This window comes from Ranitomeya imitator, chromosome 2 (genome assembly GCF_032444005.1).
Source record: "Ranitomeya imitator isolate aRanImi1 chromosome 2, aRanImi1.pri, whole genome shotgun sequence".
In the NCBI taxonomy this organism is placed as follows: Eukaryota; Metazoa; Chordata; class Amphibia; order Anura; family Dendrobatidae; genus Ranitomeya; species Ranitomeya imitator.
The window spans coordinates 158,215,973-158,360,151 of record NC_091283.1 but is presented as its reverse complement, the minus strand read 5'-3'; the positions used below and the strand labels follow the sequence as shown (position 1 = coordinate 158,360,151).

Here is a 144,179-nt window from a genome sequence, read left to right as displayed (position 1 = left end):
TGGGATAAGGGTTATGGGTGTGTTGGAGTTAGAATTGAGGGGTTTCTACTGTTTAGGCACATCAGGGGGGTCTCCAAACGCAACATGGCGCCACCATTGATTCCAGCCAATCTTGTATTCAAAAAGTCAAATGGTGCTCCCTCACTTCCAAGCCCCGACGTGTGCCCAAACAGTGGTTTACCCCCACACATGGGGTACCAGCATACTCAGGACAAACTGCGCAACAATTACTGGGGTCCAATTTCTCCTGTTACCCTTGAGAAAATAAAAAAATTGCTTGCTAAAACATCATTTTTGAGGAAAGAAAAATGATTTTTTATTTTCACGGCTCTGCGCTGTAAACGTCTGAGAAGCACTTGGGGGTTCAAAGTGCTCACCACATATCTAGATAAGTTCCTTGGGGGGTCTAGTTTACAAAATGGGGTCACTTGTGGGGGGTTTCTATTGTTTAGGCACACCAGGGGCTCTGCAAACGCAATGTGACGTCCGCAGACCATTCCATCAAAGTCTTCATTTCAAAAGTCACTACTTCCCTTCTGAGCCCCGACGTGTTTCCAAACAGTGGTTTACCCCCACACATGGGGTATCATCGTACTCAGGAGAAACTGGACAACAACTTTTGGGTTTAATTTTCTCCTGTTACCCTTGGGAAAATAAAAAATTGCGGGCTAAAAAATCATTTTTGAGAAAATATTTTTTTTTTTTATTTTCATGGCTCTGCGTTATAAACTTCTGTGAAGCACTTGAGGGTTCAAAGTGCTCACCACACATCTAGATTAGTTCCTTTGGGGCTCTAGTTTCCAAAATGGGGTCATTTGTGGGGGATCTCCAATGTTTAGGCACACAGGGGCTCTCCAAATGCAACATGGTGTCCGCTAATGATTGGAGCTAATTTTCCATTTAAAAAGCCAAATGGCGTGGCTTCCCTTACGAGCCCTGCCGTGCACCCAAACAGTGGTTTACCCCCACATATGGGGTATCTGCGTACTCAGGACAAACTGGACAACAACATTTGTGGTCCAATTTCTCCTATTACCCTTGGCAAAATTGGAAATTCCAGGCTAATAAATCATTTTTGAGGAAAGAAAAATTATTTTTTATTTTCATGGCTCTGCGTTATAAACTTCTGTGAAGCACCTGGGGGTTTAAAGTGCTCAGTATGCATCTAGATAAGTTCCTTGGGGGGTCCAGTTTCCAAAATGGGGTCACTTGTGGGGGAGCTCCAATGTTTAGGCACACAGAGTCTCTCCAAACGCGACATGGTGTCCGCTAACGATGGAGATAATTTTTCATTCAAAAAGTCAAATGGCGCTCCTTCCCTTCCGAGCCTTACCATGTGCCCAAACAGTGGTTTACCCCCACATGTGAGGTATCGGTGTACTCAGGAGAAATTGCCCAACAAATTTTAGGATCCATTTTATCCTGTTGCCCATGTGAAAATGAAAAAATTGAGGCTAAAAGAATTTTTGGGTGAAAAAAAGTATTTTGGATCAATTTGTGAAGCACCTGGGGGTTTAAAGTGCTCACTATGCATCTAGATAAGTTCCTTGGTGCGTCTACTTTCCAAAATGGGGTCACTTTTGGGGGAGCTCTAATTTTTAGGCACACGGGGGCTCTCCAAACGTGACATGGTGTCCGCTAAAGAATGCAGCCAATTTTTCATTTAAAAAGTCAAATGGCACTCCTTCCCTTCCAAGCCCTGCCGTGCGCCCAAACAGTGGTTTACTCTCACATATGAGGTATCAGCATACTCAGGACAAATTGGACAACAACTTTCGTGGTTCAATTTCTCCTTTTACCATTGGGAAAATAAAAAAAATTGTTGCTAAAAGATCATTTTTGTGACTAAAAAGTTAAATGTTCATTTTTTCCTTCCATGTTGCTTCTGCTGCTGTGAAGCACCTGAAGGGTTAATAAACTTCTTGAATGTGGTTTTGTGCACCTTGAGGGGTGCAGTTTTTAGAATGGTGTCACTTTTGGGTATTTTCAGCCATATAGACCCCTCAAACTGACTTCAAATGTGAGGTGGTCCCTAAAATAAATGGTTTTGTAAATTTCGTTGTAAAAATGAGAAATCGCTGGTCAACTTTTAACCCTTATAACTTCCTAGCAAAAAAAAATTTTGTTTCCAAAATTGTGCTGATGTAAAGTAGACGTGTGGGAAATGTTATTTATTAGCTATTTTGTGTCACATAACTCTCTGGTTTAACAGAATAAAAATTCAAAATGTGAAAATTGCGAAATTTTCAAAATTTTTGCCAAATTTCCATTTTTATCACAAATAAACACAGAATTTATTGACCTAAATTTACCACTAACATAAAGCCCAATATGTCACGAAAAAACAAACTCAGAACCGCTAGGATCCATTGAAGCGTTCCTGAGTTATTACCTCATAAAGGGACACTGGTCAGAATTGCCAAAAACGGCCAGGTCATTAAAGGGAACCTGTCACCCCGAAAATCGCGGGTGAGGTAATCCCACCGGCATCAGGGGCTTATCTGCAGCATTGTGTAATGCTGTAGATAAGCCCCCGATGTTACCTGAAAAAGGAGAAAAAGACGTTAGATTATACTCACCCAGGGGCGGTCCCGCTGCTGGTCAGGTCGGATGGGCGTCTCTGGTCCGCTGCGGCACCTCCTATCTTCTTTCCATGACGTCCTCTTCTGATCTTCAGCCACGGCTCCGGCGCAGGCGTACTTTGCTCTGCCCTGTTGAGGGCAGACAAAGTACTGCAGTGCGCAGGCGCCGGGCCTCTGACCTTTCCGGCGCCTGCGCACTGCAGTACTATCCTCTGCCCTCAAGAGGGCAGAGCAAAGTACGCCTGCGCCGGAGCCGTGGCTGAAGATCAGAAGAGGATGTCTTGGAATGAAGATGGGAGGCGCCGGAGCGGACCGGAGATGCCCATCCGACCTGACCAGCAGCGGGACCGCCCCTGGGTGAGTATAATCTAACGTCTTTCTCTCCTTTTTCAGGTAACATCGGGGGCTTATCTACAGCATTACAGAATGCTGCAGATAAGCCCCTGATGCCGGTGGGATTACCTCACCCGCGATTTTCGGGGTGACAGATTCCCTTTAAGGTCAAAATAGGCTGGGTCATGAAGGGGTTAATAGTGCAACCTTTATCGTTTTTATATTATATGCTTTTTTTTGGTTGGCGCCTGTTCACACTAGCTTGGATGTGCTGGTCTTGTTGTCTATTTGTATTAAGCCTTTTTGGACATGTGCACTCTCACTCCCAATGGCCACAGGTGATTTTAAGTAGTTAGCTGGTCCACTCCTGACCCATACATTGTAGGCTTTTTTGCCAAGGAGAGGTGACAAAACAGGACAGGGACCCAATTACGAAGGACGCCTTGACATGGTAATTGGGCTCACATACATTGGCCAATTTATGCGCGAAGTATCTTCCTTTTTTCATAGCAAGTTTTGCAGATAAATATTTAATGTGTACATTATATAGCGTTTTTTCACTATTTTCTATGGCAGTAATGCATTTTCAATGTTCTAGACTAGAGTAATCATTCTTGTTAAATAATGGTGCAACCTTTATAGTTTTTTAACCCCTTCCCGACCTGTGACGCCATGTAGGCGTCATGAAAGTCGGTGCCAATCCAACCTGTGACGCCTATGTGGCGTTATGGTAGGATTGTGTTCCTACAGATCGGGTGAAAAGGTTAACTAAAATTTCACCCGACCTGCAGAGACCGGGGGAGTGGTACTTCAGCCCAGGGGAGGTGGCATTGCCCCCACGTGGCTACTGGCCAATGAGAGCAATTTTTAATATTTCACCTATGAAACTTTGCGAAATGTTACAATCCAGCCATGGCCGATGCTGCAATATCATCGGCCATGGCTGGAGACCGCGATCTGCCCTGCCACCGACTGACAGCGGCAATCTGCCACCGATGTCAGTCTTTCCTCCCCTCCATGCTGTCCTCCGCTGCCCTCCTCTCCCCTACGCCTGCAACTGGCCTCCCATCCGCACCCCCTTATCAACCTTATAGGTAGGGAAAATAATGAAATAAAGAAAATACAGTCATGGCCAAAATTATTGACACCCCTGCAATTCTGTTAGATAATACTAATTTTCTTCTTCATTTTTATTATTATTATTTATTATTATAGCGCCATTTATTCCATGGTGCTTTACATGTGAGGAGGGGTATACATAATAAAACAAGTACAATAATCTTGAACAATACAAGTCACAACTGGCACAGGAGGAGAGAGGACCCTGCCCACGAGGGCTCACAATCTACAAGGGATGGGTGAGGATACAGTAGGTGAGGGTAGAGCTGGCCGTGCAGCGGTTTGGTCAATCGGTGGTTACTGCAGGTTGTAGGCTTGTCGGAAGAGGTGGATCTTCAGGTTTTTTTTCGAAGGTTTCGATGGTAGTACTATTATCTTCATTTAATTTGTCTTAAATGAAAAAAACACAAAAAGAATTGTCCTAAAGCCAAATTGGATATAATTCCACACCAAACATAAAAAAGGGGGTGGACAAAAGTATTGGCACTGTTCGAAAAATCAGGTGATGCTTCTCTAATTTGTGTAATTAAAAGGACCTGTAACTTACCTGTGGCACCTAACAGGTGTTGGCAATAACTAAATCACACTTGCAGCCAGTTGACATGGATTAAAGTTTACTCAACCTCTGTCCTGTGTCCTTGTGTGTACCACATTGAGCATGGAGAAAAGAAAGAAGACCAAAGAACTGTCTGAGGACTTGAGAAACCAAATTGTGAGGAAGCATGAGCAATCTCAAGGCTACAAGTCCATCTCCAAAGACCTGAATGTTCCTGTGTCTACCGTGCACAGTGTCATCAAGAAGTTTAAAGCCCATGGCACTGTGGCTAACCTCCCTAGATGTGGACGGAAAAAAAAAATTGACAAGAGATTTCAACGCAAGATTGTGTGGATGTTTGATAAAGAACCTCGACTAACATCCAAACAAGTTCAAGCTGCCCTCCAGTCTGAGGGTACAACAGTGTCAACCCGTGCTATCCGTCGGCGTCTGAATGAAAAGGGACTGTATGGTAGGAGACCCAGGAAGACCCCACTTCTTACCCCGAGACATAAAAAAGCCAGGCTGGAGTTTGCCAAAACTTACCTGAAAAAGCCTAAAACGTTTTGGAAGAATGTTCTCTGGTCAGATGAGACAAAAGTAGAGCTTTTTTGGCAAAGGCATCAACATAGAGTTTACAGGAGAAAAAAAGAGGCATTCAAAGAAAAGAACACGGTCCCTACAGTCAAACATGGCGGAAGTTCCCTGATGTTTTGGGGTTCCTTTGCTGCCTCTGGCACTGGACTGCTTGACGTGTGCATGGCATTATGAAGTCTGAAGACTACCATCAAATTTTGCAGCATAATGTAGGGCCCAGTGTGAGAAAGCTGGGTCTCCCTCAGAGGTCATGGGTCTTCCAGCAGGACAATGACCCAAAACACACTTCAAAAAGCACTAGAAAATGGTTTGACAGAAAGCACTGGAGACTTCAAAGGTGGCCAGCAATGAGTCCAGACCTGAATCCCATAGAACACCTGTGGAAAGATCTAAAAATGGCAGTTTGGAGAAGGCACCCTTCAAATATCAGGGACCTGGAGCAGTTTACCAAAGAAGAATGGTCTAAAATTCCAGCAGAGCATTGTAAGAAACTCATTGATGGTTGCCGGAAGCGGTTGGTCGCAGTTATTTTGGCTAAAGGTTGTGCAACCAAGTATTAGGCTGAGGGTGCCAATACTTTTGTCTGGCCCATTTTTGGAGTTTTGTGTGAAATGATCAATGTTTTGCTTTTTACTTCACCCTAACCCCAACACTCCCCCAACCCTAATCCCAATCCTAACCATAACCCTAACCACAAGCCTAACCCTAACCCCAACACACCCCTAACCCTAATCTTAACCCTAATTCCAACCCTAACCCTAATTCCTCCAACCCTAACTCTAGTTCCAACCCTAACCCTAAGGCTATGTGCCCATGTTGCGGATTCGTGTGCAGATTTTTCTGCACCGTTTTTGAAAAATCCGCAGGTAAAATGCACAGCGTTTTACTTGCGGATTTACTGTGGATTTCCAGTGGGGGTTTTTTGTGCGGATTTCATCTGCGGATTCCTATTGAGGAACAGGTGTAAAACGCTGCGGAATCTGCACAAAGAATTGACATGCTGCGGAAAATACAATGCAGCGTTTCTGCACAGTATTTTCCGCACCATGGGCACAGCGGATTTGGTTTTCCATAGGTTTACATGTTACTGTAAACGTGATGGAAAACTGTCATGAATCCGCAGCGGCCAATCCGCACCGTGTGCACATAGCCTAATTCTAACCCTAATTCTAACCCTAACCCTAATTCTAACCCTAACCCTAATTGCAACTTTAACCCTAACCCTAATTCTAACCCTAACCCTAATTGCAACCCTAACCCTAACCCTGGTGGAAAAAAAAAATATACAGTATACTCACTTTTTATTCCGCATTGCAATCACAGCTACACATGTGACTGCAAGGCCCTCTCATGCCACAATACGACTCCGTGCACATCCTGGGGGGAACATACAGTGACCCTCACATGTAATACCAGTCACTGCCTCACACAAGTCATAGCTTGGTGATCCTTGCTTCAAGTGACGTGTCTGGCTTGATTTGTTCCAAAACTGATTTGGTCATCCTTCTTGCCATGATCCATGGTATTGATAACATCCTTCTCCATCACCACATTTCAAAGGCATTAATTCTTCTTCTGTCTTGTTTCTTTATCATCCAGGTTTTGCATCCATATGTTACAACAGAAAAGACCAGAATATGTATGTCTTCGTTGCCAGTAAAATGTTCCTTGATTTGAACATCTTGTCCAGTGACATTATTGTTGATTTGCCCATAGCTATTCTCCTATTGACTTCCGATGTTGTGACTGCATCTTGAGTGATCATTGATCCGAGTAGGTTGAAGATCTCTACAACTTCCAGCTCGTCGCCGTGCATCTCAAAGGTGTCCCAGTCGTACCTGGCAGTAGTCAATATCTTTACCTTTTTTTGTGTTGGGTAGCAGTCCCATGTTCGAGCTTTCCATGTTGATACTCCATAATAAGTCCTTTATTCCATATATGCTTCTTGCTATCAATATTGTATTGTCTGCTTATTTAAGATTGTTGATGATTCATCCAGCAATTTTGAGTCCTTCTTTTTCGACAAGTCCAGCCTTCCTGAAAATAGCTTCTGCATATAAACTGAAGAGAAATGGTGACAGGATGCAGCCTTGTCTGATGCCTCTCTCTGAACCATGCCGTGTCACCATGTTCCGTTCTGACTGTCGCTTCTTGGTCGATGTAACAGTTCCTAATGAGACTGATCAGATGGATTGGTACAACCATATCCTTCATGGTATTCCAATGTTTCTCACGACCAGCACAGTCGAAGGCAATGCTGTAGTCAATGAAGAAAAAAATAAATCTCCTTGTTGTATTCTTTGGCCTTTGCCATTATCCACATAATGTTGGCAATCACATGTCTTGTTCCTCTGCCTTTTCTGAATCCTGCTTGTTCCACTGGCAGCTCTCTGACAAAATAAGGCTGTAGCCATCTTTGTAGGATCGTCAGTAGTATTTTGCTTACATGAAGTATGAGCGCAATAGTCCGATAGTTTCCACAGTTGGTAACATCTCCCTTGTTTGGAATAGCAATAAACACGGATTTTGTCCAGTCCTTGGGACATCTATCAGTTGTCCATATCTGATGACACAGATGTTTAATGATCAACTGCTGCTTCAGAATACTTTATTAGCTCCATTGGAATATTGTCACATCCAGGTGCTTTGTTGTTTGACAGAAGATTTATCGCTGCAACGATGTTTGGCTCTCTATCATTTCCAGTCTCAGTTGCTTCCCTTATTACGAGTCGTTCTTGGCTATGTATAGACTTTCCATCTTTCCTTGATCTGAGTTAGTTTGTTCGAGTTGGCATCTTTCAACATTCTTCCCACTCTTCATTGAAACTTTTGTCTTATCTCTTTGATCTTTTGGTATGAGTTCCTGGTCTTGCCCTTCAGGTGTTCGCTATCACTTTGCATATATTTTGGTAATAAAGTTCATTGGAATGGCTGCCTTTAGTCTATTTCTCATGTTGTATGCGTCCTGCCTGTTACCGTTTGCCATTCGTCTTTCTTCGCTGATCTTCAGGGTCTCTTCTGCCTCTTGTTTATTGTCTTACTGGCTTCTTCAGTAATAATAATCTTTATATGTATCCATAATTCCTCAGGCTTGCTGTCATCCGTGTCCAGTGATATCAATTGGTAGTGCACACTGTTCCAAAACACTTCAGGTATGTTGGTCAAATCAAAGTTGTAATAGGCCTGTTGTCCAGTCCGTTTTTGCAGCTTGACTATAATCTTTAATGTGAAAAGTTCATGATCAGTTCCTCAGTCAGCTCCTGGCCTTGTTTTCGCAGTAATGATTGACAACCTCAATCATTGGAGAACACATATGTAGTCAATCTGATTATTATAGGCCCCTATTAGGTGATGTCCAAGGGTACAAGTCTTTGTTTGTGATTTCTGAAGAATTCATGATGAACAGTTGATTTGTCATGCAAAAGTCAATGTATTGTCCTCCAGTCTCATTGTCATTAAGAGGCTGAAAATCCGAATTAACATTTTAATCCTACACAGGTTTACATCTACTTGCACTTGGGCTAACGTCATCTGATGTCGCCCCCATACAGAGATTGCTATATGTGGAGAGATCTTTCCACATACTAACAAAATAGAGGAGTGCTGCAAGGAATTCCTAGACCAGCAGTCAGAAACAGCTGATAACAGAGAGCAACAGATTGTATTAACCAAAGGGCGCACAACATTTTTTTATCAGATTGCCAGATTGCCTTGTGCAGGCATGTACTACGGAGGACAGAGAATGAACTTCAATCCAATATTGCAGCCAGCATGCAGCCAGCGGGTAAGGAAAGGTGTGAATCAAACACCCGAAAACCCCGCCTCTATGGCTGAAAATTGTTCCCTCCAAATTCAGGTGACAGAGTCTCTTTAAGCCCTTAACACTCAATGATGTGCAGTGTTCGTCATTGGGAGCCTCCCCCTGTTTGGTGCGGGTTCCAGGGATGAGCCCGCACCTTTTCCAGCCATGACAGCTGATCTGATCAGGTGACATGTGCCTCTAACTGCCATGGGTGGAATCACAATCCACCCGGGAATGTTAACATGTTAAATGTGCAGCGCCCCAGAGTCTTGGTCGTTGTAGTAATGTCGCTCTGCCACTAAGGGGAGTGATATTATGTCTGATTGCACCAAAGGAGTTCACCTGACCAGGTATCACAAACACACATTACACTTCACACTCCGGCCACCAGGGGGAGCAAAAGGCACTATGTATTAGGCCACTCCTCACGCTGGTCAAACTGGGGGTTGGATAGGAAGTTAGAACAGAACGCAGCCTGGGAGAGCTCCAGGGAGGACCTGTCAGGGGTGGGTTCCTGGCAGGTACCTAGCAGAAAGGATAGAAAGTGACGAAGCCGCGCCTGCACTACCTTGCAGCGGCATACTAAGAAAGGACACGAAGAGAAGGATATTGTGGAGAAGTGAGAAACGAGATCAAAGCACAAAGGAGAGCCAGTAGGAGTCGTGCCCCGAGAACGGCAACATCCTACTGAAGCGCGTAGCCGGTTGCCGGAACACCGAGGATGTAACTGACTCCAAGCATTACTTCAAATAACGGCAGGACAGTTGATTATAGGTTGGCTGTCTACCATATATCACCTAAGAAGATATAGGGGGCAAGCGTGGAGAGGGGCATCTCTAGGGTCCCAGAATAGCTCCGAGCCTTCCCATCAAACGGGTGCTTCCTATCCAGATAAACTTGGGGGACGGAGAGAGAGAGAGAAAGAACGAACACGAAAGTTGTGAGAACTATCCCGAATGCTCAGCAGGGAAGAACTACAACACACAGGCGCTAGTGGTAGGCACTGATTTCCACCTGCAAAGGGAACTCTGGATGTGCCTTCGGACCGGCCGGTCTCAGACAGCCCAGGTAGCAGTGCTCTGGATTGAGGATCCCGAAGTCTTCAGTAAAAGGTAAAGAGACTGCAACCCCGTGTCTTCGTTATTAACTACGCCTCACATCATCACCACCTACACTACTGGGAAGCCCTGGGGATATACTTCACCTACATAGTAACATAGTAACATAGTTAGTAAGGCCGAAAAAAGACATTTGTCCATCCAGTTCAGCCTATATTCCATCATAATAAATCCCCAGATCTACGTCCTTCTACAGAACCTAATAATTGTATGACCTGTGGGAAGGTATACCATCTAGCTGCCATCACATCACCCCAGTGGACCCTAAGCAGCGTCGGTCACCCTGACCGAATACCACAGGTGGCGTCATGAAACCTTAGCCGACTTTCATCACCGCTTTCATTGGACGCCCCTTAGCAGGGTCACGGACCGGGTCCAGCCACCGTGACAGCCCTAGAACCGAGATAGAGAGGACCAGTACTGAGTAACCCGCGGCCCTGTGTCTGGGGGCGCTTCAAATGCACTTCGTTCCAAATTTGAAGACATCAATAAAAAATGGTGGCAGAATATATATATAACCACAGGAATAAATGCAATGTAGGCTATCTGACCCTGTGTTTTGCTTTGCTGTGGTTTTTTTTCTATTTTTTGCCATTTTTTTGATTTTGGTTATATTGCTTTCCTTTTTTGGATAATTAACCCTTTGGGATATTGCTTGTCAGAGACCACGATGAACATGTGTTTTTATATCCATAGGGCTGATCTCCCCAGTAGGTGTGTACTATAAGTCAGTTTGAGTGGTCCTCTAATATTGAGCATTTTTGGACAATTAAGATAATAATCTTTTTTCCTTAAAAATGGCTGGGTTTATATGATCACCCGATTCAGGGTTTTTGGCTTAAAAAAATCATTTTGATTTTTTTTGCTGAGTTTTTTACTATTTTTTTTTTTCATAAATTTTGCTAATTTATTATATTGCTTTCATTTTTTGGGTAATCAAGTTATTGGGATACGATTTGTTAGGGATCACAGGGAATATATAGGGCTATCAGGGCCAGTCGTCATGGAGCGGGGGCGCCAACCGCAGAAACTTAGGGTGCCAACCTCCGCAGACAGGTAGTGGACAGTATTAGGGCACCTGACAGGGTCAGATAGCCTACATTGCATTTATTCCTGTGGTTATATATATATTCTGCTACCATTTTTTATTGATGTCTTCAAATTTGGAACAAAGTGTTTTTAGCTTTTTCTATTAAAAGTTATATTTTAGGACATACATTCCAAAATCTCCAAATTTATTTGGCAAGGGAAAAAACCAAGGATCAAACAACAAATAATGTTTGTGCACAGGAAGAGGGGAGGGCTCTCTCTACCTAACTTTGTTAACTATTTTAAATCTGCCCAGATTGCCCAGCTGACCAGAATTTGTTCGTCAACAGACAGGCCTAGATGGGTCCACCTGGAGTCATTTTTAATAAAACCATATTCTCTATTGGGTCTACTGTGGACCGAAGCGAAATTTCCAAAACAAATCTCTACCATTGCACCCTTTGCAGCACAGTCTTTACTCCTTTGGAGGAAAGAGAGATTCAAGAATAGTTTGCAATCCAGGGATTCGCCGTTAAATTCGCTATTTAATAACCCAGCGTTTCCACCGGGGCTTGACCCTGAGCCCTTCTCCTGGTGGATCCTGAAAGGCCTAACCACAATCAAACACCTTTGCTCCCCGTTTAATATTGCCCTGACCAGGCAAGAATTTATTCAAAAATATGAGCCCCCAATTAGAGAAATGTTCCGCATGAACCAAATCCTTGACTTCGTGAAGAGGAGTGTCCCGGGCAGAAACCCCTTTAGATTAACAGGATTTGAACAAAAATGCTCGAGTGACCCCTTGGGAAGGGGGGTGATATCCTTATTGTACTCATCCTTTGCTACAACACAGGGGGAGGGAAAACTAAGATTCATGGGTCAGTGGGAGGAGGATCTAGAGTTTGAGATGTCGTTGGAGGAATGGTGGTGCTCCTGTGACAATTTATCTAGGGGCTCTTACCAGGTATCTATGGTTGAATCTTCTCTCAGGGTTCTTCACAGGACCTACCAGGTGCCCACGAGACTTCATGCCATCTATCCTCAGATCTCTGATAGGTGTTTTAGGGGTTGTGATGCACCTGGAGATATGAGACACATTTGGTGGACATGCCCGGTGGTGGTGGATCTCTGGGAGGGGGTGAAGCTTATGATTGATAGGATGGCTGGAAGAGAGATACCATTGGACCCACGGACATTTTTACTCGGATTAAAGCCACAAGGAATGTCCAAAACACTCTTTAGACTGGTGATCTTGTTGGGCATGGCGGCCAAAATACACATAGCATCAAAATGGAGGACGCCGTCAGTTTCAATGCCCCAAGTCAAGACTAGAATGAGTACAATTATGTTGTATGAGTGCATCCAAGCAACGAGAACTGATGATTGGAGCCACTTTCTCCGGGTGTGGACGCCGTGGCTGGATTTGAATTCAGGAGATCAACTGACGCATGCCCTTGCACTCTCTTCATGAGGAGAGACCTGGAGACCGCAAATCACTATTTAGAGATAAATATAGGTGTGTGGGTTTTTTTTTTTTTTTCCTGCTTAAAATTTTTTTTTTTATTATGAGTAGTAACCTAAAATCTGAACTCTGTTGGTGTTAACCTAAAGTATACTGTAGTGTGGTAAAGAATACCGTAATACGGATTTCTTATGATTCATACCCTATCCCACTTACCCTTCTGTTTCTGTCTTGTCTTTGTCTTGTCCTGTCTTATAGGTAGGTACACATAGGTCCATTATAATAGATATTTCATGACACTAATGATGTAAGAGCGACTTCTTGTTGTACTATCAAAACTTCCATGTTGGGAGATTTATGTATTAATCTTTAAATTTAAATAAAAATTATTGAAACAAAAAAAAAAGTTATATTTTAGGGATCCTTGTGTTTTTGTTTTTTTTCTTGGTCTAGGATTCAGTTTTGTACTTGCTTTAATGGTTTGTTGTTAACATGTTAAATGCCACTATCAATCTCTGACAGCTGTATCTGACACATGCAGATAGTGCGTCGCGAGTCACATGACAGAGGGTTGCCGATGGATTGGCAGACCTATATGGTTTTCATAGCCATATTGCTATGAATGCTGCCCAGCAGTCGGCGCTCATAGCAAGTGAGCATTTCTGCTACACATAGCAGGGCTGAAGCTCTGCTATGTGTAGCACAAGAATATTTTTCCCAGAACCGCCAGAATCAGGGCAATCGGAGGAAAAGCATAGGCTAGATGGTGATCCCATGGAATCATGAAGGCATCTAACGCAATGGGGTTCCCTTTGGGATCTATTGAGCAGAAAGAGTCTACCTTCCTGTTCTGACTGTTGGCGAATAAATCTATGGAAGGACAACTCCACCTTTCTGCAATCTGATCGAGCACCGCCTGATTCAGTTCCCTCTCGCTCTGTCTCAGCTGAGTCCGACTCAGGAAATGCGCCCTGCGATTCTATGTCCCCCTTATGTGGAGTGCAGACAGAGATTCCAAGTTGTCCTCGGCTAACTGAAAAATGGCCTTTGTTACTTCCATAAGCAGGTGGGACCAGGTTCCTCCCTGGTGATTTAAGTAAGCTACTACAACCCAGTTGTCTGAGAAAAACTCTTACGTGATGTCCCTAAAGAGTGTTCAAGAATTATAGGAGAGTGATCTTCATTGCCAATAGTTCCTTCTTGTTTGAGGATACTGATCTTAAGTCCTCTGTCCAGACCCCTTGAGCTATCTGGTTGTTCAGGTGAGCCCCCAAACTAGGGTTGAGCGAAACAGATCGGACAAATTCAAAAATCGCCGACTTTCGGCAAAGTCAGGTTTCATGAAACCCGACCCGATCCTAGTGTGGGATCGGCCATGAGGTCGCCGATCTGCGCACAAAAGTCGCGTTTCATATGACGCTTTCAGCGCCATTTTTCAGCCAATGAAGGAGGACGCAGAGTGTGGGCAGCGTGATGACATAGGTCTCAGTCCCCACCATCTTAGGGAAGGGCATGACAGTGATTGGCTTGCTTTCTGCGGCGTCACAGGGGCTATAAAGAGACTTGCATGCCGACCGCCATCTTACTTCTGCCGATCGTAGCATAGGGAGAGGTTGCTGCAGCCTCATCAGAAGGGATATAGTTAGGGAGGGAAGATTAACCCCCAAACCGCTCGTGCTGTAGCAATTTCCACTGTCCAACACCACCATTTGTTTGCAGGGACAGTGGAGGCTATATTTTTGTGCATCAGCTCTGTAGCATATTAGGCTGCCTTATAAGGCTCTCTGATAGCTGCATTGCTGTTTGCACGTTACTGTGCAAACCAACTGCTTTTTTAAAAGCAAAAATCCTGTTGCTCCTTTCTGCACAGTTCTCTTGTTTATTTGTCCACACTTTTGTGTGCAGCAGTCCTTTTTATTGCTGCCATACTTTTCCTGAGATCATTGTAGGGAGATTGAAATTGTACTACAGTCCTTGTATTTTTTCATATATCTGCCTGCCACTTTCTGCCACTTACATTGTTTTGTTTTTGTTTTATACACTGGGCCTGAGTTTTGGTTCAGTCTCCCCCCAAAAAAGTGAGATTCAAATTCTCACAAAGTGGATATACTGCAGTCCTGTTAGTTTGTCGTATGTCAGCCAGCCACTTTCTGCCACTTAGATTGCGTTGTTATATACACTGGGCCTGAGTTTTGGTTCAGTCTCCCCCCAAAAAAAGGGAGATTCAAATTCTCACAAAGTGGATATACTGCAGTCCTGTTAGTTTGTCGTATATCAGCCAGCCACTTTCTGCCACTTACATTGTGTTGTTATATACACAGGGCCTAAGTTGTGGTTCAGTCTCCCAAAAAAAAGGGAGATTTAAATTCTCAACAAGTTTATATACACCTTCTACCTTGTTTTACAGTACCATATAATGGTTGTTATTTTGGTTAGATTTTCCAAAAAATTAGGAAGTCTGGTGGGAGAGCCCGTGGGCGGTGGTTGCAAGCTAGTACTGATGGTGGTGGTGGTAGTGCATCTGGTGGTAGTGGCAAAAGCACAATAGCACCTAAGGGTGCGAACTCTTCATTAAACCTTCATTAAAGGGAACCTGTCACCTCGAAATTCACGGGTGAGGTAAGCCCACCGGCATCAGGGGCTTATCTACAGCATTCTGTAATGCTGTAGATAAGTGTTATGACCTGGTGGTTAGGAGCACCCGGCACAACCTGATAGTTAAACTCACACAGGACAAGCTCTGGGATGTGGGAGCTCTGCTGACCGCAGGCCCTAATCCTATCACAACAACTTGAAATAGCCGTGGAGCGTTCCTGACTCTCCCTAGACGCCTCTTCACAGCCTAAGAGCTAGCTAGCCCTAGAGATAGAAAATAAAGCCTACCTTGCCTCAGAGAAATTTCCCAAAGGAAAAGGCAGCCCCCCACATACTGTATATTGACTGTGAGTAAAGATGAAAGTCACACACGCAGAAATGAAACAGGTTTCAGCAAAGGGAGGCCAGACTTACTAAACAGACAGAGGATAGGAAAGGTATCTTTGCGGTCAGCACAAAAAACTACAAAAGACCACACAGAGTGTGCAAAAAGACCTCCGCACCGACTAACGGTGCGGAGATGCCACTCTGCATCCCAGAGCTTCCAGCTAGCAAGACAAAATCATGATAACCAGCTGGACAAGGAAACAATGAACAAATAATAACTATCAGGAACTTAGCTTCTGCTGGAGAAGACAGGTCACCAGAAAGATCCAAGAGCGAACTGAACCAATGCAGGAACATTGACAGCTGGCATGGAGTAACGATCTGAGTGGAGTTAAATAGAGCAGTCAACCAAAGGATAAACCACGTCACCTGTGTAAGGAACCTCAGAAGCAGCAGCTTCACTCACAGCCACCAGAGGGAGTCCATGGACAGAACTCGCCGACGTACCATTCACGACCACAGGAGGGAGTTCGACAACAGAATTCACAACAGTACCCCCCTTGAGGAGGGGTCACTGAACCCTCACCAGAGCCCCCAGGCCGATCAGGATGAACCAAATGAAAGGCACGAACTAGATCGGCAGCATGAACATCAGAGGCAAAAACCCAGGAATTATCTTCCTGACCATAACCCTTCCACTTGACCAGGTACTGGAGTTTCCGTCTCAAAACACGAGAATCCAAAATCTTCTCCACCACATACTCCAACTCCCCCTCAACCAACACCGGGGCAGGAGGATCAACGGAGGGAACCATAGGCGCCACGTATCTCCGCAACAACGACCTATAGAACACATTATGGATGGCAAAAGAAGCTGGAAGGTCCAAACGAAATGACACAGGATTAAGAACTTCAGAAATCTTATATGGCCCAATGAAACGAGGCTTAAACTTAGGAGAGGAAACCTTCATAGGAACATGACGAGATGACAACCAAACCAAATCCCCAACACGAAGTCGGGGACCAACACAGCGCCGGCGGTTAGCGAAACGTTGAGCCTTCTCCTGGGACAATGTCAAATTGTCCACCACATGAGTCCAAATCTGCTGCAACCTGTCCACCACCGTATCCACACCAGGACAGTCCGAAGGCTCAACCTGCCCTGAAGAGAAACAAGGATGGAAACCAGAATTACAGAAAAAAGGAGAAACTAAAGTAGCCGAGCTGGCCCGATTATTAAGGGCGAACTCAGCGAAAGGCAAGAAGGACACCCAATCATCCTGATCAGCAGAAACAAAGCATTTCAGATATGTTTCCAAAGTTTGATTAGTTCGTTCGGTTTGGCCATTAGTCTAAGGATGGAAAGCCGAAGAAAAAGACAAATCAATGCCCATCTTAGCACAAAAGGACCGCCAAAACCTCGAAACAAACTGTCCGAGACGATGTTCTCTGGAATGCCATGCAAACGAACCACATGCTGGAAAAACAATGGCACCAAATCAGAGGAGGAAGGCAATTTAGACAAGGGTACCAAATGGACCATCTTAGAGAAGCGATCACAAACCACCCAAATGACCGACATCCTTTGAGAAATAGGGAGATCAGAAATAAAATCCATGGAAATATGAGTCCAGGGCCTCTTCGGGACCGGCAAGGGCAAAAGCAACCCACTGACACGAGAACAGCAGGGCTTAGCCCGAGCACAAGTTCCACAGGACTGCACAAAAGAACGCACATCCCGTGACAAAGAAGGCCACCAAAAGGATCTAGCCACCAAATCTCTGGTACCAAAGATTCCAGGATGACCAGCCAACACCGAACAATGAACCTCAGAGATAACTCTACTAGTCCATCTATCAGGGACAAACAGTCTCTCCGCTGGACAACGGTCAGGTCTATCAGCCTGAAACTTCTGCAGCACGCGCCGCAAATCAGGGGAGATGGCAGACAAAATTACCCCCTCTTTAAGAATACCCGCCGGCTCCGGAACACCCGGAGAGTCAGGCACAAAACTCCTTTACAGGGCTTCAGCCTTCACATTCTTAGATCCCGGAAGGTATGAAACCACAAAATCAAAACGGGAGAAAAAGAGCGACCATCGAGCCTGTCTAGGATTCAACCGTTTGGCAGACTCGAGATAAGTCAAATTCTTGTGATTCGTCAAGACCACCACGCGATGTTTAGCTCCTTCAAGCCAATGTCGCCACTCCTCGAATGCCCACTTCATGGCCAACAACTCTCGATTACCAACATCATAATTGCGCTCAGCAGGCGAGAATTTTCTAGAAAAGAAGGCACATGGTTTCATCACCGAGCCATCAGAACTTCTTTGCGACAAAACAGCCCCTGCTCCAATCTCAGAAGCATCAACCTCGACCTGAAATGGGAGCGAAACATCTGGCTGGGACAACACAGGGGCAGAAGAAAAACGACGCTTCAACTCCTGAAAAGCCTCTACAGCCGCAGAGGACCAATTGACCACATCAGCACCTTTCTTGGTCAAATCAGTCAACGGTTTAGCAATACTAGAAAAATTAGCGATGAAGCGACGGTAAAAATTAGCAAAGCCCAGGAACTTCTGCAGGCTCTTCACAGATGTCGGCTGAGTCCAATCATAAATGGCCTGAACTTTAACAGGGTCCATCTCGATAGTAGAAGGGGAAAAAATGAAACCCAAAAATGAAACCTTCTGAACTCCAAAGAGACACTTTGACCCCTTCACAAACAAGGAATTCGCACGAAGGACCTGGAACACCATTCTGACCTGCTTCACATGAGACTCCCAATCATCCGAAAAGACCAAAATGTCATCCAAATATACAATCATGAATCTATCCAGGTACTCTCGAAAGATGTCATGCATAAAGGACTGAAACACAGATGGAGCATTAGAAAGCCCGAATGGCATAACCAGGTACTCAAAATGGCCCTCGGGCGTATTAAATGCTGTTTTCCATTCATCGCCCTGTTTAATTCGCACAAGATTATACGCCCCTCGAAGATCTATCTTGGTGAACCAACTAGCCCCCTTAATCCGAGCAAACAAATCAGACAGCAGCGGCAAAGGATACTGAAATTTGACTGTGATCTTATTAAGAAGGCGGTAATCAATACACGGTCTCAAAGAGCCATCCTTCTTGGCCACAAAAAAGAACCCTGCTCCCAATGGTGACGACGACGGGCGAATATGACCCTTCTCCAAGGATTCCTTTATATAACTCCGCATAGCGGCGTGCTCTGGCACAGATAAATTAAACAGACGGCCCTTAGGAAACTTACTACCAGGAATCAAATTAATAGCACAATCGCAATCCCTATGAGGAGGTAGGGCACCGGATTTGGGCTCTTCAAATACATCCCGGTAATCTGATAAAAACTCAGGGACTTCAGAAGGAGTGGAAGGCGAAATTGACAACAATGGAACATCACCATGTACCCCCTGACAACCCCAGCCGGACACAGACATAGATTTCCAATCTAACACTGGATTATGGACCTGTAGCAATGACAACCCCAAAACGACCACATCATGCAGATTATGCAACACCAAAAAGCGAATATCCTCCTGATGTGCAGGAGCCATGCACATGGTGAATTGAGTCCAGTACTGAGGCTTATTCTTGGCCAAAGGCGTAGCATCAATTCCTCTCAATGGAATAGGATACTGCAAGGGCTCCAAGAAAAAACCACAGCGCCTGGCAAACTCCAACTCCATCAAATTCAGGGCAGCGCCTGAATCCACAAATGCCATAACAGAATAGGACGACAGAGAGCAAATCAGAGTAACAGACAAAAGAAATTTAGACTGTACCGTACCAATGGTGGCAGACCTAGCGAACCGCTTAGTGCGCTTAGGACAATTGGAGATAGCATGAGTGGATTCACCACAGTAAAAACACAGCCCATTCTGACGTCTGTGTTCTTGCCGTTCAGCTCTGGTCAAAGTCCTATCACACTGCATAGGCTCAGGCCTATGCTCAGAGAATACCGCCAGATGGTGCACAGCTTTGCGCTCACGCAAGCGCCGATCGATCTGAATGGCCAAGGACATAGACTCACTCAGACCAGCAAGCATGGGAAATCCCACCATGACATCCTTAAGGGCTTCAGAAAGACCCTTTCTGAAAATTGCCGCCAGGGCACACTCATTCCACTGAGTAAGCACAGACCACTTTCTAAACTTCTAACAGTACACCTCCGCTTCATCCTGACCCTGACACAAAGCCAGCAAGATTTTCTCTGCCTGATCCACTGAATTTGGTTCATCATAAAGCAATCCAAGCGCCAGAAAAAACGCATCAACATCACGCAATGCATGATCTCCTGGCGCAAGGGAAAATGCCCAGTCTTGAGGGTCACCACGCAACAAAGAAATAATGATTTTTACTTGTTGAACGGGGTCACCAGAGGAGCGGGGTTTCAAAGCTAGAAACAGTTTACAATTATTTTTGAAATTCAGAAACTTAGATCTATCCCCAGAAAACAAATCAGGAATAGGAATTCTAGGCTCTAACATCGGATTCTGAACCACAAAATCTTGAATGTTTTGTACCCTTGCAGTGAGATGATCCACACAAGAGGACAGACCTTGAATGTCCATATCTACACCTGTGTCCTGAACCACCCAAAGGTTTAGGGGAAAAGAAAGACAAAACACAGTGCAAAGAAAAAAAAATGGTCTCAGAACTTCTCTTATCCCTCTATTGAGATGCATTAATACTTTGGGCCAGCTGTACTGTTATGACCTGGTGGTTAGGAGCACCCGGCACGACCTGATAGTTAAACTCACACAGGACAAGCTCTGGGATGTGGGAGCTCTGCTGACCGTAGGCCCTAATCCTATCACAACAACTTGAAATAGCCGTGGAGCGTTCCTGACTCTCCCTAGACGCCTCTTCACAGCCTAAGAGCTAGCTAGCCCTAGAGATAGAAAATAAAGCCTACCTTGCCTCAGAGAAATTTCCCAAAGGAAAAGGCAGCCCCTCACATATATTGACTGTGAGTAAAGATGAAAGTCACAAATGCAGAAATGAAACGGGTTTCAGCAAAGGGAGGCCAGACTTACTAAACAGACAGAGGATAGGAAAGGTATCTTTGCGGTCAGCACAAAAAACTACAAAAGACCACGCAGAGTGTGCAAAAAGACCTCCGCACTGACTAACGGTGCGGAGATGCCACTCTGCATCCCAGAGCTTCCAGCTAGCAAGACAAAATCATGATAACCAGCTGGATAAGGAAACAATGAACAAATAATAACTATCAGGAACTTAGCTTCTGCTGGAGAAGACAGGTCACCAGAAAGATCCAAGAGCGAACTGAACCAATGCAGGAACATTGACAGCTGGCATGGAGTAACGATCTGAGTGGAGTTAAATAGAGCAGCCAACCAAAGGATAAACCACGTCACCTGTGTAAGGAACCTCAGAAGCAGCAGCTTCACTCACAGCCACCAGAGGGAGTCCATGGACAGAACTCGCCGAAGTACCATTCACGACCACAGGAGGGAGTTCGACAACAGAATTCACAACAGATAAGCCCCCGATGTTACCTGAAAGAGGAGAAAAAGACGTTATATTATACTCACCCAGGGGCGGTCCCGCTGCTGATCAGGTCAAATGGGCGTCACCGGTCCGCTGCGGCGCCTCCCATCTTCATTACAAGACGTCCTCTTCTGATCTTCAGCCACGGCTCCAGCGCAGGCGTAATTTGCTCTGCCCTGTTGAGGACAGACAAAGTACTGCAGTGCGCAGGCGCCGGGCCTCTGAACTTTCCGGCGCCTGCGCACTGCAGTACTATCCTCTGCCCTCAACAGGGCAGAGCAAAGTACGCCTGCGCCGGAGCCGTGGCTGAAGATCAGAAGAGGACGTCTAGTAATGAAGATGGGAGGCGCCGCAGCGGACCGGAGACGCCCGTTTGACCTGACCAGCAGCGGGACCGCCCCTGGGTGAGTATAATATAACGTCTTTTTCTCCTCTTTCAGGTAACATCGGGGGCTTATCTAGAGCATTACAGAATGCTGTAGATAAGCCCCTGATGCCGGTGGGCTTACCTCACCCGTGATTTTCGGGGTGACAGGTTCCCTTTAAAATGAACGAATCATGGATTTCAAATTATTTTGCCCCACCTTCCCCTGCTGACACGTAGCTTGCCTGAAAAATGTCTTGCTTTTGGCCTCCTCTTACTGACTTCTCCAATTCCTCCATTTGCAGCTGCTGAATGTCCACCGTAGGCCATTTTTATACCTCCCTAAATGGGCTGACTCCACTTACAGGGCTGTGGTCACCACCTGGCGCAAGCACCCGTGCGAGTGCCGTTTGCCTGGACAGGTGGGTGGGTCCGCTCTTGGGCGACGGCACTGGCACAGGGTCCCTCATAGTACAATGAAGTGTCTCTGACGGTGGTGGTGCACAACCAACGTCAGACACACCGTCGTAATATGAGGGGCCCTGTGCCAGGACAGCCGCCCACAAGAGTGTTCTCCCCCAGCTCGAGCAGTGCTCTACCACTTGCAATACTTACCTCTCCCTGCTCCACCACTGTGTAGTCTGTGCTGTTAAATCCTTCAATGGCACTGCCAATTCAAATTTGTTGAAAAGATAGATGATAGTTAAAATATACAGGGGCCCTGTCCTCCATTTAGACCAGTTAATACTTTGCGCCTACTACCACTGTCTGCTACTCAGCAGAGGAGCCCACCCCAGTACCTAGCTATTGTGACGCTGTAAGAATCTGGCTGCACTCGGATGTCACCCGAGTGCAGTCCTATTAGAGCATGTAGATTCAAACAGTGAAAAACGGAGAGTGGACCCACTGGACCGTGATGACGAACTCCTCTCGGACGAGCTGACCAGGTGGACCGCCCCTATACAGGGAGAGTTAGGGGCAGACCCGTGAGGGACTATCGCCACGGAAGCTGGAGGGTCGACGGAGATCAGATGGGTACACAGCAGGCACAAAGGGAAAGAGGGAACAGAAAGGAACTACTGAGACAAGGGAGAAGATGGGAACGCTACGGAGGCACGGAGGCTGGCAGGACAATATGGAGACACTGAGGCTGACGGGAGCAAGGAAAAGATATAGGAGCCGGGCAGGTACCGCAGAGGAAAAGGAACTGAAGGAACAAGGCAGGAACACAGGAAACAGGCAGGCACTGCAGAGGGCGGAGGAGACCCAAAGTCAGAGAGCTAGGAACGCACAGAGACCACAGGTGACCAGAAGCACTTGTAAACACAAATGAACATCAGGCACAGAGAAGCAGCAGGAAGCAGATTACATGGCAGCATGGGAGCTACTTCCGGGTTACAGTCCTCCAGGATGACGGAGAGGACAGGAAAGAGCGCCAACAGAGGAATCAGATGTGCGCACGCGCAGAGCTGAATGCGACGCGCGCGCGCATCCGGCGAGCTGCAGTGGGGAGAGGCGGCGGCAGCAACGGCATGACAGTACCCCCATCTTTACGCCCCTCCTTTTTAAGACTAGAAAGAAACCGGGACAAAATACGAGGAGCCCGAATGTTCTCTCGAGGCTCCCAGGACCTCTCCTCAGGACCAAAACCCTTCCAGTCAACCAAAAACAAAGTTCTCCCTCTAAGTTTTTTCATGGCTAAAATGTCCCTAACTTCAAAGACATCATCCTCGGAAACAGGCGAAGGAGAACAAAGGTTAGAAGAATGAAACTGATTAAAAACTACAGGTTTAAGGAGAGACACATGAAAAGAATTAGAAATATGCAGAGAGGCAGGCAACTTAAGTTTGTAAGAAACGTCATTAATACGAGACAAAATTTCGAATGGACCGATATAGCGAGGACCCAGCTTATGTGAAGGGATTTTGAGATGGATAAATTTAGAAGAAACCCAAACCTTGTCCCCAGGATGGAATATAGGAGAATCAAGACGTCTTTTGTCCGCATGTCTCTTCATCCTAACTTGAGCCAACTCAAGGGCGGACTTGGTCTCCTGCCAGACCCTGGAGAACTCTCTAGACAGAAGATCAGCCGCTGGTACAGTAGAGACAGGAGGAACCGGAAGAGGAAGACCAGGATGTTGACCGTAGATGATAAAAAAATGGAGATTTGTTAGTGGCTTCGCTGGGATGGTTATTGTAAGAAAACTCAGCCCATGGCAGTAAGTCAGACCAATCATTCTGATGAGAATTGGAAAAATGACGGAGATAAGTTACCAAGGTCTGATTAGTACGTTCCACCTGGCCATTGGACTGTGGATGGTAGGCCGAAGAAAAATCAAGCGAAATGTTCATAGATTTGCAGAGGGATCTCCAGAAGCGCGCGGTGAATTGAACACCTCGGTCAGAAACAATATGTAAAGGAAGACCATGAAGACGAAAAATATGGTGAACAAAAATCTTTGCCAATTCTGGAGCAGAAGGTAAACCTGGGAGAGCGATGAAATGAGCCATCTTGGAGAAACAGTCCATGACCACGAAGATGACGGTGGAACCAGAAGAATGAGGCAGATCAGTGATGAAATCCATAGATAAATGTTGCCACGGAGTGGAAGGTACTGGCAAAGGATGTAAAAGCCCAGAAGGTAGTTGCCTGGGAATCTTATTCTTGGCACAGGAAGGACAAGAGGCGACAAAACTTTGGACATCCTTAGACAACGTTGGCCACCAGTAAAAACGAGAGATCAAACGAAAGGTTTTTTTGAAACCAACATGTCCAGCCAGTTTGGAGGCGTGACCCCAAAGTAAGACACATCTCCTGTTCCCTTCAGCGACAAAGGTCTTACCCGAAGGCAACGAAGTGAGAGAGACTGGAGCAACTGTGATGACTCTGGCAGGTTCAATGATGTGTGCAGGCTCGTCCTCCAAATCCACCACCTGGAATGACCTAGACAGAGCGTCGGCTTTGGAGTTTTTATTTCCTGGCAAGAAACGAAGTTCGAAGTCAAACCTGGCGAAAAACAAGGCCCACCTGGCCTGCCGAGGATTAAGTCTTTGCGCAGAACGAATATACGCCAGATTCTTGTGATCGCTGTAGATTATAAAACGATGTAAAGCCCCTTCTAAGAGGTACCGCCACTCCCCTAATGCCAACCTGATTGCCAAAAGTTCTTTATCACCGATGGAATAATTTTTTTCTGAGGAGGAGAAGATCTTTGAGAAAAAACCACAGGGCACAAGACGACCAGAAGAGGATTTCTGCGAGAGCACAGCTCCAGCTCCAATTGCAGAAGCATCTACTTCAAGGATGAAGGGTTTATTGGCCACTGGACGATGAAGAATAGGAGCTGAGGCAAAGGCTTGCTTGATGGACCGGAAAGCCTCTTCGGCCTCAGACGACCACAGATGAGGATTGGCACCCTTCCAAATCATGGAGGAGATTGGAGCTGAAAGAGAGGAAAAGTGAGGTATAAACTGCCGATAGTAGTTAGCAAATCCAAGAAATCGCTGAATTGCTTTCACTCCAAGAGGACGCGGCCAGTTGAGCACGGCAGAAACTTTTCCCGGATCCATACACAAACCAGCGTCGGAAATGATGAAACCCAAGAAGGGTAGAGATGACTGTTCGAAGACACATTTTTCCAGTTTTGCGTACAGCCGATTCTCTCTCAAACGCTGAAGTATTTGCCGTACATCTCTTCTGTGAGTAGACAGATCTGGAGAGAACACAAGGATATCGTCCAAGTACACTACAACACAGGTGTAAAGTAGATCCTGAAAAACATCATTTACGAACTCCTGGAAGACTGCGGGTGCATTGCATAAACCAAATGGCATAACCAAATATTCATAATAACCATCTCTGGTATTAAACGCAGTCTTCCACTCGTCACCAGAACGGATACGGATCAAATTATAAGCTCCTCTGAGATCCAATTTGGTAAAGATTCGTGCTCCACGTAGCCGATCAAAGAGTTCTGGTATGAGAGGAAGTGGGTACTTGTTTTTGATCGTGATGGTGTTGAGACCCCGGTAGTCTATACATGGGCGAAGAGAACCGTCCTTCTTTTTAACGAAGAAGAATCCAGCTCCTGCAGGTGAGGAAGACTTTCGAATGAAGCCTCTGGCCAGATTCTCTTGAATATATTCGGACATGGCTTGAGTCTCGGTAGGAGACAATGGGTAAATACGACCCCTAGGTGGAGTAGAACCAGGAACAAGGTCTATCGGGCAGTCATAAGAGCGGTGCGGCGGCAAAATCTCCGCTTCCTTCTTGTTAAAGATGTCCGAGAAAGCGCAATAGGCTGGAGGAATTCCCACAGATTCTGAAGCAGACCGAGAGGAGGACGCAAACTTGACGGGAAGCAGGCACCTGTTCAGACAAGACTGTCCCCACCGTAGAACATCTCCAGTACGCCAGTCCAGCGTGGGTTCGTGATCTCAACCAAGGAAGACCCAAAAGGAAAGAATGAGACAAAGAAGGTAAAACATAAAAGGCCAGTTTCTCACGATGAAGAGCTCCAATCTGAAGTTCGACTTCCTCCGTAACCAAGTTGACGGTCTCCCGCAAAGGCTGACCATCGACGGAAGCTATTTGTCTAGGAGTCTCCAAGGGTCTAACAGGTATCCCAAGCCTGTTAACAACCTCGAACTGAACAAAGTTCCCAGCCGCTCCTGAATCAACATAAGCCTCCAGAGAAAAGTGACGGGAACCTAAATGTAGAATAACAGACAAAACCAGAGGCGGAGAGGAATCATAACCACCTAGGAAGTCCTCTCTTACCTGTCCTAGGCGGATGCGTTTCCCGGCTTCTGAGGACAAGCGCGTAAGAGATGAGAGGCACTGCCGCAGTAAAAACAAAGACCTTGTGCGAGTCTCTCCTTGCGGCGTTGCTCAGAAGACTTAAGGCGATCGGCCTGCATGGGTTCAGGAGAAGATGAAGAAGCCACCGGGGCTGCTTGAGAAAAAGAAGTCCCTCGAGCAACAGTGGTCTGGCGAAGAGGTCTCCTCTCTCTGGCAAGCTCACGAGTGCGCTCCTGAAAGCGCAGATCAATGCGTATGGCCAAGGAGATAAGATCATCCAAAGAGATGGGAGTGTCCTGTCCCGCCAACTCATCCTTAATCCGTGAAGACAAACCACGCCAAAACGCTCCAACCAAAGCCTCATTATTCCACCCAAGGTCTGAGGACAGAGTCCGGAAACGGATGGCGTACTGGGCTACTGAGAGTACCCTGGTAAAGGTTAAAGAGGGACTCAGTGGTAGAGACCAGACGACCAGGTTCATCAAAAACCTTACGGAAGGTATCCAGGAACGGATTGAGTTGGGAGACCAAAGGATCATCACGCTCCCAGAGGGGATTAACCCACGCCAAAGCCTCACCCTCCAAATGGGATACTATAAAAGCAACCTTAGCTCGGTCGGTAGGACAAAGTAGCGGAGACAATTCAAAATGCAACTGGCATTGATTAAGAAAGCCGCGGCACGCTTTAGGATCCCCACCATACCGAGGAGGTCTAGCAAGTCGGGGCGAGGGTTGTGGCGCAGAGACAGGAGTGGAAACAGAGGCCACATTCTGGAGGGAGAGAAGCCGATCATTAATGGAGGCCATAAAATTCAAAATATGGGACTGAGTGTCCCGTTGTAGACCTAGCTCCTGCTGAAGGGCAACCAACTGCGGAGCAATACCAGGATCAGAAGGCTGTAAAGCCGCTAGGCGAGACTCCATATTCTTTAAAAATGACATGATCCTAGTCTGATTTTCACGCAAAAAGAGTAACTCCTTTTGAGTGGCGGAGACTCCAGCGGGGTCCATGGCCTGATGTTACTGTGACGCTGTAAGAATCTGGCTGCACTCGGATGTCACCCGAGTGCAGTCCTATTAGAGCATGTAGATTCAAACAGTGAAAAACGGAGAGTGGACCCACTGGACCGTGATGACGAACCCCTCTCGGACGAGCTGACCAGGTGGACCGCCCCCTATACAGGGAGAGTTAGGGGCAGGCCCGTGAGGGACTATCGCCACGGAAGCTGGAGGGTCGACTGAGATCAGATGGGTACACAGCAGGCAAAAAGGGAAAGAAGGAACAGAAAGGAACTACTGAGACAAGGGAGAAGATGGGAACGCTACGGAGGCACGGAGGCTGGCAGGACAATATGGAGACACTGAGGCTGACGGGAGCAAGGAAAAGATATAGGAGCCGGGCAGGTACCGCAGAGGAAAAGGAACTGAAGGAACAAGGCAGGAACACAGGAAACAGGCAGGCACTGCAGAGGGTGGAGGAGACCCAAAGTCAGAAAGCTAGGAACGCACAGAGACCACAGGTGACCAGAAGCACTTGTAAACACAAATGAACATCAGGCACAGAGAAGCAGCAGGAAGCAGTTTACATAGCAGCATGGGAGCTACTTCCGGGTTACAGTCCTCCAGGATGACGGAGAGGACAGGAAAGAGCGCCAACAGAGGAATCAGATGTGCGCACGCGCAGAGCTGAATGCGACGCGCGCGCGCACCCGGCGAGCTGCAGTGGGGAGAGGCGGCGGCAGCAACGACATGACAGCTATGCCACCTGTTTATTTATGAACAATTTTTTGGCAGACTTTATTATTTGGGCCTACTAACTGTGTCAGCCACTCATTACAGTTTTCCTCCACTGAACAAAGCAATGCCGCCTGTTTAGTCCTGTTACCAATTTTGAACTGCATTTAGCCTACTTTATTATTTGGGCCTACTAACTGTGTTTCCTCCTCATCCTGCCCATTGCCCAGCCACTGCTAGATGAGTCTGCTGGTACATTGACCCAGACCGCTACATTCCGCTTGCACTCTACACTGCCAGAATCTGACCCTGCTGAAAGTCAGGTTCCCCTTCCCGCATACTATACCACCTTACACGGGGACAAAGAGGAAGGTGCAGATGAAAGTGCAGGTTCCTTCATCAGGTGGGGGGGAGCATACTCATTGGCGACGTCACTGGCACAGGGCCCCTCATAGTACGCAAAAGTGTCTCTGCCAGTGGGAGGCGCCACCAGCCGTCAAACACACCGCCGTACTATGAGGTGCCCTGTGCTAGTGCCAACGAGTGGGTCCCCCCTACTTGCTCAGAATCACAGCACTTGCAAAGTTGAAATACTTACCTCTCCCTGCTCCACTGTTGTGACGTATTCCGCGTTTCCTGGGCCCACGAAAATCTTGAGCCAGCCCTACCCCCCACAACTTTAGCCAAATGACCCCCAGTTTTCAATGCCTAACTATTATTATAAAGTAATTTAAGATTGACAAGCGTAAGTATTAAGAATTTATGTTTTTGGCATTAAAATGGGCACTGTAGGTGTTTTCCTGTCCTCCACTCACTGACGACTTTGATTCCCCATTGACGTGCATTGGGTTTCGTGTTTCAGTCGGCCCCCGACTTTTCGCAATAATCGGCCGATTTCACCCGACCCGACTTTTGACAAAGTCAGGTTTCGCGAAAGCTGACTCGTTCCAAAAAAAGTAAAAGTCGCTCAACTCTACCCCCAACCCCTGGGGCTTGCGTCTGTGGTCAGGACCTGAGAAAATGGAATCGCCCACGGAATGCCCCAGGTTAAATTATTTATCCTCATCTACCATTCTAGCAAAAGTATCATTTTTGATGACACTGTTAACTGCCCTTCCAAATTCCCTTTTGGAGAGTTTTTAGTTACAAAATTTCCCATTGCAACTCTCTGGTGTGTACCTGAGCCCTTTGAACGGCCAGAATACAGGATGTCATGGAACCTAGGAGGAACATCACTTTGCGCAAAGTCGTAGAGGGGAGGTCCGTTGTTTGAGATACCAGGCCTACGATTTTCTGAACGTTGTCCGTCAGGAGGTGACACTCTTGTTTCTTTGAATCTAGTATGATACCAAGGTATTCCTGTACTTGGTTCGGCACAATTATGGATTTCCCTAGATTCAAAAGTCAGCCTAAGTTGGTCAAGGAACCCATGATCTTTTCTAATTTGTTCTTGTAATGCCGGGGAAAGTTGCCTATTATCAGAAAATCATCTAGGTACGGGACAATAAAGGTATCTGGTTTCCTCAAATGTGCCATCACCTCTGCCACTTTCTTGCTGAACACCCTTGGAGCTATGGCTAGACCTAATGGGATAGCCGTGAACTGATAGTGTTTTATCATTCCATTTCTTGGGACTGCAACCTTGAGGAATTTCAAAATGTCGGCCTCAATTTGGCCGAGAAAATGAAAAGCCGTATACCTTGCAGCTTCTGACTTTATGCTGGAAACATTAATGGTTGCCAGCATCAACGGGTGGGTGCCGCCATCATGATTGATTGAAATAGATAGCGTTTTTCTTCCCACTCCCAACAGTTTCACCCTCTTTCTCTGACAATAATGAGCTGTTAGTGCGGTTAAGACAAACAGACTCATCCATTCTCTCCTTACATACACTCTGGCCCTTGTCTGATGGTCCTGAGTTAGTCCCCCCTCATAGGGCCTTTTATTTGGCCCCCCAAGAAGACTCAGCGACCTCCTGAGCCCCAACAACCTTGTACGCAACCCCTGGCCCCCGTCCTCCCCCTCTGGACGGGAGTCCTGGAGGGCCCAGAACCGGTTGAAGAGATCCACCAGTGGGGGGGCAGTTGGAACTTCCAGTGGCACCTGGATCAGGGCCAGACAGTCAAAGGGATCGCACTCCAAGGAGGATGCTTGAGACCTAGACCTCCTTTGGTTGTTTTCTTGTTACCCTTTTTCTTTTTCTGTGACCACTCCTCCTCCTCCTCATCTCGACTAGATGAAGGTTCCTGGGGAGACATAGCATCCTCTTGCTCCTCCTTTTCACGTCTCTTGACTTCCTCGCTCAATTCGCAGCACCACACACGCTCTCTTTAGTTCAGTGCCGACTTTCTGCTGTGCCCTTGGAGTGCCCTGCCCCCTATTGTCCTGGGCAGACTGTTTTTCAGCCACCTGCCCTGTAGCCACAGACTTCGGAGGTTTAATGTCCTGTTTGGGCACCGGGGCACACTGCCCCCTGTCGCATCAGTGCACCCAGCGTTCTTGGCAGTTTTAGTTTTCCCTTGCTGCTTTTCTACAGGAACATTCCTGACACGCAGCTCCCCTGTCCCAACCATGTGCGCCTCTTCTCCTCTGTTGAGGCGCACTGCGCCCCTGTCACAATAGTGCGCCTCCCTTTTGCTGTGACACGCTTCTTGGTTCTGCCCCCTGCAGCCCTGGCTGGGTCAGCTGCAGTGAGCAGGGATGGAGTCTGCCCACACAGTACGTCTCTCGCAACGGCGTGTTCATCCCTCTTGCCTTCCTTGGCCCCGGTGATAGCCGGCATAGCTGCAGAGGGCAGGGAGGGAAGCTCCACGGTATTGCCTATGTCTGGCACTGCGAGTACCTCGACAGCCTTGCCCCCTGCACAGATGGCAACATCGCTGGACGTACGCCTTCTCTCCCCACCTTGTCTATGCCCCAAACCCACTGCAGAGTCCGTGCCTTTAGGTTTGGTGGGGTTTACAAAGGAGGTGGTAGGTGTAACATCAGACATTGGTATATATTTGTAACTCACCACCTCCCGTGCAGTTTCCTTGGTCTTCTCTTTTTCTTGGTCTCTTCCACTGGTTCATTATCCCCTATGGAAGACCAATTTAGATCCACAGGGGACTCCAGCTGTCGGATCTAATTCAGTAATCCACATTTCTCTTGTTCCTCCCGACACTCCAGTCTCTACTGTCGGAGTACTCTGCCCTGCAGAGAGGCTGCTTCACTCTTGGCGGATCTGCCCCTCACTCCCCCAGCTTGTTTCAGCAGCTAGGATCCCATTCTGATCTTCATACTCCTCCTCTTCGCTTAGGACACCGGCTGGCGGCTCCCCTGAAGTATTTAACCTCTTTATTTCTGAAAAAAAGTGCCGCTGGTTCATAAACCTGTCCAGGAAGGGACCTGCATTTTTTTCAATCTCCTCCTGGAGGAACACTAACCGGACCACCTCATTTCTGAGGGCTTTAAAACTCTGTGAGGTCACGGGTCCTTCTGTAGCGCCCCCAAGGGCTAGGGGAACTCGGTACCGGGCCCTTCGGTTCTCAAAGGGGATGTCCGTTATTAAATGGGGGAAAGGTCTTTAAAGGGACAATGTTCGTGACGCCACTTGTGGTATTTGGTCAGGCTTAGCGACGCTGCTTAGGGGTCCGCTGGGGTGATGTTATGGCAGCTAGATGGTATACCTTCCCACAGGTGAAGTATGTCCCCAGGGCTTCCCAACGTGTAGAGAGTGGATGGTGTGAGGCGCAGTGAAGAACGAGGACACAAGGGTGCAGTCTCTTTACCTTGTTACTGAAGGTTCAGCATCCACAGTCCAGAGCACCAGATCACAGGGCAGGCAAATCCAGAGTCCCCTTATCCAGGTGGAAATCAGTAGCCTTCCTCTAGCGCCTGAGTGTTGTAGTACCTCCCTGCTGAGCTTCTCAGTAAGGTCCTCACAACTGTTGTAGATGTTCCAGATGTTATGTCTCTTTCTCTCTCTGTCCCCCAGATGGCAAGGATAGGACAAACCCGTATGCCTGATGGTCTGAGGCTTTTTACAGGGACACTATCATGCCCCGACCCTCACAGTTGCCACCGTGCCTCCTGGGTATAAGGTCGGGCAACTAATATGGAACTAGCTGTTCTGCTGGTCTCTGGAGCCAGGCTTGGAGACGATGACTCCTTTGGTATTCCGGCTACCGGCTTCTGCGCCTCAGAAAGGAGGCAGCCTTTTACAGGGCAGAACTCCTTCTGGTTTCCTCTCCTTTTGCTATGACATCGTTTCTCACTCTCAGCAACGCAATTCCTTTCAATGTCTCTTTCTTAGGATGCTGCCACATTGGTAAGCAGGCGCAGCTCTGTGGCCTTCTGTCTAAGCCTCTGACAGGATCCCACCCCTGTCAGGGACCCTCCTGTCTGCAGCTGCTAGATGTTCCTCCTTTCTCTGTCTGCCTGACAGGTGCTGCCTGGGTGAAGCCCAGTCAGCTTCTGCCTCACTTCCTATCCAGACCACCAGTTTTACCTAATTGTGAGGAGTGCCCTAATAGATGGCTCCCCCTGGCGGACTGGAGTGTGAAGTGTGTTGTGTGGTTTGTGATACCTGGTAAAGTGATCTCCTTAATTAACTTCAGACGTAACATCACTCCCTCTCGTGGAATAATGACATTACTGCAACGACCAGGACCCTGGGGCGCTGCCCTTTCCCCCCCCCTTCCCCCCGTTAAATCCAGTACTCCTGGACTGGGAATGAAAACAACAATACATTAGCAAAAGACATGCAATTTTTGAAATGCTATAAAACAAGTTAATTTAACTGTGCTTCCTTTTATGGAAGGTGAGAACACTTGAACGTTACAAACAATAACATATTTACATGACTGCTTGGCTCATCTTGTATTAACTATAAAATACTATAACCAGTACAGGTATACTATCTATGAAGTGCAAAAGCAAATGGTTTATCTTTATTTAAGTGCAAAACAGTTATTCTTCTCTAAGTGCAAAGTCTTTTAACTAATTAACTAAGTACTCACTAAATGACTCACTGACCCCCACGGGTTCACTTTATTGAAACGCAGAACAGATATCACCCCCCTTATGGGCTTACTGTATCATTCTTCCAATTTTATTCTCAGTACATCATTTTAACTATCTAACCTTAATTCTACCATATTAGCTACATACTACCAGCTATGTAAACTGTTGTGAATTCTGCTTTTGGGCTCCCTCCGGTGGTTGTAGGTGGTAATGCAGTTGTCTCTGGGCTTCAGTCCTGGACAGGTGTTTCTGCTGATTGCAATTCTGACTGGGGTATTTAGGTTTGCAGGACTCATTAGTCCTTGCCAGTTGTCAATGTTTCTTGGGAAGTGTTGGATCCCTGTCTGGCTTCTCCTGCTTAGCTGCCAATTCAGCAAAGATAAGTGTCTGTTTCTTTTTCTATGGCACACAAGCTGTGTGCTTGTTTTTTGATTGTATTCCTGCTCTGAGTTTAGTAGTCTCTGGAGTTGCAGATATACGTTCCACGTCTTTAGTTAGATGGAGGAATTTTTTGTATAATCTGCTGTGGATATTTTTGGTAGGGTTTTAATACTGACCGCACAGAACTCTGTCCTATCCTTTCCTATTTTCGCTAGAGTGGCCTCTTGTGCTAAATCCTGTTTTCTGACTTTGTGTGTCTTTCTTCTCCTACTCACAGCCAATATTTATGGGGGGCTGCCAATCCTTTGGGGTTCTGCTCTGAGGCAAGGTAGTATTCCTATTTCCATCTTTAGGGGTATTTAGTCCTCCGGCTGTGACGAGGTGTCTAGGGCTTGTTAGGTACACCCCACGGCTACTTCTAGTTGCGGTGTTAAGATCAGGATTTGCGGTCAGTATAGTTACCACCTACTCCAGTGTAAGTTTTCATGCTGCTCCAAGGTCACCGGATCATAACAGTACAACTGGCCAATAATGAGTTAAATGCATCTCAGAAGAAGGGAAGAAAGGTGTTGAGACATTTTTTTTTTCTTCAGTCTGCTTTGTCTTCTCTTCCCTCTTTATCTCTGGGTGGCTGAGGAGCCTTGTGCAAGCATGGATGTTCAGGAATTAGTTTCTCGTATAGACCAGATTGCTGCTAGGGTACAGGGTATTTCTGATTATATTGTTCAAACTCCTGTTTTAGAGCCGAAGATTCCTACTCATTATTTGTTTTTTGGAGACAGGTCCAAATTTTTGAGTTTTAAAAACAACTGTAAACTATTTTTTGCTCTGAGACCTCGATCCTCTGGTGATTCCATTCAGCAGGTTAAAATCGTCATCTCTCTGCTGCGTGGCGACCCGCAGGATTGGGCGTTTTACCTGGAATCTGGGAATCCGGCTTTGCTTAATGTAGACTCCTTTTTTCAGGCTTTAGGATTATTATATGATGAACCTAATTCTGTGGATCAAGCTGAGAAGACCTTGTTGGCCCTGTCTCAGGGTCAAGAGGCGGCAGAATTGTATTGTCAGAAATTCAGAAAATGGTCTGTGTTGACTAAATGGAATAATGATGCTTTGGCGGCAATTTTCAGAAAGGGTCTTTCTGAATCCGTTAAAGATGTTATGGTGGGGTTTCCCACGCCTTCCGGTCGGAGAGATTCTATGTCTCTGGCCATTCAGATTGACCGGCGCTTACGGGAGCGCAGAACTGTGTGTGCTGCGGCGTTGTTCTCAGAGCAGACTCCTGAGCCAATGCAGTGTGATAAGATTCTGTGTAAAACGGAACGACAAGGATTCGGACGTCAGAATAGGTTGTGTTATAATTGTGGCGACGCTTCTCATGTCATTTCAGTCTGCCCTAAGCGGACAAAGAGGATCGCTAGTTCATTTACCATCAGTACTGTATAACCTAAATTTCTGTTATCTGTGTCCTTGATCTGCTCATTGTCATCATTTTCTGTCATGGCGTTTGTGGATTCAGGCGCCGCCTTGAACTTAATGGACTTTGAGTTTGCCAGGCGTTGTGGTTTTCCCTTGCAGCCTTTGCAGAACCTTATTCCTTTAAGGGGCATTGATGCTACACCCTTGGCTAAAAATAAGCCCCAGTCTTGGACACAGGTGACCATGCGCATGGCGCCAGCCAATCAGGAAGATTGTCGATTTCTGGTGTTGCATAATCTGCATGATGCTATCGTGCTGGGTTTTCCGTGGTTGCAGGTACATAATCCTGTGATGGACTGGAACTCCATGTCTGTGACTAGTTGGGGTTGTCAGGGGGTTCATAATGATGTTCCTTTGATGTCAATCTCCTCTTCTTCCTCTTCTGAAATTCCAGAGGTTTTGTTTGATTTTCAGGATGTATTCGATGAGCCCAAGTCCAGTTTCCTTCCACCGTGTTCTGTCCCCACATGAGGCGAATGGAGGTGTGGTTGATTAATAAGTGTTGTGAGAGAGAAACGTACCTCCGTATTTCTTCGATGTGAGGCAGACAAGACCAATACTGCTCAGCATCTGAAGAGATGATGCACTCCAGGGATTGTGTAATCCAGACTTGTTTATTTTGTAGATCTGGACATACAGCGTATAACTGGTAATACAGAACTTCTCCAGAAATGCAGGGTAGACAGGGTACAGTAAGATGTAGCACCAAGTGTGTCTGCAAGTGTGAGCAGCATGAGAGAGTGATCGAAAGACTGATGCCTTCCTAAGCCCAGTTCAAAAGCACGTCCTCTCACAACAGAAAGTAAACTGGAAATGGCTGCCAGAGGAAGAGAAGATTTGACCCCTGAACCGGATGTAAGACATGCCCACAAGAAATACATGAAAAACAAGCTGCCATACAGAAAAAGGCCATTGGGTGGCAGCAGAGTAAAATATAACAACATACATGGAAACTGAGGAATATACATGGAACAGCACACTCCCCGTCTGAAATTCCGAAAGGGATTTCACTATATTAATGTCCGTGAAATAAAGTCCAACAACCTAGAAAATGAAACCAAACATGCATGCAATGCAACAACAACTTTAAACAAGATAAACATTAAGCCAGTTTCTGAGATAATCCAAAGGAAAACCCATCTTCGGATCAGAGAAGCCGCACTAGGCCAAACTATCTCTGACCCACTGTAATCCAATGGACAAATAGTAGTGCAGTGTTCTGTTCATAGTTTATCCTACCAGAATGTCCTCGATAGTGAGTATTTTTTGGCAGACGTGCCAACCATGACAGTCTTTGTCTCCATGTGGCTTGTGATAAGATCTCGCAATGTGGACTAACCTTGCAATAGTCTTAATGAGTTTCATCCAATTGGAGAAGCGTTTGAAGCACTGGCAACCGAGGGAGGAGGTTGGTTTAGCGTTCGTGGCCAGAGCACTGACCTCGGAGCGGACTTCTGGATCATCGTCCGGATCCTGGATGCTGAAGACTTCCTGAACACATTCACTTCCCTTCTGTTCCAGCAGAAACTTTGGACCTGAAAGCCAAGAAGAGTTAGCAAAGGAATTTATAGACATAGGTCTAGTGGCATGGTCGGCTGGATTAAGTTCAGATGGGATATAGTGCCACTGTTCAGGTTTGGAAGACCTTCTTATTCTCTCAATGCGGTTACTGACGTACACGTAGAAGCGCCTTGTTTGGTTGTAGATGTAACCTAAGACAACTTTACTGTCACTGTAGTATTGTACGTCATCTATGTGAGTGTCCAGCTCATGCTGAATAAAGTCTGCGAGTTCTACTGCAAGCACAGTCCCACAGAGTTCCAGCCTGGGAATAGTGTGGTCAGGCTTGGGAGCCAACTTAGCTTTGCCGAAAACGAACCCAACATGATCTTGATTGTCAGATCCCGTTACCTTCAGGTAGACAACAGCTGCAATGGCCTCCGTGGATGCATCCGAGAACACATGGAGTTCCGTCCTGGTGCTAGCAGCAAGTGAGATTCCAGCGTAGCATCTCGGTATATGGATTTTATCCAAGGCACACAAATACTGCTTCCAGGTTTCCCATTTTGGTTCCTTATCAGGAGGTAGAGGGGTATCCCAGTCCTTGACAGTTTCGGACAACTGTCTCAGAAGGGATTTACCTTGTATGGTAATTGGTGCTACGAATCCCAGTGGGTCATACAGGCTATTTACCACTGACAGGACACCACGTTTAGTGAATGGTTTGTCTGCACAGTTGATTTGGAATCCGAAGGTGTCGGCTGACAGGTTCCACCTCAGGCCTAAGCTTCTCTGCACAGGCAGACGGTCTGGTCCCAGGTCTATGTCCTTGAATCCAGGTGCGTGGTCGCTTGACTCAAAGGCCCTCATGACAGCTGGGCTGTTTGAGGCAATTTTGTGCAGTCTAAGCTTAGCTCGGTACAGCATATGTTGGGTCCTTTTAAGTAGGTCGATTGCCGCTTCTTCTGTGGGTAGAGATTTTAGTCCATCATCTACGTAGAAGTCTTTCTCTACAAAGTCTCTGGCGTCTGTTCCATACTCGGACTCTCCTTCTTGTGCGGTTCTCCGCAGGCCATATGTTGCCACAGCGGGTGAAGGGCTGTTCCCGAATACGTGCACCCGCATGCGATACTCCACCATCTCTTTGCTGGGGTCATTGTCCTTGTACCACAGGAACCTGAGGAAATTCCTGTGGTCCTCTCGGACTATGAAACAGTGGAACATCTGTTCAATGTCGGCGGTGATGGCAATGGGCTCTTTCCTGAACCTCATCAACACTCCTACTAGGTTGTTTGTCAGATTAGGACCTGTGAGGAGGACATCATTGAGAGATACGCCTTGATGTTTGGCGCTTGAATCAAAGACAACTCTAATTTTTTTAGGTTTCTTCGGGTGATATACTTCAAATGAGGGTAGGTACCAGCACTCCTCGTTTTCCTTTAAGGGAGACGCTGGCTCCGCATGGTTGTTATGGAATATTTTGCCCATAAAGGTGACAATGTGTTCTTTCATCTCCGGTTTATTGCTTAGCGTGCGCTGGAGAGAGTTAAATCTGGACAAGGCTTGTTCACGATTGTTCGGGAGCCTTACCCTGGTAGCTCGGAAGGGTAAGGGGAAAACCCAGTGATTGGTTTCGTCCTTAAGGAACTCATTGTCCATTATCCTGACAAATTCCTTGTCTTCCATAGATGGGGCTACTTTGTTGTCATCCTTAGTGGTATGAAACACCAATTTTCCCAAGTCGTCTGCATAGGGAGAAGGGATAACATCAGGCAGCTGTACAGAATCTGGAAGCTTTTCCTTCACCTCATAGTGATGAGGAAATGGTTTGCAGAAGGTAGTGCGCCCGTCTCGGCGTACGTACGTCTTAAAGGAATGGACTCCTGTTTGGTCCAAGCATACATTTCCTATGACTACCCACCCCAAGTCAAGTCTCTGGGCGTAGGGGGCGTAGTCAGGACCATTACACTGTTGGCGGACCTTATGTATCCTCAAATTGTCTCTGCCGAGCAGAAGTAGGATTTCAGCATCTGTGTCCAAAGGTGGGATAACGCTGGCTAGGTGCCTTAAGTGTGGTTGGTGGAAAGCAGCTTCCGGGGTAGGGATCTCATCCCTTTGGTCTGGTATTTGATCGCATTCAATTAGCGTAGGTAGGGGTATTTCTACGTCTTCATTGACAGGAGAAGCGATGAAACCTTGTGCTCTTCTGCCGCTAGTCTCTATGCGCCCCGAGCAAGTATTCAGAGTGTAGGGCGTTGCTGGTCCCTTGATTCTAAAGGCTTCAAAGAACTTAGGTCCAGCTAGGGATCGATTGCTCTGATCGTCAATGATGGCATACATTTTTACAGCCTTCTCTGGTTGCCCTTCTGGATAGACTCTGATTAGGCATATCCTGGCACAGCATTTAGCACTTTGATTCTCCCCACATACCTCTGAGCATGAGCAGGACACAGCTGTGGTGGACTTGGCGTGATTCTGTGGCTCCCCGCCATGGTTTGTAGCGGGACCAGAGGTAACTGCGACTGCTGGATCGCTGGTGGCTGAGCCTGGGTGCAAGGCTGATGGGTGTCTGTCGCTATGACACTCTTCACACTTAATGGCAGATTTACAGTCCTTGGCCATGTGTTCTGATGAAGCGCAGCACTTGAAACATACCCCAAGTTCGCTGAGGATTTTCTTGCGCTCCTGCATGGTTTTGGACCTGAAGCCTCTACATTTGTTCAGTGAGTGTGGTTTTTTGTGAATGGGACACTCACGATTGAAAGACTTATCCCTCGACGGAATAGTGTACTGCTTGTCGGCAGGTACTGCAGGTGATGGCAGGTTAGTCTTTCTGACGCTTACACTGTTCCTTGAGTCCTTGCGTCTATGTGCGACGCTTTCATACCTTGATGAAGGTGTTGCTGGAGCTGCAGTGTTAGACTCCAGGAAGTCGAGGCTAGGGTCGTTCCTCATTTGGGCTTGTTCGTCAATGAACTTGCAGAACTGAATGAACGGAGGAAAGGTGACGTCATGTGACCTTTTATACCTGGAGACGCACACTGCCCACTTCTCTTGCAGACTGTGTGGCAGCTTTGAGATGATCGGGTTCACCCCGTGGGCAGTGTCCAGGTAGCACAGTCCAGACAGATGAGGGTCTCTTTTAGCAAGTTCCAGCTCCATAAGCAGGTCACTTAAATCCAGAAGCTTGTGGGCTTCCTTAAGGTTGATCCTTGGAACGTTCTGCAGTTTCTTGAATAGGGACTTTTCTATGGCTTCAGCGCTGCCGTAGGTTCTTTCAAGTCTCTGCCAGGCCGCAGCGAGACCTGCTTCAGCTTGCCCCACATAGACGGTCCTAAGACTCTTGATACGGTTTGTGGATTCAGGACCCAACCATTTTACCATGAGGTCGAGCTCCTGCTCCGCGGATAGGTTGAGATCAGCAATGGCGGCCTTGAAGGTTGCTTTCCAGGCTCTGTAGTTCTCTGCACGGTCGTCGAATTTTGAGAGGCTAGTGCTGATTAGCTCCCTGCTCACCATGAACCTGGCGAACTCGGACATGTCTGATCCTTCACTCCTTGTTACCATATTAGCTTGTGGTGCCCCTCGGGCGTATAAGCTGTGTGGCGTGGAAGGGTGAATTGTTCCCGGGTAGAATGATGTCGCTGCAGGGTTGAGCTGTGGTTTAACCTCTAGAGATTCCGATGACTGCTGCTTGAACTGTGGAGGCGGGCTGGAGTGTGCCTTGTGGTCGTCTTGCGATGATGATTGCTCCTGAGGGGGTACATCACGGCGTTGGTCTTGGGTCTCTGTAGGGGCTGTGGGCGATACTGGCACCATAGGTTGGGCTGACTTGGACGTTTCCGCAATGTTGGGTTGAACGTCACTGGAGAAGGTGTGCGCTGCAGGTATCTGTTTCTGCACGTAGTCTCTGGTACGAACAGCTGGGTCGTCTTCTTCCTGTGGTGGCAGGCAAATTGGGTCGAGGTTTTGCTTCAATGCTTGCTCGAGTATTTTTACTTCGGCTAATGCAATTTCTTCCTCCATTTCTGTTTGAAGAATCTTTGCTCTAGCCTCTGCTTCTGTTTGAAGAATCCTTGCTTGAGCCTCTGCTTCTGTTTGAAGAATCTTTGCTCGAGCCTCTGCTTCTGCTCTCTTCGCTTCTGCTTCTGTTTGAAGAATCTTTGCTCGAGCCTCTGCTTCTGCTCTCTTCGCTTCTGCTTGAAGAATCTTTGCTCGAGCCTCTGCTTCTGCTTTCTTTGCTTCTGCTTTAGCCTCTGCTTCTGCTTTCTTTTCGGTGTATGAACGTCTTAGTTTGGACCGCTCTGCATTTAAACGGGCCTCTAGGATTCTGTCGCTGAGGGCTGAAGTTCTTGAGCAGGATGATTTGTATGACCGAGCAGAGTGTTTAGACGAGGCTGACCTGTGCGATCTAGTTTCTTGCAGATGGGTGATACGAAGCTCCGCTTTATCTTTGGCGTCTTGCACGGCGGCGTCCCTTTCTCTGTCTGTGGAATCTGCCTTGCTTAACTCTGATAGGGCTTCGTCGATTTTAGATTCTTTTAGGAAGGCAGCATACTTTGTGGACAGTCTCTTGTATCTGCCGTGGGCCACGTCTAGCTGTCTTATAGTGTCCTGTAAACCCGCTGCATCATTTTTATGGCGTTGGACGCTTGACATAAGGGAGGCGACTCGTTCCCATAGGTCGTCCAAGTTGTCATTGAACTCATCCCTTGTGGAACAGTAATTCTCGAGGACCTTTAATGTTGGCTTGATGGAACGTACTGGTCGTGCATCTGGGTCTGCTGTGGAAGCGGGCTCTGCTTCCTGGTCTTCATAATGGACAGTATCAGGTTGTATTTGCTCTGTTTCAGCATTGGGGAACTGTGGAAGGTCCTTTTCGGCCATTTTGATTTAAGGTGCGCTGTCCCTTTAAGAAACTGAACCTTTGAATTGGGGGCTGGAAATTGCGGTGCAGCTTAGTTGCGACCCCCTGATAAGATTCCCAAGGTGTTGTTGGAGAATTGTGGGGTTCTGCGGTCCGACGATCTGCAGCAGTGTGGTATAATACACAGAGAGTCTTTATGTACAATGCAGTCTGAGGTGATGCTGCAGGAGATTTCTTAGCAGAGCAGGGCTGCAGTATGTGAGCGGGCAGAGAGCGGGCACGTGAATAGTGATATAAGGGTGATTCTGGCCGGGCTTCAAGGCAGTCTTTCGACTGTTCTGTCCCCACATGAGGCGAATGGAGGTGTGGTTGATTAATAAGTGTTGTGAGAGAGAAACGTACCTCCGTATTTCTTCGATGTGAGGCAGACAGGACCAATGCTGCTCAGCATCTGAAGAGATGATGCACTCCAGGGATTGTGTAATCCAGACTTGTTTATTTTGTAGATCTGGACATACAGCGTATAACTGGTAATACAGAACTTCTCCAGAAATGCAGGGTAGACAGGGTACAGTAAGATGTAGCACCAAGTGTGTCTGCAAGTGTGAGCAGCATGAGAGAGTGATCGAAAGACTGATGCCTTCTTAAGCCCAGTTCAAAAGCACGTCCTCTCACAACAGAAAGTAAACTGGAAATGGCTGCCAGAGGAAGAGAAGATTTGACCTCTGAACCGGATCTAAGACATGCCCACAAGAAATACATGAAAAACAAGCTGCCATACAGAAAAAGGCCATTGGGTGGCAGCAGAGTAAAATATAACAACATACATGGAAACTGAGGAATATACATGGAACAGCACACACCGCACAGGGACTGCGATTGTGCTATTGACTTGATTCCAGGCTGTAAGTTTCCTAAGGGTCGACTTTTCAACCTGTCTGTGCCTCAACATACCGCCATGCGGAGCTATATTAAGGAGTCTTTGGAGAAAGGGCATTTTCGGCCATCTTCTTCACCGTTGGGAGCGGGGTTCTTTTTGCTGCTAAAAAAGATGGTTCCTTGAGACCCTGTATTGATTATCGCCTCTTGAATAAAATTACGGTCAAGTTTCAATACCCTTTACCTTTGCTTACCGATTTGTTTGCTAGGATTAAGGGAGCTAGTTGGTTTACTAAGAATGACCTTCGGGGGGCATATAATCTTGTTCGTATTAAGCAGGGTGATGAATGGAAAACTGCGTTTAATACGCCCGAAGTCCATTTTGAATACCTTGTGATGCCATTCGGGCTCACTAATGCTCCATCTGTTTTTCAGTCATTCATGCATGATATTTTCCGGACTTATATTGATAAGTTCTTGATTGTATATTTGGACAATATTTTGATTTTTTCCGATGATTGGGAGTCTCATGTGGAACAGGTCAGGATGGTATTTCAGATCCTTCGTGACAATGCCCTGTTTGTGAAAGGGTCTAAGTGTGTCTTTGGGGTGCAGAAGGTTTCTTTTTTGGGCTTTATTTTATCTCCCTCGTCTATAGAGATGGATCCGGTTAAGGTTCAGGTCATTCATGATTGGATTCAGCCCACATCCGTGAAGAGCCTTCAGAAATTTTGGGGTTTTGCAAATCTTTATCGCCGTTTCATTGCTAATTTTTCCAGCGTGGTTAAACCCTTGACCGATTTGACGATGAAAGGCGCTGATGTGGCGAATTGGTCCTCTGCGGCTGTCTCTGCCTTTCAGGAGCTTAAACGTCGATTTACTTCTGCTCCGGTGTTGCGCCAACCGGATGTTTCTCTTCCGTTTTAGGTTGAGGTTGACGCTTCTGAGATTGGGGCAGGGGCCGTTTTGTCTCAGAGGGATCCTGTTGGTTCCTTAATGAAACCGTGTTCCTTCTTTTCCCGTAAGTTTTCGCCTGCTGAACGCAATTATGATGTCGGCAATCGGGAGTTGTTGGCTATGAAGTGGGCGTTTGAGGAGTGGTGACATTGGCTTGAGGGAGCTAAGCACCGTATTGTGGTCTTGACCGACCATAAGAATTTGATTTACCTCGAGTCTGCCAAACGGCTGAATCCTAGACAGGATCGATGGTCCCTGTTTTTTTCCCGTTTTGATTTCGTGGTCTCGTACCTTCCGGGTTCTAAAAACATTAAGGCTGATGCCCTCTCTAGGAGTTTTTCGCCTGATTCTCCTGAGGTCTTAGAACCGGTCGGTATTCTGAAAGAAGGGGTGGTCCTTTCTGCCATTTCCCCTGATTTATGACGGGTTCTTCAGGAATTTCAGGCTGACAAACCTGACCGCTGTCCTGTGGGGAAACTGTTTGTTCCTGACAGATGGACTAGTAGAGTGATTTCTGAGGTTCACTGTTCCGTGTTGGCTGGTCATCCTGGCATTTTTGGTACCAAGACTTGGTTGGTAGGTCCTTTTGGTGGCCTTCTTTGTCACGTGATGTGCGTTCTTTTGTGCAGTCCTGTGGGACTTGTGCGCAAGCCAAGCCTTGTTGTTCCCGTGCTAGTGGGTTGCTTTTGCCATTGCCGGTCCCTGAGAGGCCCTGGACGCATATTTCTATGGATTTTATTTCCGATCTTCCGGTTTCCCAGAGGATGTTGGTTATCTGGGTTGTTTGTGACCGGTTCTCTAAGATGGTTCATTTGGTGCCTTTGCCTAAATTGCCTTCCTCTTCGGATTTGGTTCCGTTGTTTTTTCAGCATGTGGTCCGTTTGCATGGTATTCCAGAGAATATTGTGTCCGACAGAGGTTCCCAGTTTGTTTCTAGATTTTGGCGGGCCTTTTGTGCTAGGCTGGGCATTGATTTGTCTTTTTCTTCTGCGTTTCATTCTCAGACAAATGGTCAGACCGAGCGAACTAATCAGACTTTGGAGACTTATTTGAGATGCTTTGTGTCTGCTGATCAGAATGATTAGGTGGCTTTCTTGCCATTGGCCGAGTTTGCCCTTAATAATCGGGCTAGTTCGGCTACTTTGGTTTCGCCTTTCTTTTGTAATTTTGGTTTTCATCCTCGTTTTTCTTCTGGGCAGGTTGAGCCTTCTGACTGTCCTGGTGTGGATTCTGTGGTTGACAGGTTGCAGCAGATTTGGGCTCATGTGGTGGACAATTTGGTGTTGTCTCAGGAGGAGGCTCAACGTTTTGCTAACCGTCGTCGGTGTGTTGGTTCCCGGCTTCGGGTTGGGGATCTGGTCTGGTTGTCTTCCCGTCATGTTCCTATGAAGGTTTCTTCTCCTAAGTTTAAGCCTCGGTTTATTGGTCCTTATAGGATTTCTGAGATTATTAATCCGGTGTCTTTTAGACTGGCGCTTCCGGCCTCTTTTGCTGTCCATAATGTCTTCCATAGATCTTTATTGCGGAAATATGTGGAGCCCGTTGTTCCCTCTGTTGATCATCCGGCCCCTGTGTTGGTTGATGGGGAGTTGGAATATGTTGTTGAGAAGATTTTGGATTCCCGTTTTTCGAGACGGAAGCTTCAGTACCTTGTCAAATGGAAGGGTTATGGCCAGGAGGATAATTCTTGGGTTTTTGCCTCTGATGTCCACGCCGCTGATTTGGTGCGTGCCTTTCATCTGGCTCATCCTGATCGGCCTGGGGGCTCTGGTGAGGGTTCGGTGACCCCTCCTCAAGGGGGGTACTGTTGTGAATTCTGCTTTTGGGCTCCCTCCGGTGGTTGTAGGTGGTAATGCAGTTTTATCTGGGCTGCAGTCCTGGACAGATGTTTCTGCTGATTGCAATTCTGACTGGGGTATTTAGCTTTGCAGGACTCATTAGTCCTTGCCAGTTGTCAATGTTTCTTGGGAAGTGTTGGATCCCTGTCTGGCTTCTCCTACTTAGCTGCCAATTCAGCAAAGATAAGTGTCTGTTTCTTTTTCTATGGCACACAAGCTGTGTGCTTGTTCTTTGATTGTATTCCTGCTCTGAGTTTAGTAGTCTCTGGAGTTGCAGATATACGTTCCACGTCTTTAGTTAGATGGAGGAATTTTTTGTATAATCTGCTGTGGATATTTTTGGTAGGGTTTTAATACTGACCGCACAGAACTCTGTCCTATCCTTTCCTATTTTAGCTAGAGTGGCCTCTTGTGCTAAATCCTGTTTTCTGACTGTGTGTGTCTTCCCTCTCCTACTCACAGCCAATATTTGTGGGGGGCTGCCAATCCTTTGGGGTTCTGCTCTGAGGCAAGGTAGTATTCCTATTTCCATCTTTAGGGGTATTTAGTCCTCCGGCTGTGACGAGGTGTCTAAGGCTTGTTAGGTACACCCCACGGCTACTTCTAGTTGCGGTGTTAAGATCAGGATTTGCGGTCAGTATAGTTACCACCTACTCCAGTGAAAGTTTTCATGCTGCTCCAAGGTCACCGGATAATAACAGTAAACATTATTACTATCTACTTTGTCTTGATTACATTAACTCACTATCTATTATATTACTTCTATAATATATTAACTTTTCAACACAGTGCAACAAGTAACCAATCCCTTTAAAGGCAAAGTCAAGTCTTTTTCTGAGGTAGTGCAAAGCATTAATCACATCATCAATGTTCAAGTCTATTTAAAGGCGACGTGAAGCGAGGGACCCGTGACGAACCCCCAACGTTGGTCTTGGGTGGGCTACAAGACGTGTAATCCTGACCTGGAATTCTGCCACACCAACGGGTTTTTCTTCAGGTCTGTAAAGCAAAGCAATTATTACAGCAAGATTTTAACAGCAGTTTCTGTTAAGAGGCAGTCTCTGTAAAAGCCCTGTTGTGAATTCTGCTTTTGGGCTCCCTCTGGTGGCTGTAGGTGGTAATGCAGTTGTCCCTGGCCTGCAGTTCTGGACAGGTGTATCTGCTGATTGCAAATCTGACTGGGGTATTTAGGTTTGCAGGACTCATTAGTCCTTGCCAGTTGTCAATGTTTCTTGTGAAGTGTTGGATCACTTTCTGTCTCTCCCGCTTAGCTGCCAATTCAGCAAAAGATAAGTGTCTGTTTCTTTTCCTGTGGCACACATGCGGTGTGCTAGTATTCTGTGCTATTCATTTGTTTTTCTCTTGTCCAGCTTGGACTGTGTCAGTGTTTTCTCAGTCTTGTTGGATTCTCTGGAGTTGCAGATATACGCTCCACATCTTTAGTTAGATGGTGGAGTTTTTGTATTTTCTGCTGTGGATTTTTTTGGAAGGATTTTTAATACTGACCGCTTAGTATCCTGTCCTATTCTTTCCTATTTAGCTAGTGTGGCCTCATTTGCTAAATCCTGTTTCCTGCCTGCGTGTGTCTTTTCCTCTACTACTCACAGTCATTATTTGTGGGGGGCTGCCTATTCTTTGGGGTTCTGCTCTGAGGCAAGATAGTATTCCTATTTCCATCTATAGGGGTATTTAGTCCTCCGGCTGTGTCGAGGTGTCTAGGTTTTGTTAGGCACACCCCAACGGCTACTTCTAGTTGCGGTGTTAAGATCAGGGTTTGCGGTCTGTATAGTTATCACCTACTCCAGGGAAAGTTTTCATGCTGCTCCAAGGTCACCTGATCATAACAAAGCCCCTTTTGTAAAACCAGTAGAAAGCATCTTTAAGAAGGTGCAAACTATGTACAGTGGACAGTTTGTGATCATGCAACGGTCCATGATTCTGCAGTTTTTAAGGCAAAAGGAAAAGGCAACTTTGTAAACAAAGGATCCCTTTAAACAGGGGACCCCTTTAAGAGTTAACCCTAGATGGGTTCAAAGTGTAAAAAGGAAATGTTTTTAAGAACTATATACAATCTTTTCAGTGCTTCGAGGCTTCATTGCAGTTCTGGAGGTAGCACTGGTGGAGGTAGCCCTGCTGGATACTGGCGCTACCAGGTGCTACATAGGGAGCTCCCTCACTCCAGATGGGGGTCTGAGTGCCCACAGTGTTCCGTTCAGGGGTAGCCAAAGCACAGGCTACCATTGTAGTTGGCTCAGTAGCCACGACAGTCTCGGTATTTGTAACGATACATACCGTGGTCCTAGTAAAGGTACAAGTGGGCGTGACAGTTGTAGTGGTAGTAGTAGTGGTGGTTGTTACAGGAGGCGACATAGCTAGAGCTCTGGTGTGGTGTGTCACAGTGTCTCTTTTCTTGTACACATCTAGGGCAAACCAGCCTTTTTCACCTAAATGTCTGGTGTAGGTGACTGTGTCTCCCGGGTATAAGTCTCTGTCTGGGTGGCCTTCCCAGAGGTGTGATTCTACGTCCCTCCTATTCACAAAGATTTCGGCATACAGTCCTTTTTCTTTGATAAAACCCCATCCTCCTTGGAGTTTAAAGGGACACTGTCACCTGGATTTGGAGGGAACAATCTTCAGCCATGGAGGCAGGGTTTTTGATTCACCCTTTCCTTACCCGCTGGCTGCATGCTGGCTGCAATATTGGATTGAAGTTCATTCTCTGTCCTCCGTAGTACATGCCTGCACAAGGTGCAATCTTGCCTTGCGCAGGCGTGTACTATGGAGGACAGAGAATGAACTTCAATCCAATATTGCAGCCAGCATGCAGCCAGCGGGTAAGGAAAGGGTGAATCAAAAACCCCAAAACCCCGCCTCCATGGCTGAAGATTGTTCCCTCCAAATCCAGGTGACAGTGTCCCTTTAAAGGCTACGACTGTGCCCTGCCTACGCGGGGCCTGGTTGATGGTACGGTCCTTGCTGGCCTGGGCTTTGACTTGCAGGTCGCGTTTATCAAAGGCTTTACGTTGGGCCTGGTGTCTCTCTTTCTCTTCCTCCCACTTGTGGGCAAGCTGGGCCTGGTAGTCCTCCCAACTCAAAACCTCCACAGTCTCTCCTTTCTGTTTTGCTCCCCCGGGGAACCCCATAAAATCTGGTCAGGATTCACCCAGCGGTATACAGTCCGCTCTGCATATACTTCACCCGTCTGGGTGGTAGGCGCAATTGGGGCCTGCATGAACTGCTCCATCCCGTGGCCTGGTCCCAAGGTTTGAGACGCTGCAGGCGGTGGGTAAAGCGAGGAGGTGGCGCTGCTACGGGACCTACCAGCAGGTCTTCGGTCACCGGGCAGGGTCAGCGTTCTTACCTGCCGCAGCGGTGTCTTCGACGTCGGCTGGCTCTGCTGGCGGCGGCGTCTGCAGCGGTGTTGGCAGCGGCTCCTGGAGCAGTGTCGGTGCTGGTGGGTCCTCCGCAGATGGTGTCCGGGGCCTTGGTCTTCACACGCAGCTGCAGAAGCTGTTCAATCAGCTCGTCCACTCCAGCCTGAAGGGAATCGGCATCAGCGGTGGGGGCCTGGTTGCGATGCCTCTCCGGGTAGCTGGGGGAGTCTTCTACTCCGACCCCATGCTCTGGCTCCGGGCAGCTGGCCATGGCGTCCTCCACGTGGCCGGTTCCTTCCTCGTCCTTTTCCCGCTCTCTCCTCCGTGGGCGGTTTCTGTTTCTTTGTCTCCGCCCTGTTGTGAATTCTATTGTCAAGCTCCCTCCTGTGGTCATGAATGGTACTTCGGCTGGTTCTGTCCATGGGCTTCCTCTGGTGGTTGTGAGTGGAGCTGCGGCTTCTGAGTTTCCTTCTACAGGTGACGAGGTTAATTCGTTAGCTGGCTGCTCTATTTAACTCCACTTAGATCATTGCTCCATGCCACCTGTCAATGTTCCAGTATTTGTCTAGCTCTCTCCTGGATTGTTCTTGTGACCTGTCTTCCCAGCTGAAGCTAAGTTACTGCTTGTTTTTCTCTGGTTTGCTATTTTTCTGTCCAGCTTGCTATTTTGATTTTTGTCTTGCTTGCTGGAAGCTCTGGGACGCAGAGGGAGCGCCTCCGCACCGTGAGTCGGTGCGGAGGGTCTTTTTGCGCCCTCTGCGTGGTCTTTTTGTAGGTTTTTGTACTGACCGCAAAGTTACCTTTCCTATCCTCTGTCTGTTCAGTAAGTCAGGCCTCACTGTGCTAAATCTGTTTCATCTCTGTGTTTGTAATTTTCATCTTTACTCACAGTCATTATATGTGGGGGGCTGCCTTTTTCTTTGGGGAATTTCTCTGAGGCAAGGTAGGCTTTATTTTTCTATCTCTAGGGCTAGCTAGTTTCTTAGGCTGTGTCGAGTTGCATAGGGAGCGTTAGGAGCAATCCACGGCTATTTCTAGTGTGTGTGATAGGATTAGGGATTGCGGTCAGCAGAGTTCCCACGTCTCAGAGCTCGTCCTATATTATTAGTAACTATCAGGTCATTCCGTGTGCTCTTACCCACTAGGTCCATTATTGTCCTTACCACCAGGTCATAACACCGCCCGCCATTGAGGATCAGGAGGTGAATCTCAGCTGCTGCCGGACACGTCCTCAAGGTACAGAGATATTTAGACTGGGCGGCCATTATTTTTCGCGCTTCTCAGTTCGTTCACGCCCACAACGCCACGCCCTTCTTCTTCCCTTGCACTCCTCGTGGTGCTGTAATGGCGGCGGTTTTGGCAGGAATTTTGGCGGTAAATGGCAATACACAGTCTTTCAGCACAACACAGTTCAAATACAATTCTGGCACAATTCTTAGGCGCACATGACCCTATTTTCAGGCTTAAGTAGATCCTGTTCGTGACGCCTAAAGATTGTAGCGCCCCCAAGGGCTAGGGGAACTCGGTACCGTGCCCTTCGGTTGTTAAAGGGGATGTCCGTTATTAAATGGGGAAAGGTCTTTAAAGGGATAATGTTCGTGACGCCACCTGTGGTATTCGGTCAGTGTGACCGACGCTGCTTAGGGGTCCGTGATGTTATGGCAGGTAGATGGTATACCTTCCCACAGGTGAAGTATGTCCCCAGGGCTTCCCGACTTGTAGAGGGTGGATTGTGTGAGGCGCAGTGAAGAACAAGGACACAAGGGTGCAGTCTCTTTACCTTTTTACTGAAGGTTCAGCATCCACAGTCCAGAGCACCAGATCACAGGGCAGGCAGAGTCCGGCCGGTCCGAAGGCAAATCCAGAGTCCCCTTATCTAGGTGGAAATCAGTAGCCTTCCTCTAGCGCCTGAGTGTTGTAGTACCTCCCTGCTGAGCTTCTCGGTAAGGTCCTCACAACTGTTGTAGATGTTCTAGATGTTATGTCTCTTTCTCTCTCTGTCCCCCAGATGGTAAGGATAGGACAAACCCGTATGACTGATGGCCTGAGGCTTTTTACAGGAACACTATCACGCCCCAGCCCCCACAGTTGCCACTGTGCCTCCTGGGTATAAGGTCGGGCAACTAATATGGAACTAGCTGTCCTGCCGGTCTCTGGAGCCAGGCTTGGAGACGATGACTCTCTCGGTGTTCCGGCTACCGGCTTCTGCGCCTCAGAAAGGAGGCAGCCTTTTTACAGGGCAGAACTCCTTCCGGTTTCCTCTCCTTTTGCTATGACTTCGTTTCTCACTCTCAGCAACGCAGTTCCTTTCAATGTCTCTTTCTTAGGATGCTGCCGAATTGGTAAGCAGGCGCAGCTCTGTGGCCTTCTGTCTAGGCCTCTGACAAGATCCCACTCCTGTCAGGGACCCTCCTGTCTGCAGCTGCTAGATGTTCCTCCTTTCTCTGTCTGCCTGACAGGTGCTGCCTGGGTGAAGCCCAGTCAGCTTCTGCCTCACTTCCTATCCAGACCACCTGTTTTACCTAATTGTGAGGAGTGCCCTAATAGATAGGAGCATGGTTCCCCCGGCGGACTGGAGTGTGAAGTGTGTTGTGTGGTTTGTGATACCTGGTAAGGTGATCTCCTTTATTGCCTTCAGACGTAACATCACTCCCCCTGGTGGAAGAATGACATTACTGCAACGACCAGGACCCTGGGGTGCTGCACTTCCTTGTTGGAGGCACGGGTGTTCAGGACCCAAGCCTCCCGTAGCTCCTCTTTCGGCTGGGTTATTGCTTTGCTGGCGGCCTCGTACTCCCGCAATATGGCGACCACTCAGGAGGAGAAGGAAGTCGTACACTCACTGGAACGCATCCCCCCCCCAGGATGTTCCTGGGATTTTCTTCCTGGGGGTGCCCGTCTCCCTCTCTGGGCGGACGATGAGTTGTCTCGGGGTTGGAGTAGGTGGGTACGTTCCTTCTCTCCCGTCCTGGTCTTCTCACTCCCTCCTGGGCTGGTTGCTGTTTCTCCCTGTCCCCCGCTGGCACAGACCGGGGAACAGAAGCCTGGGAAGCCATGCCGGCCTCTCAGGAAGCCTGCCTCTCCCAGGGGAGAAGAGAGGCAGACTCTGGTCCTCCTCCTAGAAGTCCTGGAGCTACTGAGGCAGATGCTGCTCCTAGCAGGGAGTAATAGATTGTAGTCACTTGTCCTGCAGTTGCCTCTCCCTGGTAATGACTGATAACAGGGAGTAATAGCTAGTAGTCACCGGTCACCACAGAGCTGGAAGAATGTACCTACTTTACAAAGGGAAATTCCAATGATCAGTTTGTATACAGCCATGGTAACCTTTGCATACAGTTTGCATGCAAGTCCTGCAAATCCTGTCTATACAAGCAGAACTGCAGTATAAAGCATGGAGGAGCAAAGAATGAAGCAACCTGTGATTAGACATGAGGTGGAGTTCAGACAGTATCACACGTTATAGGATTAGATACACGGCTCAGCAGACAGTATCACACATGATAGGATTAGATACACAGCTCAGCAGACAGTATCACACATGATAGGATTAGATACACAGCTCAGCAGACAGTATCACACATGATAGGATTAGATACACGGCTCAGCAGACAGTATCACAGGATAGGATTAGATACACGGCTCAGCAGACAGTATCACACATGATAGGATTAGATACACCGCTCAGCAGACAGTATCACAGGATAGATACACGGCTCAGCAGACAGTATCACACATGATAGGATTAGATACACAGCTCAGCAGACAGTATCACACGTTATAGGATTAGATACACGGCTCAGCAGACAGTATCACACAGGATGGGATTAGATACACAGCCCAGCAGACAGTATCACACCGGATAGGATTAGATACACAGCTCAGCAGACAGTATCACACAGGATAGGATTAGATACACAGCCCAGCAGACAGTATCACACCGGATAGGATTAGATACACAGCTCAGCAGACAGTATCACACCGGATAGGATTAGATACACAGCTCAGCAGACAGTATCACACATGATAGGATTAGATACACAGCTCAGCAGACAGTATCACACAGGATAGGATTAGATGCACGGCTCAGCAGACAGTATCACACAGGATAAGACTAGATTCACCAAATGAACAGCACACGGAAGTTCAGTGACATTACATATGATTGGAGTTGTAGTGCTGTGTGGTTGTAGTGCTGTGTGATATGATGGGGGCATAGCTAGGGGAAGTGAGGCTGTCCCTTTAAGAGTGGGGGGAGCCAGGGCAGAGGATGTAACTGAATGCAGTAAGAGGAGGAGGGCGGCAGAGATGGTCACACAGCTGAGTGCTGGGCAGAGTGCAGACCCTGCGCCAATCCATGTGCCACCTCCGGGCAGCATCGCGTAGTGTGTCCGGGGGTCTCCGGCGTACAGTAGGTTCCACACAGAGCCCCCTCCTCCTACAATCTGTCGTCGCTCTCTGATCCTCTGCTTATCTTTCTATCTGATGTCAGTGTCATGGACGCGGCTTCTGCACGTCACCTGCCGCTAGATAACCCAGTGGAGTAAGGCTGACCGAGGCAGCGGTGCAGGTCCGGCGCCCACCATGGGGTTCCTGCACCAGCTGCACCTACTGCTCTGGAAGAACGTCTCCCTGAAGCGGAGAAGCCCGGTATGTAACGACATCCTGGATTTATAGAGCACAAACATACTCTGCAGCCTTGGCAAGGGTTAACTCTGGAGGGCACACAATGGGTTAATGGCAGTGGACAGCTGGCAGGGCCTAGTGGGCTTCATGAGTATGGAGGGCACATTCCTGATCTGTGCAGGGTGTCACACAGGGAATGGTGACTTCACCTACATGTGACTCTAGGCGACAAATGTCACAAGCATCTAATGTACCTGCCATCTTGTCTGCCACCTGCCAGGAGGGGGCTGTCATTAATGTCTTCCCTACCCCTCTGCTCCCTCTTCTCCCTACCCCTCTGCTCCCTCTTCGCCCTACCCCTCTGCTCTCTCTTCGCCCTACCCCTCTGCTCTCTCTTCGCCCTACCCCTCTGCTCTCTCTTCGCCCTACCCCTCTGCTCTCTCTTCGCCCTACCCCTCTGCTCTCTCTTCGCCCTACCCCTCTGCTCTCTCTTCGCCCTACCCCTCTGCTCTCTCTTCGCCCTACCCCTCTGCTCTCTCTTCGCCCTACCCCTCTGCTCTCTCTTCGCCCTACCCCTCTGCTCTCTCTTCGCCCTACCCCTCTGCTCTCTCTTCGCCCTACCCCTCTGCTCTCTCTTCGCCCTACCCCTCTGCTCTCTCTTCGTCCTACCCCTCTGCTCTCTCTTCGTCCTACCCCGCTGCTCTCTCTTCTCCCTACCCCGCTGCTCTCTTCTCCCTACCCCGCTGCTCTCTCTTCTCCCTACCCCTCTGCTTTCTCTTCTCTCTACCCCTCTGCCCTCTCTTTCCTTCCACTCTGCCTTCTCTTCTCTTTCCTTCCACTCTGCCCTCTTTCCTTCCACTCTGCCCTCTTTCCTTCCACTCTGCCTTCTCTTCCCTTCCACTCTGCCCTCTCTTCTCTTCTGCTCTGCCCTCTCTTCCGCTCTGCCCTCTCTTCTCTTTCCTTCCGCTCTGCCCTCTCTTCTCTTCCCTTCCGCTCTGCCCTCTCTTCTCTTCCCTTCCGCTCTGCCCTCTCTTCTCTTCCGCTCTGCCCTCTCTTGTCTTCCCTTCCGCTCTGCCCTCTCTTGTCTTCCCTTCCGCTCTGCCCTCTCTTGTCTTCCCTTCCGCTCTGCCTTCTCTTGTCTTCCCTTCCGCTCTGCCCTCTCTTGTCTTCCCTTCCGCTCTGCCCTCTCTTGTCTTCCCTTCCGCTCTGCCCTCTCTTGTCTTCCCTTCCGCTCTGCCCTCTCTTGTCTTCCCTTCCGCTCTGCCCTCTCTTGTCTTCCCTTCCGCTCTGCCCTCTCTTGTCTTCCCTTCCGCTCTGCCCTCTCTTGTCTTGTCTTCCCTTCCGCTCTGCCCTCTCTTGTCTTGTCTTCCCTTCCGCTCTGCCCTCTCTTGTCTTGTCTTCCCTTCCGCTCTGCCCTCTCTTGTCTTGTCTTCCCTTCCGCTCTGCCCTCTCTTGTCTTGTCTTCCCTTCCGCTCTGCCCTCTCTTGTCTTGTCTTCCCTTCCGCTCTGCCCTCTCTTGTCTTGTCTTCCCTTCCGCTCTGCCCTCTCTTGTCTTGTCTTCCCTTCCGCTCTGCCCTCTCTTGTCTTGTCTTCCCTTCCGCTCTGCCCTCTCTTGTCTTGTCTTCCCTTCCGCTCTGCCCTCTCTTGTCTTCTCTTCCCTTCCGCTCTGCCCTCTCTTGTCTTGTCTTCCCTTCCGCTCTGCCCTCTCTTGTCTTGTCTTCCCTTCCGCTCTGCCCTCTCTTGTCTTGTCTTCCCTTCCGCTCTGCCCTCTCTTGTCTTCTCTTCCCTTCCGCTCTGCCCTCTCTTGTCTTCTCTTCCCTTCCGCTCTGCCCTCTCTTGTCTTCTCTTCCCTTCCGCTCTGCCCTCTCTTGTCTTCTCTTCCCTTCCGCTCTGCCCTCTCTTGTCTTCTCTTCCCTTCCGCTCTGCCCTCTCTTGTCTTCTCTTCCCTTCCGCTCTGCCCTCTCTTGTCTTCTCTTCCCTTCCGCTCTGCCCTCTCTTGTCTTCTCTTCCCTTCCGCTCTGCCCTCTCTTGTCTTCTCTTCCCTTCCGCTCTGCCCTCTCTTGTCTTCTCTTCCCTTCCGCTCTGCCCTCTCTTGTCTTCTCTTCCCTTCCGCTCTGCCCTCTCTTGTCTTCTCTTCCCTTCCGCTCTGCCCTCTCTTGTCTTCTCTTCCCTTCCGCTCTGCCCTCTCTTGTCTTCTCTTCCCTTCCGCTCTGCCCTCTCTTGTCTTCTCTTCCCTTCCGCTCTGCCCTCTCTTGTCTTCTCTTCCCTTCCGCTCTGCCCTCTCTTGTCTTCTCTTCCCTTCCGCTCTGCCCTCTCTTGTCTTCTCTTCCCTTCCGCTCTGCCCTCTCTTGTCTTCTCTTCCCTTCCGCTCTGCCCTCTCTTGTCTTCTCTTCCCTTCCGCTCTGCCCTCTCTTGTCTTCTCTTCCCTTCCGCTCTGCCCTCTCTTGTCTTCTCTTCCCTTCCGCTCTGCCCTCTCTTGTCTTCTCTTCCCTTCCGCTCTGCCCTCTCTTGTCTTCTCTTCCCTTCCGCTCTGCCCTCTCTTGTCTTCTCTTCCCTTCCGCTCTGCCCTCTCTTGTCTTCTCTTCCCTTCCGCTCTGCCCTCTCTTGTCTTCTCTTCCCTTCCGCTTTGTCTTCTCTTCCCTTCCGCTCTGCCCTCTCTTCTCTTCTCTTCTCTTTGCTTCCACTCGGCCTGTGCTCTTCGCCCTCTCTTCTCTTCCCCTCTGCCCCTTCTTTTCTTTGCTTCCACTCGGCCTGTGCGCTCTGCCCTCTCTACCCTACCGCTCCATCTCTGTTGTCCACCTTTATATTCAGTCTGTGCTCTGCTTGCATCTAATCCTTCTCTATTCTCACTCTCGTGTATAGAGTTGATTTGTCTATTGCCTCAGCGACCTCTCTGTCTCTTACTAATGTACTCTCTCTTACCCTGTAGTCTCTTGCTGTTTCTTGCATACATAGTTTTCCACCATCTCCTACCTGTATATTTTCTAGCTGTCTCTTCCTCCTGGGCTATGTTCAGCTGTTTCTTTCCTTTCTATTCTGTTCTCTTGCATGTATATTGTTCAGCGGTCTCTTTTCTCGCTCATCACCTGCTGTCTGCCCATTCCCCCCCCCCTTCCCCGGGTGGGTGAAATAAATAATCCCCATTGATTTAGATCTAGGGTGCAGCAGATATATGAATGGAGGTCAATGCAGCGGTATAGTGTAGGCAGTTGTGCGGCCACTCTCCAGACGTAGGACTCGATCATTCATCTCTGTTACTGTGCGCAATCTGTTCATTGACCCACATAGGATCACATATTTAGAGTCCAAGCTCCTCGGGCAAGTATGCCATCATGAAAAGCAATACAATATTTGCGACTATATTGCCCTGATGGTCGTTTGCTTTGTTTGCCTTGCTTGTCCATTTGGACGTGTATGTGTGTGGGTCGCCCATCACATCGCCGGTAATAAAGGGGGAAACTCCCTTTTTCAACTAATGGGTTGCTGGAATAAAAAAAAATGTTATTATTCGGTGTGCTTATTTTTGCAATCATCTGAAATATAAGAATATGTAAATTTACGCACTTGGCTGAAAATCGTTTTAAAGGGAACCTGTCGCAATTTTTTTTTTCATGTCTAAACTATCACCTTAATCAGCGCCTGTGATGCATTCTATAAAGAGCTATATAACCCCCTGAATCCCTCTGTATACCCTCCAAAAACCTTTTGAAATTCTCCTAAGCTCTATGTAAATCCTGACGGTCCGATCCTATAGGCGCCATTGCTGCGGTGTCTATCCCTCCTCCTCGCTGCCGTTCTCTGTCCTCCTGTTTTGATTGACGCGGATGACTCGCATGCCCATCATGTTTTAGGGTCTGCCCCCAATCGGGCAGAGCAAAGTGCGCAGGCATGAGATTTCGCCCGGCTGTATGGATAATGCTGGAGGTATCATCCATGTCAATAAGAGCAAGAGGACGGGGAACAGCAGCCAAGAGGAGGGATGAACGCCTATCGGACCGGACCGTCAGGATTTACATAAATCATGGACTCATTTCAAAGGGTTTTTGGGGGGTATACAAGGGGAGTTGGGGTTGTATACCCCTTTATGGAATGCAGCACAGTTGCTGATTAATGTGATCGTCTTAATTCAGACATGAAAAAACTGGTGACAGGTTCCTTTTAAATCCTGATGTTCCTCAGGGAGGGCGATTTCGGTATGAAAGTCTGCTTCAGTTGGCTGCCGCCTGTTTATTTCTCTGTAATATGGCCACCTGGTGCTGTCTACACGGCCGAGGGCACGGCTTGCCGCTGTGTCACTGCATGGAGAGACCCCACCAGGCCTTGATCGAAGGCTGTCTCTAGCAGTAGATGACACTAGCGCCTCTTCACCCACTTCTGCTGCGGGGAGCAAAGTGAATGATCCGCCAATTCCGACTCCATAATTCACAATCCGCCTCCTGCGAGAAAGAATATATCCACAAACCCAATAACACTGTGACTCACGTCATGTTATGTACACATATAAAGCTTCCAGGCTCTAACTGGGTCAATGCAGGAAGCCGGCGGAAGCTATATGTACATGCAAATCCCTATAGTGGAGACCTGTTAGTCCCCCAAATGTAAAATGTAACCCCATCTACTATAACCATCAGCAATCATCGCTCAGTCACAGGGAAAGGAGGTGTCATGAACACTGGTTAATGGCATCATTTTTATTCTGAATGTGTATTCTCCCATCATGCATCAAAACGAAGCCCAGATTTCATCTTCTCTTCATGCTGGGGGAAGAAATCTTCACTGTCACCCCCTGCTGAGTCGTGTTTTGGTTCCCAGAGAAGTGTAGTGAAAAAGAAAATTATTATGGCCCCCATGTGCAAGAATATCTACTATAAAATTGTCTAAGGGTCACTTCCGTCTTTCTGTCTGTCACGGATATTCATTGGTCGCGGCCTCTGTCTGTCATGGAATCCAAGTCGCTGATTGGTCTCGCCAGCTGCCTGTCATGGCTGCCGCGACCAATCAGCGAAGGCCACAGTCCGATTAGTCCCTCCCTACTCCCCTGCAGTCAGCGCCCGCTCCATACTCCCCGCAGTCACCGCTCACACAGGGTTAATGCCAGCGGTAACGGACCGCGTTATGCCGCGGGTAACTCACTCCATTACCCCCGCTATTAACCCTTTGTGTCCTCAACTTTTTAATATTGATGCTGCCTATGCAGCGTCAATAGTAAAAGGATCTAATGTTAAAAAAAAAAAAAATCATTATATACTCACCTTCCGCCGCCTTTCCCGCTCCTCGTGACGCTCCGGTAACCGCTCCATGCAAGCGGCAGGTTCCGGTGGCAAGGATGGTATGCGACAAGGACCTGCCATGACGTCACGGTCATGTGACCGCGACGTCATCACGGGTCCTGCGCTACCAACTCTGGGACCTGAAGCTGCTGAGTGCACCGCACACAGGCGACATGACTACAAGGGCTCCCTCGGAAGGTGAGTATATGTTTATTTTTTAACCTGTGACATACGTGGCTGGGCAATATACTACGTGGCTGGGCAATATACTACATGGCTGGGCAATATACTACGTCACTGTGTAATATACTACGTGGCTCTGTGCTGTATACTACATCACTGGGCAATATACTACGTAACTGGGCAATATACTACGTGGCTCTGTGCTGTGTACTACTATACTACGCGGCTGGGCAATATACTACGTAGACATGCATATTCTAGAATACCCGATGCGTTAGAATCAGGCCACCATCTAGTATCTAATATAATATTACCCCTATGTACAAGAATATAACTACTATATTACTGCCCCCTATGTACAAGAATATAACTACTATATTACTGCCCCCTATGTACAAGAATATAACTACTATAATACTGCTCCTATGTACAAGAATATAACTACTATGATACTGCTGCTATGTACAAGAATATAACTGCTATAATACTGCTCCTATGTACAAGGGTATAACTATTACTAGATGGTGGCCCGATTCTAACACATCGGGTATTCTAGAATATGTATGTATGTATATAGCAGAGGCCACGTAGTATATAGCAAATACTACGTGGCCTGTGCTAAAAACTATGTGGCTGCTATATACATACATACATACATACATACATACATATTGTAGAATACCCGATGCGTTAATACAGGCCACGCAGTATATAACAGTGGCCACGCAGTATATAACACAGAACAAACAGTATATAACGCAACCCACGCAGTATATAGCAGCCACGCAGTATATAACACAGGCGACGTAGTATATAACATGGGCACATAGTATATAGCACAGCCCACGGAGTATATAACACAGCCCACGTACTATATAACACAGCCCACGCAGTATATAGCAGCCACGCAGTATATAACACAGGCGATGCAGTATATAACACAGCGCACGTAACATATAACACAGGGCACGTAGTATATAGCACAGCCCACGGAGTATATCACACAACCCACGGAGTATATAACACTGCACATGTAGTATATAGCAGCCACGCGGTATATAACACTGCCCACGCAGTATTTAGCAATGTGGGCACCATATCCCTGTTAAAAAAAATAATTAAAATAAAAAATAGTTATATACTCACCCCCTGGGATCCAGTGAAACTCTGGCGATGCGCTCGCGTCGGCCGCCATCTTCCATTCCCAGGATGCATTGCGAAATTACCCAGATTACTTAGCGGTCTCACCAATACTAATACTAATAGTATTACTATAATAATAACTATTTACTAATAATACTGCCCCCTATGTACAAGAACATAACTACTATAATACTGCCCCTATGTACAAGAATATAACTACTATAATACTGCTCATATGTAAAAGTCACTCTCCTCTGTATACTCTATGCATTTGTTTTTTCTCTGATCGCCCATGACGGCACCACGGAGAGAGGGGATCCGCCCACCAAGGACAGGAAACCTACGGATAAAAAGGCGGTACCACTCTCCTGCATCAGTTGGTTTCCTGTCCTTGATGGGAGACCTACGGACTTACCGGTTCAACGTTGGAATTCCGGGGCCAACCAGTCCGACTCAGACAGCTGGGGTCCCTCTGCCTCGGCTGGGGTGGTGACCCGAAGCACCACCGCTGGGGGCTAGTGGGCCTCTAGGGTGAGTGGGGGAGGTGACAAGGAGTTCGCGGTCACCTCCCCAGGTAAGATGCAGCAGCGGCAACATCCAGGGGGGTCCATCTGTGGTTGCTGGAGGTGCGGCGCGGCCCTCCCCTAGCACGCGTCAGCCTGCACACTGCACTGCCATCGGGCATGCAGAGCCGCGCGGTAGGGTCTGCATAGGACCGGGGGTGCCGGTCAGCAGCGCCATATCTGCACTCCGGGCGGCCATCTTGAGAGTCCGGCGCATGCCCGGAGTTGCGCTGGTCTCGCGAGACGCTGGGGCTTGGATCTGCGCAGGCGCCGCTGGAACCCGACTGCGCAGGCGCCGGCGTTCAACGCTCCTCGCCGTCGGCTGAGCGCTACTGCGCAGGCGCCGAAGGAAAAAAAAAAAAAAGCGGCGGGAGCTTTAAAAGGGAGAATTTACTTCCTCCCAGTGGCTCTGCAGTATATCGGCAAGAGCCTTAGGAGCTACTAGTTGTCGCAGCATCAGCGCAGCACGCGTTATTGGCAGTGACAGCAGACCAGCAGCAGTATGAGCGACCCGGCATCTCCCTTGCCTGAATCACCTCCACCTATAGCATCGCCGCAGCAGCAGCAAAAGAGGCGACAGCAGAAAGGTCACCAGGACACCAGCAAAGAACGCCAAAGGTCTCAACACAGCAAGAAGTCCAGCACGGCGTCGGGGAAAAAGCCAGAGGCAGAGAATCCCCAACCGGTATTTATGGGTCCTGGAGGTGGTAAGTTGATCTTCGTGAAAGTTAGAGACAGTAAGATTATTATTTGTCTCTTTTAGGGGAGGAAAAGCGTAGGTAAAACAAAGCACAAAATCTGTGCCATCTGTAAAGAGGATCTTCCACCCGCATGGGAGAAGCAGCTATGTAATTCCTGCATACAGCAGACTGTATCCGAAAGCCTGCCCGGGTTTGCAACAGATCTTAAAAAGCTGATTAAAGAACAGGTGGAAGACCCCTTTAGATCCCTTAAAAGGGGAAAAAAACGGAGAAGGACCAGACACAGGTCCCCGTCCCCAGTCTCTAAATCTGACAACGATAGTGCGAGTTCAGTATCCTCCGACTCCTCCTCCTCATCTTCATCATCCACTTCTTCCTCAGGAGGTCACAATTGTTTCCTGCTAGAGGACACCGATGGCCTCATAAAGGCAGTGAGGAGTACTATGGGATTAGTAGACTCCCACCCTAAAAAGTCAGCACAAGACATCATGTTTGGGGGCTTAGAACAAAAAAAGAGAAGAGCTTTCCCGCTTAATGAAGCAATTGCAGCGTTCATTAAGAAGGAATGGAAAAAACGCATGAAAAAGACTCTCCTAACTCCAAAAAGGAAATACCCCTTTGAGGATGAATCCTGCTCCTTTTGGGAAAAAGCCCCCAAATTAGATGTAGCAATAGCTAAAGCATCAAAGAAATTCGCTCTCCCGTTTGAGGACATGGAGGTCCTAAAAGACCCTATGGACATGAAGGCGGACGCCTTCCTCAAGGGCTCTTGGGAGTCAGCGGGAGGAGGCCTAAAACCGGCAGTGGCAGCAGCTTGCACATCCCGCTCCCTAATGATCTGGTTAAATCAACTAGAGGGTCAATTAAAGGGGAAAACTTCCCGAGACTCGATGCTGAAGACATTACCTGTAATAAGGGGAGCTGCGGCTTTTCTGGCTGACGCCTCGGCAGACTCTATCAGATTAGCTGCCAGGTCAGCAGTGTTTGCTAATGCGGCCAGGCGTGCCCTCTGGCTTAAGAATTGGCCTGGCGATCTGCAAACAAAAACAAAACTGTGTACTATCCCCTGCGAAGGAGAGTTTTTGTTCGGTTCCACATTAGACGACATCTTGGAAAAAGCAGGGGACAAGAAAAAGTCCTTTCCCTCTCTAGGTCTCCCCTCTTACCGGAAGCCCTTTCGGAACAAGAGGTTTTTCCGCAAGAACCCTGGGAGAGGCCAGGGAAAGTGGGAGGATAAGAGGAACAAAAACAAGGGGTTCATCTTTAACAAAAACCCCAGCAATAACAAGAAACCTTCTCAATGAAGGTTCGCCCCAGGTGGGAGGGAGATAATCTCTCTTTCTCCCAGCCTGGAAAAAGATTACCTCCAGTCAATGGATTCTGAACATTATAGAATCAGGTCTGAGGCTGACATTCAAAAGATGCCCCCGTCCCTCTTTTACGATGACATCTATAAGATCTTCGGCAGAAGAACAGCTGGCACTGGAAAACGAGGTCATCGGGTTAGTAAAAAAGGGAGTACTCCTGGAGGTTCCCCCACAAGAAAGAGGGCAAGGGTACTATTCCCCTCTATTCCTGAGGAAGAAACCAGACGGTTCCTTCAGGACCATTATAAATCTAAAAAAACTAAACGATTACCTGGAGGTTCAAGCATTCAAGATGGAAACGATAAAATCATCTATCAAGATGTTGTTTCCCCAATGCTTCATGGTGGTCCTGGACCTAAAGGACGCATATTATCACGTCCCAATACACAAGGATCACCAGAGATTCCTCAGAATGGCAGTTCACATCAGGGGAGTCCTAAATCACTTCCAATTTTCAGCTCTACCATTTGGTCTTGCCATAGCCCCGAGGGTTTTCACAAAGCTGATAGCAGAGGTAATGGCTCACCTCAGGGAAGAAAATACCCTAATCGTTCCATATCTGGACGATTTCTTGGTGATAGGCTCCTCCCCGCAACATTGCGAGGATCAACTGGCAATAGTGATGCATTCTTTGAAGGAATTGGGTTGGCTAATAAACATAGGAAAATCCAGACTAATGCCTTCTCAGGTCCAGGAGTACCTGGGTCTCACTTTAGACTCCAAAAAGATGGAATGTCGGCTCCCGGAGAACAAGATACAAAAACTAAAAAGTTTAGTATCGAGAACCTAATCTCTCCCCTCCATAACACTCCGTCAGGCCATGTCCCTCTTAGGCTCCATGACCTCTTGCATCCCAGCAGTCCAGTGGGCCCAAATACATTCAAGAGATCTTCAATGGCAGATATTGTCGGAGCAAATCCATCTAGGAGGGCATTTAGATGGGCAGTTAACTCTATCTCCTCGCACCAATCACTCTCTGACATGGTGGAAATCGCAGGAAAATCTTTCCCGGGGAGTCCCGTGGGTAATTCAGATCTCGAAAGTCCTGACTACGGATGCAAGCCCTTCAGGGTGGGGGGCTCATTTGGGCGACCTAGTAACCCAGGGCATTTGGTCTCCATCTACAGTAAACAAATCCTCCAACATGAAGGAGCTCCTTGCAGTAAAATATGCCCTTCAGGAATTCTTGGGGGTCCTTCACTCTCACCATGTAAGAGTAATGTCGGACAATCGGGTGGTAGTATCTTACCTAAATCACCAGGGGGGTACCCGTTCCAAAAATCTAATGGAAGTGACCAAATCAATCCTGCAAATAGCCGAGAGCAACCTCTTATCCCTAACAAGCCTACACATAAGGGGAGTAGACAACTACAAAGCAGACTTCCTCAGCCGGTCCAGTCTAAAACAGGGGGAATGGGAACTAAATCAGGTGATATTCACCCAGATCACAGAAAGATGGGGTGTTCCCAAAATAGATCTCTTTTCGAGTCATCTAAACAAAAAAGTAACCTCCTTCTGCTCCCTATCTCCCCTGGGGAACCCAGTAGCTGTGGACGCTTTCCTGATATCTTGGGGTCTATGCCTTCCCTCCTCTTATTCTGATTCCAGCAATGCTGAGGAAGATTCGGGAGGACGGGGCGCTGGTCATCTTAATTGCCCTGTTCTGGCCGAAGAGACCTTGGTTCTCATGGATGAGGAAGATGTCAATATCCGACCCTTGGGTATTGCCAGACCGCCAGGATCTATTGTCGCAGGGCCCAGTCTGTCATCCTCGAGTCAAGAACTTGCACTTGACAGCTTGGCTTTTGAAAGGAAATTATTAGAAAGCAGGGGGTTCTCTCCAGGATTAATCTCAACTCTGTTACAAAGTAGGAAGCCGGTTACAGCAAAACAATACGGCAAAGTATGGAAAAAATTTCTCTCTTCTTCAGGTGAAAAAAGAGAGAAAGAAATTCCCCTTGCTTCCATACTAGAATTCCTACAAAATGGGTTGGAGATGGGTTTAGCCACTAGCACCCTAAAAGTTCATGTGGCGGCATTAGGATCCCTATTTAACTTTGACTTGGCTTCAAATAGGTGGGTCTCTAGATTCATCAGGGCGGCAGGAAGATCAAGGCCTCTTCCAGTAAAAGTTGTTCCTCAATGGGGCTTAAACTTGGTCCTTAAAGCCCTGACTAGTCCGCCATTCGAACCATTACACGAATCTACAATAAAAAACCTATCTCTCAAAACAGCTTTATTAGTCGCCCTTACTTCTGCCCGTAGGGTTAGCGATTTACAGGCTCTCTCAGTTAACCCTCCTTACACACAATTTCTAGAGGATAGGGTCATTTTAAAAACAGACCCAGCATATCTCCCGAAAGTGGCTTCAAAATTTCACAGGTCTCAAGAGATATCTCTCCCCTCCTTCTGTCCCAATCCTAAAAATAAGGAGGAACAAACACTACATACACTAGATGTAAGAAGATGTCTCTTACATTACCTAGAAGTCACTAGAGAGAGTAGGGAGGATTCCTCTCTGTTTGTGTGTTTCCAGGGTCCCCGGAAGGGGAAAAAAGCATCTAAAGCCACCATAGCAAGATGGATCACGGACGCCATCAGTCTCTCATACTCGGCAAGTGGGATGTCCGTTCCCGGGGAGGTTAAGGCTCACTCAACAAGGGCAGTAGCGACTTCCTGGGCGGAGAAGGCCGGAGCTTCCATTGACCAGATATGTAGAGCTGCTACCTGGTCCTCACCATCCACATTCTATAGGCACTATAGATTGGACCTAATCTCCTCTTCAGACCTTACTTTTGGTAAAAGGGTTCTGGAGGCGGTGGTCCCTCCCTGAATGTACTATCTATGCAATTCTCTCCGTGGTGCCGTCATGGGTGATCAGAGAAAAATATAGTTCTTACCGATAACGGTATTTCTCTGAGCCCATGACGGCACCCGTACATTCCCTCCCTTCACTTGTGGGTGCTCACATCAAAATAGTGCCATAGTCTACTCATAGTTTTAAAGTCACGCGGTATCTAGTTATGATAAACAGTTAAAATTAACAAATGTTTAGTAGTCTCCCATCGTTCTCTATGTAAAACAACTGATGCAGGAGAGTGGTACCGCCTTTTTATCCGTAGGTTTCCTGTCCTTGGTGGGCGGATCCCCTCTCTCCGTGGTGCCGTCATGGGCTCAGAGAAATACCTTTATCGGTAAGAACTATATTTTTTTTAAAACATTTTAAATATGTATTTATGATGTATTAATGACATTTGGCGTACTATGAATCTATCTTTTTGTGAATAGGTCTTTTTATGCATGTGATGTATTGTTTAGATATTAATATCCTACTTCCTAATTATAGTGCCTAGAGATATTATTGACTAAATACCGTATATGATATTCAGGCACTTTGTATGCATGGCTGTTTTTTGTTTCTCTTCATGGTAGACGTAGAAATAGAAAAATATCCAGCGTGTTGAATAAAATTCAGAAGTCTTTATTGAACAATTAAAAAGTCGCACCAGTGTACATGGGCAGAAAAAAATGTGCAAATCTAGCATACGCATTGCAGAATTTAATCCTTATTCATTGCATACTATTTTAACAGCTTTTTATGTCATATGCTGTGCAGACATGTGGTATAGAACCACCAATCACATGTCATCAAGTTCTTACTTATACAAGTGAAACTTTGAAGATACATATAATACATGGTACAAATTCATTATAACCAAATTAATCCATTGAAAATTATAATAACATTTAGATGATCCATACAGTTAGGTCCATATATATTTGGACAGAGACAACATTTTTCTAATTTTGGTTATAGACATTACCACAATGAATTTTAAACAAAACAATTCCAATTCAGTTGAAGTTCAGACTTTCAGCTTTCATTTGAGGGTATCCACATTAAAATTGGATGACGGGTTTAGGAGTTTCAGCTCCTTAACATGTGTCACCCTGTTTTTAAAAGCACCAAAAGTAATTGGACAGATTCAATAATTTTTAAATAAAATGTTCATTTTTAGTACTTGGTTGAAAACCCTTTGTTGGCAATGACTGCCTGAAGTCTTGAACTCATGGACATCACCAGACGCTGTGTTTCCTCCTTTTTGATGCTCTGTCAGGCCTTCACTGCGGTGGTTTTCAGTTGCTGGTTGTTTGTGGGCCTTTATGTCTGAAGTTTAGTCTTTAACAAGTGAAATGCATGCTCAATTGGGTTGAGATCAGGTGACTGACTTGGCCATTCAAGAATATTCCACTTCTTTACTTTAATAAACTACTGGGTTGCTTTGGCTTTATGTTTTGGGTCATTGTCCATCTGTAGTATGAAACGACGACCAATCAGTTTGGCTGCATTTGGCTGGATCTGAGCACACAGTATGGCTCTGAATACCTCAGAATTCATTTGGCTGCTTCTGTCCTGTGTCACATCATCAAAAAACACTAGTGACCCAGTGCCACTGGCAGCCATGCATGCCCAAGCCATCACACTGCCTCCGCCGTGTTTTAGAGATGATGTGGTATGCTTTGAATCATGAGCTGTACCACGCCTTCGCCATACTGTTCTCTTTCCATCATTCTGGTAGAGGTTGATCTTGGCTTCATCTGTCCAAAGAATGTTCTTCCAGAACTGTGCTGGCTTTTTTAGATGCTTTTTAGCAAAGTCCAGTCTAGCGTTTTTATTCTTGATGCTTATGAGTGGCTTGCACCGTGCAGTGAACCCTCTGTATTTACTTTCATACAGTCTTCTCTTTATGGTAGATTTGGATATTGATTCGCCGACCTCCTGGAGAGTGTTGTTCACTTGGTTGGCTGTTGTGAAGGGGTTTCTCTTCACCATGGAGATTATTCTGCGATCATCCACCCCTGTTGTCTTCCGTGGGCACCCAGGTCCTTTTGCATTGATGAGCTCACCAGTGCTTTCTTTCTTTCTCAGGATGTACCAAACTGTTGATTTTGCCACTCCTAATATTGTAGCAATTTCTCGGAAGGGTTTTTTCTGTTTTCGCAGCTTAAGGATGGCTTGTTTCACCTGCATGGAGAGCTTCTTTGACCGCATGTTTACTTCACAGCAAAACCTTCCAAATGCAAGCACCACACCTCAAATCAACTCCAGGCCTTTTATCTGCTTAATTGAGAATGACATAGCAAAGGGATTGCCCACACATGTCCATTAAATAGCCTTGGAGTCAATTGTCCAATTACTTTTGGTCCCTTTAAAAACAGGGTGGCACATGTTAAGGAGCTGAAATTCCTAAACCCTTCATTCAATTTTAATGTGGATACCCTCAAATGAAAGCTGAAAGTCTGAACTTCAACTGCATCTGAATTGCTTTGTTTAAAATTCATTGTGGTAATGTCTATAACCAAAATTAGAAAAATGTTCTCTCTGTCCAAATATATATGGACCTAACTGTATATTTTCCCACTTATCGCATAATAGTTCATTCTTTTCCCCATTCTCAGTTCAATATGTTGGAGTTTAATTCATGCTGTAGGGCTCAGTGGAAATTTGATAACTAAACACCATATCGGGTTGTTAACCAAACACCACCCCTGGACGAAGCATTTCATTGCGAAACGCGCGTCGGGTGTGATGGGTCACCAGCTGTCATCTCCTAAGGCAGTGTTCCCCAAGTCCGGTCCTCAAGAGCCACCAGCAGGTCATGTTTTCAGGATTTCCTGAGTATTGCACAGGCAATAATTCCATCACCTGTGCAATACTCAGGAAATCCTGAAAACATGACCTGTTGGTGGCTCTTGAGGACCGGACTTGGGTAACACTGTCCTAAGGTATAGTACCTTTTACCATGTACTCCTTTACCATTTAAACCTGTTTGTACTCCTCTGTATATCATTTTTCTTTATACACAATTGGCAACTTTGCACTTTTTTCATAGCAACCTGTCTAATGGCAACCCTGCCCTCTATTACTGTAATCCAGCACTGATATGCAGCTGCCAGTCTGGCATAAATATACTATTACATTGTTGGTTTATTGATAGCATTGTATATAGGGCAACTTTGCCCTATATTACTGCACTTTAACAAGGATGTGCAGCTGCTAGTCTTCTATAAACATACTATCAAGTGGTTGCTATAAATTGTTCACATTGTGTATTTTTTATGTTATAGTAGCAATTATATGTATATATGCATTGGGGTCCTACATTAATATGATGTAAATAATTGATTGGGTACTTTCTTATATACTATCTGGGTGTTCCCACCTTTTTCCTGTTTACCTGCGGAGCTTTCTCTCAACTGTTTTACCTACTGCTTTTATGTGTGACTTTAATGTATTGAACAAAATTTATATTTTTTTAACCATTTACACCTTGGCCTTCATTGTAAAGTTCTTGTTGGTGTTTTATATGTCTTTTCCTTTTACGGCCACAGCATAGGATGATTAATTGGTGTACTTCTTTTTGCAAGATAACCTTCCCAGATCCTTTATCCGTTCCTCGTAGGACATACTTTTCAGTCTGCTCATCATCCTGGTAGCTCTTCTCTGAATTTGCACCAGTTTTTAAAGGTCTTTTTTAACATGTGGTTCCCAACTGTAGACCGTATTCCAGATGAGGCCTGACCAAGGAGGAGTAGAGGGGGATAATTACTTCTCGTGATCTAGTCTCTATGCTTCCCGATGTTTACCCTGGTTACCAGCGAAGACATCGCTGAATCGATGTCACACACGCCGATTCAGCGATGTCAGCGGGAGAGCCAGCGACCAAATAAAGTTCTGGCCTTCTAGCCCCGACCAACGAGATCACAGCAGGATTCTGATCGCTGCTGCGTGTCAAACTGAACGATATCGCTAGCCAGGACGCTGCAACGTCACAGATCGCTAGCGATATCGTTTAGTGTGAAGGTACTTTTAGCTATCTCTCCTAGCTTTGCATTGTCTGCAAATTTGATTAGTTTACCTTCAGTTCCCTTATCTAGATCATTTACAAAAATCTTGAACAACACTGGGGCCAGGACAGAGCATTGTCGTACCCCAATTGAAACATTATTCCAATCGGATGTGCAATCATATATTACCACTCTCTGTATGATTACTGAGCCAGTTATGAATCCACCTAACCGTAGCCTTGCCAATCCCATACCTGGTCATTTTTTTCAATAAGGTTAGTATGGGATGCTTTGCAGAAGTCGAGATATACTATATCTACCGCATTTCCCTGATTCACCCAGTAAGTGATTCCATCATAGAAGGAAATTGGATTAGTCTGACATGACTTGTTTGCTACAAACCCATGCTGGCTCTGGATAATTACTGCATTCTTATCCAAGTACTTAAATACATGCTATTTCATAATTTATCCAAAGATCTTTCGTGGTATAGAAGGAAGGTTCACTTGTCTCTGTCTGTAATTTCTTGGCCCCATCTTCTTTGTTTTTTTGAAGATGGGGACAGCGTTTACCCTTCTCCAATCTTGTAGAACTTCTCCTGTTCACCAGGAGTTTTAAAAGATACTTGCTAGTGTTTCTAGTGCCACAAATAGGAAGTAGCAATCCTACAAATCAATGTTGACTCCTTGATGAGGCTTGTCATGTGACTTAGGATAAAACAGGCTTGTCATAACTTAGAATAAATGCCAAAATCAGAATCTCAATTTGCAAACACTGTGTTTCCAGGTGCTGCCCCTCATCAGTGCAAAGAGTACAAGGCTTGTTAAAGGGTTGACATTGACTTCTTGGATTGCTACTTCCTACAGGTGGCACTAGAGTTCTATTCCTATTCCTCACTGAAGAGACAATTTGCATATTTCCCAGAGGAGCATTGCAGCTTAAAAGTCTCCTCATCTCTGCATGCTTGACATGTCACTCTCTGCAAGGAGAAACGTTACCCCTCGGATCGTAGGCTACTGAAAGAGTTAGCAGAGGAAAAAGTAGAACCACTAGCAAGAATCTTTACCCTTGGATGTAATTCATATGGACTGGGAGATTTAAAGAGAATCTGTCAGCACCTGGACGATTTTGATCTATTACTATGGGCATACAGGTAATAGAATCTTTAAACCAGTCTTACCTGTATGCCTCATAGCTGCAGTGTAGATCTTGAGAAATGAATTTATAATGTTATATGTTATTGATTTCTTCCAGGGTCCTGGGCGTGCGGTGTCTGGAAGAAATCACTGTCTCCTCACTTCATTATAATGGTGCTCCGTCCCATCAGCGACACAGTGACCTGTTCGGTGCTGTAATTCCACGAATGCACACGTTCGGTTACACGGACCATGTCCACCCTCCTATAATCAGTGTCTGCATCGATTTTTCGACGGGATTTGCGTAACCATGCGTGTGCATAGCACATGCGTGGAATTACAGTGCCGAACACATCAGTGTGACGCTGATGGGACGGGGGTACCATTATAATGTATATATATATAAAGTCAGGAGGTAGTGATTTCTTCCAGGCACCGCACGCCCAGACTGTGGAAAAAATCATTACCATGTAACATTAGAAATTAATTTCTCAAGATCTGCACCGCAGCTATGAGGCAGACAGGTAAGACTGGTTTAACTATTATATTACCTGTATGCCCATAGTAATAGATCAAAATCGTCCAGGAGGTGTCAGATTCCCTTTAACTCCATTGAAATTAGCTAAGTGTCCCTCACCATCTCTGTTTATAGAAATATAGAAAGTGTCATAATCAAACTGCTAGAATCAGAAGAAAGGTATAATACTGTAGAAACAGTCACCACTTCTGTATTTATCACCCACTCCTAATTTGGCTTACAAATACTGATGTGAACAAAATATAGACCAAATACTGGATGTGTGACCGTGGCCTTGTATGTGAAAATCCCACATATCTTGTTACCCTGATTGCTAAGAGTTTCAGTAGAATTTGCATCATTTGCTCTTCTCCATTCACATTCACAGCAGCTTGTAATTATTTGCTGGACGGTTTAAGAATAGATCTTTCTAGCTCATTATAGAGTACTAGATTGTGGCCCGATTCTTTTTTTTTTTTTATTCAAATAAATTTTTATTAAGAATAACAAGATAAATGACATGTTACATTCTAATTTTCAATACAAAGCTTTTTTCTCCCCCTTCAAACATTCCCCTTCAATCCCACCACCCCCCAACCCCACCCAACAAAGCAGCTCACCTTGCTTAGCACTTCCATCATTAGGCCAATATACTATCTAACCCCTCGGCCAATAATATAAGCCACATTTAACATTACCATTAATTAGGAACCTTAATTAACTCTCCCTCTATAATACCCCTATCCCATAGCAATCCACGGAGACCACATTTTATTGAACATTTCGATTTTCCCTCTTTTTTTATAAAACCCCTTTTCTAGTGTCAGGCCCTGCTTCACATACTGGAGGAACTCTCCACTTGACGGCGGTTCTTCCCTAATCCAATTTCGAGCTATTACCTTCCTAGCCATGTATAACAATCTGGCAATAGCTATCTTTAGGTTGTTATCCACTCCAATCTCATCCACACATCCCAACAAGCACACCACCGGGTCCCTTGGCACCTTACATCCATACGCACCTTCCATACGACTCAAAACTACCACCCAAAAAGCAGCCAGTCTTGGACACGTCCACATCATATGGAGTATATCAGCATCTGCAGTTTTACACCTCGGGCATTCAGAATCATCACGCAAACCAGCCTTATATAGCACCATCGGTGACTTATAAACCCTGTGTATCACATAGAGCTGTGATAGTCTATACGGTTCGCTCAGTGACAATCGTGGGACCCATTCTAGCACCGACTCCCAAGTCTCATTCTCCATTGGACCCAGATCCCTCTCCCACTTAGCTCTCGCCATTATTGGAAACCCCAATAGGAAAGTGTGCAACAGATCTTTATACAAAGTAGATATGACTCCCCCAGTAGTCCCTTCATTACACACATACTCCAGTACTATATCCCTCTGAATTCCAATACCTCCGTTTCTACTCTGAGCTCCAAAAGCATGCCTCATCCGCAAATACTGAAATTCCCCCACAGTCCCAAGACCAAATTCCGCCTGTAATTGGGAAAATGATTTCAATTCACCTCGCTCAATTATTTGATACACGTATTGAATCCCTTTGACTTGCCATTCTGTCAGTACCCCCAGTGCCTCAAACTCCTGTAAGTTGCTGTTATGCCATAGCGGTGAGAATCTAGTCAAATCCGTGACCCCCCGTATATGTCTCAGCCTACCCCACAGCCTGCGTATCAACAGCACAGTCGGGTATAATTTCCCCAGAGCCCCCAGGGATCCATCCTCCAAACATTGTACTACTGGCCTTCTTTTTGTCACCACTTCCATCAGCCGCTGTACCGCCCCAGATGACCCTTCATGCGCCCAGCCTTTTAGATGCTGACTCTGGGCTGCAAGAAAATATATTTCAGGGTTAGGCAATGCCAATCCCCCATCTTCCTTGGGTCGCTGAAGTGTCTCCAGTTTGATGCGCGGATGCTGTCTCCCCCATATCAAATTCCTGAACAGAGAGTTAATCTGTCTAAATCTCCCGTGTGGTATCCAAACTGGCGCATTATGAAGAATATACAGTATTTTTGGCATCAAAATCATTTTAATAAGATTCACCCTACCTACCACAGATAAATGCAGTTTAAGCCAAGCATCCGCTTTCACTTTAAGAACACCTAAGATTGGAGTCAGATTTCTATGTACAGTGGGGCAAAAAAGTATTTAGTCAGTCAGCAATAGTGCAAGTTCCACCACTTAAAAAGATGAGAGGCGTCTGTAATTTACATCATAGGTAGACCTCAACTATGGGAGACAAACTGAGAAAAAAAAACCCAGAAAATCACATTGTCTGTTTTTTTTAACATTTTATTTGCATATTATGGTGGAAAATAAGTATTTGGTCAGAAACAAACAATCAAGATTTCTGGCTCTCACAGACCTGTAACTTCTTCTTTAAGAGTCTCCTCTTTCCTCCACTCATTACCTGTAGTAATGGCACCTGTTTAAACTTGTTATCAGTATAAAAAGACACCTGTGCACACCCTCAAACAGTCTGACTCCAAACTCCACTATGGTGAAGACCAAAGAGCTGTCAAAGGACACCAGAAACAAAATTGTAGCCCTGCACCAGGCTGGGAAGACTGAATCTTCAATAGCCAACCAGCTTGGAGTGAAGAAATCAACAGTGGGAGCAATAATTAGAAAATGGAAGACATACAAGACCACTGATAATCTCCCTCGATCTGGGGCTCCACGCAAAATCCCACCCCGTGGGGTCAGAATGATCACAAGAACGGTGAGCAAAAATCCCAGAACCACGCGGGGGGACCTAGTGAATGAACTGCAGAGAGCTGGGACCAATGTAACAAGGCCTACCATAAGTAACACACTACGCCACTGTGGACTTAGATCCTGCAGTGCCAGACGTGTCCCACTGCTTAAGCCAGTACACGTCCGGGCCCGTCTGAAGTTTGCTAGAGAGCATTTGGATGATCCAGAGGAGTTTTGGGAGAATGTCCTATGGTCTGATGAAACCAAACTGGAACTGTTTGGTAGAAACACAACTTGTCGTGTTTGGAGGAAAAAGAATACTGAGTAGCATCCATCAAACACCATACCTACTGTAAAGCATGGTGGTGGAAACATCATGCTTTGGGGCTGTTTCTCTGCAAAGGGGCCAGGACGACTGATCTGGGTACATGAAAGAATGAATGGGGCCATGTATCGTGAGATTTTGAGTGCAAACCTCCTTCCATCAGCAAGGGCATTGAAGATGAAACGTGGCTGGGTCTTTCAACATGACAATGATCCAAAGCACACCGCCAGGGCAACGAAGGAGTGGCTTCGTAAGAAGCATGTCAAGGTCCTGGAGTGGCCTAGCCAGTCTCCAGATCTCAACCCTATAGAAAACCTTTGGAGGGAGTTGAAAGTCCATGTTGCCAAGCGAAAAGCCAAAAACATCACTGCTCTAGAGGAGATCTGCATGGAGGAATGGGCCAACATACCAACAACAGTGTGTGGCAACCTTGTGAAGACTTACAGAAAACGTTTGACCTCTGTCATTGCCAACAAAGGATATATTACAAAGTATTGAGATGAAATTTTGTCTCTGACCAAATACTTATTTTCCACCATAATATGCAAATAAAATGTTAAAAAAACAGACAATGTGATTTTCTGGATTTTTTTTTCTCAGTTTGTCTCCCATAGTTGAGGTCTACCTATGATGTAAATTACAGACGCCTCTCATCTTTTTAAGTGGTGGAACTTGCACTATTGCTGACTGACTAAATACTTTTTTGCCCCACTGTATATAGTCAGTAACAGGCATAGATACCCATATTCCAAGGTACTTAAATTGGCTAGTCACCTTCAGTCGCCCATCCTCCAGTGGCTCCCCACCATCATCATCCACCTTAAACAAGACAGACTTAGGATAAACTGGAGTAAGTCCCGACATCGATCCGAAACGCTCAATAATCCCAATGGCTCCCTCCAAGGACGTACCCGGGTCAGCCAGAAATAGCAGAATGTCATCCGCATACAACGCCACCCTTTCTTCAATCATCCCATATTTAAACCCAGTCACCTCATCAGACCGTCGAAGCTTAGCAGCCAGTGGTTCCACAGCCAGAGCAAACAAAAGAGGAGAGAGCGGACACCCCTGTCTCGTCCCTCTAGCCAATTGTATGGTCCGTGATAACTCCCCATTTACCCTAACCCTAGCCATCGGCATCGAGTACATCAGTCGAATCCAGGATATGAACTGCGGTCCAAACCCCATACTCCGGAGCACCTGCCAGAGATACCCCCACTCCACACTGTCGAATGCTTTATGGGCGTCTAAAGATGCAATAACTCTCTGGCCACAGTTGTCGGATCTGAGTTGCAAATTCATATACAGCCTTCGTAAGTTGATCGCAGTGGACCTATCAGGCATAAAGCCGGACTGGTCTGAATGCACCAGGCCGGAAATAACACTTGTCAACCTCATCGCCAACACCTTAGCCAGGAGTTTAACGTCTGTAGTAAGCAAGGAGATTGGCCGATATGAATCCGGCTGTGTCGGGTCCTTCCCCTCCTTAGGAATCACCACTATTATGGCCTCCCGCATAGATGCCGGTAGACGACCGCCACTCCTAGCCTCCTCCAAAAGTACCCTTAATTTAGGGATCAGCACTTCCCCAAAGTTTTTATAAATTTCAGCAGGAAATCCATCTACGCCAGGTGCCTTCCCATTAGCCATAGACTGCAGTGCCCGACCCAACTCCTCCTCCGTGATGGGAGCTTCCAAATCTTCTCTATCTATGTCACTCAGCCTTGGGAGCTCCAATTCCTCAAGGAACGCCACCGTGTCCTATTGTGGCCCGATTCTAACGCATCGGGTATTCTAGAATATGCATGTCCCCGTAGTATATGGACAATGATGAGTCCAGAATTCGCGGCAGACTGTGCCCGTCGCTGATTGGTCGAGGCAACCTTTATGACATCATCGTCGCCATGGCAACCATTATGACATCTACGTCGATACTGTGCCCGTCGCTGAATCAGAAACGTGAGATGTCTACGTCCTTTATGACATCATCGTCGCTGTGCCCGTTGCTGATTGTTCGAGGCCTGGCGGCCTCGACCAATCAGAGACGCGGGATTTCCAGGACAGACAGACAGACAGACAGACGGAAAAACCCTTAGACAATTATATATATAGACAACTTTACAACTTTCTGTTTGACTTTTCATGTTTTATTCTTCACCCTCATGTCAGGAACATGAGGTATTTGATTGTCTGTTATCACGCACACTGAGCTCTGCTACCTCCAAGAGTGGAGGACAGACACCCGCTGCAGATTTGACCCCCCCCTTTTCCCTCTGCCTGTGTGTGAAATCCTATACTTCTTCCCTCCCCCCTCAAGAATTTATATGGCTTTACCCTGCGCAGTCAGACTCTCTGAAAATCACTCATTCCACCCTCCCACCTGGTACTGGTTAAAACTGGTATACAAAGCATGAGCGTCTATTGTTCTTTGAAGGATATATATTATATTATTGCACCGATCAGGGCTAGAGATATAAGAATTATATATTCCGGATGTCCATCGAGGGATCTATAACTCCCTGAAATCGCTAGAAGCTAAACCCAACGAGTGCAAAGAATGCGTTTCTCCGTAAGGGGATCATGTAATTACACCGTGTTTACACTTAAAAAAAATCCCCCTGATGTGGGGCACATCCTGATAGGTGTGTCTTTCGTATACGAGATTCATACAGCGAGCTAGGCATAAAAATGGTGGCCATGACTCTAAGTAAAGGGGAGGTTTCAGGCCCTAAGTGAGGTCGCCTGGGTTTTAGGCTAGGAAATAAGTGAGTGAAGCAGCAGCTTTCACATGTCTTTGTCTGGAGTCCTGCTGAGAGACAGGGGTGATGCATCTGGATATATGCTCGTTCTCTCCCCCCCCCCCCCCCACAGCACACGGTCAGCCATCAGATGATATGGCATAACAAAATTTAAGTGATTTTCGACGTTAATCCCATTCTATTTGTAATTGTATTGTAAATATGATATTTGTCTTCTTTATAATATCTTTTTATACCTCTGTAAACACTGCCTGCCTTTTTTGGAGTAAAATATAATATTTCTAGCTTGTCTCTCTTTGCTCTATAACGTACGGTCATGTCCTCTTAAGTGAATAATGCTACTAATCTGGGTTGGCTCCGGATCCATTAAGGCTAGGTTTACATTGCATTAATGGCAATGCGCTGACGGGATCCATTACATAGCGGCACTAACGCTATGTAACGGATGCGTTAGCGCACCCATTAACTGCCATTATGTAGCGCATCGCTAACGCATGTCATAATCGGCATGCGTTAGCGATGTGCCGTCATTCTGTGACGGACCCTCGGACGCAGTCTGCAGCATTTTCTGGTCCGTCACCGCTAGCACAGATAGAGCGTCTGCGCTAGCGCGATCGCATAAACACGATCTTTTTCGGCATTTGCATTAATGCAGTCCATTTAACGTATGCGTTGAAAGGACTGCACCAACGCAATGTGAACCTAATAATTAAGAAATCAGAGCTGGTGGCAGCGGATTTGTCCTGTGCAATTGGGAGGCTTTGTAGTGATGGCAGCTTTTGATAATTATTGTTCCCGCCTGAGTGGGAGTAGTTACATCGCCCTCGCTGCAGCGTACCCAATAGCCAGTACATAGCAGGCACCCTTTCTGGCAACTAATTATCCTAGGTGCAGTATCTGGTCTGACCTGAGGGTAAGGGGGCGCCAGAGAGCTGTAAGTTCCAAACCGGAAGTGGGATATAGATAAATCCCCTTCAGAAAGAACCAAGGGCAAATAAACCTGTATAAACATAGTTCTTAGGCTACTTTCACACTTGCGTCGTTTTAGATCCATCGCAATGCATCGTTTTGGGTAAAAAAAAGCATCCTACAAATGTGCCCACAGGATGCGTTTTTTTTCCCATAGACTTGTATTGCCGACGGATCGAGACGTATGGCCATACGTCGCGTCCGTCGTGCACTGGATGTGTCTTGTTTTGGAGGACCGTCGTTACGAAAAAACGTTCAATGTTTTTTCGTACGTCAGATCCGCCATTTCCTACTGCGCATGTGTGTCCGGAACTCCGCTCCCTCCTCCCCGGGACTTAGAATGGGCCGCAGATGCGTTGAAAAACTGCATCCGCTGCCCACGTTGTGCCGAATTTGCACAACGTCCGTCGGTACGTGGCGCCGACCCTTTGCGACGGCCGCGTACCGACGCAAGTGTGAAAGAAGCCTTAGGCCGGGTGCCCATGATCAGGAAGAAGCCGCGCAGACACACCTACAGTGGTCATGGGATATCCTGAAATGCCATCCACTGCACTGTAACACCTGGCCGCCGTGGTTTTGACTCTGCATAAATACACAGCGTCAAAACCACAGAAGTTCCTGATCGTGGGCACGTACCCGTAGTTTTAAAAACAAAGTGCAGTACTTAAATACTCTGCAACGCTGTGCACAGTGTATTTCTACATTTTGTTTCTTATTATTCACTCAGGGTTTATTGTGGGAAATTCTAGCGCTGGTCAGATAGTCATGGTGATCTCTGGGATCGCTCGGTCTGTTGGCGCGTTCATGAGAGTATTACACAATTTATTATATGCTTTTATTGTTTTCTTCGGGGCGTAGTTCAGTTAATATCATATCCGCAATGTGCTAAAGGTACTGTTGTCATCATCAGTACTGAGGACTGACACTAATGGGATAATTCTGTCTCTGTACAGAAGATGCAACACTACTGACCTATTTGTTACAAATATATTTAAAGGGCACTACCATCCAAGTTTTTTTATATGGTCTATGTTGTAGAATTAATGGTGCTGAGTAAAACGATATATCTACCATTTCTGGATGACAATCTTTTGACATGGTATAGATTATCAAATATTGTTTTGTCATAACCAAGGTTTTTTGATGGGGGCGCTATTGCATTGGGCCTATGGGAAAAGCCAGTGGTAATAAGTGGTATTGCAAGTTATAAAAGTTTTATTTGGAATATGTCCATCACTATAATGTGGCTAAATACCACGTCAGCGACCAATGTAGTTCATAGTTGGGTTGTTGCCCAACTGTCCCAGACTCCTGAATGGTAGATTAACCCCGTAAGGCCACATTCACAATATCTGTATTTGGGCAGTATTTTATATCCGTATTTGGAAGCTAAAACCAGGAGTGGGTGATAAATGCAGAAGTGGTGACGGGTTTCTATTATACTTTTCCACTCCTGGATTTGGCTTAGGCCGGCGTCACACTCAGCGTATAAAAATACGGTCCGTAATTTCCGGCCGTAATACGCAGAAAAGTCCCCAAAATAGTGGTCCGTATCTCCTCCGTAGGCAGGGTGTGTCAGCGTATTTTGCGCATGGCATCCTCCGTATGTAATCCATATGGCATCCGTACTGCGATACTTTCTCGCAGGCTTGCAAAACCGACATATGGACATACAATGGATCCATGTTCTCCAAAAATCATACTAACATATATACTGTGTGTATCATTGAGACACATATATGTATATATATTAATATTTAATTCAGCGCTAGATAGCTTTAAAGCTGGTAATTCAATTGCCGGCTTTTGCGATCTCCTTCCTAAACCCGACACGATATGAGACATGGTTTACATACAGTAAACCATCTCATATCCCCAGTTTTTTGCATATTCCACACTACTAATGCTAGTGTGTATGTGCAAAATTTGGGCTGTCTAGCTATTAAAATAAAGGGTTAAAGGGCGGAAAAAATTGGCGTGGGCTCCCGTGCAATTTTCTCCGCCAGAGTAGTAAAGCCAGTGACTGAGGGCAGATATTAATAGCCTGGAGAGGGTCCATGGTTATTGCCCCACCCACCCCCCACCGGCTAAAAACATCCCCAGAATAGGAAGATGCGCCTATTCTGGCACTTGGCCACTCTCTTCCCATCCCCGTGTAGCGGTGGGATATGGGGTACTGAAGGGTTAATGTCACCTTGCTATTGTAAGGTGACATTAAGCCAGATTAATAATGGAGAGGCGTCAATTATGACACCTATCCATTATTAATCCAATTGTTTGAAAGGGTTAAAAAAACACACACACATTATTAAAAAGTATTTTAATGAAATAAACACACAGGTTGTTTGAATATTTTATTGCTCTCTCAATCCACCTGAAGACCCTCGACCTGTAACAAATGAAAAATAAAAAAACAACAATATACATACCTTCCGATGATCTGTCACGTCCCACGATGTAAATCCATCTGAAGGGGTTAATTTTTTTTTTTACAGGCAGGAGCTCTGCTACAATGCAGCTGTGCTCGTGCCTGTAAAACCCCAGCGAATTAATGGAAAGTAGGTCAATGACCTGTAGTTACCTTCATTCGCGGTAATGCGCCCTCTGCTGGTTGTCCTCATATGAACTCGAGCGTGGGAACTTTTCTGAATATTTTCGCAGCCTCGAGGTCATATGAGGACAACCAGCAGAGGGCGCATAGGGTTTTACAGGCACCAGCACAGCTGCATTTTAGCAGAGCTCCTGCCTGTAAAAAAAAAAATTAACTCCTTCAGATGGATTTACATCTTGGGACGTTACAGATCATCGGAAGGTATGTATATTGTTGTTTTTTTTATTTTTCCTTTGTTACAGAGCGAGGGTCTTCAGGTGGATTGAGAGAGCTACACGGGAATGGGAAGAGAGTGGCCAAGTGCCAGAATAGGCGCATCTTCCAGATGTGCCTTTTCTGGGGTGGCGGGGAGCAGATGTTTTTAGCCAGGGGGGGGGCAATAACGATGGCCCCTCTCCAGGCTATTAATATCTGCCCTCAGTCGCTGGCTTTACTACTCTGGCGGAGAAAATTGCGCGGGAGCCCACGACAATTTTTTCCGCCATTTAACCCTTTAATTTAATAGCTAGAGCGCCCAAATTTTGCACATACACACTACTAACATTAGTAGTGTGGAATATGCAAAAAAAAAAAAAAAGGGATATGAGATGGTTTACTGTATGTAAACCATGTCTCATATCATGTCGGGTTTAGGAAGGAGATCGCAAAAGCCGGCAATTGAATTATCGGCTTTAAAGCTATCTAGCGCTGTATTAAATATTAATAAATATATATATATATATCTCAATGACATAGAATAGGTAGGTGTATATATATATATATATATATATATATATATATATATATATATATATATATATATATATATATATATATATATACATTTATTCTATGGTAAGCTGTCAGTGTGATTTTACTGTACACCGCACTGAATTGCCGGCTTTTCTATAGAACACCGCTGCGTATTTCTCGCAAGTCACACTGCTGGACCGTGTGTAATCTGTATTTTTCTGACACCCATAGACTTTCATTGGCGTATTTTTTGCGTAATACGGTGACAAACGCAGCATGCTGCGATTTTCTACGGCCGTACAATACTGTATAATACGGATCAGTAAAATACGGCTGATAGGAGCAGGGCCATAGAGAATCATTGTACCGTATGCAATCCGTATTTTCAGCACCTCTCTTATGTCCGTAAAACATGGTAGTGTGAGGCCGGCCTAACACATATGGATGTAAAATACTGACCAAATACTGAACGTGTGAATGTGGCCTTATACAGTAGATCTCTACCAAGACCGAGCAGCGAAATAAAGCCGGGCAGCAATATCCAGGCCCATGATATTTTGCAAGTACTGATGTCGGGGTATGAAATATTAATGGTTTGCTTGCTGTGTAAGAAGCCCCCTGAGACGCGGAGCTTGTTTTCCTAGCAGCTGCTTCTGCTCCTCCAGGATGTCGCCCACAGGGATAGGACCTATAATAACCGAATGCCTCCAGTCTATAGAGCAGTGCCTGCTGGTTCATGCTGGGGATGGCTGGGATGCTGTACAGCTGCATTTTTCAGTTATATCTGGTCCCGGGAAAGCTGGGTGGTGACAACCAATATGGCTAACATCATAATTCCTAGAGGGATTGCCACCAGGCTTTCCTGGATTGCTGACAATAAATATTTCTACAAATATATTTGCCCTTCTGGACTTTCAGAAAGCTGAATTACAGCCAGTATGCATCAATACGTTCCCAAAAGGTCTGCACGAAAGGATGTGGCAAACAGGACTGTAACAAAGATTAGTCACAGCGCTGCAATATATTGTAGGGTGTATATGGCAGCATTATATTGGCTCTATATGGCAATATTATGTGGGCTGTGTAAAGGCAGTATTGGCACTATATGGCAATATTATGTGGGCTGTGTAAAAGCAGTATTGGCACTATATGGCAATATTATGTGGACTGTGTAAAGGCAGTATTGGCACTATATGGCAATATTATGTGGGCTGTGTTAAGGCAGTATTATATTGGCACGATATGGCAATGTTATCTGGGCTGTGTAAGGCATTATTATATTGGCACTATATGGCAATATTATGTGGGCTGTGTTAAGGCAGTATTATATTTTCACTATATGGCAATATTATGTGGGCTGTGTAAGGCAGTATTATATTGGCACTATATGGAAGTATTACGTGGACTGAATACATAATTCTAATCGTGATGCTATATCATACTATTATGTGAGCTGCAAAGTATATTAAAAAGATTTTAAGGTTCCTGATTAGCGATGAGCAATCGTGCTCGGATAAGGTGTTATCCGCCATGCTCATGTAGTAACCGAGAGTCTTTGGCCTGCTTGAATAATATGTTCGAGTTTCCGCGGCTGCATGTCTCATGGCTGTTCGACAGTCACAACAAGTGGGTATTGCTTGGCAATCCCTGCATGTGTTGCAGATGACTAAAAGTCATGAGACATGCAGCCGCGGGGACTCGAAAATATTTTTCAAGCATGCCAGTCACTTAGTTAGCACACGAGCATGCTCATATAACACCTTGTCCGAGCACATTCGCTCATCTCCATTTCTGAGCCATGATTGCCAGATCAGTCCTATGGACCTCCTCCTACCTGTCAGCTGATCACTGGCCCCTCTTCTGATTATTGGCCCTGTTGCAATCTAATGCATGCGCTACCCCAAGGCTGACTAATCGGAAGAGGAGCTGGGAATGTGGTGTAAGATAGGAGGAGGTTCACAGGCCTCTGGTCTGGTAGCAATGAATTACTGACGTGGACTTCATTAGGCTGTATATAGCCGTATATTGTTGGCACTATATAGTGATACTGTGTGAGCTATATATGGTAGTAGGTTTTTTTACACTATATTGTGGTATTAAGGGTTTTGTATATGGTAATATTATCTCAGCAATATATGGTGGTGTTTGGGCATTAATATCCTTGCACTATTTGGTGGTATCATGTGCGATTAGTATCGTTCAATCTTTGTTTATTAAACACAACAGAGAGAAAAAAAAAAGGGAATATTCATACAGTCATAAACCGTAGAGAACATTACAAGTTATAGGCATACCAACAGCGCAACTCTTCAATTTCCTTAGCTCCGTCAACTAAGAAGTGAACAACTATAGAAGTATAGTATGAGTCCTGATAGAGTATTTTCACGATTTCACCCAATAGTCCACAACCTTTTGTAGCAAAACCATCAGTAGCTGGATGTGCAATTAGTATATCGGTATTATCTTGGCTCCATATATCAGCACTATATGGCAGAATGTAGCAGTATTATCTTGTCACTATGGTAGTATGTGGGCTGTAGATCAGTATTATCCTTGGACTATTATGTGGTAGTTTATAGCAATATTGTCTTGGAACTATATGGTGATAGTATGTGGTTTGTATATACCAATATTATCCTAGCACTGTATAGTGGTATAATGTAGCAGAATCCTTTAGGCACTATATAGCGATAAAATATATTTACTACTGTTATCCTGGCACTGTATGGCGGTATTATACAGCCCACATACTATTACCACATAGCGCCAAAAAGATACCGCCACATATGTCAGTATTATACTAGCATCGTATGGTGGTATCAGTATCTTTTTAGCACTATATGGTGATAGTATGTAGGGCATGTAGTATATAAGTATTATGTCACTGTATGATGGTATTATTTTGACACTATAAGGTGTGTGCTGTATAGAATTGTATTTTCCTGTCACTGTATCATGGTTATTGGGTGGACTGCATATGGCAGTAGTAATTTGAGTCTGTATGGTGGTATTATGTAGATCAGTGTTATCCTGACTATATGGTGGTGGCATTGCATGGGATGACCCAACTTTGCTTGTTGCCCCAGTTCTATAAACCCGTCCTTGCATACTGTATATCTGTTTGTTCCTGCGAGAATTAATGGTAAAGGATTTGCGTGACACCACCGATCGGAGACCTGAGCAGTCTTTGCAAACTCAATTGATTAAGCTTCAATTGGAGAGCGGTGAATGATGAGAGAGCAGGGGACTCTGCAGACACGCAAACCCTCCTGATTTATTGGCCACTTCATTGAAATCCAATGTTCCCAGCAGTGGGCGTATAATGAGGGGATGGCGACGTTTCTAATTAACGTAATGTACGTGTATATGCAGGCTATGTCACGCAATTCGTGATCCCGGCTTTAAAGGACTCGAGGGTAGCCTATTATAGTGGGGCACCTTTTAGTCTAAAGCAAAGTCCTTTAACGTGGATCCTTTTGTGGGAAGAAATGTCCTGTTAATTGCATTCTCATATGGCTGAGGACTCTTCAGATGGGGTCACCGGGGCGGGGCTTACTTATTTTGACCCCCTGAATGCTTTTTCTGAGGATCATTTCTTGAGTGTGATTTTGGCACTTTGATCAGGAACAATTTACATCCCCTAATCTAGAGGGCTCGGCAGCGGGGACCGGTTCCTTTAAACGTCCCTTGTACCTGTTCTCCTCATTTGTATGCAGCAGAGGTTTACATTTGGCTCTGGGCGATTCTCCATTATAAAATCGAGCTGCTTGTCTCTGACGGATTACTTGTTACCGCAGTATAGGAGACATCAGAAGGAAATGGGGAAATGACTCATTCAGAGTTAGAGCTACCCTTTAAATCAGGATTTAAATGAAAAAAATGTAAATATGGATTTTTAAAATTTGGCATTTTTTAGAGCATTAAATGAAATACAAAGCCAATATTGAGGTTACATGGAGGCACAAGGTCCTAGTTATTCGCACCGCCTACACACTAGTGAATAGATTGGGGGGCTCCATAGATAAGGGCAAGAGAGAGCGGGATAGGGGGCTCAACAAAGGTCCCCTTCATAGTCTGTGGGACAAATCTCTGATCTAGTATTGCACTGCTTGGCACACTGCGGAGAATATTGTGTTGGGATTTAAAGGGAAACTCCTATTATTAGTTTCTGCTTGAAACTTTTCTAAGTACTCAGTTCTACTAGTCTAAACCTAATACTAGAATTAAAATCTATTTATTCTTCATCCAGTAGTTATTCACTGCTAGCAGACAGCATTTCCCCGCACTGTTTTGGGGATCTCTGCTTGATGTCAGTGAATGAAAACAGGTGTTTCCATTCATTGATGACTGTAAATCCATTTCTGACCTAGTTCTGTTTAGACATTGTTACAATTCAGTTAAACACAAGAGCTGGACACATCTCTCTCCTGTCCTGCTAGTTTGTTACAATGTATCAGTGCAGCAAAAATGTATCCGTTTAACTATAGACTGACCAAACTGGACACATTTCTAACAAACCCCTTGTGTTAAGTATTACAGGTTTTCACCTTCTGTATAAAACCAACTAATATTAATCCTTTATATGTGGCCATAAAGCAAAAAGACATGTAAACACTCCAAGGGCCAGAATATTATTAAATAGTTACATTTTATTTAATGAATATGTAAAACAATAGAAAAGACGTAAACATGAGAAAGCCATTGGTGCAGACACTAGGTGGGTATACCCGCATAGGATTTTAAAATGGGTATATGCTCCTCATACCTAAAATTGGTGTGGATTATTTGTACAGATAATATAAACATAGGGTCAAACCAATTCATATACGGTCTACAGAAAAGCTTTATATTAGCAATAAGGGAACAGCAGGTTCCTGCGTTAATACAGGCCACATACTATATAACACAACCCACGCAGTATATAGCAACCACGCGGTATGTAACACAGGCAACGTAGTATATAACACAGGCCACGCAGTATACAGCACAGCCCATGCAGTATATCACACAGCCCACTCAGTATATCATACAGCCCACGCAGTATATCATACAGCCCACGCAGTATATCGCACAGCCCACGCAGTATATAACACAGCCCAAACAGTATATAACACAGCCCACATACTATATAACACAACCCACGCAGTATATAGCAACCACACGGTATGTAACACAGGCGACGTAGTATATAACACAGGCCACGCAGTATACAGCACAGCCCATGCAGTATATCACACAGCCCACGCAGTATATCACACAGCCCACGCAGTATATCACACAGCCCACGCAGTATATCACACAGCCCACGCAGTATATCACACAGCCCACGCTTTACTTTTGTTCAAAATCCACCAGGGCAAAAAATTAAAAAAGATAAAAGAATGACCTTAAATACATTTTTAAAGACCAACTCAAATTATGACTTGGGAGCAAATGGTATTGGAAAGTTGTACTGATACAGGAGCTCATCGACTCACATGTCCTGTTACACTGAAACGCAAGCTCAGACAGTAACACGTGACTCCCGCCTCCTTTCTCTGCACTTATAATGGTGCTTGGTGCTAACTGGGGTTTATAGAAATCCCTTTTCTTTCCCGGATAAAAGTCTCCAGTGTCGGTGCCTGGATGTTTATCACAGGCGGCCCCTTATAATTGTCCCCTTGTTCTGAGAAGGACACGCAGTCTAGACGTGGCACGCTCGCTGGAGCTGGGCAAAGCCAAGGTGGAATGTGATACACCTCATTATATGAGCAGCGGGGTGACATTGATTGACAGCTGTCCATCCAGGCAATGCAGCATGAGTTGTTATCTTCTGCACGAGAATTCAAGTTTTGGCGGTCATATTGTTTGTCACCCAGCTTTTCCAGAAACAGATATAAAGATTAACAAGAAAATTAGCATATTTGTATGCATTTGAGAGATTATATTAATGTTTTTTTTTTTTTTTGACCCTTGGCCTGATTGAGGGTCTTGTCTTCTGGTCACCCCTCCCTTCCATCACATAGTGCAAATGGGTCATAGATTCCTGTGTGCCCCGATGAGGGTTTATCAATGTGGTTTGTCTCTGGTAGCCAGAGGGAGATGGCAAGACCTGGCTTCCTGCGTCACACACTGTCTGTGGGTGGAAATATCTGTGATCATTCCGCAGCTTCAGTACAGTCTTCATGACTCCCAACATCTGCTCTGTTTACCCGCTTAGCATGCCCGCCACATGGTGCACATAGACCCCAGAGCTGTTGATCAGCCCTGCATCACAGAGCACGCTGGGAGCAGGATATTGATCCTTCTCTTGTTGTCTCTGGCATACATTGCACATAGATCATTTATTTTATTATACAGTCATGGCCAAAAGTATTGACACCCCTGCAATTCTGTCAGATAATACTCCGTTTCTTCCTGAAAATGATTGCAAACACACATTATTTGGTATTATCTTCATTTAATTTGTCTTAAATGAAAAAAACGCAAAAGAGAATAAAGCAAAACATTGATCATTTCACACAAAACTCCAGAAATGGGCCAGACAAAAGTATTGGCACCCTCAGCCTAATACTTGGTTGCACAACCTTTAGCCAAAATAACTGCGACCAACCGCTTCCGGTAACCATCAATGAGTTTCTTACAATGCTCTACTGGAATTTTAGACCATTCTTCTTTGGCAAACTGCTCCAGGTCCCTGATATTTGAAGGGTGCCTTCTCCAACCTGCCATTTTTAGATCTCCCCACAGGTGTTCTATGGGATTCAGGTCTGGACTCATTGCTGGCCACCTTAGAAGTCTCCAGTGCTTTCTCTCAAAGCATTTTCTAGTGCTTTTTGAAGTGCGTTTTGGGCAGGGGCGGATTATCAGAGGGTCAATATGGGCGGTAGCCCAGTGGTCTGGGGGGGCCCTGGGCTACCGCACAGATTGACCCTCCGCTAATCGTCTGTGACTGCCCGCCGGGCGGCGTTTATGTGCCCCCCGGACCGGTGGGCAGAGAGAGGGGGCCCGCATTGGGCCCCTTCTCATCTGCTCACCGGGCCCTTTCCGGCGCTGCGGCGGTTTCCTATTGATGTGCGGGCGCGCGCCCGCACATCAATAGTTAACAACAACAGCCGCCAGCCAATCGGAGGCTGGCAGCTGAAGTCGGCCGCTGCGCACACGTCGCCGGCGTCTGATGTCATTGTCAGTCGCCGGCGAGTGTGCGCTGCTGCAGGGAGCTCGCCGCCTGGAGCGCGGACAGGTGAGGAGACTGCTTGTTTGTTTGTTTGGTTTTTTTTTTTTGTTTTTTTTTTTTGATCAGTTATCAGTGGACACACTGGGGAGCAATGCTGGAGGACACACTGGGGGGCAATGCTGGAGGACACACTGGGGGGCAATGCTGGAGGACACACTGGGGGGCAATGCTGGAGGACACACTGGGGGGCAATGCTGGAGGACACACTGGGGGGCAATGCTGGAGGACACACTGGGGGGCAATGCTGGAGGACACACTGGGGGGCAATGCTGGAGGACACACTGGGGGGCAATGCTGGAGGACACACTGGGGGCAGATTGCTGGAGGACACACTGGGGGCAGATTGCTGGAGGACACACTGGGGCAGATTGCTGGAGACAGTGGGGCAGATTGCTGGAGACAGTGGGGCAGATTGCTGGAGACAGTGGGGCAGATTGCTGGAGACAGTGGTGCAATGCTGGAGACACTGGGGCAGATTGCTGGAGGACACACTGGGGGGCAATGCTGGAGGACACACTGGGGGGCAATGCTGGAGACACTGGGGCAGATTGGAGGACACACTGGGGGGCAATGCTGGATACACTGGGGCAGATTGGAGGACACACTGGGGGCAATGCTGGAGACAGTGGGGGCAATGCTGGAGACAGTGGGGGCAATGCTGGAGACAGTGGGGCAGATTGCTGGAGACAGTGGGGCAGATTGCTGGAGACAGTGGGGCAGATTGCTGGAGACAGTGGGGCAGATTGCTGGAGACAGTGGGGCAGATTGCTGGAGACAGTGGGGCAGATTGCTGGAGACAGTGGGGCAGATTGCTGGACACAGTGGGGCAGATGATTGCTGGACACACTGGGGCAATGCTGGAGACACTGGGCCAGATTGCTGGACACACTGGTGGTAATATGCTGGGCACACTGGGGCAGATTGCTGGACACACTGTCTGGGGGCAATATGCTGGACATACTGGGGCAGATTGCTAGACACACTGGGGGGCAATGCTGGAGGACACACTGGGGGGCAATGCTGGAGGACACACTGGGGGGCAATGCTGGAGGACACACTGGGGGGCAATGCTGGAGGACACACTGGGGGGCAATGCTGGAGGACACACTGGGGGGCAATGCTGGAGGACACACTGGGGGGCAATGCTGGAGGACACTGGGGGCAATGCTGGAGACAGTGGGGCAGATTGCTGGAGACAGTGGGGCAGATTGCTGGAGGACACACTGGGGGGCAATGCTGGAGGACACACTGGGGGCAGATTGCTGGAGGACACACTGGGGGGCAATGCTGGAGGACACACTGGGGGGCAATGCTGGAGGACACACTGGGGGGCAATGCTGGAGGACACACTGGGGGGCAATGCTGGAGGACACACTGGGGGGCAATGCTGGAGGACACACTGGGGGGCAATGCTGGAGGACACACTGGGGGCAGATTGCTGGAGGACACACTGGGGGCAGATTGCTGGAGGACACACTGGGGGCAGATTGCTGGAGACAGTGGGGCAGATTGCTGGAGACAGTGGGGCAGATTGCTGGAGACAGTGGGGCAGATTGCTGGAGACAGTGGTGCAATGCTGGAGACACTGGGGCAGATTGCTGGAGGACACACTGGGGGGCAATGCTGGAGGACACACTGGGGGGCAATGCTGGAGACACTGGGGCAGATTGGAGGACACACTGGGGGGCAATGCTGGATACACTGGGGCAGATTGGAGGACACACTGGGGGCAATGCTGGAGACAGTGGGGGCAATGCTGGAGACAGTGGGGGCAATGCTGGAGACAGTGGGGGCAATGCTGGAGACAGTGGGGCAGATTGCTGGAGACAGTGGGGCAGATTGCTGGAGACAGTGGGGCAGATTGCTGGAGACAGTGGGGCAGATTGCTGGAGACAGTGGGGCAGATTGCTGGAGACAGTGGGGCAGATTGCTGGAGACAGTGGGGCAGATTGCTGGAGACAGTGGGGCAGATTGCTGGACACACTGGGGCAGATGATTGCTGGACACACTGGGGCAATGCTGGAGACACTGGGCCAGATTGCTGGACACACTGGTGGTAATATGCTGGGCACACTGGGGCAGATTGCTGGACACACTGTCTGGGGGCAATATGCTGGACATACTGGGGCAGATTGCTAGACACACTGGGGGGCAATGCTGGAGGACACACTGGGGGGCAATGCTGGAGGACACACTGGGGGGCAATGCTGGAGGACACACTGGGGGGCAATGCTGGAGGACACACTGGGGGGCAATGCTGGAGGACACACTGGGGGGCAATGCTGGAGGACACACTGGGGGGCAATGCTGGAGGACACTGGGGGCAATGCTGGAGACAGTGGGGCAGATTGCTGGAGACAGTGGGGCAGATTGCTGGAGGACACACTGGGGGGCAATGCTGGAGGACCCACTGGGGGGCAATGCTGGAGACACTGGGGCAGATTGGAGGACACACTGGGGGGCAATGCTGGAGACACTGGGGCAGATTGGAGGACACACTGGGGGCAATGCTGGAGACAGTGGGGCAGATTGCTGGAGACAGTGGGGCAGATTGCTGGAGACAGTGGGGCAGATTGCTGGAGACAGTGGGGCAGATTGCTGGAGACAGTAGGGCAGATTGCTGGAGACAGTGGGGCAGATTGCTGGAGACAGTGGGGCAGATTGCTGGAGACAGTGGGGCAATGCTGGAGACACTGGGGCAGCTTGCTGGACACACTGGGGGTAATATGCTGGACACACTGGGGCAGATGATTGCTGGACACACTGGGGCAATGCTGGAGACACTGGGCCAGATTGCTGGACACACTGGTGGTAATATGCTGGACACACTGGGGCAGATTGCTGGACACACTGTCTGGGGGCAATATGCTGGACATACTGGGGCAGATTGCTGGACACACTGGGGGTAATATGATGGACACACTGGGGCAGATTGCTGGACACACTGGGGGCAGGACTGGAGGCATGGGCAGAATGTAGACATGGGGCATGATTGGAGACATGGGGCAGGATTGGATCATGGGGCAGGATGGATACGATGGAGACAGATGGGGCAGGATCGGGAGATCATATGGTGTAGAATGGATACTCATGAGTGCAGGATGGGAGAACATATGGCTGGAGCCAGGAATGAGACACACGGGGCCAGGATGGGGAATATTATTACCATAGGGGCTAATTAAGGGATATTATTACTGCAGTGATGTATTTATTTTATTTTTTGAGTATACTGTTTTAAATGGGGGGGCGGTCCTGTTACTTTGCAGAGTGACACTATATCGCCTTTTTATCTTCATGTGGTGTAATGTAGAAGTTGTGAAAAATTAAGTAATGTGTTCTGCAAGCGGAGCTCGAGATAACTGTGTTATTTCCTGCAGAAATGAGTCCTGGCTGGAAGAAATGATGGCGGTCTGTGCTGGATGAAAGATGAAGGACTTCACCTAGAGACGTCACTGGTGAGTCAGTGTTACCTATACACTGACACTATGCACTATATACTATATACAGCGGTCCTGTGTACAATGTCACCAGTGATCACTGTATTACCTATACATTATATACAGAGCTCATGTGTATAATACCACCAGTGATCTCTGTATTACCTCTACATAGACACTGCATACTAAGTACAGATCTCCTGTGAATACTGGCACTTATTACTGATCAGTGTTGTAGTATTCAGTCACTATGTGGTGGTAATATGTGGTCTGGAAATGGTGTTGTGTTATTTGTCCCTTGTATGTGCTATTTGGTCACCAAGTGGTAATATGTGGTCTTGACATGGTGCGGTGGTATTTGTCCCTTGTATGTGCTATTTGGTCACCAAGTGGTAATATGTGGTCTTGACATGGTGCGGTGGTATTTGTTCCTTGTATGTGATATTATTCGATCACTGTGGTTGTAATTTGTAGTCTGGTCATGGTGCGGTGGTATTTGTTCCTTGTATGTGATATTATTGGTCAAAATATACCTAAATTGTATTGCAGATTTTAACAAATATTTAATAGGTTACAGCAGAGTAGGGCCCGGCCATTTTTCTGGAATAATCTGGTTCAGGTATATCATGACCCCCGTCACATGACCCCCGTCACATGACCCCCGTCACATGACCCCCGTCACATGACCCCCGTCACATGACCCCCGTCACATGACCCCCGTCACATGACCCCCGTCACATGACCCCCGTCACATGACCCCCGTCACATGACCGGGGGGGCCCACAGTGTGTGAACAGCCCGGGGCCCTGGCTACCCTTAATCCACCCCTGGGTTTGGGTCATTGTCCTGCTGGAAGACCCATGACCTCTGAGGGAGACCCAGCTTTCTCACACTGGGCCCTACATTATGCTGCAAAATTTGTTGGTAGTCTTCAGACTTCATAATGCCATGCACATGGTCAAGCAGTCCAGTGCCAGAGGCAGCAAAGCAACCCCAAAACATCAGGGAACCTCCGCCATGTTTGACTGTAGGGACCGTGTTCTTTTCTTTGAATGCCTCTTTTTTTCTCCTGTAAACTCTATGTTGATGCCTTTACCCAAAAAGCTCTACTTTTCTCATCTGACCAGAGCACATTCTTCCAAAACGTTTTAGGCTTTTTCAGGTAAGGTTTGGCAAACTCCAGCCTGGCTTTTTTATGTCTCGAGGTAAGAAGTGGGGTCTTCCTGGGTCTCCTACCATACAGTCCCTTTTCATTCAGACGCCGACGGATAGTACGGGTTGACACTGTTGTATCCTCGGACTGCAGGGCAGCTTGAACTTGTTTGAATGTTAGTCGCGGTTCTTTATTCATCATCCACACAATCTTGCGTTGAAATCTCTTGTCAATTTTTCTTTTCCATCCACAACTAGGGAGGTTAGCGACAGTGCTATGGGCTTTAAACTTCTTGATGACACTGCGCACGGTAGACACAGGAACATTCAGGTCTTTGGAGATGGACTTGTAGCCTTGAGATTGCTCATGCTTCCTCACAATTTGGTTTCTCAAGTCCTCAGACAGTTCTTTGGTCTTCTTTCTTTTCTCCTTGCTCAATGTGGTACACACAAGGACACAGGACATAGGTTGAGTCAATTTTAATCCATGTCATCTGGCTGTAAGTGTGATTTAGTTATTGCCAACACTTGTTAGGTGCCACAGGTAAGCTACAGGTGCTGTTAATTACACAAATTGGAGAAGCATCACATAATTTTTCGAACAGTGCCAATACTTTTGTCCACCCCCTTTTTTATGTTTGGTGTGATTATATCCAATTTGGCTTTAGGACAATTATTTTTGTGTTTTTTCATTTAAGACAATTTAAATGAAGATAATAATAACAAAGAATTTGTGATTGCAATCATTTTTAGGAAGAAACTGAGTTATATATATATGTATGTGTATATGTGTATGTATATATATATATATATATATATATATATATATATATATATATATATATATATATATATATATATCATTTTTTTTTTCATATTTTGTTTTCTTTTGAATCATTAAGAGCTGTATGTTTTTCCAAAAATAAAAGTACATTTAAATTCACCTAGGCCGGTACCAGCACCGAGTGAACACTATTCCCAGGTTTCAAGTTGTGGATCTCTCGATCCTAACTCAGCAGTGCCTTATGTGCCTATGAGGTAGTCGAGTTCTGGTTCGGTGACCTGCCCACGTGCGCCCCTCAAAACACGAATGTGTGAATTCGGCCTTAATGCCGCAGACGGAGCTAACTCCGATCATGGCAGTTTAACAGCTCAGATGCTGCTGACAGTCATGCCAATTAAAGTATTGCAGTATATTGAACAAGCATGGAAACGGAAAAAAAAAATACAAAAGTCGAAATACCCCTACCCCTTTTTCTTTCCCAAAACATAAGATCTTAAAAAATAAACTTTATTTAGTATTTCTGAGTGTGTGACCGGTCATATTAACAGAATATAATAACATTTAGCTCATACGGTTAGTGCCAAAATTGAAAAGGGGGGGAAAAAAACTAGAAATAGCAAAAACTGCCAGAAAGACCAAACATAATGAATTGAGTCAAATGACTGGATATCACTAGGTCAGACCATTTTGCAGTTTCACCTGTTTTTTTTGCCAAGCAACTGTTACCTATGTAGGAGATTTTATCCAAGATGGGCACCTGAGGAATTTTTTTTTTTTTCTGAGTGAAGTTTTCCTTTTGAGCTCGTTCACATCACATCATGTGTGACCTCTTAGGAGGTGTATGTGTATATGTGTGTGTGTATATGTATATGTATATATATATATATATATATATATATATATATATATATATATATATATATATATATATATATATATATATATATATATATATATATATATATATATATATATATATATTTTCTGATTCAGTTGGTTGCCCTGGAGGCTAATACAGACAGGCGAAAGGATTTTATTACGGTATGTTTACTAAGGGATGGGAGCTAGCTGGATTATGACCGGGAAATGGAGAGACGTGGAGGTGATATGTCCACAGGTACAGTAGGGTCACGAGCAGCGCAGAGTATTTCAGGAGAGTGGTGTGTGCTAATTTTGTAGAGGTTCACAGTCAGAGTGGAAGGAGCAGTGTCCCCAGCAGCACAGAGTTTTTCAGGACAGTTTTTGATCTTCAGTGACCTGTTTATATAACTGAGGATAGTGGTAATGTGAGAGAGTTACCAGTCTGACAGCAGCATAAAGCATTAAACGACAAGATTGCAAACATTACCATTGACAGTCATGAAGTGGTAGCGCAATAAAGCTTTATGGCCTCCTAAGCACTCTCTGTGCAGTATACTGTATACGCCCTACGTCATGGCTTCTTTATAGGCCTGTAAATCTTAGTTGAAAATAGAAATATTTGTATTTATTGCTCTGATGCTTGTTTGCTTTTGTACTTCAAGAGGGAAGCAAAACCTTGTCTCAGATTGTGTAAAATGTCCTCCTACAACCAGGACTAAATGCTCATTTGCAGCAAATAATTATAGATGAGAGAACTTGACCAATATTTTGTTCTTCCTCTCTTCATTCACATTCACCAATCAGAGCCCTTGTTTCATGTCTCCAGAGCAGTTTTGAAGATGTAAGCAATGTTCTTATTGGTTGCTATGGGCAATGAGGCCTAGCTTTCTCTGAAGCCTACGATGTGATTTCTGTGCCATGTATAATGTGAGCCTTTTTAATACTTGCGATGGACTTGAAAAAGCCTCAAATAATTTAGGCTGAGATCTTTTCTTGCAGATGAGTAAAGCAGAGAATTTCATTCATTAGTCAGTAAGTTGCACCAATTGTGTGGCTGCAGCTATTTTGGTAAATATGTACATGTCTAGCAATTGTCACTTTTTTTTTTTTTTTTAAAGTCTTGAGAAATGGTAGGTGCCCTATTGATGTGTTACAAAATGGAAAATTTTCAGCAGGCCCCTATTGACTTCACCATAAAAAAATTTCAGTCTGTGTCAGCTTGCCCGAGCTGTATCCACACTATATTGCGACCTATGCAGGAGATTTGTATTAGGCCGGGGTCACACTTGCAAGTGCAATGCGAGAAACTCAGGCCTCAATACCCGGCACTGCCGTCAGCGGTTCGGACCGGAGCGTTCAGCTGCATAGAAATACATGTAGCCGCACACTCCGGTCCCGAGTGCCAGCGGCAGTGACGGGTATTGATGAGAGAAACTCGTGCGAGTTTCTCACATTGCACTCACAAGTGTGACACCGGTCTTAATCTGTTAGTAAGTTTCATATACTTTTCTATAGCTGTCTGAGCTCTGCTGTGGATGCCGGACTAGCAGAATCTGTATTGGTCACCATTCTCATGTATACTGCTCTATGTCTCCCTGGCAGTGGGTCCTGGCTTTCGAAATCTTCATCCCTCTGGTCCTGTTCTTCATTTTGCTTGGACTACGCCAGAAAAAGCCCACAATCCACGTGAAGGAAGGTAAGGCGTGTGACCACAAAGGGTTAAACGGAACATGCAGGAGTCTGATCTTAATGGCGGGCACTAAGAAGCAAATTCAGGTCACCGCTCACAGACGAAGCAACGATGTCAAACCGCTTATCTGCCTTTGTTTCGTTAATCAATGATTGGCACTCAGCCTGGCACCTCTGACCTGTATACACCAGGCTGTGCCATAATAAAGCCGCTGTCTATTATAATGACACTTTATATAATGACCGCCTATTAGAACCATCTTTTGTTTATAAAAAAAATACATATACATATTAATTACTGGTAGATCAAAACATTTAATGTAGCATCGATATATTTGGTAAATTCACAATTGAACCCAAAAATAAATGAATGTTAAAAATGGATAGAAATAGGTTGCTATGGGTGTCAAGTGGCAGCCATTTTGTATGTTGTGACATCTGTGTATTTCTAGGTTCTGTTCCAGCTATCATCATGTTTCCAATCCTAAAGTAGCCATGGCCGATTTATTCCAGAAAGATTTCATTGACTTAGGCTGAGTTCACACTTCCAATATTCATGGGACAAGTACAGAGTGCTCTGTCTGGACTTGGGAGACACATGACCAATCTGGACATGGCGGTGCATACTTTTACTGCAATTTTTTTGTTAAATTTTTTGTGGGCTGTCTACGCAAATATTGCTTTAAAAAAAAAAACACTCCCAAACGCCACTGGATAGTTAAGAACACCTCTACTAATTATAGGAAACTTCCCACAATGTGTTATTTTTTTATATGAATAACAGATTTGCTCTGATAAATAAGTGGGGGGGAAATTACATTTTTTCCCCCTGATTTTTTTTTTCTAGATTGAAAAGGATTAGAAAATCATTGATTCCCCTCCTCCATCAGTTCGTCTTACAGACTGACATAACTCGAGGATTATTCACGTGTGCAGGGATATTGTGTGGCTGCAGTTCTCAGCATTAATTATATAATGGAGATTTGCGGTATATATTCATTCATATTGACAGCTGAGATTGGTAATTCCGACCTTCACCTGGTAGAGCGAGATTTCAGCACGGTCATTAATAGTGAAGGGGCCACATATCTGTCCCCGTCTACTATTTACTACATCGCTCTTACACATAAAATAGAATCAGTCTTTTTTTTATTGAACAACAAAACCCCCTGTCCTTCATAAAACATTTGTCAAAAAATTGATTTTATTTTAGATTTTTTTGAGGGAAAGAAAAAAACAAACTGTTTTTGAGTGATATCATTTCACCATTGCATGAAATTAAATGTCGTTTTGTGCTATGAATTCCACACATCTGATTTATTTATTTTTGTTTTAAGTATTTTATTGGGTCATTAAAATTCTAACAAAAAAAATAAATGTGTGAACTATGGTACATATATTTTTCATCCTTTCTCAGTGAGCACTTAATTTTTATGGATCGTTCCACTACAGGACTTAATAGTGGCACAAAAAGGTTAATGCCAGACCCACAAGGTACCACCTCCGCTACTGGCCAACACTCCATTACTTTAATTGAACGCAGATATAACGACCATGTTACCTCCACAATGTATTACGCAGCATGTGTGATACTGTTGCCGCAATGCGATAATGACGAATCCAGCATTTAATGGTAATTACAACAATATACATGGCCAAGTGGAAAGTGTGTGTGTGTGTGTGTGTGTGTGTGTGTGTGTGGAGGGGGGAGGTCAGCAGAGAGCTGCAAAAAATGTGCATGCTCACCCCTCTATGACACAGAAATGTCATAGAAATTGTGTTTTCCACACTGTTTTGTGTTTTTGTATCTTAGTGGTTTTAGAGCGTGTTCATGCTGATTTTTCAGGATTCAAAATCCACACACCAGTTTATTTAAAAAAAATTAAAATAGTACTGTTTATAATTAACATAGTAGTGTGTCCTTTTTTTTTTTACTGTTCCTGCAGCAAAAAATAGCACACAAAAATTCAACATAACCATGTATTTTGCCGCAATGTATAATGAACTACGCTCAAAACGAATTATGTGACACTTTTTCTACTGCTTGTTTAAAAACACACGGAGAACAAAAACGATACATGGTATATATGTGTTTTCCCACTCACATGAATGGGAAGCAAATTTTTAATGCAGACTTTGGCGTGCAATCCTAGCCAAAAAGTGAATACAAATGCCATGTAAATATACCCTAAACATTTTTTTTTTAATGCAGCGTGCTTTGGGAATTGACTTTCTGCTTCGTTATAGTACTTAACATTGGCAGATGAAAAATATACATGCTTATAATGTGGCAAAATAAAAAAAGCTGCAGCAAAACACACAAAAAAATCATTAAAAAAAAATCCATTTTTATGTAAATGTTCCTCCAGTTTCCTTAGACTGGAGTAGGCCTTTAATCCACAGATATGGGTCATCATGATAGATACCGCTAGTGAGATATTAATACACGATCAACACACCAGCTGCCATGGTCAGGTGTTTTAGCGGGCAAAGTGTAACACTGCTCTTATATCGCTGTGTAATTACGTAGCTCCACTAGTGGCGACAGGACCTCATTAAGACCCGCAGGACATGACCCAGCTCTGCTACATCAGCTACATTCCTCAGTGTCAATGTAGATTATCAAATACAGAGTCAGAAATTCCTCTAAAGGAGAGAGGGTGAACCTTCCCAGTGTAAAGGTCTGAAAAAACACATGCTCCTAACCTGCTGGGTGTAGTTGTTTGTGCTCGTTCTACATCCGCTTTCAGAAGTTCTTAATATGGTTTCCTACAATGTTTATAAGGCCACTCCTTTTTTGATATCTTATGGTAAGTCTACACATTGCATATTTGGCGCAGAGTTTTCTCAAGCTTGTTTGCAGCAGATTTTGGTGCTCATATTTCTGCAAATTTAGTTTAGATTTCACCCTTTCCATTGCAAAAGGTGAAATCTGCAGGAAATCCACGTGAAGAAATGAGTGCTCCAAAGCTCCGTTCCACATGGAAACTGTCGTCAGTGCGTAGATGACATCTGTCGGTATCTCATATGCTTAGTTGGTACTGTATGACACTGCAGATTTTTGGCAGGCAGATCTGCTTAGAAATTCTGCACCAAATACGTGAGGTCTAAACTTATGAATAGGAAGGGTTCGCAAATTTGAAACACATAACTTTTTTTTTTTTTGCTGTGATCGCTGAAAAAATATGCCACAACACATTGCCATAATTGGGGCAAAAATAAATGTAAAAAATTGCACTGCAGCTGCAAGGTCAGAAAAACAGCCTTAGTCAGGCAATGGAGGCACAATTTTGTCTCCTCTACCCCAGTGAAAATGCAGATGTGTGTTGTTTAGAGGCTGAAAAGCCATTCTTCACCTCCTTGCCCAGCTTTCATTACAATGTGCAATGTGTCCGTGGAGGCGACTACCTGGAATGCAGGACTAGACTGAGATGCTCACTACCCAGTTTAGTTTTATAAAAAATAAATGAAAGAAAATGGTACAGACTGATGCAAACCCTCCACTATAAGAACAGGACCAAGTAGAGGTCTTGAAAATGGCGCTGAAAAAGAAATGTAATTGGCTGCAAATTTTTTTGGAATGACCGTACTGATTTTTGATGTACCTGTTCACTGATGGAGGGTGGAAAAATTTGGTACCGTCTCACCAAGAGTGGTGTTAGGACCACGGATTGGCACTTGGAGTCCGTTATTGAATGCACCGCATATTAGCGTGATGTCTGTGATTTTATTTTGAACACTTACATTGCCGAATCTTTATTTATTTGCCTTTTTTCCCCCCCTTTTCCATTCCGTTATATTTTTTTCGTTCCTCCACATCACTGTCTGACTCCACATCGCATGCCGCAGTCTGTAAGTTGTCCAGCGTGATTCTGGGATTGCCTCCGTGTCATAGAAACTACTTTAGTTTAAGGCCTTTCACTTCCATGTTAACATTGCTTTTGTGTTCTCAATATTACCGCCAGACTTGGATGCTACGGGTTTCGCCTGATTGGGAGAAACACCCAATGTGCCAGCCTATAATACATGTCGTGCCTCGAACCACCACCAAATGGCAACTTGCATTTTTTACATTTTGGCCTTGGTTTTAGACAAAAATCAATAGTAAAAATATAGAGAATTTAGAGAGAAAGAGACACAAAGGTGATGTGAGACATGTAGGTGGTAATGCCGCTTCTTCCTGTCATAATCCCTCACCTCTTCTGACAGGTGGAGTATTTTCTTCTGCTGTGCTTTCCTGGTGGGACCATCATAGTTCCAGATTTTACCTTTCCCTTCGACACCTGATATTTCCGTAACTGTGCACCATCTTATTAGTGATATAAAAATGATAACCCTTTGTCAGGTTCAAAGGGTAAAGTGCCACTCCCTCTCCTGCGCGGGGGCCACTGTGAGGTAGCGGGCCCTGTCCTGCATTGGGGCCACTGTGGGGTAGCGGGCCCTGTCCTGCATGGAGCCCATTGTGGTCCTGTGTGGGGGCCACTCTGGGATTAGTGGGCCCTGTCCTGTACAGGTTCCACTGTGGGACAGCAGGCCCTGTCCTGCGCGGGGGCAGCGGGCCCTGTCCTGCGTGGGGCCCACTGTGCGGTAGCATGCCGTGTCCTGCGTGGGGGCCACTGTGGGGCCGCGGGCCCTGTCTCTGTGGGGGCCACTGTGGGATTAGTGGGCCCTGTCCTGCGTGGGTTCCACTGTGGGGCAGCGGGCCCTGTCCTGCGTGGGTTCCACTGTGGGCCAGCGGGCCCTGTCCTGTGTGGGTTCCACTATGGGGCAGCGGGCCCTGTCCTGCACGGGTTCCACTGTGGGGCAGCGGGCCCTGTCCTGCGCGGGTTCTACTGTGGGGCAGCGGGCCCTGTCCTGTGCGGGGTCTGCGGGCCTTGTCCTGCGTGGGGGCCATTTTGGGGCCGTGGGCCCTCTCTTGCACACATAGCCCTGTCTAAAATTTTCCCTGACAGCAACTAACCTATTAACCCCTCTGCTGCTGGTATGTTGGTGATGGGTATGGAGGGTTTTGTGATTGTTTGCCCTTAATCACTGCTCTAATATGACTAGCATCCAGGTCCTTGCTGTCTCTCTGGCCAGTGTCTGTCCTGCGCTGTCTCTTTCTGTTCTGCCCTCTCATCCTGTGTCCTGTATTGCAGCGTTCTACACTGCGGCACCTCTCACCTCTGCCGGGATCCTTCCGGTCATGCAGTCCCTGTGTCCCGATGGCCAGAGAGATGAGTACGGATTCCTGCAGTACACCAACTCTACGTGAGTAGTTGCTATCCTGAGCCAAGTGCTCACCTCCTCCCAAATGTCCCTGATCGTGCAATGTTGGGCATGTCCCCCCAAATATCCAGTGCCTTTATGGTGGTTACTGGACAGTATAAGACATGATGAGATTAGATTCACAGCTCGGCAGGCAGTATCACACGTGATGAGATTAGATGCACAGCTCAGCAGTCAGTATCACACGTGATGAGATTAGATGCACAGCTCAGCAGACAGCATCACACGTGATGAGATTAGATGCACAGCTCAGCAGTCAGTATCACACGTGATGATTAGATGCACAGCTCAGTAGGCAGTATCACACATGATAAGATTAGATACACAACTCAGCAGACAGCATCACACGTGATGAGATTAGATGCACAGTTTAGCAGACCGCATCACACGTGATGAGATTAGATGCACAGTTTAGCAGACAGCATCACACGTGATGAGATTAGATGTACAGCTCAGCAGACAGTATCACACGTGATGAGATTAGATGCACAGTTTAGCAGACCGCATCACACGTGATAAGATTAGATGCACAGTTTAGCAGACAGCATCACACGTGATGAGATTAGATGTACAGCTCAGCAGACAGTATCACACGTGATGAGATTAGATGCACAGCTCAGCAGGCAGTATCCCACGTGATGAGATTAGATGCACAGCTCGGCAGGCAGTATCACACGTGATGAGATTAGATGCACAGCTCAGCAGACAGTATCCCACATGATGAGATTAGATACACAGCTCAGCAGGCAGTATCACACGTGATGAGATTAGATGCACAGGTCAGCAGGCAGTATGATCGGCTATAGCCGTTTGTGTCTGGTGCTGTGTAATGACAAGCCTGGTGTAGGTGCCATGAATATATATGTGTAAAGGCCCCTGTCCTGCCTCCCTGCAGGGTCACGCAGCTCCTGGACCGACTGACAGAATTGGTGGAGAACAGTAACCTGTTTGATACGAAGCGGCCGGGGCTGGGGGAAGAGCTGGAGTCTCTGAAGAACCACCTGGAATCGCTGAGCAGTGACCACAGCTCCCTGGAGAACCACTTTCCCCGGCAGTCAGGTACAGGAACCGACAGGTCTGCAACTTATCCAGCTGGTCAGGCCCAGTGCGGGACATTCGTACACCTGGTGGGCCCCAGCTGGGCCCAGAGATATGTACGTTTGCACATCGCTATACCTCTCCTATGTCCAGAATTGGGTACACAGCGCCTCTGCTAGAAATGTGCTGTGGCCCGCTAACTGTGCTGTGTGTTCTTCACTGCAGGATTTACTTTGGATTCGGTAGTGAAAAACAAAACGGACTTCCGGGATTTCCTCCAGTCCAATCTCTCCTTGGCCAGTAATGTTGTTGATTTACTGTCCGACTCCAGTATAAACCTTCAAGAGGTAACTGTAAGGCTCAGTCACTTGTAATAGTTGGACTTTCCTCCTTTGAATTCCTCTGCTGCTGGGGCCCCGGCTCCATCCACTGTGTAACAGTTTGACACCCGCTCCCATCCAATCAGCACACTTTCCATTACATACTCTGTACTGCTTGGGTCCCATGCTCTGTCTGACACCCTTTCCCCTATCCCCCCTAAAATATGCTTCATGTACCATGCATGCCTCCATCTGTGACCAGCACAATCCTCTCCTGAAGTACTTAGTGCTGCTGGGGAAGCCTGCATATTTTCGTATGTTTGTCTCCTACTTCCCGCCTTATACCATGACATTACCCCGGCAAACAGCTGATACTTCTGCCTCCTCAGGTTTACCGCTTGCTCTTCAGCTCTCTGCACATGTCTACTGATGATCTGCCAGGGAAAAGCCCCTGGGACTCGGCCATGGCAGCAGGGGGGCAAATCTTCAATCTCCATGTGAGTGTTCTCTCAACCCCCACCCAATCCCCCAACTCCCTGTTATCACTTCGTCGCATGTGTTGGGTCACCATCATATAGGTCTAGTAATGAGGCACCCACCCGAAACATGGCACGCCCTGTAAGCAGCTTGTAGCATCACTTCGATTCCAATGATGTATGTCCTGATACTGTGAAGCTGCAACTCCCAACATGTTCTGAATGCCAGCACTCCAAGCTGGAAGATCACTGCCCTTCATGAACAGCTAGCGCCAAACTGGGGAGAAGACCATTTTAGCCTGTAAGAAGAGATGGACGGACCCGTGGATGTTCGAGTCCAGACGAACAGTTTAAAAAAAAAAAAGTTTGGGTACCAGAACAGTACCCAGATCCAGTGAATGGGGGGACCCGAACATCCAGTGTTTGTCACGCTGTCATGTGTATGTTAGCGCATCAAACACTGCTTCTGATCGACGGTAAACTCATTACCGGCGTTCAAACAGACGCGGTTCCCACTCTGTCCCATGACAGCTGCGTGCTCACGTTGTCATTTGACCACATGGGAATCGTGGCTGTCTTACCAGCAGTAATGATTTCACCGCCGATCAGAAGCAGGTGGTTGCCGCGCTGTCATGCACATGATAGTGTGACAAACACCTGGTGTTCTGAGGGCTGAATCCGAACAGTAACATGGACTTCCTGGTGAAGTCTGTGTCCGGTGTCCATGCCCATGCCCGAATAGTAGGTGTTCGGCACAGATGCTGAACTTTACTGTTCGGCTTTGCCCATCTCTACCTGTAAGCTGATGTGTTTCACATCTTTTTTTGGTGGCTGTGAGTATCTCACAAAGGAGATGGCATATCGTTAGAAAAGGCCATTTATTTACAGTTTGGGAGGAACCAACTTTTGGGAGTCCAACCAATCTGGATACTAGAAAGGCACTGATCATGTTGTGACCCCATCCTCCCATGTACCCGCTGTGGAGGGGAACTGCAGCACAACTCCATTTAAGTGAACAGGGTCAGCGGCAATTTTCTGCACAGATCGATATCAAGATGCAGGGGCCAAGATGTCCAATTTAATGCTGAGATGAATGGGGAGTTCCCAGATGTCAATCGTATGATGAGGTATGGTCCCAGGTGGTAAACATAGGATCAGTTTTGGGGGTAGAAGGTAGATATGAGGTGTCAATAGTAGGATGTGTTAGGGGAGATCCCATGCGTTGAATGTAGGATTGTTTGGGGGGTTCAGGCATTGATTCTAGGATGAGTTGTTGAGGGAAGGGGACCATTGTAGGATGAGTTGAGGAGGGGGTGATTGTAGCATGAGGTGGGTCGATTTGTAGGATGAATTGGGGAGATGGATCAATTTGTAGGTCAAGTTAGGTGGGTCATTGAAGGAGGTGAATGGTGGAAGTTGTATCATTTCTCTTGTTAAGGTCAACTGTGGCACAACTCCATTCATGTGAAAGGGGCCGGCTGTAGCTTCCTGCCCAGCTAGGTGTGAAGATGCAGGGGTTCAAGATCATAGAATGTTAGAGTTGGAAGGGACCCCCAGGGTCATCATGTCCAGCCCCCTGGTGAATGCAGGGTTCACTAAACTATCTCAGGTCTTTCCAGCCTCTGTTTGAAGATGCTGATGTAGTGCTGTGGCATTTTTGGGATGTTGGGGGGATAATAGGGGTCAATGTTACTTGTATGTAATCACTTGAACAATTGCTCGTAATACAATTCATGGATTTTGGATTGTTACCCTGGTTGTCACATTTTTATTTATTTATTTTTTGACAGGGGAACATTTTAGGCAAATGGAAATCATTCCAGGAAGGGTTAATACACAAGGCGCTCCAAGATCCTTTGAAATCTTCCCATAGACTGGCACTTCTGCGGCTCCTGACCCTTGCACTTGGCCTTGCCATCCCCAATACCTCATCTGAAAGCTACGATCCTCAGGCCATGGTGAAGGAGCTGGAGGTATGGAGTGTGTCAGGTGCGGGCTGAGTGCATGCAGCACGAAGCTGCTTATATCATTGACGAGTCTTTCTTTTTAGGAAATTCTCTTCACTCCTAAAGAATTGGAGTACCTAACATGTGAAGGGAGCCTGGATCAGCTCGCAAGTATCTTGGGGGTATCTGAAGCCAAACGTCCGTTGTTGATCTCCTATAAGACCACCGTATGCGCTGGCAGCGAGCCAGCTCGCACCGAGCGCTTCCAAGGACTGGCAAGGGAACTGAAGGAACAGGTGGACGTACACAAAACGGTCACCCGGGTACGTGACCCCACTAACCCCATACTCATGGGCAGCTGCTTTGCAATAACAGTAAAACTCTCCTATACAACCTGTTATCAAAGAGACTGTGTCATCAGAAAATTACTTTTTATATACCACCCTCTCATAGCAGGCTGCAATGTGTAATAGAATGATTTGTATTAAAAAAAATGGTGATCTTGCAATTTTACACACTGGCTACTGGGGCTATTTTAAACTTGTACTTCCTGTTCTTTCATGAAGAGTTTACCAGGTTCATTATCATCACAGGTAGGACTACAATGTCTGATGACGCCTCTATATGCAGGAGATAACGTGGGATCCACAATTCCCCATAGATGTCACAGCTTACCTCCTCCCCTCCTGTACAATGACTGATAACACCTCTATATACAGTAGATAACACAGGATCCACCATTTACAATAGGGGATGGCACAGCTCACCTCCTCCCCCTCTTGCACAATGACTGATGATACTTATATACAATAGATAACACAGGATCCACCATTCACAATAGGGGATGTCACAGCTCACCTCCTCCTCCTGTACAATGACTGATGATACTTCTATATACAGTAGATAACACAGGGTCCACCATTCACAATAGATGATGTCACAGCTCACCTCCTCTCCTTCTTGTACAATGACTGAGGATACTTGTATATACAACTAGATGGTAGCCCGATTCTAACGCACTGAGTATTCTAGAATATGTATGTAGTTTATTTATGAAGATTTTAGAATAATACATTGAATACACAGGATTTGGCCGGCCGCGACCAATTGGTGAAGCTTGGTTCAAATCCCGCGCCAATTCGCGGCCAGACTGCGCCTGTCGCTGATTGTTCGCGGCTGGCCACGTAGTATATTGCACAGCCCACGTAGTATATTGCACAGCCCACGTAGTATATTGCACAGCCCACGTAGTATATTGCACAGCCCATGTAGTATATTGCACAGCCCATGTAGTATATTGCACAGCCAATGTAGTATATTGCACAGCCCACGCAGTATATTGCACAGCCCACGCAGTATATTGCACAGCCCACGTAGTATATTGCACAGCCCACGCAGTATATTGCCCAGCCCACGCAGTGTATTGCCCAGCCCACGCAGTGTATTGCCCAGCCCACGCAGTGTATTGCCCAGCCCACGCAGTGTATTGCCCAGCCCACGCAGTGTATTGCCCAGCCCACGCAGTATATTGCCCAGCCCACGTACTATATTGCCCAGCCCATGTAGTATATAGCAATGTGGGCATGATATCCCTGTTAAAAAAAAAAAAAAGAATTAAAATAAAAATAGTTTTATACTCGCCTTCCGTTGGCCCCCGGATCATGGTGAAGCAGTTACCGACGCTCCTCGCGTGCTCCGGTCTCAAGAGTGCATTGCGGTCTCGTGAGATGATGACGTAGCGGTCTCGCGAGACCGCTACGTCATCTCTCGAGATCGCAATGCATGGAACGGTCACCGGAGCGTCACGAGGAGCGGGAAATGGCCTGTTCTGGATCCGAGGGGCCGACGACGGTCAGTATATAACGATTTTTTATTTTTTTTTATTATTTTTAACATTAGATCTTTTTACTCTTGATGCTGCATAGTATAGTAAAAAGTTGGTCACACAGGGTTAATAGCAGCATTAACGGAGTGCATAACACCGCGGCATAACGCTTTCCATTAGCGCTGCCATTAACCTTGTGTGAGAGCTGACTGAAGGGGATTATGGAGCGGGCACTGACTGCGGGGAGGAAGGAGCGGCCATTTTGCCGCAGGACTGTGCCCATCGCTGATTGGTCGTGGCAAAACAGCGACTTGGATTTCCATGACAGACAGAGGCCGCGACCAATGAATATCCGTGACAGACAGACAGAAGGACAGAAAGACTGAAGTGACACTTAGACAATTATATAGTAGACTAGATAGTAGCCAGATTCTAACGCATCGGGTATTCTAGAATATGTATGTAGTTTATTTATGAAGATTTTAGAATACATTGAATACATAGGATTCGCCGGACTGCGCCTGTCGCTGTTTGTTCGCGGGCGGCCACGTAGTATATAGCACAGCTACGTAGTATATAGCACAGCCACGTAGTATATAACAGCCCACATAGTATATTGCACAGCCACGTAGTATATAGCACAGCCCACGGAGTATATAGCATAGCCCACGTAGTATATAGCACAGCCACGTAGTATATAGCACAGCCCACGGAGTGTATAACAGCCACATAGCATATAACACAGCCACGTAGTATATAACAGCCCACACACGTAGTGTATAACACAGGCCACGTAGTGTATAACACAGGCCACGTAGTGTATAACACAGGCCACGTAGTGTATAACACAGGCCACGTAGTGTATAGCACAGCCACGTAGTATATTGCCCAGCCCACGTAGTATGTTGCCCAGCCCACGTAGTATGTTGCCCAGCCCACGTAGTATGTTGCCCAGCCCACGTAGTATATAGCAATGTGGGCATGATATCCCTGTTAAAAAAAAGAATTAAAATAAAAAATAGTTATATACTCACCTTCCGTTGGCCCCCGGATCGAAGTGGTTACCGACGCTCCTCGCGTGCTCCGGTCTCAAGAGTGCATTGCGGCCTCGCAAGACCGCTACGTCATCATCTCGCGAGATCGCAATGCATGGAGCGGTCACCGGAGTGTCGCGAGGAGCGGGAAAGGCCTGTTCTGGATCCGAGGGGCCGACGACGGTCAGTATATAACGATTTTTTATTTTTTTTTATTATTTTTAACATTAGATCTTTTTACTATTGATGCTGCATAACTGTTGATGGCCTCATAACTGTTGTAGTAAATAATATACCTTCCGGTATTTATAATTCTTTTCATCCTGATCACCCATCATCATGAACCTCCAGTGAAGACGTATACATGCAGTGCAGTAGAACATAGAGGGTTATCATTTTTGACAGCTCTTCCCCAATGGGCACTGTAGTCGCTGCTGTAGCCAATGGTTTACAATGTTTATTACAGCTGCGCCTTGATGAGGTAAATGCCACCGAAACACAGCACCAGCTGCACTCGCTACTGGGGGACCTGCTGGAAGTGGAGAAAATCCTCAAAGACGTGGATATACTCTCCGCTCTGGCCAAGCTGTTACCCAAAGGGGCCTGTGCCAGCAAAGCCAGCCCCTCATTGGTTAATTCCACCAACTGGAACTACAACACCAGCAGTAACGCCAACGCCACCGGAGATGGGGAAGAGGTCAGAGCCCAGGAGAGCGAGGCCGACGGAGAAAACCCACGCAGCCAATTCTCAGCCTTCGTGCAGCTCTGGGCCGGACTGCAGCCCATTCTGTGTGGCATCAACCGGTGAGTGCCCGATATATAGTGAGGGCATGGTACTGTGGAGACTGCGCCAGTAATGTCCCATCACTGCCCATGCAAAACATTCACAAATATTACAGGTCGGCTCAACTGTAGAGTGCAGCTATTCACTGGAAGGGGTCTGATAAGTGGTCTAATTCATGGTCTAGTCTGAATTTAGAGGTCTAATCTAATTATGGGGTCTTTTCTGGGTGCTGATGAAATTTTGGCATCTTGGGTCTAAATTTTGGGTTCTGATCTAGGATCTCCATTTATTTGAAGGGTTTGGTGTGGGGTTTGAATTTAGTTTTAGGTCTTCTGTGCAATTGGAGTATAGGGGTCTGGGGTATGGTTTTATTAAGTAGTCTTGTTTATGAATTTATATAGCAATCTGCTGGTCTGAATTAATTTAGGAGTCTTCTCTGGTGTCTAAGGGTAGAGGTTTAAATTAATTTGGGGATTCGTCTGGAGACTGATTAAACTTGGGGTTTTGGATCTGAATTTTGGAGTCTGATCCATGGATTTATTTAGCACTCTGATGTGGTGACTGAATGTATTTAGTGGTCTCCTCTGTACTCTGAATGTCCTCTCGGGTCTAAATTCATTTGGAGGTGAGAGACTGATAACATATAAGGGTCTCAATTTACCTACATTTTTAATCTGGGGTCTCATTTTGAGTCTCATTATTAATTTAGAGGCCTTCTCTTGGGTCTGAATTTGTTTAGGGTTCATGTCTTGGGTCTGAACTAATTTAGTGGTCTCTTCTGGGTTCTGAAAGTTTTTTGGGGATTTTTTCTTTCCAAGGTATTTTTTTTTCTTTGCCATAAATTTCCAATTGCTAAATCAATTGTAAAATCCTGCCTGAAAAGGGTTCTGCCAAATTAAAAAGGGTAGGGGGAAACTTATTGATCTCTGGGAGTCCAATCCATTCTCAGGATCAGGTAAGACTCAACAGTTAGACCTCCAGCAATCAGTGCTGCCCCCATTCCTATTTATAGGGAATACCTTGTATGCTTGATACAACCCCTTTTAGGCAGGGTAGGGTCACCAGTGATGATTCCACATTTAGTATCACTCACTACCAATGCTAGAAATGAAAGTGTGGGATAGACTGGAAGGAGGAGAGAGCAGGGACCGTGCTTTTCTCCAGAGCACCCGTGACTCTGTGGTTGGTCCACACGTTTCATACTAACCCTCCACTTATTTTTCTTGCATCTTTCAGAACCATCGAACCAGAAGCTCTGAAGCAGGGGAATATGAGCTCCCTGGGCTTTACCAGCAAAGAGCAAAGAAACCTGGGGCTTCTTGTGCACCTTATGACCAGCAACCCCAAAATCCTGTACTCTCCTGTGGGAACAGAGGTGGACAAAGTCATCCGCAAGGTAAGAAATCCTCAACATCTCAGTTATGTTGCATTTTATAAGTGAATGCATTGGATTAGGATGGGTGTCTGCATAATATGCTGATTTGTGGGGCTGGCTGTAGGTTTGTGTGGGGCAGAGTTACCCTATGGGTCTTGTTGACTTCATACCCAAAGACCAACACTGCATTAATTGGCAGATCTTGAGGTCATCCTGGCTGCAGTCACCACGGGTTAGTGAATAATGCAGGATTTTAAAATTGGGGTCCAATTTTTTTATTTTTTATTTTTGGGGGGGGGGGGGGGGGAGGAAATCAAAGGGTTTACCAAAAGAAACCTGGAGTGTACAAGTTAGTGGATGCCACGGAGTTATACTGCCACATAGTGTACGAGAACATGTACTGCATGTCTCTGTACAGATACTATGTGGAGGCCCAAGGGGCACTCTTCTGGAATCTGACGTGTGAATGGGTGTCTATGGATCAATTTAAGATGTGACGGGAGCTTTCCCAGCACATATGGTGGATATACACTACCGACATCGTGTGAAAGAGCTGTGGAATATGAGAAAACCAAGTAGTGCATTGCCATTATTAAATAATCGCTATGCAGTGCCTAGAATAAGACTCCTAACACCCAGATAGATGCCAACATCCAGAGATCGGGTAAAATAGAATATATAAGGCCAAAAAAATGCCACATGGGTGCCCATAGCAGTAGTGCCAATTTATACAATGCCCAACGGTATCAAGCAATTTAATGTTGTATGATGCCTCTATGAATAATACCTTAAAATTTCCATATCAATAGTGGTAAACTGTGCCCATATAAATAATTCTATATGATGCTGATATCAATAGTGCCAGATGATGCCCATATAAATCTTGTGATATGATGCCCATATAAATGCCATACAATGTCCATGTAAATAGTGCCAGATGGTGCCCATATAGATGCAATGCAATGCCAGTATCAGTAGTGCCAGATGGTGCCAGTATAAAAAATGTAATCTGATTCCCAAATAAATTGCACCAACTTAAATAGTGCAGGATAATGCTGACGGGAATAATATGTTTTCTGTGATTCGTAGGCCAACGAGACCTTTGCATTTGTGGGGAACGTGACGCAATACGCCGGGATGTGGATGAACATCTCTGCAGAGATCCGCAGTCTGCTGGAGGATGGCATGCTGCAGCAACGTATGCAGCACCTGCAGGAGGTGAGTGATCCGTCAGTGCGCGAAGCGACGTGATGAGATCAGACAGGAGCGTGCGGTCACTCTGTGCCCATAGAGACTGGTTGGGTGTCCTCCGCATCTGTCATCGACGCGTTTCGCAGTACCTCTGCTTCTCGTCTCCTGCCACTTTGACTCTGGTGCTGTCGGATTTAATTTCTTGCAGGTTACCAGCTATCTTCAGAAACTTCCTGAGTTCCAGAATGGCTCCGACGGTGAATTACTCCGCCGGGTGCTCAGCTCCAACTTCACTGCACTCAATGTCAGCACTTTACTGCAACAGCTGGACACCATCGATAACGCAGCATGTGGGTGGACGCACTTTATGTCTAAGGTGGGGGAGAGGTCGCAATATGGCACCTTATTTGCACTTTCTGTTGGTTACATGACATTATGAGATTTTGCTCTTTTCTTGAATAGGTCAGTGTAGACATCTTTAAGGGATTCCCCAATGAGGACAGCATTGTGAATTACACCCTGAACCAGGCATATCAGGACAACGTAACAGTGTTTGCAAGTGAGTTTGTGCTATGTATGCGGTAACAGAGGAGCGTCCAGTCATCTGCTGCCCTAGCATTTGCAATAGGACCCTGCAGGGGGCTGCATACTTTCCAAGAGTGCAGGAAGACAGGCGCAAGTGGACACTTCATTGCACGTAGACCTTTCCAATGTGATTTATTACTTGCGATTTTTTTTCAAGTAATTTTTGAGGTATTCTTTGTTTGTTTTTTTCTGCCAAACTCTTTCTGGTGTGTACATTTTTGCACAAAATAAAAAAATATATATTTTTGCAATCTAAACCTTCCCAGATCCTTTAACCGTTCCTCGTAGGTCATACTTTGCAGTCTGGTCACCAACCTGGTAGCTCTTTCCTGAACTTGCTCCAGTTTTTTCAATGTCTTTTTTTAAAATGTGGTGCACACAGTATTCCAGATGAGAGCTGACCAAAGAGGAGTAGAGGGGGATAATTACTTCAAATGATCTAGACTCTATGCTTCTCTTAATACATCCTAGAACTGTGTTTGCCTTTTTTTTGATGCTGCATCACACTGTTGACTCATGTGCAGCCTGTGATCGATTAGTATACCCAAGTCTTTTTCACACGTGCTGTTGCTTAGTTCTATTCCTCCCATTCTGTAGATGTAAGTTTTGATTTTCTTTCCCACATGTAGAATCTTGCATTTCTCCCTGTTAAATACCATTCTATTAGTCGCTACCCATTGTTCAAGCTTATCTAGATCCTTCTGAATCCCTTTTCTGCCTTCTCTAGTGTTAAGGTACCGTCACACTGAACGATATCGCTAGCGATCCGTGACGTTGCAGTGTCCTGGCTAGCGATATCGTTCAGTTTGACAGGCAGCAGCGATCAGGATCCTGCTGTGACATCGTTGGTCGGCGCAGAAAGTCCAGAACTTTATATCTACCTACAAAAAGGCACCACACATTGATGATATGAAAAAAATCACTTTATTAAATATCATAAAAACACCAACCATGGTTGGGAATGGCCTACAATGTGCAGCAAGTGAGAAACAACATATACAGAATAAAAATGGGGGACACCTGGCAACAATATCATAGAAAAATATCCTAAAAATGGCTGATATGATACAATGAAATGCACCTGTTAAATGCTTAGTAAACAGAAAAAATATAATACAATAGTCTTTGCAAGGAAATCACAATACATTGTTACACACCTCTGACATGTATAGTCATAAAGAGGGAACGGGCCAAGTACGCCACAATAATGAAAACAACAAAGACTATGATAACCTAAAAACTAAAGTGCTACATCAGCTCATAGTTTACCCTGTGGGATAGATAGCCAGGCGTCCACCACACCCGACGCGCGTTTCGCAAGGAGTTGCTTCGTCCAGGGACCCCTGGCAAAGACTATTGTATTATATTTTTTCTGTTTACTAAGCATTTAACAGGTGCATTTCATTGTATCATATCAGCCATTTTTAGAATATTTTTCACTTGCTGCCCATTGTAGGCTATTCCCAACCATGGTTGGTGTTTTTATGATATTTAATAAAGTGATTTTTTTCATATCATCAATGTGTGGTGCCTTTTTGTAGGTAGATATAAAGTGTATGTGGCTTACCACCGTAGGTTACATTATTGGTGTTTTGTTTTTTTTTAAGTCCAGAACTTTGTTTCGTCGCTGGACCTCCCGCAGACATCGATGAATCGGCGTGTGTGACGCCGATTCAGCGATGTATTCACTGGTAACCAGGGTAAACATCGGGTTACTAAGTGCAGGGCCGCGCTTAGTAACTCGATATTTACCCTGGTTACCAGCATAAACATAAAAAAGAACAAACACTACATACTTACCTTCCGCTGTCTGTCCTCCGGCGCTTTGCTTCTCTGCACTGTGAGCGCCGGCCAGCCGGAAAGCAGAGCACAGCGGTGACGTCACCGCTGTGCTTTCCGGCTGACGCTCACAGTCAGTGCAGAGATGCACAGCGCCGGGGGACAGAAGGCAGTCATGGACACACAAGAGAAAGTTAAATTTTGCATTTCATTTTGAGATCAAGGTCCCAGAGTCTAGAGGAAGAGTGGAGAGCCACACAATCCAAGCTGCTGGAGGTCTAGTGTGCAGTTTCCACAATCAGTGATGATTTGGGGAGCAAAGTCAGTGCAGCCGTCTACCAGGAAATTTTAGAGCACTTCATGCTTCCCTCTGCCGACAAGCTTTTTGGAGATGGAAATGTCATTCTCCAGCAGGACTTGGCACCTGTCGACACTGCCAAAAGTACCAATACCTGGTTTACAAACAACAGTATCACGGGGTTTGATTGGCCAGCAAACTTGCCTGACCTTAAACCCATAGAGAATCTATGGGGTATTGTCAAGAGGAAGATGAGACACCAGACCCAACAATGCAGACGAGCTGAAGGCTGCTATCAAAGCAACCTGGGCTTCCATAACGCCTCAGCAGTGCCACAGACTGATCACCTCCATGCCACGCCGCATTGATGCAGTAATTTATTCAAAAGGAACCCCGACCAAGTATTGAGTGCATTTACTGAACATACATTTCATTAGGCCAACATTTCGGATTTTAAAATAATTTTTTCAAGCTGGTGATATAAAGTATTCTAAGGTATGGAGATAATGACTTTTGGGTTTTCATTGGCTGTAAGCCATAATCATCAACATTAACAGAAATAAACACGTGAAATAGATCACTCTGTTTGTAATGACTCTATATAATATGAGTTTCACTTTTTATATTGAAGACCTGAAATAAATTTACTTTTTGATGATATTCTAATTTTGTGAGAAGCACCTGTATGTATCTATGTACTCTGCTCCTCCTGCTCTATAGCGCACTGCTCTCAGATCTTCTTGCATGTTTAGTGGGATAGGTTCCCTTTAACTTCTCTAATAAACCATCAAATACCTTGTTCTGCTATATTTTGCTATTTCCACTTGTAGGCGTCATCTTCCAAACCAAAGCAGATGGTTCGCTCCCTCCGCACGTCATGTACAAGATCAGACAAAACTCAAGTTTTACCGAAAAAACGAATGAAATCCGTCGAGCCTACTGGAGACCGGGACCCAACACCGGGGGCCGCTTCTACTTCCTGTACGGATTTGTGTGGATACAAGGTCCGTATTATCTATAGCCTCCTCAAAAAAAAAAAAAATTAAATAAGCAACTGGCAAGTGTGTATTGGTTTCTACAGTGTATAAAGATGGACCACAAAGCAGCAGGTCTTGTTCTGCAGGCGAGCAGCAAAATTGCATAACTAGTAACAATTAGTTTGGAAATTATGCTGACTTTTATGATAAATCTGCATGTCTGCACAGATCTTGTCCACCCAGCGGCAGCTCTTTGTGACCTTAGCCCGGTTACACTTATCCGTAATACATGCAGCATGCTCGCATCGGAAAATCCGGCCCTGGCTGCCTCACGCTTTCTGAAGCATTTAGTTTAGGCCGGGCGTGATCTTTCAATCTCGGCATGGTTCATTCTTCACAAAAGTGTGAAACCAGTCTTATTCTTATACTGGCAGTGCACATGGGTCAGGCAGACAGGCTCATGAACAATGTTTCCATTCACTGACTGCGTGCAGAGATGGTGATGAACTGAAACACAAAGTGTATTTGAGAGATAAAATGATATAAAACATTGATGAATTGCATCCATTCTTTTTACAGATATGATGGAGAGAGCCTTAATTAACACCATCGTGGGCCACGACGTGGTGGAACCTGGGAACTACGTGCAGATATTTCCATATCCATGTTACACACGTGACGAGTAAGCATGGCTTTTGTATGTATGCATACAATACTATTGTTGTATATGGGGACATAGTGCGATCGCATTTACTCTGTTCCTGCAGCTTCCTGTTTGTGATCGAGCACATGATGCCGCTTTGCATGGTCATCTCGTGGGTTTATTCCGTGGCCATGATGATCCAACACATTGTCGCCGAGAAGGAACATCGTCTGAAAGAGGTAGTGAAAGTCAGAGTTGTAAAACCCATCCCCTGTGATGGCATACATAGCGTTTATTGATGTTTGCATTCTGCATCTTTGGTGGCCGCAGGTGATGAAGATGATGGGGCTCAATAATGCGGTACACTGGGTGGCCTGGTTTATTACGGGCTTTGTTCAGCTCTCCATCTCTGTGACAGCTCTCACTGGCATCTTGAAATATGGCCAAGTCCTCATGCACAGCAATGTGTTCATCATCTGGCTCTTCCTCTCCGTCTATGCTGTGGCCACCATCATGTTTTGGTGAGTATTGTTGAAGTGCAGGATGGATCTTGTATCTATGGATGGAAGAAGGATAAGCAGCTGCTGTGATCTTGGACCGCTGCTCATATTCTGGACTGGAGCTACATGACCGCTTTGGTCACATGACTACATATTTCAGATAAGTTGTGCAACCCTAAAGTGTGTGTACTTTTTTTATGACGTAAGAGGTTCTGTTGGGATGTAAATAAATATATATTGCCAAATCGCAGATACATCCCAGTTACTGGCAGCTTACATGCAACCAAAAATCCTGCAGGTTTGGATGTTTGCAACAGTTCTAGTTGCGTTAATGCAACCACCTCTTTAGGTGCAACAGTGCAACCTATATGTCACATTGTGGCCAAAGTTGCCATGTAGCCCCATAGATAATCAGCTGAAAAGCTTGATCAGGGCCTGCCTGTGGCCTGCTAACATCCATATGTACATGCATTGGTGCATTATTTTCACACATATCATTTGCATCTTTCTGCAGCTTCTTAGTGTCTGTACTTTACTCCAAGGCCAAGTTGGCCTCTGCCTGTGGTGGAATCATCTACTTCCTCAGCTATGTCCCCTACATGTACGTAGCTATCAGGGAAGAAGTGGCGCACGATAAGATCACCGCCTTCGAGAAGTGTATTGCTGTAAGTATTTCATCATGTGCACGACAATGCAAATATCATCTGTCATACTTCCCCTAAAGTACCGTGCATTGTTCTCTACCCATACAGTCTCTCATGTCTACAACCGCCTTTGGCCTCGGCTCCAAGTACTTTGCGTTGTATGAGGTGGCAGGGGTAGGAATCCAGTGGAAGACATTCAGCCAGTCTCCGGTGGAAGGCGACGATTTCAACCTTATGCTGTCCATGATGATGCTGATAATTGACGCGGTAGTGTATGGCATCTTGACCTGGTACATTGAAGCCGTTCATCCAGGTAATGCTGCAGGGGAATAAACATTCACTGTTTTCCAAAGTGGAAGTCCTATGCAAGTCAGTAAAAATGCTTCCTGTTCTAGGCATGTATGGACTTCCACGTCCTTGGTACTTTCCCTTCCAACGATCCTATTGGCTTGGGAGTGGCCGTATAGAAACTTGGGAATGGTCCTGGCCATGGTCTAGGCCAACTCGTCTAAGCATCATGGAAGAAGACCAAGCCTGTGCCATGGAGAGCCGAAGACTAGGTAGGCTTTGTTCCTTTATTTCTATGATACATTCATTGGCATGGCTGGCAAAAATGAATTTTTCATTCTATGCCCCAGAGGAGACACGTGGCATCGAGGAGGAACCCAATCACCTCCCGTTAGTTGTTTGCATTGACAAGCTTACTAAGATCTACAAGACTGGTAAAAAGCTGGCGCTGAACAAACTCAGCCTCAATCTACACGAGAACCAGGTGGTGTCCTTCCTAGGACACAATGGAGCTGGAAAGACCACCACCATGTAAGTCTCTCTCCCATTTTGCATTCTCTCTCAAGTTCCAGATTTGCAGATTATGGTTCATTAGAAGCGGATTTCAAAAACCCCATCCATGTTATGAAGCAGTAGAAATCCGCACAAAACGTCACTTCTCGTGAAGATTTGTCCCAGATTTTTCACTATAAATTTTACACCTTTTAGATTTTGTTGCAACCTCAACCTAGATTTGCAGCACAAATCTGCAGCTTCTGGATTTATCCTGACACTCTCTGCTCTGAACAGGTCCATCCTCACAGGTCTGTTTCCACCAACTTCTGGTTCTGCCACCATCTATGGACATGATATCCGCACGGAAATGAACGAGATCCGGAAAAGCTTGGGCATGTGTCCTCAGCACAATGTGCTCTTTGACAAACTGACCGTAGAAGAACATCTCTGGTTCTACTCCCGACTTAAGGGTATGGCTGAGGAGACCATCTGCAAGGAGATGGACAAGTACGTGATTTTATTTAACTATACCTTCAAGTAAAAAAAAAACAAACATGTATATGGCACAGTCCTTGAGCAACGAAGGGGCACACAATGGAGCCTTTCCCAATGGATGTAAGTTTCCAATGGGAAATAGCCTTAACATTTATACATATTACAAAAGCAATGCCACACCAGGTCGCTGTGGTTTGTACGTGCTATTAAATCTCCTTCTGGATGGGTTTCTATACTTTGCTTTTACTCATGTAATTGCTTTGGTGATCCCGGATGATCCTCTGGCTGTGACGTTCAGTTCAGAGGGTGCGATGACGCGCTTAATGCGCGTCGCCCTCTGACTGAACAGTCACAGCCAGAGGACCCGGGAGACGGAGCGGCTCGCAGCGCTGGAACGGGACAGGTGACTATAGCAAGTGTCGGGGGTTTGAGCTAGCGGCGACTCCGGCACCTGACCCCCACAGCGCGCCGGTGTCCCCGCCTGCTCAGGCCCCCCAGCACTCGGCGCCCAGCGATGATAGGTGAGTATGTTATTTTTTTTTTATATATCGCAGCAGCATACGGGGCATATAATACTATGGAGCATCTTATGGGGGCCATCAACATTTATGGAGCAGTATACGGGGCATATACTATGGAGCATCTTATGGGGGCCATGAACCATAATGGAGCAGCATATGAGGCATATACTATGGAGCATCTTATGGGGGCCATCAACCATAATGGAGCAGCATATGAGGCATATAATACTATGGAGCATCTTATGGGGGCCATCAACCTTAATGGTGCAGCATACGGGGCATATACTATGGAGCATCTTATGGGGGCCATCAACCATAATGGAGCAGCATATGAGGCATATACTATGGAGCATCTTATGGGGGCCATCAACCATAATGCAGCAGCATATGAGGCATATACTATGGAGCATCTTATGGGGGCCATCAACCTTAATGGTGCAGCATACGGGGCATATACTATGGAGCATCTTATGGGGGCCATCAACCATAATGGAGCAGCATGAGGCATATACTATGGAGCATCTTATGGGGGCCATCAACCATAATGGAGCAGCATGAGGCATATACTATGGAGCATCTTATGGGGGCCATCAACCATAATGCAGCAGCATATGAGGCATATACTATGGAGCATCTTATGGGGGCCATCAACCTTAATGGTGCAGCATACGGGGCATATACTATGGAGCATCTTATGGGGGCCATTAACCATAATGGAGCAGCATGAGGCATATACTATGGAGCATCTTATGGGGGCCATCAACCTTTATGGAGCAGCGTATGGGGCATATGGATGGGAGCAGCACATGACAGAACGGTGGCGCAGGATGGGAGCAGCACATGACAGAACAGGGGCGCAGGATGGGAGCAGCACATGACAGGATGGTAGCAGCACATGACAAGATTAGGGCGCAGGATGGAAGCAACAGGTTGGACTCCTAAAAATGATGCAAATACCAATATCAAATATGTTTTTTGTTTATCATTGAGATAAGGATGGGATTATTTAAACTTTTGTGTATTTTAGTTGCATGCTTTTATAACTATTGTTACTTACTTATTTTTATGATCTGCTTTGGGTCTGACCTTCAGGACTCTGGCCAACCTGAGATCCAAATGTATTTTCTCTCTCATTTCCACTGCAGGATGATAGAAGACTTGGAGTTATCTAACAAGCGCCACTCTCTGGTCCAGACCCTCTCCGGAGGGATGAAAAGGAAGCTGTCTGTAGCCATTGCCTTTGTTGGTGGTTCCAAAGCTGTGATATTAGACGAGCCAACTGCCGGCGTTGACCCCTATGCAAGGCGGGCGATATGGGATCTTATTCTGAAGTATAAACAAGGTAGGACTTTTGTTTCACTCATTGGTTCATTTTGTGGCCCCCAGTAGGTTTTATTGATCAATGCTTGTCTCATAGGCCGCACCATCCTTCTCTCCACCCATCATATGGATGAAGCTGATCTTCTGGGTGACCGCATTGCCATTATTTCTCATGGGAAGCTGAAGTGCTGCGGCTCTCCGCTGTTTCTGAAGAGCACGTATGGAGACGGCTATAAGTTAACGGTGGTGAAGAAGCAGAGCGATCCAGGTTGGTGATAAATGGCTCCTCGTGGGCGGAGCATTGCTACGTAGCGGGATCTGTGAGCATTTTATCACTTACTCTTCAGATATCAGCTCCAACTCGTGTATAAGCCCCTGCTCTGAACCACGGGTGTCTCAGTTCATTAAGAAGTATGTGGCCTCCTGTCTCCTGATGTCAGACACCAATACTGAGCTTTCCTATATTCTCCCCAGCGAGTCCGTAAGGAAAGGCTGCTTTGAACGTCTCTTCCAGGTACTTGACTTATAAAATTTGTAAGTTTTTTTTTTTGTGTGGTTTAAAAAAGAATCAAAATTTGGTAGAATAACAATTTTTGTCATAATGTTTTGTTTCACACGGCAGCTTTATGTTAGGGCTCGTTTGTTGCCCGGCGAGCTGTCGTTTTCAGTGGTATAATTTTGGGGGTACATACAAAGCTTTGATTACTTCTTCTTGGCTGGGATGAAGAGTGGTGACTAGTGATGAGCGAACATGCTCGGATAATGTCTTCTCTGAGCACACTTGGGTGTTATCCGAGCATCTGCGAGTGCTCGTATATTATTTTCGAGTCTTTGCGGCTGCATGATTTGCAGCTGTTAGATAGCCTCAACACGTGCGGGGATTGCGTAACAAAGAAGCAATCCCCACTTGTGTTGAGGCTATCTAACAGCTGCAAATCATGCAGCCGCAGGGACTCGAACATATTATCCGAGCATGCCCGAGATACTTGGATAACACCTGAGTATGCTCGGATAACACATTATCCAAGCACGTTAGCTCATCACTGGTGATGACTAAAAATAACAGCAATTCCAGCATTTTTAATATAATCTTTTTTAAAAAAAATCTTACAGCATTTGGCACTTACTATATAGGTTTGACAATTTTTATATTTTCATAGATCACACTTTTATGGACAAGCCAATGCCAAATGCTTTTCTTTTTTTTTTTTTACATTTTGATAACCCAATGGGGTGGGTATAACGAGGTCGGCTCCTGAGCCCACCCAATACACCCCTACCTGATTTTTGCCATACATGCACTGCCGATGTTGAGAAGAAGTTAAAGTGAACCTGTCAGGTTGTGTTTGGTCTCTAAACCACCACCATGTCTTATGACCTGAGCTGTCAGTGTTTCTAAACTTGCCCCCATGTGGGGAATCTGATGTATGAAAATTGCAGAATTCACTTTTCTAAGCCATGAGCTGTTGTGTGTAGATTCCTGCTAATGAGTCACCAGGGTGGTGACATTATTAGGAAGAGTCACCCACTCCTGGCTCCTGTCCCACCCTTTCTGGCATGATTGACGGGTCCTTCAAAGCTTTCACATGTGCTGCTGCCTATTACTCTCTACACAGAGGAAAGTATACCTTCCTGGACTAGACTGGAGCTGACGTAGCGTAGCCAGATATAGCACACACAGATCGTTTAGAAATCTTAACGTAATAAGGTAAGGTAAGGTAAAGCTACTGGACAGGTTCATATTCACATGGATTTGGACACTTGACAACTGCTACACTTCGTAATAATCATATTCCTCTCACGTTAGCAGAACTCGCCTACCATGGCACTTTCAGGTTAATGTTTTTCCTTGTTGTTGCGTTGACCTTTGCCAGCACCTAGAGCTTAGCCTCGGTGATCTCGACTTAAGCAGCTTTGGACTAATGGACACCACATTGGAAGAAGTTTTCCTCAAGGTGTCAGAAGAAGACCAGTCTCTGGAGAACAGCGATGCTGGTTAGTCCCTAAATACGAGCCAAACTTGAGGGTTTGGATAATGTCACAGAACAACTTCATAAAAACTTCTTTCTTTGTAGATATTAAGGAGTCCAAGAAAGACACTCTGAGACCTGTAATCCAGCCTGATTCCTGCACCCAGCCCTCATCCTTCACAGAGGCAGAAGACAAACCTGAAGTGGAACTCAACAACTTTGCATCAGGAATTCTGGCAGGTCAGTCCCCGGGTTCCCTGCGCTCAGGCTCTTCCTCTTCGGTGGGATCGGTGAGAGGAGAGGAAGGTGGAGCATACGCAGAGTTCTACGGTGACTACTCGCCATTGTTCGACACCTACCAGGATGCAGAGAACATCAGCCTGCATGGTGGGTCAATCAGCCGTGTGATCGGAGCATGCAAATTTTAAAAATTGTCCCTTTTATAGCCATGAGAATACATTAATGACCATCCTTGCTTGTAGATCCGGAGGTGGAAGAGCAGGTCATGGATGGCCAAGGCAGCTACAAGCTGGAAGGGTCCTGGCTGAAGTTACGGCAATTCCATGGGCTGATTGTAAAACGTTTCCACTGTGCCAAGAGGAACACCAAAGCCCTCTTCTCCCAAATCCTGCTTCCCGCTTTCTTTGTATGTGTAGCCATGACCGTGGCGTTGTCTGTGCCGGAGATCGGTAAGTGCCACTTATTTATCACTTTGCTCCTTTTTTATTTTCATTACCTTTTCTTTTTTTGCTGTTGCATGGCTCAACCTATTCATTGCAGTTGTAGTTTTGAGTGACACAATTATCTTTAGAATATGATGTTCCAAAAGCCAAGATCTTCTTTTTTCGATTTTGGTTTTTATGATGGACCCTTTGCAGTAAAAATGAAAACTTTACTTTGTGATACCAAATGTACAGCTCTGGCAAAAATTCAATGTTCATATTGCCTGATTCTTCTCTTTATAGGTATATTTTTTTAGTAAAATGTAAATTGTTCATTTATTCTATAAACTTCTGACATCATGTGTCTGAGTTTCCAAGCAATACATTTTGTATTTTTTTTTCAGAAAAAATAAAAATGGTCAAAATTGACACCCCCCCCCCCCCCCCCAGTGCTTTCAGACCTCAAATAATGCAAAGAGAACACGTTCATAATCATTTAGAAACAAAAAATACTAATGTTTTAACTCAGGAAGAGATCAGAAATCAATATTTTGTGGAATAACCATGATTTTTAATCACAGCTTTCGTGCGTCTTGGCATGCTTTCCACCAGTCTTTCACACTGCTTCTGGAGCAAAAATGTAAGCGTTCTTCCTTGTTTGGTGGCTTGTGACTATCCATCATCCTCTTGATTACATTCCAGAGGTTTTCAATGGGGTTCAGGTCTGGAGATTGGGCTGCCCATGACAGGGATTTGATGTGGTGGTCTCTTAATTTTTGCCAGAGCTGTATATAGTTTTTTTAGTATGTTGCTATTTAAAAGAAAAAATTGCAAAAAAAAAAAAAAGTTGCCTTTTAGTCGCTTAATTCTGTGAGCTGTAGCTTCTTAACTTTTCAGTCAATCGAATTCTAGGAGGGCTTTTTTTTTTTTTTTTTTTAATAGACCAATAAGGCGCACAGTTTTTTCTGTTTCTGTTCAGATAGTTACAAATGTGTGGATACCAAATATTTAACTCTTGTATTTTTTGGTTCATTTATGGTTTGAGATGAGGGATAGATTATATCTATTTGTAAAAACATAATTTCATCTATAAGTAGAGATATATGTTCCAGAATGGAGCGCTCACAAGAAGCTTTGCTTTTCTTATTATTTTCGTCTAATTTATTAGCAGTGTTCTGGGACCCTTTGCCCACCACATGTTATCACAGGCGCTGGTGTAATTCATCTTCCCGCTCCACTCTCTGCAGCTGCATTATTGATGAGCTCGTCTGCGCGTCGGCAGGATTTCTGCTAATTAGTGTGTTCTTTTCTTTTTCCGTCAGGTGATCTCCCACCGCTGATCTTGTCGCCATCGCAGTATCACAACTATACTCAGCCCAAGGGGAACTTTGTACCTTACGCTAATGAAGAGCAGCCGGAGTACAGGTAAGCCGCATACAGCACTAATGAAAATTAATGCAATGGGGGAAAAATGTGCCACCAGATGGTATAGTCTTAGTGCAGCAAGTACACCCAATATTTATCTATTAATGCGCTGTGACCACCCGTGTAAGGATAACGTAGCACTGTGTGTATTCCGGTGCTAGTGTGGCTTTTGTATATCCAGGAATGCTTTCTAAATCGTACTGCTTGCCCGGATCACCTGTTCATGTGTCCTCTCTTGTTCTTCCAGGCTGAAGCTGTCCCCTGACGCCAGTCCTCAGATGCTAGTTAACACTTTCTACCTACCGTCTGGTATCGGGGCGACTTGTGTACTAAAAACGGCATTTAACAGCACTTTGGATCAGCTGGTGCAATCCCTCAACTTAAACAGCAATGAGTCCAAGATGTTGGCTGCCCAGTACTTTGATGCCATGTGCGTGGATTCTTTTACCCAGGGGCTGCCATTATCTAACTTTGTGCCACCACCGCCTTCTCCAGCACCATCAGAGTACCCAACAGAGGAGGACCTTGCTCGTCTGTGGAATGCCACGACTTATTTACCACCATCCCTTCCTGGTAAGGATACGTGTGTATGACCTGACCAAGATAGTAGCGACTAGATAAAGGCCATGTGCCCATGTGTCGCATTCATTGCATTTTTTTGTCCAAGTGTTTTAAGTATGCAATGTGCTTTCATGAAAACCCGTGCGCAATATAGATGCTGCTGAATTCTGCAGTTATTGGTGTGTTTTTCAATATAGGCTAGTATAGCACGCCTTTAAAAAGAAAATGCAAAATCTCAACATTTCACCACTAAAATCCTATTTAAAATAAAAAAAGACAGCTTGAAATCTGCCCAAAAATGCATAAGAAACGGCATCAAAACTCAATAATAGGAGCAGATTGCTACTATGTATTCTAGTGCAGACGCTGCAGCTTTTTGACCGTCATCTTTATAACGTCACATTCATGTGGCATATGGGGCACTGCAGGAGGCCAGGTTATGTAGAGACGGGCAGGGGAGCAGGTGTGAGAGCCATGGACGAGCCAGGAAAGGGGTGATTATAGTGTTTCTCCACTAAAATGCACTCACTTTCCTGCAGAATTACTTCCGTGATTCCCCCCAAATTCTTGCAGAGTTATATGAATGTTGCCCAATAGTTTTACTTGTCCTTCTGTGCTCTGTGATATCTTTTCTTCACTTTTTTGGATGGTTATTTGGCTCATTGGAGCATTTCTAGATGTATTATTTACTAGACCTCAAATATATTAAAATGGTATTTGGTTCCAAGCACCGTCCCCAATTACGCACGCACTTGCAACATTTTTTGGTGCAGATTGCAGTTACCTTGTGATTTTTGTCCTCTCTCTTCTCCAGCAGAAGATATCTCCACCACCCCATCATTGCCCCGGCGCATCCACGAGCCGGTCAAGTGTACATGTTCCATGCAAGGAACAGGCTTCTCTTGCCCGAGTGGGGTTGGTGGTCATCCTCCGCAGATGAAAGTTGTGACTGGCGACATCATGGTGGACATCAGCGGACGGAACGTGAGCGAATATCTGCTGTATACTTCCGACCGATTCAGGCTACACAGGTGAGTGGCGGGCCACCGATATAACTGCTCACCTTTTATTTAACGGTTTCTAATTGGCACCTTCTAATTTTCCTACACATAGGTACGGGGCAGTGACATTTGGAAATGTGCAGAAATCTATCCCAGCATCATTTGGGACAAAGGCGCCCCCTATGCTGAGGAAGATTGCAGTTCGGCACACGGCACAGGTCGGGTCATTTACTGGACCTCTGACAACCCAGTTCTGACAACTTTTACTGTTTGCCAAGCTAGTTTTTTTTTTTTTTAGGCATTTTACAACAATAAAGGTTACCACAGCATGCCAACATATCTCAATGCACTGAATAATGCTATCCTGAGGGCCAACCTGCCAGCGTCAAAAGGAAACCGTGCCGCTTACGGTATCACAGTGACCAATCATCCAATGAACAAGACCAGCGCAAGTCTGTCCTTGGACTATCTGTATGTACTGCGCAGCTCTTTCCCATAGATTTAGACCATTACCTTCTTGCCTTCCAGTCATCTCAGTTGCGCCTTTTGCCCATGTTTTAGGTTACAAGGTACAGACGTGGTGATCGCGATTTTCATCATTGTTGCCATGTCCTTTGTTCCTGCGAGTTTCGTTGTGTTCCTCGTGGCGGAGAAATCGACCAAGGCAAAGCACCTGCAGTTTGTCAGCAGCTGCAATCCAGTCATCTACTGGTTGGCCAACTATGTCTGGGACATGGTGAGTTGAGGATACCCCGACTGGGATTGATAATGTGTTCCTATCCTGTGCTTTAGAAGAATAAAAAAAATATATCTATCTACCTATCTATCTAAAAAAATAAGGTGAAGAATAACATACCACATCCTAGATATCACTGAATGAAATATTCCAGCTGCAAATCTTTATTAATTACATAGATGAATGCGTTGAGAACAATAAAATATATAAAAATGATCATTGTAAATCAAAATTAATATCCCATTGAGGTCTGGATTTGGAATGATGCTCAAAATCAAAGTGGAAAATCAAATTACAGGCTGATCCAACTTCAGTGGAAATGCCTCAAGACAAAGAGAAGATGCTCAGTAGTGTGTGGCCTCCACGTGCCTGTATGACCTCCCTACAATGCCTGGGCAGGCTCGTGATGAGGCGGCGGATGGTCTCCTGAGGGATCTCCTCCTAGACCTGGATTAAAGCATCAGTCAACTCCTGGACAGTCTGTAGTGCAACGTGGTGATGGTGGATAGAACAAAACATGACGTGCTCGATTGACTTCAGGTCTGGGGAACTGGCAGGCCAGTCCATAGCATCAATGCCTTCATCATGCAGGAACTGCTGACACACTTCAGCTGCATAAGGCCTAGCATTGTCATGCTTCAGAAACAACCCAGGGCCCAGTGCACCTGCATATGGTGTTACAATGGGTCTCTGGATCTCATCCTGGTACCTAATGGCAGTCAGAGTACCTCTGGCGAGCACATGGAGGGCTGTGACGCCCTCCAAAGAAATGCCAAAATGCCACCCCACACCATTACTGACCCACTGCCAAACCGGTCATGTTGGAGGTTGTTGCAGGCAGCAGAACGTTCCACATAGCGTCTCCAGTCTGTCACATCTGTTACATTGGTTCAGTGTGAACCTGTTCTCATCTGTGAAGAGCACAGGGCTCCATTGGCGAATCTGCCAATCGCCCTGCACGGTATTGGACTGTAAGCAGCCCTCATACCACCCTCATGTAGTCTGTTTCTGACAGTTTGAGCAGACACATGGATGTTAGTGGCCTGCTGGAGGTCATTTTGCAGGGCTCTGTCACTGTTCCTTTTGTGCCTCCTTTCACAAAGGAGGAGGTAGCGGTCCTGCTGCTGGGTCGTTGCCCTCCTATGGCCCCCTCCATGTCTCCTGGTGTACTGACCTGTCTCCTGGTATCTGCTCCATAATTTGAACACTGTGCTGACAGACACAGCTACCCTTCTTGCCACAGCTCGCATTGATGTGCCATCCTGGATGAGCTGCACTACCTGAGCAACTTCTGTGGGTTGTAGACACTGCTTCATGTTCCTGTACAGTACATATAGGGGTGATAGCAATGACAAAATGAAAAACTGACCAAAACAACTGCCAAAAATGATGAGAACAGAGAATTGGTCTAAGGTCACACCCTGCAGAACCACTCCTTTTATAGGGGTTGGCTTGCTTATTGGCTATCATGTCTACCTGTTGTCTGTTCCATTTTCACAACAGCAGGATAAATTGATTCACAATCAGTGTTGCTTCATAACTGGACAGGATTTCACAGAAGAGTGATTGACTTGGAGTTACATTGTGTTGTTTGTATTCCCTTTATTTTTTTGAGCAGTGTATATAGCATAGGAGAGGATTCACATTAGGTAGCTTCCCAGCAATGAGAATTGCCTTATTGCGGCACACATGAATTGGCCAATTTATGCTCCAAGTATTCTCAGTTTTTTATACTTTGTAGAGCAGTAATGCAATTCCAATTTCATATTTTCATGCTATAGCGCTACAGAGTGCAACTTTATTTGTTGGTTATATATGGAGATGGCTACTCTTAGTTTGCATCTGTACACACCTGGTTTCTGTTTGGAAGTGATGGTCAGTCTTTTGTCATCGATGGAATATTAAAACTTTTAGGAAAATGGTGAAAAAACATATTTATTTTTTTATTCAATTTTACAAAGCCAACATTTTTTTTTAATCACTAAAATATAAAAAATGTAAATTTGTTATCTCCAAAATTATACCAACCAGGAAATTCATGTAATTGGCTACATTTTCTTGCAAATAAAAATGACTGAATTGTGTTTTGTTTTTGTTTTTTTGTTTTTTTTCCAACTTTCATCCCAATTTTTTTTCGGTACATCTTATGGTAAAGTGAATTTTGTTCTACAAATCTGCAACTAATTTTGCAAAAAGGAAGCTCTCATACAGCTATAAGGAAGGAGAAATAAAAACAGAGTTATGGCTTTTGGAATAAAAGGTGTTTAAATACAAAAATTTAAACAGTGGCCAGTCCCAAAGACCCTGTACACATTGGATAATTATTGGGAATTCCTAGCGCAAAAGTGCTGATATGTCTCTAAGATTTTCTGTTCGGAAAAGATTTTTTTTTTTTTTTGTTTTTTTTTAAATTTCTTATTCACTTTTTCTGTTGTATTCTTTCAGCTGAATTATCTGGTTCCTGCCACGTGCTGCATCATTATCCTGTTCGTTTTTGACCTTCCTGCATACACGTCTCCTACCAACTTCCCGGCTGTGCTATCCCTCTTCTTACTCTACGGGTGAGTTCTACCATCTGACACCAGGTGATTCATGATGAACACTTTCAAGAACTAGTGATTTTTTTCATTTTATTTTTTATTTAATTTTCTTGTTCTTTTGCGCTTTTGTTTTTCCAAGCACCATAATAATTTTTTTTCTTATTTCTCTAGATTCCGAGACTGGTAACTATATTTTTTTCCGTTGATATAGCTGTGTCAGGGTTTTTTGCAATTTTTTTTCTTTTTTGCACACTGAGCTATAGTTTCTAATACCATTTTGGGGCTCCTACAGCATTTTCTATCACTTTTTATTGCATTATTTATGTGCAAGCCCTGCCACCAAAAATCGGCAAATCTGGCATTTTTTTTAACTCTTAAATAATTAAATATTTTGTTAGATCAAGTAAAAGAGGATGCCCAGTACATATTTAAAAAAAAAAAAGAAGGTATTTTTGTATGGCAAAAAGGTGTTTTTATTTTTTCTTACATATATTTATGATTTAATATTACATTTTTAATGTAAATCAATTCATTTTAGTAAATTTATTTAAATTTGATTAAAGATTTTATAACATTTATATGACTTTATTATTTTTTTTTTACATTTTTCCCCTTATTTTTTTGTCCTCAATCTTACACTTTTATATATACTTCTGTGTATATAATGTAAGTGGGCTTCACAAGAGGAGTAAGATGGGGGCCTTCAGCAGACACCCCTTTACCAAGCTGCCATGGTGGCTCATTGGCTCTCTGCGATCGTGTAGTTGGGAGCCGCTGTAGGAGTGCACAGATATGCAGGCCAATTCATGGCATTGCAGATTGCCGGGGCATTTAAATGGTTAATCAGCCGTGATCAGAGCACGCTTTGCAGCCTCATTAGGAATGAATGGAGCAATGTTCTGCTGAATGAGGAATTAAAGTGCCCAGCTATGCTGATTGGTGCGACCCCCCCCACCAGTATTTTTCACTGGAGATCCCCTTTAATGCCATAACTATGGATTGTTGTTTTGCAGCTGGTCCATCACCCCCATCATGTATCCTGCCTCCTTCTGGTTCGAAGTGCCCAGCACGGCCTACGTCTTCCTCATCGTCATCAATCTGTTCATTGGCATTACCGCCACGGTGGCCACTTTCCTGTTGCAGCTGTTCGAGCACGATAAAGTAGGTGGCATCATACTGGCAGTACTGATGGCTGCCGGCAGCAGTCAGATGCTAACGAATCATCCTTGTCTTCTCTGTCCAGGACCTAAAATTGGTGAACAGTTATCTGAAGAGCTGTTTCCTCATCTTCCCCAACTACAACCTCGGACACGGCCTGATGGAAATGGCATACAATGAATATATTAACGAGTACTATGCTAAAATCGGTAAGGGCGCAATAGGTCCAAACCCCTCCGACATCATCGATCAGTACATCATGTCTTCCACTCCAGTCCCTTCCAGAGCTGCATTTACAATCCAATCCACTGCATAACTGCACAATATGAGAGATATGTTTACATCAGTACTAGGTGCAAAAAAATAGCAGCAGATTGCTGTAGATGGCTTTGGATGTGGCAAGTAGGATATCATTTTTCACCATCCAGAGCTGCATTCATAATTCTGCTTACATGTAGTGTATTTTGCTTCAGACTACTTTGCTCAGTGTAAACTTGCATTTCCATGAGATGAGACAGGATCAGAACACTGGCGGTAGGTGAGAATCTGCAGCCCAAGAGATGGCGCAAAATTGTAAATGCAGCTTTAGATTGGACTGGAGCATCACACGGTGAATAGGTAAATTGCGAGGTTACATGGCATATTCCGGTTAGATGCAGCCGCGGGAATCTTGTAATCAACACCCCTCTTCCCCCTCCAGGTCAGTTTGATAAGATGAAATCTCCATTTGAGTGGGATATCGTCACCAGGGGACTGGTGGCCATGACCATAGAAGGCTTCGTCGGCTTCTTCATCACCATTATGTGTCAATATAACTTCTTCCGGAAACCACAGTGAGTATTCCACCTGTGTCTGACATCTATAAAGTGGTGCCAGACCCCCACACCAAGCCCCTAAATGCATTGAGATCCTCACCGCCCCTATAGTTTCACCGCTGTATATGGTGTCTGTCCAAGGTCTACATTTATTGGAAACCGTGCTAACAGGACAGACTTTCTCATACAATCTGGTATTTCCCATGGACATACGTAGCATCAGGCATCGCTGAGCTCCTCCTGATTATAGAACCAATGTGCATATTCAGCTTTGCCAAAATTATGGGTCATGGCCACCTGACTGGTATCTCTCACGCAGAAATCCTATGTCTATGGACAGGCAAAGTCCAGTCCTCTCCTTCCTGCAGTTCTGGACTTATGTAGCAGTGTCCATTGTGTATATGTGAATCAACCGAGTGTCTCATTGCTTCCATACTTTCTTATAGGCGTCTTCCCATTTCTAATAAACCCATCGAGGACGATGACGTAGATGTGGCTAACGAGAGGCAGAGAGTTTTACGGGGAGGAGCAGATTATGACATGTTAAAGATCGAGAATCTGACAAAGGTAACTTTATGCACCTCCTAACATGACAGCATTATACTCCAGTCACATCCAAAGCTGCCGTTATAATCCTGCAGTTTGCTGCTTACATTCAGAGTTTCTATATTACAGGTTTTGTAGGATGTCCCCGATATACGGCAGGATTTGTGGGATGTTTCTGGTATACTGAGGATCTTTTGGGGGTGTTCCCTGTATACGGCTGGTCTTGTGGGGTGTTCCCTGTATGCGGAGGGTCTTGTGGGGTGTTCCTAGTATACGGCGGGTCTTGTGGGGTGTTGCCTGTATGCAGAGGGTCTTGTGGGGTGTTACCTGTATACAGAGGGTCTTCTGGGATGTTCCCTGTATACAGAGGGTTTTGTGGGATGTTCCAGGTATACTGAGGATCTTGTGGGGGTATTCCCTGTATATGGCTGGTCTTGTGGGGTGCTCCCTGTATGTGGATGGTCTTGTGGGATGTCCCCGGTCTACTGAGGATCTTGCGGGGGTGTTCCCTGTATACAGCGAGTCTTGTGGGGTGTTTACAGTATTATGGGTACTGCCTAATCTTTAGCAGAACAGTGGGGAGAGGGTTTATGTCTGAAGACCCCTTGCCAATGTCACAAAAAGCCAAGCTGAAATACGATGCATGAGTCTGGCAGAAATTCAGTGCTTGTACCTGCTGTGCAGCATTCTGCAGCATGGCTTTCTGAACTGTCTGTGGACCTAGACCCCTCAGGACACAGATCCCACCAATCTGCATGTATCCAAACAATCAAATTTACTGAACTGTCTACTCCAGGTGTATAAATCCCGCAAAATGGGTCGCATCCTTGCAGTCGATCGACTCTGTGTTGGGGTCCAGCCTGGTGAGTGTTTTGGACTTCTTGGAGTAAACGGAGCTGGGAAGACCACCACCTTCAAGATGCTGACTGGGGATGAGAGCACTACCGGTGGAGAGGCTTTTATCAATGGTCACAGGTACCCAGCATTATTAAATGTATATCCATACAGTCACCATGTGTCCCCGATAACCTGAAGCTTCTCCTTGTGTGGCAGCATCTTGAAGGAGCTTCTCCAGGTGCAGCAGAGCATCGGGTACTGCCCGCAGTTTGATGCATTGTTTGATGAGCTGACTGCGCAGGAACATCTAGAGCTTTACACCCGTCTTAGAGGGATCCCATGGAAAGATGAGGAAAGAGTGAGTGTGGCGGGTCCAGTCTTGGCCGTGACAAATTTTTGGCATTGCCTTAAAATTAATGCATTTTTCTTCCATGCCAGGTGGTAAAATGGGCATTGGAGAAACTGGAACTGACTCCTTATGCAGACAAACCAGCCGGAACGTACAGCGGCGGCAACAAGAGGAAGCTATCTACAGCCATTGCTCTCATCGGCTACCCCTCCTTCATCTTTCTGGTGAGGCATGGCTGATGAAACATGGCTGATCATCACACAGACCTTTTGTGCGCCTTAAATCCTTATTTCCAAATATGATTCCAGGATGAACCCACTACAGGAATGGACCCCAAAGCTCGGCGCTTCCTGTGGAACCTGATCCTGGACATTATAAAAACTGGGCGCTCTCTGGTCCTGACCTCTCACAGGTACAGAACTGGGTTCACCGCATAATCACCCTATGTGATCAGGATGTTCAGCAGCAACTTTTCCAAAACATTTTGTACAGGTGACTCAGAGTGCACAATTACTTGTCAGTCATGGCGGCTATGTAGTAATAACCTAGTGCAGTGGTTGACAACATGCAGCATTCCAACTGTTGTGCAACTACAACTCAGAGCATGCCATGCAGAGATGCGCCTCTCAGGGCATGCTGGGAGTTAGTTTCACAACCCCTGAAATGCCACAGGTTGCTCATGGTGAATAATATTGTCACATATTAGACATTAACTCATGATGTTTCGCCTCCCAGCATGGAAGAATGTGAAGCTCTCTGCACCCGACTGGCGATTATGGTCAATGGGCGTCTGAAATGTCTTGGGAGCATCCAGCATCTGAAAAACCGGTAGGGAAATGTTGGACTGTGTTAAACCCCTTAAACCACAGTTTGACCGCCACTGTGCAATAAGTATGTCCACCCATATAGTCATGCAGCCTGCAACAAGTTTTGTCCTGTGTCACACAGATTTGGAGATGGATACATGATCACGGTGAGGATGAAATCCAGCGTTAATGTCAAGGAAGTTGTCCGATTCTTTAACAGGAACTTCCCAGAAGCCATCCTCAAAGTAAGTATCGCCGTCCTCCCACCGCAACCCTCATGGCACGGTGATAAGCAGTTACACGGCAAACTTGGTGAAACTTGGCTGTAAACTTCCAGAAAAGTTTTGGCTGCTTCCATCATGATGCTATTCTATTTCCTGCAGGAAAGGCACCACACCAAGGTCCAGTACCAGCTGAAGTCCGAGCAAGTCTCCCTCGCCCAAGTCTTCAGTAAGATGGAGCAAGTGGTGGACGTGCTGGGGATAGAGGATTACTCTGTCAGCCAGACCACACTGGACAACGTAAGTGAGACCTCTGTCTATACTTGTCCTCCTTCCCTCATAGTAGTTTCATTAGGAGCATAAAGGGACGCCAAGCGTTTGTTTCCTCCTCCTCCTCCAATAATGTGAGGGGCTGGCTGGTGCTTGTGGTGCTGATTATCTCCGGCCTGATCACTGCTTTTGGTCAATGGCAATTTTTCAGGTATTCGTCAACTTTGCAAAGAAACAGAGCGATAACCTGGAGCAGCAGGAGGCGAATCACAGTAACGCCGTCCCGTCCCCCATGGAACGGGTGCTGAGCCTCCTACGAGCCCGGAGCACACCCACGGAACTACGGGCCCTGGTAGTGGAGGAGCCAGAGGATCTAGAGACTGATGATGAAGGCCTGATCAGCTTCGAGGAGGAAAGGGTAATAACAGTCATCATTATATTCGTGCATTTACCCAGTGTATAGGTTAAATTTACTCTTCTTAAATGTTAAAGGGGACATCTCCAACATATCCACTGTCCTATCTGGTGACAACGGGCTGGGGTCAGAGGTCCCCTGTTATGGAGTTAGGTCTGGGCCTCTGAGGTAGGACTATAATTTTTCAGTGTTTCTGAAAGCAGCAGAGCATGCGGAGACTTGTATCTATACCCAAAAGAGACTTCATCTAGCCACAGATGGCATGTTATTTCAGCCGTCAGTTAATAGAAGGATTGTGTGCACCCAGCGGCTGGACAGGAGAACCACATCAGTGATACAATTTTCTGCTGCATCCTGATAGTTTGTTACAGGTCGCCTGCGCTGATACATTGTACCAGACTGAAGCTTACAGAGGATTGTCCAGACTGGACGCAATTGTAACAATCGGGTCAGCACAAATGTTCCCATTCACTGATCGCAAGCAGAGATCTTTATGAGGAAATAAAATGCGGGGCTGTAGCAGTGGTTAAAGGGGGATTACCATCTTGTAAAGTGATGGAATATTTGTTGGGGGTCTGACCTATGAATAGGATGGATGAGGGGAGTCTGCTGCAGTTTCCCTGCACAGTGGGTGTCCAAAAGGGGATGGGCTCTGAGGCTCCCTCCTTCATTCTCCGGGGTTCCCAGAAATCGATCCTAAAATGATTTTTGGGTCCTAGATATGTGACCATTACTTGGGCTATATACCCCTTTAAGTTTTTCTGTCTTCTCCCACATGGAGCAATGCATAGTATCTGATATCTGGATCTACTTTACCATCTGCCATCTTTGTTTCCCACAGGCTCAGTTGTCTTTTAATACGGACACGCTCTGCTGAGACGACAGCGTCATCTACACAGCAGTGACGCCCAATATGCTGGAGACCACGGTCCCGGTTTTTATTTTTACATAATCCCCCGAGTCAAGCCTTGGGGGGTTTGTGTGAAAGGCTGGACGTGGTCTACTGTGCCAGACAGCAGTGTGTACAGTACACACGGACCTGGCTCTGGACGCTGTCGCCCTTCCCCTGTCAATGCATAGGGGGCACTACTCGGAATACGACAAAGAGAAGACCCCGACGGACATGGTAATGGCGGGTCTAGGACGTCGGCAGGTTCGGGCCTCCAAGAGCAGAAGGACTGGCATCTGCTGCTGCCAGTGACTGGATGAGACTGATTACAGAAGAGGATTTTCTTTATTTTACGAATGTACATACGTCACGCTGCAGACAGGGGGCTCCACCAACCTTGTCGCACTTTCATTTTGAGGATGTTGGCAGCAGGCGTGGTGGCATTAATTATGACCTAGTCTTAGTTTAACCATTTCTTTTACATTTCTCTGATTTGTTCCCCCCTCCTCCGTGCTGACGTCCTCCAATTTCCCATCTCTTTGTGCAATATTAAATGTGCCAATCACTGTATATAGTGTCGCCACAGAGGGCGCTGACTGTCAGCGGGTACCCTCACGGACGTTTTTAAGGAAATGCACTGCCAAAAAATGGGTTATGTATGTTGTAGATATACTGCTTTATTTTGTGTTTTTTCTTTTTGTTGCTCTTTTGTTTTTCTTCAAAAATTGCAAATTAAATGACCAAATACATGCACTTTATTATGTAGTGGTCTCCCTTTCCTAGAGAATAAATAAATTGCAGGAATATGGCTATGAAGGCAGCAGGAAAAGGTAAGTGATGACAAATTCTGATTTTTAGGCCAGGGCTACATGTGCCACGTGATGGCTTTTACAGACCTATTTGTTTCCCAGCATATCCAGCTTTGGTGTGATCTGTGACCATAAATCGGCTGAGAGGAGCTCAGAAAACAACAGATAAGAGTTACAGATGTTTCTGTCTTTCAATCTGAATGAGCTCACTGATGGAACTCTGTTAACTCATTCTGGAGCCAGCAATAAACATTGCAGAAGCTGTAGCAGGTAAACCGTGCAACATTTTTAAGGAAACCCAAATGAAAAAATGATTATTAGCCACAAATTCCAGCATTTAAAGGGAACCTGTCAGCTGTTTTAGCCAATAAAAGATGCGGCCATCACCTTTCAGGGCTTATATACAGCATTCAATAACGCTGTATATCTGCCCCGACCCGGAAGAGCTGAAAAATAAGTTTTATTATACTCACCTGTGGAGCGGCCCGATCCGAGGGGTGTCTCTCTTCTTGTTCCGGCGCCTCCCATCTTCATGCAGTGGGCCTCTCTGACCTTTCCCGGCATCTGCAGTACTTTGCTCTGCCCTCAACAGTGCAGAGAAGTACGCCTGCGCAGGAGCGTGATGCCAGGGAGCCTGTGTGGACGCGCCATCCACACGAAGCAAGCAGGAGGGCGGCAAGCATAAGGCGAGAGGCGCCGGACCAAGACAAGCAACACCCATCGGACCGTCCAACAGGTAATATAATAAAACGTATTTTTCAGTTCTTCCAGGTCAGGTTGGGGGCAGATATACAGCATTATAGAATGCTGTATATAAGCCCTGAAAGGTGATGGCCATAACTTGTATCGGCCAAAACTGCTGACAGGTTCCCTTTAAACAAAAAAAAAAAAACAAACAAACATATTTCCAAATGTGGACAATGCATTTAAAGAAGATAGTTGGCAAATTTTATGTATTTTCAGTTTTAATCAAAGTAATTTAACACAGGTGCAGCTCTGGATGTGAATGGAGTATAAAATATCATGTAACCTAAAGATCACCAGTCTGCACCAATTTGCTTTACTAAAACAGGGGCCACATCTGCCATAGGTTAATGCAAACTAGCCAAAGTCAACTAGTTGCTAGTCACAACCCAAAGCCAAAAATGGCGATGCCACATTAATCTTTTATATGTGCGGCACATAGGTGTTTTACTTCACCCTTTTGATTGCATCAGCACATCTGAACTTGGAAAATCCACACCCAACTTATATATAAACTCACGTTTTGTTCTCAGTGAACTTTGATCTGCTGTATTCATTGTGTGGACAATTTTAAGAGTTTTCTGTGTATTAAATAATAATAAATTACTGGTTGTCACTTCTAAAATATGGAAGAAGCCACAATTAGACTTGCCTACCATAGTACTGCCCCCTATTTACAAGAATATAACTATTATAATACTGCCCCATATGTACAAAAATATAACTACTATAATACTGCCCCTATGTACAAGAATAAAACTACTACACTGCTCAAAAAAATAAAGGAAACGCTTAGGCTGCTGTCACACTAGCAGTATTTGGTCAGTATTTTACATCAGTATTTGTAGCCAAAACCAGGAGTGGGTGATAAATGCAGAAGTGGTGCATATGTTTCTATTATACTTTTCCTCTAATTGTTCCACTCCTGGTTTTGACTACAAATACTGATGTAAAATACTGACCAAATACTGCTAGTGTGACAACAGCCTTAAACAACAGAATATAACTCCAAGTAAATCAAACTTCTGTGAAATCAAACTGTCCACTTAGGAAGCAACACTGTTTGACAATCAGTTTCATATGCTGTTGTGCAAATGGAATAGACAACAGATGGAAATTATTGTCAATTATCAAGACACACTCCATAAAGGAGTGGTTCTGCAGGTGGGAACCACAGACCACATCTCCATACCAATGCTTTCTGGCTGATGTTTTGGTCACTTTTGAATGTTGGCTGTGCTTTCACACTCGTGGTAGCATGAGACAGACTCTACAACCCACACAAGTGGCTCAGGTACTGCAGCTCATCCAGGATGGCACATCAATGCGAGCTGTGGCAAGAAGGTTTGCTGTGTCTGCCAGCATAGTGTCCAGAGGCTGGAGGTGCTACCAGGAGGTAGGCTAGTATACCAGGAGACGTGGAGGGGGCCATAGGAGGGCAACAACCCAGCAGCACTACCTCAGCCTCTGTGCAAAGAGGAACAGGAGGAGCACTGCCAGAGCCCTGCAAAATGACCTCCAGCAGGTGTGGGGGTGGCATTTCTTAGGAGGGCCGCACAGCCCTCCATGTGCTCGCCAGAAGTAGCCTGACTGCCATTAGGTACTGATATGAGATCCTCAGACCCTTTGTGAGACCATATGCTGGTGCGGTTGGCCCTGGGTTCCTCCTAAAGCAGGACAATGCCAGACCTCATGTGGCTGGAGTGTGTCAGCAGTTCCTGCAAGATGAAGGCATTGAAGCTATGGACTGGCCTGCCCGTTCCCCAGACTTGAATCAGATTGAACGCTCAGGCATTGTAGGGTGGTCATACAGGCACGTGGAGGCCACACACTACTGAGCAGCATTTCCTTGTCTTGAGACATTTCCACTGAAGTTGGAGCAGCCTGTAAGTTCATTTTCCACTTTGATTTTGAGCATCATTCCAACTCCAGACCTCCGTGGGATATTAGTTGTGATTTTCATTGATCATTTTTAGGTTTTATTATTCTCAACACATTCCACTATGTAATGAATAAACATTTACAACTGGAATATTTCATTCAGTGATATCTAGGATGTGGGATTTTAGTGTTCCCTTTTATTTTTTTGATATTTGAGCAGTGTATAATACTGCCCCTATGCACAAGAATATACCTACTATTATATCGCCACTATATACATGAATATAACTGCTATATGTCACGACTAATTTTGGAGTTATGACAACTTTGGCTCTGCTTTAATTTAAATGTGGTTTTTATTTTTGGCCAGTGAAGGTTAATGTCAGATTCCTTGCTGGCTGCTGCTTTATTGCTAGTCATCTTATGTGGGTGGTGACCACTCCTAGCATACTTTAAGTAGGCACCTGACGCATCAGCTGACTGTTGTGTTGTGGATAGTGAAGCTGGGGTCAATCTGGTGGATTCTTGCTTTGTTCAAACTCATGGTCTGATTGGCCATTAAACCAAATTAAATCAAGAAGTGTCTCTTATTTTTTTCTTTAAAAAAGATCATCTTTTATTTACAAATTTGTTAAAAGATTTACACATAATAAAATAGTGCCTCCAAACCAATAACTACAATTTAGAGGTTATAAACGCGCATCGGAAGGTTTGGCGTGTCACTCGGCACCTGATTTGTGAACCCATGCAGTCATCCAGGTAACATGTATTGATTGAGATTCCTATTTTTCAGCAAGCTGTTCTAAGCAGCGCTCAAATATGTGTGATTATGCCGTGCACTGTTACAATCCTATAGCTATTGAACCCGTTCTACGCCCGGGTGGCGAGCATTTATATTGGTATATGGTCTCCATCCTGGTATGTGCTGCTCCATCCTGCGTCCCCATCCTGTCATGTGCTGCTCCATCCTGCGTCCCCATCCTGTCATGTGCTGCTCCATCCTGCGCCCCCATCCTGTCATGTGCTGCTCCATCCTGCGTCCATCCTGTCATGTGCTGCTCCATCCTGCGTCCCCATCCTGTCATGTGCTGCTCCATTCTGCGTCCCCATCCTGTCATGTGCTGCTCCATCCTGCGCCCCCATCCTGTCATGTGCTGCTCCATCCTGCGTCCATCCTGTCATGTGCTGCTCCATCCTGCGTCCCCATCCTGTCATGTGCTGCTCCATCCTGCGCCCCCATCCTGTCATGTGCTGCTCCATCCTGCGTCCATCCTGTCATGTGCTGCTCCATCCTGCGCCCCCATCCTGTCATGTGCTGCTCCATCCTGCGTCCATCCTGTCATGTGCTGCTCCATCCTGCGTCCCCATCCTGTCATGTGCTGCTCCATCCTGCGTCCCCATCCTGTCATGAGCTGCTCCATCCTGCGCCCCCATCCTGTCATGTGCTGCTCCATCCTGCGCCCCCATCCTGTCATGTGCTGCTCCATCCTGCGTCCATCCTGTCATGTGCTGCTCCATCCTGCGTCCCCATTCTGTCATGTGCTGCTCCCATCCTGCTCCCCCATTCTGTCATTTGCTGCTCCCATCCTGCTCCCCCATCCTGTCATGTGCTGCTTCCATCCTGCACCCCCGTTCTGTCATGTGCGGATCCTGTGTATACGCTACCTGATTCCTTTCCGCCGCCATTTTCTTGGTCCTCCTGCTGCCGGAATCGGCGCCTGCGCAGTCCGCGCTTTCCAGCGCCATTTTCTTGGAGACACACTGCAGTGTGTCTTCAAGAAAATGGCGCCGGAAAGCGCGGACTGCGCAGGCGCCGATTCCGGCAGCAGGACGACCAAGAAAATGGCAGCGGAAAGGAATCAGGTGCCGTAAGTAACAAATTGCTGTGGTATGAACTGCCACAGCATCATCAGGGCGCAATCATGTCCACGGTGTCCCCACGTCCGGGTTACGGATCATAAATGTCCCCCTGCTCCCGGCAGTCCGCGCTTTCCGGCGCCATTTTTTTTTTCTGACACTGGCTATAATGTAACACTAGGAGCGTCGCGCCTGCGCAGTCTATAAAGGCTTCGGACAGAGTGACGCTCCCAGCGTTATATTCTAGATAGTGGACTGATTGGGGTAATTATACCTGAGTGAGCTGTCTGACATGGTTCATGAGCGGCGCGGTCACAGTGCATTTAAGGTATTTTGGAGTGGAACCAGTTGTGCAGCAATTTTGCTATACTTATATGGGATTTTGCTATAATTAGTTTGCATTTGTTTCATACACCTAAATGTATTTCTTGAGGTCTCTCTGGTATTTTGCTCCCTATGAATAGGAGCAGTATAAGAGGTTTTCTTGGTCCCAATTTTTCCCCTTGTCTTGATGTGCATATGGTTCAGCTGACCTATAAATTGTAGTTATTGGTTTGGAGGCACTATTTTATTATGTGTAAATCTTTTAACAAATTTGTAAATAAAAGTTGATCTTTTTTAAAGAAAAAAAAAGACATTTCTTGATTTAATTTGGTTTAATGGGCAAATGGTCAGTATGTTTGAACATTTAATGGAGTGTTGCTCACCCTCTGTGTAGGAGAATGGGCCTGGGTTATATGTTTATCATGGTCTGATTGGTAGGATGCTGGCGAGACCCATTTCCGTTCATGCGATTGACTCTGTCCCTCTCAGCCAGAGGAGTCTGACCCAAGTCGTAGAGAACATTAACCTGCGTATAGGAACTCTTCATGAAGAGTCCCTGCCGAGCTACTTCTTGGAGGGTATGCCAATGCACATTTTCTTAGGCTTTCCCTGGCTGAAGAGATTCAATCTGATCATAGACTGGCAGTCCAGGGAAGTAGTTAATTGGCACCAGTTTTGTAAAGACTGTTGCTTGGGAGCTACGGTCTCTGTCGTCCTTCTTGAATCTACCCCTTCTTCTCAGGTGGAGGCAGTTAAGGTGCTACCAGGCAATAGGGGCATGATTCAATCCTCACCACAAGTAAACCCGGAGTCCTCTCAGGATGAGGTATCAGGGGATGGTGGTGGTTCCCCCTAAATATAATGAGGGTATGAGTTGGGTGACAAGGGGGAACGCTTCAGTTTGGTCCTCAGGGACATTATCATCTGTTGCCCAGCCACATAGTATACAGCGCAGAGCATATTGCCCAGCCACGTAGTATATTGCCCAGTTACGTAGTTCATTGCCCAGCGATGTAGTATACAGCACAGAGCCACGTAGTATATTGCCCAGCCACGTAGTATACAGCACAGAGCCACGTAGTATATTGCCCAGCGACGTAGTATATAGCAAAGAGCATATTGCCCAGCCATGTAGTATATTGCCCAGTTACGTAGTGTATTGCCCAGCCACGTATGGCAGCATCAATAATAAAAACTTGGTCACACAGGTTTAAAAGCGGCGGTAAAGGAGTGAGTTACCCACGGCATAACGCGGTTCGTTACTGCTGGCATTAACCCTGTGTGAGCGGTGACTGCGGGGAGTATGGAGCGGGCACCAGGCACGTAACTGCAGGGGAATAAGGAGGGACTAATCGGACTGTGGCCGTCGCTGATTGGTCGCGGCAGCCATGACAGGCAGCTGGCGAGACTAATCAGTGACTTGGATTCCATGACAGACAGAGGCCGCGACCAATTAATATCTGTGACAGACAGAAAGACGGAAGTGACCCTTAGACAATTATATAGTAGATAATACTGCCCCTATGTACAAGAATATAACTACTATAATACTGCCCCCTTGCCCCCTATGTACAAGAATATAACTACTATAATACTGCCCCATGTACAAGAATATAACTACTATAATACTGCCCCCTATGTACAAAAATATACCTACTAAAGCACTGCCCCCTATGTACAAGAATATAACTACTATAATACTGCTCCTATGTACAAGAATATAACTACTATAATACTGCCCCCTATGTACAATAATATAACTACTATAATACTGCCCGCTATATATAAGAATATAACTGGTGACTCAGTGGTTACCACTGCAGCCATGCAGTGTTTGGGTCCTGGGTTCAAATCCCACCAAGGACAACATCTCCAAGAAGTTTGTATGTTCTCCCCGTGTTTGCGTGGGTTTCCTCCAGGTTCTCCGGTTTCCTCCCACATTCCAAAGACATACTGATAGGGAATTTAAATTGTGAGCCCCATCGGGGACGGTGATGATAACGCATGTAAAGCGCTGTAGAATAAGATAGCGCTAAATAATCAAAATGATGATGATTTAGCATTTTCTTCATTGTCTCCTTGTTTTCTTTTTCAATGAGTCTTTTGATACTTTTGCTTTGCTGTTTTACTGTTCTGAAAAGCCGAAGATGCATCTGTTTCTGGGTGGTGTCTGTCACGGCAAAATCCTGAGTTTGTTCTGCTCTCCTGTTGTTTACTCTTTGTTACAGTTCATTCCCTGCATTATCACAATATTGTGATTTCAACCTGAATATATGTAACGTGATATAATGGACAGTAGAGGTTATTGGTTACGTAGTCCAACACCATATGCAGTTACATCTCATTCCTAGATTCTGTGGCGCTAAATCCTGTGCTGATCCTTATGGCTTCAAATAAATTCCCATCCTATTTATTTCTCATATCTTGTGACTAGATGTCTGTTTTTATGTAACAGCGCTTCAAGCATGTTCTTTAGACGTAAACTTTATATATAACGTGTATGCCTGCACCCACCACTATGGGAAGTTCAGAGATCTTGATGCATACTGGTATTAGGTGTACAGTGAGCTCCCTCTAGTGGTGGCTGCAGACTGAATTTTATCATGTATCTCTATACAGTGAGATCCCCTTAGTAGTGGCTGCAAACAGGATCTTATCATGTATCTCTGTATACAGGGAGCTCCCCCTAGTGGTGGCTGCAGACAGAATCTTATAATGTATCTCTGTATACAGGGAGCTCCCCCTAGTGGTGGCTGCAGACAGAATCTTAGCATGTATCTCTGTATACAGGGAGCTCCCCCTAGTGGTGGCTGCAGACAGAATCTTAGCATGTATCTCTGTATACAGGGAGCTCCCCCTAGTGGTGGCTGCAGACAGAATCTCATCATGTATCTCTGTATACAGGGAGCTCCCCCTAGTGGTGACTGCAGACAGAATCTTATAATGTATCTCTGTATACAGGGAGCTCCCCCTAGTGGTGGCTGCAGACAGAATCTTAGCATGTATCTCTGTATACAGGGAGCTCCCTCTAGTGGTGGCTGCAGACAGGATCTTATCATGTATCTCTGTATACAGGGAGCTCCCCCTAGTGGTGGCTGCAGATAGAATCTCATCATGTATCTCTGTATACAGGGAGCTCCCCCTAGTGGTGGCTGTAGACAGGATCTTATCATGTATGTCTGTATACAGGGAGCTCCCCCTAGTGGTGGCTGCAAACAGGATCTCATCATGTATCTCTGAATACAGTGAGCTCCCTCTAGTGGTGGCTGCAGACAGAATCTTATCCTGTATCTCTGTATACAGGGAGCTCCCCCTAGTGGTGGCTACAGACAGGATCGTATCATGTATCTCACTATACATGGAGCTCCCCCTAGTTGTGGCTGCAGATATATTATCATGTATCTCTGAATACAGGGAGCTCCCCCTAGTGATTGCTGCAGACAGAATCTTATCATGTATCTCTGTATACAGGGAGCTCCCCCTAGTGGTGACTGCAGACAGGGTCTTATCATGTATCTCTGTATACAGGGAGCTCCCCCTAGTGGTGGCTACAGACAGGATGGTATCATGTATCTCACTATACATGGAGCTCCCCCTAGTGGTGGCTGCAGATATCTTATCATGTATCTCTGTATACAGAGAGCTCCCTCTAGAGTTGGCTACAGACAGAATCTAATCTTTCATCTCTGTATGCACGGAGCTCCCTCTAGTGGGGTGGCTGCAGGA

The 144,179-nt window shown here is 45.9% G+C and overlaps 1 protein-coding gene across 3 annotated transcripts; it reads left to right on the top strand.

Moving 5' to 3' along the window:
• Positions 1 to 52,494: 52,494 nt before the first annotated feature.
• ABCA2 (ATP binding cassette subfamily A member 2) lies at positions 52,495 to 135,596 on the top strand. Of its 3 annotated transcripts, XM_069747627.1 has the most exons (49): positions 52,511 to 52,627; positions 52,709 to 52,866; positions 95,749 to 95,842; positions 100,974 to 101,085; positions 101,999 to 102,162; positions 102,367 to 102,488; positions 102,851 to 102,958; positions 104,728 to 104,910; positions 104,988 to 105,206; positions 108,209 to 108,546; positions 109,763 to 109,922; positions 110,991 to 111,119; positions 111,301 to 111,468; positions 111,555 to 111,651; positions 114,585 to 114,758; positions 115,311 to 115,413; positions 115,499 to 115,613; positions 115,705 to 115,895; positions 116,389 to 116,539; positions 116,627 to 116,831; positions 116,914 to 117,078; positions 117,157 to 117,337; positions 117,596 to 117,808; positions 119,463 to 119,659; positions 119,735 to 119,905; positions 119,985 to 120,151; positions 121,512 to 121,632; positions 121,713 to 121,994; positions 122,090 to 122,296; positions 123,592 to 123,694; positions 123,942 to 124,267; positions 125,070 to 125,286; positions 125,369 to 125,474; positions 125,555 to 125,727; positions 125,818 to 125,992; positions 128,438 to 128,553; positions 129,546 to 129,693; positions 129,776 to 129,899; positions 130,391 to 130,523; positions 130,952 to 131,072; positions 131,848 to 132,026; positions 132,105 to 132,246; positions 132,327 to 132,461; positions 132,546 to 132,649; positions 132,973 to 133,065; positions 133,186 to 133,288; positions 133,427 to 133,564; positions 133,746 to 133,952; positions 134,791 to 135,596. In XM_069747627.1, exons 2-49 carry the CDS (start codon positions 52,801 to 52,803, stop codon positions 134,824 to 134,826), a joined length of 7,482 nt encoding a protein of 2,493 aa, XP_069603728.1. In that variant the 5' UTR covers positions 52,511 to 52,627; positions 52,709 to 52,800; the 3' UTR covers positions 134,827 to 135,596. The 3 variants fall into 3 exon arrangements, with proteins under 3 accessions (XP_069603727.1, XP_069603729.1, XP_069603728.1); XM_069747626.1 differs by having other exon boundaries at positions 52,495 to 52,866; XM_069747628.1 differs by having other exon boundaries at positions 52,499 to 52,866; positions 125,073 to 125,286.
• Positions 135,597 to 144,179: the final 8,583 nt, after the last annotated feature.

Bases quoted from the DNA above. Each gene is read 5' to 3' on its own strand.
- ABCA2 (XM_069747626.1), top strand. From the start codon at position 52,801: ATGGGGTTCCTGCACCAGCTGCACCTACTGCTCTGGAAGAACGTCTCC. The intron at 116,832-116,913 runs GTAATGCTGCAG...TTCCTGTTCTAG, and splicing joins CATTGAAGCCGTTCATCCAG to GCATGTATGGACTTCCACGT. The intron at 125,475-125,554 runs GTCGGGTCATTT...TTTTTTTTTTAG, and splicing joins CAGTTCGGCACACGGCACAG to GCATTTTACAACAATAAAGG.